At 44.5% G+C, this 144,179-nt stretch overlaps 4 protein-coding genes across 6 annotated transcripts; 2 read left to right on the top strand and 2 right to left on the bottom strand.

Annotated features, from left to right (window-relative positions):
- Window positions 1-18,393: 18,393 nt before the first annotated feature.
- LOC106639389 (alkaline phosphatase) lies at window positions 18,394-24,585 on the top strand. Its single transcript, XM_014352988.3, has 8 exons — window positions 18,394-18,589; window positions 18,656-18,858; window positions 19,146-19,338; window positions 20,743-20,906; window positions 21,015-21,362; window positions 22,316-22,514; window positions 22,676-22,894; window positions 24,039-24,585. Exons 1-8 carry the CDS (start codon window positions 18,526-18,528, stop codon window positions 24,218-24,220), a joined length of 1,572 nt encoding a protein of 523 aa, XP_014208474.2. The 5' UTR covers window positions 18,394-18,525; the 3' UTR covers window positions 24,221-24,585.
- On the bottom strand, window positions 24,240-29,595 carry LOC106639390 (uncharacterized). Of its 2 annotated transcripts, none has more exons than XM_014352989.2 (3): window positions 29,226-29,595; window positions 26,383-26,592; window positions 24,240-26,286 (listed from the first exon to the last, which is right to left on the bottom strand). In XM_014352989.2, the coding sequence occupies exons 2-3, from the start codon at window positions 26,471-26,473 to the stop codon at window positions 25,700-25,702; spliced, it is 678 nt and encodes a 225-aa protein (XP_014208475.2). In that variant the 5' UTR covers window positions 26,474-26,592; window positions 29,226-29,595; the 3' UTR covers window positions 24,240-25,699. The 2 variants fall into 2 exon arrangements, with proteins under 2 accessions (XP_014208475.2, XP_014208476.2); XM_014352990.2 differs by lacking the exon at window positions 29,226-29,595 and adding an exon at window positions 27,967-28,648.
- Window positions 29,596-46,651: 17,056 nt separating this feature from the next.
- On the bottom strand, window positions 46,652-139,800 carry LOC106639345 (zinc finger protein castor homolog 1). The gene is made up of 12 exons (XM_089597399.1): window positions 139,593-139,800; window positions 108,121-108,188; window positions 107,505-108,046; window positions 107,134-107,434; window positions 81,811-82,220; window positions 73,819-73,882; window positions 51,483-52,097; window positions 50,854-51,396; window positions 50,128-50,775; window positions 49,560-50,042; window positions 48,985-49,087; window positions 46,652-48,467 (listed from the first exon to the last, which is right to left on the bottom strand). Exons 2-12 carry the CDS (start codon window positions 108,149-108,151, stop codon window positions 46,973-46,975), a joined length of 5,235 nt encoding a protein of 1,744 aa, XP_089453525.1. The 5' UTR covers window positions 108,152-108,188; window positions 139,593-139,800; the 3' UTR covers window positions 46,652-46,972.
- LOC149373364 (histamine H2 receptor-like) lies at window positions 98,087-100,347 on the top strand. Of its 2 annotated transcripts, none has more exons than XM_089597400.1 (5): window positions 98,087-98,210; window positions 98,740-98,976; window positions 99,365-99,604; window positions 99,678-99,834; window positions 99,931-100,346. In XM_089597400.1, exons 1-5 carry the CDS (start codon window positions 98,185-98,187, stop codon window positions 100,222-100,224), a joined length of 954 nt encoding a protein of 317 aa, XP_089453526.1. In that variant the 5' UTR covers window positions 98,087-98,184; the 3' UTR covers window positions 100,225-100,346. The 2 variants fall into 2 exon arrangements, with proteins under 2 accessions (XP_089453526.1, XP_089453528.1); XM_089597402.1 differs by having other exon boundaries at window positions 98,114-98,210; window positions 98,737-98,976; window positions 99,931-100,347.
- Window positions 139,801-144,179: the final 4,379 nt, after the last annotated feature.

Genomic DNA, 144,179 nt, shown 5'->3' with positions numbered 1-144,179 from the left:
GATGCCGAGTCAGACATACGCTTCCGTTGCATATTTCACGAAAATTGCGCAAAGCGACAAAATATCAAAGGACTAGTTCATTAAAAAAAGGGAGATTCCTCCTTAAGAGGCCTAAATACCATTGTACCCAAATTACTTGCAAAAAAGTTGTTGGAATGAACAAATTCAAAACTGCCCAAAATAACCCCGGTGCGAGTATCAAACACCCGATTCCCATTCGTTCGATTAAAAATCCCTCAACAGAGAGGCCGTTGACAAAAGCCAAATAAAACCCATGGGGATAATCTCGAGCAGCCCTGCATTCGTTGCAACGCGTCATCAGCTCGATTTTTCGCAAAACTTTTCCAATTAACGAACTCGCAGCCAGAGCTCGCGAAAAATCGCGTAAAACTATACGTATAGGTTGCTCCCCTCCCTTTACCGCCCGTAGTTCCCCGAAACTATCAAAAAAGAATCCCCAAAAGCGCCATCCAGCCACGACTATTCCAAACTTTCGCGCCATTCGGTACTTCCCCTGGAGCGCAGTGGTGTACATATACATATATATATATATATATATAGGGAGCGCGGGTAGTGGTAGTAGTGGCGGGAGTAGCGCTGGAAATTGTTAAATTGTAAATCTGCACGAACTTGGCGAGGAATTTTAGCCCCGGTTAAAACTACTCGAGAACTCGACTGCTCGTGAATGCTAGTCCCGGCGACCTCCCCTATTCCACACACACACACGCACGCACATTCATATATATATATATATATATATTTATAAGTGTGTGCCGTACGAACACGGGGACAGAGGAGCTCTCGGTGAGCGTAATTTCGAGTTGGATGGGAAACCTTCTGGGCACACCGGTCCCGGGGAGAAAGAGAGGAGGTATAGAGTGGCTGACGGCCGAGGAGAAAGAGAGGGAGCAGGAAAGACGATATATCCAGTTTTCCCTCCTCCCTCCTGCAGGCCGCGAGGGAGCTCGCACCAGTGGGTATATAAGGTAAAATACGGGCGTGCGAAGGAACTGGAAGGGGGAGAAGAGCGTGCTCCTGTGGCTTCGAGTCTCAGGTCGACTCTCTCTCCCTCTCTCTCTAGCGCTCATATCGACGTATTTTAGCCATTTTCCCAGGTACCGTCTTGCGCCACCACCTCCTCCTCCTTGGGCTCGTAAAGCTACTCTGTCCCTCTTTCTCTGCTCTTACCCATACGCACCTGTACCACCCAAAAAGCTTTTCCGATAGCGAATACGCGGAGAGTAACGAGTTTCTCTCTTTCCATGGAGTAAAGGCTCGGTGACTGGTGAATAACGATTTTCTGCTACTTTTAGTTCCCATCAATAAATACGTTGCTTCTTGTTACTATCGAAGAATCTGTCGAAAATTTTGACTCTACGGAGTATTTCAAATGTTAATCGCCTCTTTGATTTTTGAAATATTAAAATCCAAAGCCCTTTAGGAAATTATACGTCATTGCGTTAATACGGTCTAATTGGCCCTCGTAATTGAGATATCTCATGTTTCTGTTGATTTTCGACGTGTCTATCGATTATGCTAATGGGGAATTCATCGAAAGCTCCAGTTCAGAGTGAGCATTTTTAATCAATCAAAATATTTCAGTTGGATTTAGTGCTTCTTCTCATGTAGATAAAAATTTATGTAATTCAAATGAATTTTTTTTTTTTAAGTCTTATCGAGGCGTAAATGGTAATAAAATTACAATTCTAAAACTCCGAATGAGAAATTCGCAATGCAAATGAATTCTCAACACATGTTCATAAATTTTTTCCCTGTCACATTAAATTTGAAAGTGTAAAAATTTAGCTTCACGATTAAAACTTCACCTAATAGAAAAATCATTTAATGCATCTGTGACTGTTGTGTAAAATAACATGAAATAATAAATAAAATTAAAAAAAAAAAAAAATCATATGCTTCATATAGAAATCTCAAAAGCTTCTCATGACGGTCGTGACATTTTTGCCTACTTTTTTGCATCTCACGCCAACGGAATAAATTTTTTCGACTTTGTCTTTATTTTAGCGGAGTATACAAAATAAATGCTACTTTAAATGAAAATCACCAAGTTGAAAACACAAGTTCTTAATCTCCATAAAGTTTTCATTAAATTCCAGCCAAAGTACTTACAATTATTTACAACAGCTTCAGTCTTAAACATAGAAAATAGTAGCATTCATTTTAGTAGGAAAAATGAATAATTATTGCGATCGCAAGGTCCCATCATGTCGTTCCTACAATAGCCCATATGTTATAGGTCTCCTCTTAAGTACTATACGATCGATGGAAAAAAGAAAACCCACCTATTTAACTTGAGGAAAAAAACGCCGATCCAACAACTTCCTGTCTAACAAGAGAGCTTGCTTTTTACCCCAGTCTAGCGGTCGTTCACACACACGCGAGAGGTATCGCAAGTGCGCCGCCCCCTTTTCCGCCATATCCTCGCATCGTCGCCGTACAAGAAGAGAAGACTCCCAAGGAGCTCCCACAGACATAAAGACAGCCCGTGGATGGGGGGTGTGCGCTCCTCGCGCAGCGTCAGCTCCGTGTTTTCCTCCACCGGCTCCTCCCGCCATATCATTAATTATCTAAATTGAAGCCGCGCTCGCTGCCGCGCCTGTCTTGCCTCGAAATTGTCAAAGGAGCTTTGCCCCCCTCCTCCCTCTTCTTCTCGAGCTCCGAAGCCCCTCGAGCGTCTCCTCCACATACTTCCAGCCTCGTCTTCGTCCTCGTCGTTATATGCAAGGAGCTGCCGGGTTGTCGAGAGAGGCAGCCAGCTAGCGCGCGAGTAGTGGGGGGGGGGGGGAAGCTCTTCCTGCACCCAGGGAAAATGGGTGACGCGAGCGTGGTTGTTAATGTGGAAACTCTGAAGACTCCTTACCTTACCCTGCAGCCCCCTTTGCCACCCCACCACCACATCGCGTCTTTCGCTCTTCGTATCCACGGCGCCTTGAGAATATTCCTCCCCCTCCTCACTCGCCGAGGGCTGCGCAACGTATATACGAATACGTGTACGTGAATTTGCACAAGCAGGGCGTTTTCAGTTTTGGATGCTTCATAAACTTCAATAGTGGGTGGGGGGGGGGGTGGAACTGCGCTCCTCTTGGTAAACTTACGCATTAATTGAGCGCGACTGTAACCTTAACGCCGGAGCGCTCCCTCGCTCGCGAATTATTACGAGGATGTTTGTTTATAGACGGTTGAACTTAATTAATGCTAATGCGCCGCTGCCGCCGATGCTCTCGAGTTGGCGTGTAGAGTCTCTGTGTGATAATGTAACGAGTTTGTTGCAACATTCGTGGATGTGCCGGGATGTTTTTTCTTTTTTTTCATCCACTCGAGGATAATCGGGCGAACTTCGATCCGAGCGAAAAAGGCTTTTATTCAGCGCCCTCTGACTTCTATTTTCCGTCAAAGTTGGATTATTGCATTTTTAAGGGTGTACCTTTGCGTTACACGGGGCTCGTTTAGCAGGGACACGCGATGTGTTTCAAATGCGTAATGAAAGTTGAAATGTGTAATATACGTTTTCCGTATAGGTATAGCGGTCCCCGACGAACTTTGCTCTCAGTCTGCGAATGAATAATTTATTTGGGGGGGGGGGATTTTTTTTTTCAACATGCGCCCGAGCAATCGGTAATATATATATATAAACTGTGGGTTACACGAGTGGCCACGTACGAGTCCATTAAACACACGGAGGTGCAATGTATAATATATATATATGCGCGTCCAACGCATTGTGAGCGGCTAATTGAGTAAAAAGTTGTCGGTCCGTTTAACGGACGCTTAGGTCCGTCGCTGCAACGGCTATACTAGTCGCAACTCCAGAAGCAAGTTTCCCGGAAGTAGCGGCAGTCCCGCTCTCCGGTCCGTTTAACGACTTAATTGTGTACTCACTTGTCGTCTTGCCGAGAAAATTAAGTTCCTTGTCTTTCGCGCGTGGCAGGACACGGCTATACAGTTGGCCCGGTATATACACGGACCCGGACGCGCTACTACTCGTCACCCTGACGTACAATGGACCGATTGTTTTGCTTTCCGTTTTGCTCACAGCTGGACAATGCAGTCGTCTCTCTCTCTCTCTTTGGCTCTGTTTCGCTGATTACGGCTATTGTCGTACACGCGCAGGAATCGAGTCACAGTATGCACGACCATTCACAATCGGTTTTTGATGATTTTTTTTTTTTGGGAGGGAATCGCATCATCAACGTGCTGCCGGAAGGATCAGTCAAGGTCGCGTTCGGAGCTCGGCTGAAAAGAAATTATGCAATCCCCTTTTTTTTTCAGCTCCGAGCTTTTGTCGTCGCGCACGCGCGTGACTTTTTTTCCCTTTGTCGTTTTTGTACCTATTGTCTCGACTTTGTTTCGCGACCGGGACGGAATTTTTCTCCGCGGCCGGGTGTGGCATTTAAATCGTCCGTGTCGGTAAAGCGACATGAAAGCGTGTAACAGGAAAATCGGTATGATAATCGGTTGCTTTTGCGACGGATAAAATAAAAAATTTAACGAGTAAAAAAAAAAAATTTGTATCAGCCACAGAGTGGAGCAAGATTTGCCTATCCGACCGTGTTACATTTACATCACTTTAAATGGTTTCCGACGATACCAGCTCGAGTATCAGTCCCAGGTTTTGTTCTCGTTTCATAAGAGCCTCACTCTGCCGACTGAGCTACCCAAGCCGGTGACGATCTACTGTCGTAGTTGGAATGCAAGAAGGAATCAAGTACGCGCATCGCGAATTCTCACGCTTACAGGTATGTATATTTATGCGTACGAGAAAAAAAGAGCCCCGTTGGTTAGTTGCGAGTCACTCGCTACGGCAATGCACAATGACCCAGTGGAAAGAGAGAGTGCCCACACGCCGAGTTGCAATACTAGTTTACCTACCTCCCTCTTTGGCTGTACGTGTACGAGAGGGTATAGTGGAGATACCTCGTCAGCGGTGCAACACAACTGTACGTATATATGTATACACACGTTGGACTGGTCAGCGACCGATACCGCATCGCGTGCACCCTATATATACATGTATACGCGGGCCAAGAGAGAGAGAGAGGGAAAGCAGTCGGTCGCCTTACGCTGCAACCGGCTGACCGTCGGTATATATACACACGCACGCGCCACACAGGCGCGCCAAACCCTGTGGGAATACATGTATCCGTACGTCTCTGTCCTAGATTCTGGACGCGCTGGCGGAAAGTGAATCTGATTTCACCCTCTCGGACACGGGGCTACTCGTGGCTATGGCTTTCTCACGTGACCGGTCATCGGCGCCCGATCGAACAGGTTCGTCCGACTCTCCACAATCATCTGCGTTTATCCACGTCACTTGTACTTTGTCGCGTTTCCTTCCCCCCCCACCCCCCACCCCTTTTGGCCCTTTGAGAGAAGTAAGAAGGTGGTGATTTTTCGGCCAAGCCTCAGTTAAAACTCGGACCCCGACAAGAGCACATTGGGCCTTACTGTACAACGCTTGCGTTTCTTCTACGATGTTGTTGTTCGTGCTGTGCTGTCATTTTTTGTTGAAGCTTACGTTTGCAACAAAGAGCGACATCGTCGAAATTAATTACATTGTTCCAAGTGTACATGTATAATATGTGCAGGTTTGGTGTTTAATGACAACAACAATGGAAAATCTGGCCTAAAAATCCCGCGAGGAGGTAAAGGGGAACGTTAATTAGCAAAGTTGGACCAGTGCGCGAACAACGGTGGCCGCGCTCGCGGGTGAAATTAAACTAATTAAACTGATTTTCCGGGAAAATAAGGATTTTTGACGCTGTACACAGAGCTTCATCGAACTTTTACCCGGTGCACCACTCATGAAATTATAATTGTAATTTCGCGTTGCAATGTGCGAGCGAGTAAATTGTTTGTAGAGCCTTGCAAGGGATAAAACGGGAGATAAGCCGGAGCAAGGAATGAAAAAAAAAAGACTCCAGCATAAGGGGAAATAATCGGGCGATAAATCCCGGGGCTCCCTCCCGTCGATTAGCCGCAGCATGCGCGCGGTTAAACTAGCCGGTTCTTCCTCCCAATATTTCCTCGGCGCCACGAGTGCTCGGGGGGAGGGAGGATGAGTTTTTCCAGGAAGGGTGTACACGCATGTATATCTTATCAAGCCAGCAGGCGTGAAAGCCGCGGAAAGGATGGGGTGGCGCTCCCTCGTTTTCGCATTTTAATTGTTTCGCGCTCCGGAGCCCGGGAGCGTTTAAAAAGTGCTTAGAGCCCCGCGCCCGAGTGGATAGGTGGATGAGGCAACCAAAGAGGGTCGGGATAGTCCTTACCGGCTTTTCGCATTATTTCCATTCGGGACGTATCTGTTTTGTATCGGGTGTCCCGGTGCTCCTCCGTAGTATGTCAATTTTTACGACCAAGGAGTACCAAAATTGACCAATTTCTCTTGAACAATTTGCCACAGCAGAGTCAGTCCAAGGAAAAACGAATCCTTGCCTCCCGGGGTAAGAGCTTGATAAATCACGTCTCGGTGCATACAACCCTTGGAGGAGGAGGAGGAGGGGGTGGGCATCGATCTCGCGTCGAAGTACGTAGAGCTGAGCGAGAGACGACGGCGGTGTAGGTACACCGACATTCTCGGGGAAACGATTAATTTGGGGACTGGCAAGGCGATAGGCGGTGCAGTGTGTGGCTGCGGAACCGTTCGTTGCACACGAATGTATGGAAATCTCCCGCGAAGGGGAGGAAGAGAATATCCTTCGCCTCCCAAGACCCAAGTAATATAAATTCAAATCAGTCCCTGTTTTCTCGCACAACAAACTCGAACTCTCGGCCCGTCCACCTATGTGTGCGAATGTGTGTAGGTGGCCGTCGGTGCACCTCCTTCTCTTATACCGTATACCGGGCAATCGTACAGCACTATGCTGCTACGGTTGTTATACAGTGGCTCGAGTTATAAGCTTAAGTAATGAAGATATGCGACGACTAGTAGGTATGTAACCACTGTGGTGCGGAACTACCTCTAGTTTAACTATCCTCCGTGGACCGGAGTCTTCTCGACTCTTAGTTTTGCCTCTAGCCGGTATTGTCGCGGGTGTCCTCTGTGTGCACTCGAGCCGAGGCTGATAATGCACTGTATTGTTGCAAGTTTCTCAACTGTTGTATTTTACACGCGGTATACCTCAACTCATGTCATAACGAGTACAAAACGTATATATTTTTGTTGGGACCGTATGTATTATGAATTTAGTCAAACTCGGGACGAAAGCTTCTTACATAAGAGATAGGGACGAGGGGGGCTCCTCCATCTCTAGCTGCTAGAATATTTTACCCCCCGCCCCTCCCACTGACGGTGCGGGTCGTAAAGTGGATTTTAGAAAGTGGATGGGGGGGAGGTGGGCGCTAGACGCGGGATATCCCTAAATATTAAGAGGGCATTAACGTAGCCGGCCATTTTGCATCGCGCGTGCGAGCCATCACCCCTTGCGCTTTGCTTGTATACGCCACCTACTCCGGCTTTTCCTCGCACTCTCCCGTTCATGTATGTGTATGTGTTATTATATTACAAGGGCACGGGGCTTTGGCGTCTTGCACGAGCACCGGCGGCATCAGGAGCACTCGTAAGATTATGGAAATCGCGTCCATGGGAGGGAGGCTTCAAGGAGTTTGCCGCTCGAAACGAAAGCTAGACGCGAGACGCGTATGGGCGTGTGTATATACGGGCGCTGAGACGCGCAGATGCTTCTTCTAGGGGCTTACATTGTACAGAGACGGGAGTAGTTAGATGATGGGTTATTACGTACGGTTGGGAGCGAGAGTATATTTTCCAAATGGGTGATAAATGAGGAGGCATGTCGTATACGTATATTTGTACCCACACGTATATATAGGTAAGCGTGAATTTTGAAGATGCGCGGGATGGCTCTGCCGAGGGAGGATCCAAGAGGGTGTGCTCCGGTTGATTTGTTGCCGGTTGGAGTAAGAGTTGTAGTAGCAATAATAATACAGAGTCGCGAGCCAAATGGAAGATGACGCATAAGGTCGTACGGCCACGCGGTGGATTGGTTTGGTGCTTTTTCTCTTCCGGCAAGTTGCGTCAAACATCTTTAGTGCCATTTTTTTTTCCCGTCAATCCACCGTGAGACAAGAGGAACACGAAACCGTAACAATACGAGCAATAGATGTTGCGACTTTTACAAAACTATCGCCAGAGAGTGGTATTGTTATCCATTATTCTCGATTTCCTCGTGAAATTCAAAAGCACCTATCTCACGCGTGGAAGCTTTGGTTGGAAAATGACGGTCAATATCTTGTAAACCGAAAGAGTCTCACCCTCCACGACGCGGCGTATAATATTGGAGTTCGAAGCCCGTGGCATCGCGGAAGGCGGGGGGTGGTAGCGGCGCGGGGATGGGGAAAACGAGAAACTCGCAAGTAATTCCTGGAAAGCCGTTTTGGTAGGTATATTAAGGTCGCGCGCGAATCCCCCAATCTCGAACTATTTGCGGCACGTGAAAAGTCGGGGATTTGAATAGTCGCTCTCTCTCTCTCTCTCTTTCCATACATACTATATCGAGCTGCTTCTGGCTGGAGGTCCGCGACGCCGAGGAGAAGTAAGGGGTGCGAGACCCGGGGATATTCGAAAAGCTGAGCATATAGGTACGGAGAAAAGCAAGAGGAAATTCAACGTCAGGGGGCAGCGGAGGTGAGGGAGGCTATACGTATGTAGGAGAGTATATAGGGTCGTCTATGGAAGTAGTCGAAGGCGAGGCTGCGGCGCATATAGGTACACACGATAGGCATTACTGACTCTCAAAAAGAGGATAGCAGGAGGAAGGAACGGGGACCGAGTCTCTATGCTCGCTGATGGCACGAGGGAGACAGAGAAGGGGGACGGGGGAGCTTACAAGGAGCCCATCGTAAGGGAAGTAGCTGCGGAAAAACGAAGGAAGATAAAAAGATGAGCAAATTTTTTAAGATATACTCATTGAATCCACGGATTAGTTGTGGCCTTCTTGCGTATCATTCCGAAAAAAAAGAGTTGCAGTAATTTTTATCTTAATTGCACTTCAAACATTTACGCATTGTAAGATACACTTTATTATACTTTACTATACGTTCTGCGTAAAAAGTTTTTTCTTTTATTTTCAGATTCGAGTGATAGCTGATAATAAACGTTGAAAATAATAACTCGAGTGGTAATGCTATCAAGTATTTATTAATATAGATAACTTTCAACGTTTCGGCCCGTACAGTTATATGGATAACATGGCCCTCATCGGGTACAAATTTTAATCGTCACACTAGTGACTATGTGTGCAAGATGATAAAGCGGCAAATTCTTTTTTGCCTCGGTTGAGCGGAAAATCTACAGCGATAAAGTTTCTTACCAAACCTTGTTTACTATGACAACCGTCATATGGTTGAGATATGAAAACTCTACCTCTAGTCTTGTTTTAATTAAATTCATTGCAGTACCGTGATGAATTTAATTAAAACGAAAGTTCTCTCCTCTGACTTTATAAAGCAATGTAAAATTACCGGTACGATTATGTATATATACATATAATTATATGTTTTAATGCAACGCGAGAAAATCAAACATTATTATGAAGCTTTCGTCATCAACTTTGTTCCGGGCCGCTCGGATGAGTATATTTTAACAGTAATTTTGAACTCGGTCTAAACTTTTGATTAAATTACCCCGCGAAACGATATATATGCTCCATTCGTTTTTTCCTTCACTTCCACGAAGTAATAATTTGACGTGAAATCTCGTTGATTTCGTCAAAGGGTTGTTTATAAAACTGATTCGTGATAAAGAGTATATTATTCATCGACTGACGAGAACCAGTATCTGTTTGTGCGTGTGCCGTAAGTAAAAATAAATTGTACGAAAAAACGACAGTGTCAAAAACAACGGTAGAGTCGAGGAAAATGGAGCCGAGCGAACGAGGGTGTGGGCGAAAGTAAGGCAGATGATATTATTCGGCCGTCCCACCGAGCGGGGGGGGGGAAGAGAGAAAGAGACCCTCGCCTAGAGGCTAGACCCGTTATAGCTACATCTCGGTCCGTAGAGACGACGGGCTGCTGGCGGCGCGCCATTTTGCGAATGCTAAATCATTTATTGATCCAAGAAGGTGCGCCTCGAGTTTCCTCCGCGCGCACGCTCTCTCTCTCTCTCTTCCTTCGCCCCGGCATCCGCCCTCGAGCTTCCTTCTATCCTAGGGAACGAGGATACGTAACGGCGCTGCACTGCGGCCCACCCACCCATACCCCCCCCCCTTACTCGCTAGGGTCTCACCCTGCGACTCTTTGCTCTCCTTATTTCGGAGCCCCGGCGAATTTACGAGCCTGCGGATATTAGATTTTGCGGAAACTTTGCCTACGCCGATACGTTTAGCGCGATAGTTTAGCGCGCGGATGATCGCACGAGCTGGTATCTCTCTATATGTACCTAGAGTCCGTAAGTTTGGAGTTGGCGGGGAGTTTGCATGATATTAGAATCGATTGTACACTTTTTTGATATGCATGTTCGTAATCGTTGCGCGGAGATGGAGGGATGCAGGCGCAAAGTAGACTGCGACTTTATTTATATTTCACTCGAGCTTCACACAAAGAGGAAATTAACTCGTTGCAACGATAAGGGGTTGGGTGGGGGGTGGTCTTTGTATTTTATTTATGCTACACGGGCTTCGTTGTATATCATCGTTATGGGAATAAAAGTGGGTTTGGCTTTATTATTTAATCGAAGCGCATGTGAGTTCGAGTGAATATATTTACAAGAATATTGAAGTAGAACGTAAATCTCGTCTTAAAATTTAGTGGTAAGTAGTGATAGCGCTTCGATTGAATTGAAGTGACAAGCAGCTTTGTGTTAATCGATTTTTATAAAAATCGTTTGATCGAGTTAAGAAAACAACGAATGAACAATGGAGACAAACAACACTGTTGGATCAAAGTGAATCGAGCTTTTCTACGGAGCAGCATCTCCGGGTTCCGTGCAGGTCCCACTCGACTCCCTATTACCGAGCGAAATTTTACTCCAAGAAATTTACAGAGCACCCGCACACTTAACTGCCCTCCCCGACCACACGGGCACAGATGCTTCGGCAATGGTACTCGCCCGCCGTATATACGTGTATAGGTGTATAATATACGGACACGTATAGGAGTATCACAAAGGCAGAGGTAGCCGGCTCGCTTCTCTACTTCGAAATTCGGGCCAGAACGAAGAGCGAATTTATGGCCTCGCGGGGGCTCGCAATGCGCGTATACTTATATGGGTGTGTGTATCTCCTCTCGTTTGCAAGGCTCTCTCTCGAGAATACCGGATACCTACCCCTTTCTTCTCTTTGCGTTAGCTCGTGTCTGCGCGCGGCCGAGGGTGGACGTATATATATAGTGCGCGTAAGGTTCCGTGCGAGACGCCGGACCTCTCCAAGGTTGACGTCGGTGCGAAAAACTCGAGGGTGGCTCGCGCTATACCCGACGGCGAAGCCTATTTTCCTTCGCTTAATGAAATGACGCGGGCAGACCCTACCCGGCTTTGCTGGACATCTGCTGCTGGCTAGTGGTTCTCGCGTCCCTCTCGAATTTCTTGAGTTTGCACAGCGCAGCCGATCCCGCTTTCGATACCTATACTCGATGGGAAATTAATGGGATATCATGTTATTATTATTTCAGCGGTAACAGTATATAGATTATACGATTATTCATAAAATAATAATTATTGTTGTGGCAACCACCAAAAATGTTATCGATTCGTATAAGTATAGGCACCGACACCGATACGTTGGTATTTTGGGTAAGAGGTAATATGAAAATTAAAAATTCATCGGACATGCACTTGCGAGTCCTTTGGAATTCAACTTTCGGATTAAAACGAGATCTGAAAACGTTTCAGGAATTCGAAACTTCAAGCGGCGTGTTATCCGTACCTCTGAAAATTAAGCGAAGCACTTGGGCCTCCAACGTAATTCTGTATGGTTTTAATTAACTTTGGAACTCGAGTGACACCATTTTTCTCGAAGCGGCAAACGGCGAAGGAAAAAAAAAAAAAAGGCGCCACAGAAGAGAGGGGGGTACAAGCTCGCGCAAGCTCTCCGCAGGAGGAAAAATGCGGATTTTTCCCCGCGCGCAGAATCGTAAAAATACGGGCAAGCCGCGTAAGGGGCTGCGTGGGACAAAAGGGGTCGAAAGGGAGGAACGGCGAAAAATGTAGACGGGGGTCAGTGTATCCTGGGCTGCGGAAAAATTCACGCCCGCCGCGTCTTTTCTCCGCGACATTGCGAGCGGTACTTTTACGGTAGAGGTTTTGTGAAATAAAAAAATCGTATATTTTATAGTGTACAATTTTACCTACAGTGCCCAACCAAATTAGTTACCCTCAAGCCACTTTAATCTCAGGTATGGACGTAATCCGCACGTCTCGATGTACAGTGTCCGAATTTGGTGCCACTGTTGGGGCATCGTACATCCAAATACAACCCATGCAGATGGATAAAACAAACGAAGGTATAAATAAATTGCTTAAACGTAATTGTGCCCGAAAAATACCAGTACTCGAAAGACGAGGTAAGAAAACAAGCTCTGAAAAAACATAATATTGTATGCCTCGTGGGGGGAGGTATGTCAAAATCATCGCGTATTTGCGCTGATTTTCGTGTAAGCGCCACTGCGAAAGGGGATGTACAGGACACGAGGATATTTTGCAAATTAGCATTGCCGGAAGTATTCGCCGCGGTATGCCGGACTCTCGGCAGTCACGAGAGCCGGGAAGTGATATCCGGGCCGCTGAAATTTCCCAAACAGAGCAAGCGTACCTTTCAAGGCCGCCTTTTTGGAAAACGAGTGCTCGCAAAGTACATTTTTTGCCACCAACGATAAACGATGGAGTTCCGGCGATCTTTTGTGCGAGTCGAGTAATCCTCTTAACCACGAAGCAAAAGGACCCTCGCGTCTTTGAGCTATACCCCCGGGTAACCGTACAACTTTCACGACTACAATGTGGCCCTTCGAGTGGTTTTTTTCTCCCTCGTAAAATCTTGCATCGGGCAATATACAACTCCCGGCGAAATCATACGACCCTTGGAGCGGGAAAACGAGCTGTGCGCGCGAGAGAAAGGATGGAGGGATGGAGACGGGGCGAGCAAAGCTTCGACTTGGCCGGAGATAAGCTGTCGCGGGCGAGAGAGAGAGCTTTCCGGGGAAAAGGCCAGGATTTCAATTTGGCAAAGTTCTGAGATGAAGGGAGATACGGAGTTGAGCCGCTGCAGGCGAGCGCCATGTGTATATACTTTGCCTAGGAAGGAGCGAGTAGTGCAGGCCCCACCCCTGCGACTCCCCCCTTCCTCGGATTCGTTTCGCTACATCTTTCTCGCTCGGGTATATATGTATGTGGGAACGAGCAGCTCCCTGCCTTTCTGGATGATACGTAGGGGCGCGCGGCGCCATTTTGAATTAGCTGCGCTTGGAGGAGATGCTTTTCCTAGCGCTGCGTCCCGATGAAACTTTTATGCGAAAGTTCTCTGGTGCCGTAGTAGCTTTTCCCGCTCAATCTCGCTTTAATCCCCTCGTTTCGATGGTTGGGCCGTGGCCGACGTTGGAAAACACCTTTTATAATATTTTCCTCTGGTGTTGGGGCACGCCAATCGTGCCAATTGACTTTTGTTAACATTTTTCCTCCTTGAATGTTTTACAATGGGAATGCCCGAACGGACACGTTAAGCGGAGGAAGAAAGTCAATTATTCACGAGAATCGAGTTCAAAGCCCTGCGCGACAGAGTCTGCAAACGATCTAAAAGTAGATGGTGGAAGAGTATTCCTGAATCGATGGAGCTAAAGTCGAGGCTCGTGACAGATCCTTAAATCATGCAAATGTTCCCGGGAGAAGAAGGGGCGTCGTTTATTATTCGAGTATAGACTTTCCAGGGTATTTTCAGGTACTTTTGACATATTGCTCTTGGCTAATTGGATTACCCGTTCTTTTGCAGCCGTTCTGAATTCAAGTACTAAAATTGCACGCGTGATTGTTAGAACTGACTCTAGTATTTTTCTGAAATTAAATTCTTTTTTTCATGTTTATTTTCAATTGTTTTAGCAATGAAATTTCAGGTGAGAATTTCGAAAATTACCCTCTAAATTTTTTGCCTTACCCTTTCAGCGCGAATTATCCCTATACCTTTCAGTTGGTGCTTGCTTTAGCTGAGAGATGACACTACCGTCTGACTTCTCCGAAACGTCGGTAAGATCGATGATGGACGTTGTCTACTTTCGATGGACCAAATTTAAATAAAGTAAGTATTGGCTAATTTTTTTTTTTTTTTTTTTTTTTTTTGTTAATATTTATATAACATAAATAATCATAAAAAAAAGCTTTTGAAAATCCATTTCAAGCATATATTCTGAATAAGTAAAAAGGTTTTTCTCAATGCGACTTTTACCCTTAAATTTCTCCAAATCTACGACTGGGCTAAGTAATTACCTCAAAGGATCTACGAAACGAGTAGAGAGAAGGACTAAAAAGGATCTCGGAGAGACTTTCCCTTCTCAAAAATATTTCTTATTTTTTCAAACAGTTGGAGTTTATTGGAAAAGTTGAAGCTATTTACCCATTCTTATATGTGGCATCAACGGCAGAAAAATGTATTCGTAATCCAGTGGTGATGCGTTCGCGTCTCTATTAAGACTGTACTGATAGTCAATTGACGTATAACATCATTCTTGATGAGTCTTTAAAATATACTACGTAAATCAAATTAATTATCATATGACACGTCGAAATCAGATTGACGTTTTTTTATGGATCTGCAAAATAAAACTTGAAAATCAAACAAACAATTAACATATCTTGGTAAGGGCAGACGTCAGAGTGACGAAAAGAGGGCGGTAAGGGAGGGCTGCTCTTGAATTCACAATTTGCCAAAGTTCCAGAACCGCGAGCGTCTTCTTTGTCTTCTTCTCTCCTTTTTGAGTTTTAAATAGTTTCTCGCGAATTTAAATTAGGAAATTCATCCCTCGCTCCAATCTATTAACCTCGACTCGACAAAGGAAGGGACCGTTAGGAGGATAAAGGACTATTCCATCGATCGCCAAAGTTACCCTGTAAGGGGACGGATGTGCGATTGATTTCAAGACGCACCACGGGACGATTAATCGACAGAGTTTTTGTATCGTGAAAGTGATGTAAAAGCAGCAAGAAGCACCCATCTCAGTAGCTCTTTAAGCTATACGGAAGAATCTCGCGTTGAGGAGATCCGATTACCCCTCGGCCGCTCCTCCGACTCGAAGAGATAAGAATATAAAGCATGGCACCGAGTTCTCTTTACAACCGAGGGGTGGCAACTTCAGGAGTATGCGTAGAATGATTATATTTTGTACACAGCTGGAAAATTCAGCCCGAGCCGCTCGTATGGTTGCAATCAATGCGCCATCAGTTTTATCCAGAATTCTGGCAAACAAAACCTGAGGATCAATCTTTTTTTTGGGATAGGAAGGGGTCCATGGTGATGTTTGAATGCTATATGAATATCGTGCTTCTTCGAACTCGAGACACCAATATTTTTCTATTATGTTTTATATATCTTCTTCGTGTGCTGTAAATTATACTGACATACGCATTTGGTGATGGAAAAATATTATCTGATCTAGAAATTTGTTGCATTAATTTTTTAGCCCTCATCATCTTTTCAACAGTTCCGTCTTTGTACCAAAATATCGGAGCGTTCAGTATCGTTATAAACAAGCAAATGAGTGCAAAGCGTATAAAGCTCCTGTGCGTACCGATAAATTTAAACTCAGGATACCTGTTGAAAATTTATAAATAAAGTTTATAAAAAAAAAAAAAATAATAAAAAAAAAAAAAAAAACTGACTCCTCGCAGTGTTGCATGTTGTATGATCTCGAAACGCAACGAAAACACAAAATGTTGGCAAAGTTGGCGCAAAAGTTGGCGAATGCAGAAAAGGAGCGGCGTTAAAAACAAAAGCTCTTTAAATTTACGACACCGATAGTGTAAAAGTCGTCCTTGTTATTTTCCCGCTCCTCGGGCCCGCTGTGCTTCTCTCTTTTCCAGCGCTTTTGTAACTCTGCTAAAAGTCGCGAGATCGCCGCCCACACCTCAGAAGCAAAGTGGTGATTTATCATGCCGTTATTTACATTTCAAGTGCGCTTCACCGCTCATTGTCTCAGTTCCTTTTTTTAGGTGCAAAGGATGGAGCAGCGGTAAAAATTTTCATTTGTCCGCAAAACCGGGGCTTAGGGGTCCAAACAAAAGCAGCCAGTCCGTGATCTCGTGCACCGGCAAACGATCGACCTTTACCCTCCGGGCATTGGCCAATAATCCCAGACTCGTACTCGGCAATTTGCATACTGGTCAAACGTCCGTGGTGTCCACCGCATAGCCCATGCATGCGTCGATCGTTTCCATCATAGAAGCGTTTAGTTCGCATTCGGCTCTTACATCGATCGAATCGGGTGTGCAGCTCGCACGAATTCGCTGTCGTCGCTGCAGTGGTTATGCCGAGTGCTGCTACACGCGTTTTCGGACCTCACCTCTCTCTCTCTCTTGGACTCCTCTGTCCGTGCCAAGTATTTAGGTCAGTGTCGCGGCTATGGACAGGAATTTAAGCACTTCTGTTGTCGGATTAAGATCAGAAACAAGGATTGGTACTCATTCGGTACATGTTTGTCAATGAGTTTTATTCCCTGTTGTCGAACAATCAAAAGAAAAAAAAAAAAAAGGAAAAAATTATAGCAATAATTTTCACAACACACCCCATGTAATGGTCTTAATTAGCATTGACAACTTTTCCTTCCAAAGAAAATATCTGGTTCTCACTAGCCCACTATTGCTTTACGTATTTTTGTGCATAAGTTATAGTTTATGCAGAACGGAAAACTTGATGGTAGTGCTTATTACACCTTACTCGCATTACTTATTTTTAGCTGTTTGAGCCATTTATTTACACAGAAGATGTTTAAATGTTTACAAAAATTTGTTGTTCAAAAAATTCTGAAGAAGTGCGATACTCAGTTAAAATTATTAATTAGATTGATGAGCCGATCGATAGATCAATGAACTTATAATCCATCATCACAGACAATATATCAAGCTGTTGAAATGCTTGACCGTTTCGTGAATTATTCTTCTTTTTAAAAGCTTACCTTTTGTTTTAAAAATATCATCTCCACTATTTTATCTTCATTCCAAAAAATACTCGAGATAGCATAAACATTAATTTTCTCCCTCTTTCTATGCCACCTTTGCCGTAGCCAGCTCACTGTAAGGGTTTTCCCATTTAAAGTAGTGAAAGATTTACCAAACAGATATGCAGAAGTGGATACTAAGGCACAAGCTGGGGGAGAGTACTGATAACGACATTTACCGACTTCTCTTGTTATTCGGCTGGTATCGTGCTGAAACAAAAGGAACGAAAAAAATTTATCCCATCATTTCCCTTTTTTTTAAGCTGTGTTTGTTCACAATCACAATTACAATTTTTAATTGTATATTTTTAACTATTTATTTTAATTAAGTTATAAAATGAACGGTTTGCTGAAAAAATCTGTAACATACTGATTTTTTCCATGTACCTAAGACTGTGGACTAATAACATGGTACCATCATGAACTACAAATCTACTACCCCACCGTATTTACCCTCTTTTATGTGGCCTTGCATACTTTTTTTTTATACACAAAAAGTTCCTCGATCAATAAATTCTTCTCCCGCGAGCAATGAGATGTTCGCCTCGCTCCTTCTACATTTTATAGGAAGTATATATTACATGTGTTTATTTTGCTTTCTTTTTTAGGAGCATTTTTTTAAAGAATTACAAAGTGACATGTATATAGACTACTTTTTTTTAAAAATTACGTTAAATGAGCGTTTGAACGTTTTAACGTTGACTGTTAATCATCGTTGTAAAAAAAAAAAATAACTGCTATTGATACTCCCTTCTCAAAAACTAATAGTACATTGTATAAATTTCGGCTTGGTTCAACAGCTGAGCAAAAATAGCGAAGTGTGGGTAAAGTCAGCAACTGTTTTATTACTCCAGAGTTCAAAGGTTCTACAGCCAAAGCCAAACATGTATAAAAAATATTAACCGCAACAACCGACTTCTGATCAATTGTTTGCTCAATGAGTATATTGATTGCTAAGTAATCGAAGCGAGGAAAAACAAAAAAGTCGAATCGACGCTGGACTCGTCAGCCGATGCATCTTAGTCCCTCGCGTGGAAATTCACGTGCTCAGATGGCGGCACTAGTCAGCCAAGAGAGTACAAAATTATTATACAATGTGTACTGCACACGCGATGCGAGATGCACGCAAGCCACCTTTCAAAAGATAACAACAATAACTAAAACGAGCCGCTGTGTTGACTCTCGCGACGATGTTGAAATATTTTTCCCGGGGCCGAATGAACGGATCTCGTTTGTTTATCAGCCAGATAAGCGATGCGCTGAATATCCCACTGTTTCCCCGGCGTTCCGAACATTAATCGATATAAACCTCGAGGCTCCGTCAGAAAAACCGAGCACCAGTGAAGCCCCGCAGCAAGGATGCAACGTTGGAAAGTGGCGTTCCTACTGCTGTTTTTCGGCACAGCGAGCGGAGCGAGGGAAGGTAAGTGATTAACGGTATACGTGGATAAGGATGCGATTGTATTTATTTGCTGTTACGTAAACGCAGACAAGGCCCATTGGCGTGAGATCGCGGAGCAAGAGGTGCGGGACGCGTTGTCGTACACGTGGAATGTCAGGAGCGCGAAAAACGTGGTGGTGTTCGTCGGCGATGGCATGAGTCCCGATACCATAGTGGCCAGCAGGATCTACCGGGCCGGGGAGGGCAGTTACCTCGCATGGGAAAGGTTTCCCCACGTCGGTTTGCTCAAGGTACGCTGCTTTAACAACTTCCGGTGAGTCGTTCGTTCTTTATCGCTAAATGTATGTTCCACGGAAAATTGTATAAGGGATATGGTTTTTTCTTTTTTCAACTTGAATTATTCTTTTGCGACGATAAAAATTCTTTGGGAGTACGTTGGAATTATAAATAATTGGCTTCGCTTGAATTGCGTGCCACTTGTAACTGGAGCGATTTAATTGCTCCTGACTGGGCAGTTTTTCAAGCTGAGACTACGTTTTTTTTTTTGTTTTTTTTTTTTTAAATGTTGTTTCTCTAGACTTACAATACGGATAAACAAGCGCCGGATTCGGCGTCGACGGCCACGGCGTTGTTCGGTGGTGTCAAGACGAATTACAATACCCACGGGGTCGACGCCAATGTAGCGGTCGACGATTGCGAAGCTAGTCTTCTTCCCAGCAATCGGGTCGAGTCGATCGTCAGTTGGGCTCAGGAGGCGGGGAAAAGTACAGGTTACTACTTTGACTTGATCGGTCGATAACGTAGACTGGTTTTCATTCGCTCTCACGTTGTGCCTATATATACGCAGCCATACATGCCATACTGAGAGAAAAAAATAACAAAAATTTTATAGATCCAGTAAAATTACCATTCTGCACAGTAATGCAAAACCGTGCAAGTTGGTAAAAAAAGGGTACAGTTATTATTTTTAACAGTAATAGTTATTGTTTTAACAGTTAAAATTATGGCTCAAAAAGTAAAAATTACAATGCGGGAAAGTGAAATGTATTAAATCTTATTAATAACTGGGTTTATTAATAAATAAAAACTTTTGCTTTGTTTCACAATTTATTCCTTACTCTAAGTAAGGCTGACAGCTATTTCGGTAGTTACGACATTGTCAAAGGTTCGATATACACGACAACCTTTGACACTTACTTAGAGTAAGAAATAAATTTTGAAACAAAGCGAAAGTTTTTAATTATTCTTAATAATGATTTTAAATGTTTCTCCAACGTCCAAGCGAGAACTAGCGAGAACTCAGTTAATCTAGTAATTTTTACTATTCTAACCACAATTTTTACTATTAAAACAATAATTGTAACTATTAAAAGTAATAATTTTTTTCTTTTTTGCCAGCTTGCATCCGATTTACTGTGCAAAATGGTAACTTTTGCTGGAGTTTCTCTATAATTTTTATTATTTTTTTCTCTCAGTGTTAGAAAGAACAATAGAAGAACTCACCGGAATAAAAAAGGTCTGATTTTCGGTCTCACGATATAAAAAAATTTACTACGAAAAGGAACTTCTGTCAATTAAAATAAAAGGTTATTTTGATAAAGGAAATAAGTCTTTGTAAAAAAGTAACTCTAAAATAATCATAATTTTGTTGATTAGTGCTAGAAATGTAGCTTTCAGGTACCAAGTGTAAGAGATTGTGGAAAAGGTATTTTACTTGATTTTTCCACCCCAAATCACTTGCAAAAAAAAGGTTCACGATAAAATACGATGTTTATTTGATTCAAACAACAATTATTCGGTTTAAATTAAAATCAGCTTTTCGTTTTAACACGACACTTTTTTCAGTCTGAATTTGGTCCTATATGATGTAATTGGGATTAGAGTAAATTCTTCTGTATCGCAAAAACCGAGTCAATCCTCTTATAAATTGCAGAGCCAAAAATTTCCTTTCCTCCATTCAGGCGAATACTTATCAAAGTCTGAAAAATAATGTATGGTACAACATTGGTGATTTTTGCATGTTCTTTTTTTCCCTGATGTATTCATATACTTGGACCTTAAACTATTTCCGCTTCTCATCTGCATCGATCGGTCACTTGTAGTGAATTCCTTTCAATATTGTTATTGTTTGAACGCACCTGTGCTGTGAATACATCACTGCACTCGCTCGTTAGGATTCGTCACCACCACGAGAGTGACCCACGCAACACCAGCACCGCTTTACGCGAGTGGCTCAAACAGAAAATGGGAATGCGAGAGCATAATGCCCGAAAGTGCGAAAAATTGCAAAGACATTGCCAGGCAATTGGTCGAGGACGAGCCGGGAAGGAACATCAAGGTTTGTCGAGCTTTCCCTCATTAAGAGACCTGCACGAAAAAAAAAGTTGGTAGAAAGAAGCCTCAAATCGATTCATCGGCGATCTTACATTTGCACGTGTTAACGCAGGTGATAATGGGCGGCGGCAGGCAGGTGCTGCAGACGCACGTCAACGCCACGGAAGCGGACCCCATCGATACGTGGGCGTGCAAGCGCAAAGACGGCCGTAATTTGATTAGCGCGTGGGTGGCTGATAAAAAATCGAGGAAAGCCACGTTTAGCGTCGTGCAAACGAACGAGGAGCTGCGCAACGTTAATCACGGGAAGACCGAGTTTTTGCTCGGTGTATTTGCCAATGGACACTTGCCCATGGATTTCAAGCGAGACAAAGGCGACGGGGGCCAGCCGAGTCTCGAGGATATGACCATCGCAGCGATTAAGGTTTTAAGGAAGAACAGCGAGGGATTTTTGTTGGTGGTATGAAATTTTTTTTTTTTTTTTTTTCAGAAAAGTGTACTCAATTATTTACATTTAAGATTTGAGAAAAATTAATTTCATAAACTACCTGCCATCTCATAGTATTCAAATATTAAATATTCTATCAAAGGAACTGTTATTGTACTTCAGCTACTTATAACAATTTAACACTGGGATAGCCCTAGTCTTCAGGCTTTGCTAAATTCTCCGTCTCTTTTCATAGAACCTTTCGGGCACGCAAGATAACGACAAGCTTGGCGGGAAACAAACAGCAAAATACTCGTCGCGACGTCTCTTTGATATCTTCAGACGACAACTCTTATTTTCATGTTTTTTTTTTTTTTTTTTTTTTTCATCGATAAAGCTCAAAATAAGTGGTCGTTTAGTCAACGATGTATAGTGATAAAAAAAAAAAAAAAAAAAAAAAAAAAATACTTTACTAATGGTGGAACGAGGAAAATTTTTAAAAGTTCTGCGACACATTCGAGTGTCACGTGCACATGCTTATCGAGCCCCAGACGAGTTACAGACACTGCCCAGACACTCGTGTGTCACTTATTGCGTACCAGTATACATAGGTATATTAATTTTCATACGGGGTATAGACGGGTCGCGTACGCGACAATCTATACAATGGACAGCAACAGCTATGAGGATTTATCGAGCGCATGTTTACACGCAAGCTCATATCGGTATTGTTTTTTACATTATGTATAAACTTGCACTGATTATTACTAGAATTTCCCTGCGAGGACAGAAATGTATTCATGACTACAAGAAAAGTTGACACGAACGTCGTATCGAATATTTCCTCACTGCCCGATACCAACAAAATCTCGCGTCTCCGTACAATCGGGCAAATTTTAAGATTCAAAGGACGCCCACGACACTCGTAACAATGAGGCGCCCCAATGCGTTGATAATTAAAAAAAAACCTTCACCACATTAACCAGGTCGAGGGCGGACTGATCGACTTTGCCCATCACAGAGGCCACGCGGCCCAGGCACTTCTGGAGACGGTCCGACTGTCGGACGCGGTGAACGCCACTCTGCGGATGGTCGACCTCCAGGACACACTTGTCGTTGTGACTAGCGATCACACGCACTCCCTCGCTTTCAATGGCAACAGCCCGCGTGGCGCCAATATTCTAGGTAAGTTATGCCACTCGCGCGTGCGGGAGTGACGCAACGCGACACTTGTATATTATCTTATTGGACGGTCGTTTCTTCGAGATCGGGTGGCCCAATGACATACTTATAATTTTTGTTAAAAACCGTTTGAGTACGAATATTTGAATGATAAATTACCACAGGAGTGGCGGAGGTGTCAAAGTACGACCAAGTGCCATACACGACACTGACGTACGGAACGGGTGGGCCGAACAATTTGGCATACGAGGCGTACAACAATACTGCAGTGAGGCGTGATCCCACGAAGGAAAACACGACGGAGTTTACTTACAGCCAGCAGGCGACCGTCATCACTGACGAGGCTCACCACGGTGGCGGCGATGTGACCGTTTACGCAAGTGGTTAGTTAACCGATTTTTTTTTTTTTTTCATTCACACGTCCTTTTTTCACTGTATTCGTTGGCTGAGTAGTGATTTGAATGATTACCGCTTGATTGCAAAAATGTTGTAATCTCTTGCAGGTCTTGAATGATTGCATTTTTTTTGGTGATCCATATAGCATCAGTGTTGTTGACCATACAGATCTGTATGACTGTTTTGGATTATAGGACAGGAGATATAGCAAGAATACTAATTAAAGCATCACCTTATCATTGTTTTCGTTGATGTTTTAACACAAGCTTTTACCATTGATAAAATTAATGTTGCTTTTGAGATTTGAAATGGTACTTATGTCACAACACACTTCGTAATTATTTTTATGAAATCAAAATTATACTAGTGGTAGAAAATTGATAACCCCAGTGACAAAGCAAAAGTTACAACTGTGATTGCAAAATGTGTGCTTCGTGTTGAGCTTATCAAAAGTTATGAAATTTTTTTTCCGAGCCTATTTATAGAATGCATTTTTTATATGTTCAACTTATGTTGTTTAATCAGCACTTATGCTCCGTACACGTCAATCTACAAATTGCAGCAAATGACACGTTAATTCTAACTAATAGAAGCGTCTTACATGAATTGAGATACTTTACATCTTTTTATTACTTTATTTATAAAAAAGACTATGAAGATTTGTTGAGTCATTTTTTGAACAACAAGTAGAAGACCGAAGCCCGCGTTACAATTTTAAACCTTGAAAATTTTATGTTATTTTAATAATGACATTATTTCTGTAAAATTACAACTTACAACTAATTAGGTGAGATAGTAATGGGAGATAAACAAAAAATGTCCAGTATAGTAGAAGACAATAATTTTTTAATGATGTTTTTTTTTATATAACATAATGATATTGCGTGTATCACAAAGGCAACAGTAGTAATTAAACGCGCGCAAATAACTTAAGAAGCTACACTTAATCGACACGACTAAAAAAGACTACGCTATCGTGTATTATTATAGTTATCTCGTACCGCGTGCATCGTACTCTTTAACAATTAAGAGAAAGAAAATAAATATCATACGATGATAAACAGTGAGCGTCGAGCGACAATGTGCATGAAAAACGGTGTTTTTTTTTGTTTTTTGTTTTTTGTTTCACAGGTCCATACGCGCACTTGTTTCACACGACGCACGAGCAAAACTACGTGGCCTACGTTGTGGCCTACGCGGCGAAAATCGGCCCGTACGTCAATCACGGGTCCACCAAGTCACAGTGGAATCTGGTCTGGCTGGGTAGTCTGATCAGTTTGGTCATGACTTTTTTCGCCTATTACCAGCTATGACGGAATAAGAAGCGAGGACACGATCTGTTTTTTCACTCTCGACTATGTATGTATACGGCTCGCGAAAACATCAGTATTTTTCTCAACACTATCAATCGACTATCAGTTAAATAGGTCTTTCAACGTGATCTTGTAAAATTAAAACTTCAAAGCGTTGTTTTTCAACTATTAAAAGGCTATTTTTCATACTTTGTTACAAGACCTATTTATACGATGATCAATTAACAATAGCGAATAATCAAGACTTTTTACGCTGCAAAGTATCGCGTGACGCTTAATTTATACTTCTATCTCGCTGTCTACACTTTTTAAAATGTACACACCTGTCTGTAAAACCTTGTCAGAGTCCTGCGAGATTGGGGGGGGGGGGAAAGCGTAGAAACTTATCACCAAGCTATAACTGCGAGTACTATAATATTTATCATTTCACGTATTCGTTTAAATTTTCATTAATAAATGTACAAATTTGACGAATAAAAAATATAGAACAATGGTTGCAAAAACAAGAAACACTTTCTTCGTACGAAAAAAAAAAAAAAAAAAAAAAAAAATAGATACACCAAAACCTAACGAGAGACAAAATGTCTACAAAACGAGTCACATTATGCGTGAACGGAACATACAATATCATACACACATATATACCTCCGCATTCCTTATTTCCATCATCATATTCGCTATCAATTCACATCATTTCGTATGTATATTTACAAACAAGTGCACTAAAACGATTTTTATTCAGTCTTATATCGTAGAAGATAAAGTATCTTAACATAATTATCATTCGATTTCATCAGTCGAAGCTTAGAATACATCGTACAGTTGTAACCTTCGGGAGATTGCTTAAATGAAAGCCACTTCACTCATTGATTACCACGAGAAAGTTTCCTATCAGCCAAACAGCTTAGCCTTTCAACTCGTATTCGATGATCTGCTTCTTTTTTTTTTGTTTCTGTATTTCGGCGAAAGATGCGCGTCTTGGACCGGCTCCAAAACTAAGTTGTACCCGATCGAATATAGCTGATCATCCCGGAGGAGAGCCGGGAACAAATGTCCATCGACCCAGTTTCGAAGAGTCCCTCGCGGAGTACATACTCTTGGACGCAAAGTTTGACGGCCCATCAGTTGCGGTGACTGACGAAACTCGGAACGACGAGTTGCAATAGCGATGTTTGTCACACTCACATACGTATACTTTTGTGAAATTCGCTTGAACTCGGTGGGTGTCCATCGTTTTGGAACCCTCCATCGCTGGTAGGCGACCATTCGAGCGTTTTGTTCAGCGGACCCCGAGCTCAGGCAAATTAGTCAAGATAAAAAAAAAACTTAGGCTACGCAACTAAACGCATTTACATGGAAAAGACAAACATCGCTGAGCAAACAAAGAAGTTTTAGAGGAAAAAAAAAAAAAAAAAAAAAAAAGATCGAAAGCGCCACGGAGGAACTTGATAAATGTTACTCGAAGAGGGGGTGCACCGCTCACTCGACTTTCCTCCTCGTCCTGTCCGTCGTCCTGGCCCTCCTCTCCGCCACCTTGCACTTGACGTGGAAGACAATCTTCATCTTGACGTAGCCCATGGAGAGCAGCACCACCAGAAGGAAGATAAAACCAGGCGAGTACTTGCCGTAGACGAGGAGGCTGCAGAGCCCGAGCACCTGCAACCCGACGATGTAGGGCACGAGGTGGATGCAGGCCACCAGAAGGGCCGAGCCTTGCTTGGGCTTCTGCCTCGGGAATCCGCAGAGCTTTGCCTTTCTTCCCTCGGTGGGCCTGCAGCTGGTGTCTCTGGCTTTGCTGAGCTGGCTGCGGGGCTCGGGGGTTGTTACCAGGTGCGACCTCTTCTGGAGCTTGTGGAGGACCGCCCGGCAGAGGCTCGTGTACACGAAGAGGAACCGGTGCACTAGGCTCTGGACGATCAGGTTGAAGCAATGGTTGACCTTTTTCGACAGCGGGTGGGACTTTGAGTTCTCGAACGAGTACAGGAGGTACGGGAACAGGTTCAGGTTCTGACAGCAGTGCCGAATCTTCTGGGAGAAGAGTGACGGGGGACCGCTGTAAGTGCCGTCTGTAAAGAAAGAGTCGGCGTTCAGTGGGCACCGGAGAGAGAAAAAAAAAGTACCTGCTTTTTTTGAGATGAAATTAATAACGTTGTTTGTCGTACCTTTGAACATGTCTGAAACGCGTCTCACGAGCGTGTGGGCCTTCTTCATGGAGTTGCTCTCCTCTTGAATGAAGCTCGAGTTGGCCATCATTTTGCCGAGCGGGGGGGAGATAGCGGCCGAATTTTGTAACAAGTACTCGATTTAGAGTCTGTTATTCTCGGGCGCTTGCAGATTGAAAGAGACCTTGTCGCTGGGTGCAGTTATCAATTCTGAAAAAAACACGCGAGAGAAACGTGATAGTTGTTGATTGCTTTGCTTTCGACAGAGTGCAGTGATAAAATCATTTTTTTTTCTCTTATGTTCTTTTTTTTTTCAGTTTTATTTTTACAAGTGCATATCAACCGGTCGGGCAAAAAATTAATGACAAATAGCCAACTCATAAACGTACACTGCAAAAACAGCTAGCTTTTTAACTCGAACTGGTGGTGAAGTAGTCTGACAAAAGCAGCCACTGTGGAATTTGAGAAAAATAATATCAGATTTCCACACTGGTGCGTAGCAAATGTCTAAATGAAAAAAAAACGCCCCAGGTAGGATGAATTTTTTTTGAGTGAGCTGTTTCCTTATTGCACTTTTTAGTTTCCTGTTTCTTTTATCAGGTCATCTATATAATATGCTACTGGGCTGACTTTCAATAACATAACTTTTTTCTTTGAAGAAACGAATATAGCTTTACGAGACGCGGAGGAAGACGCTTTGTCAGCAAAAACATCCGCAAAAAGGAAGGAAAAAAAAAAAAAGTCCGCCTCGCGACAAGTTGTGCATTGGAGAGATGCAGGAGAGAGACCTTCTCTACATCCGTAATCACGTGACTGACAAGCACTTGGAAAAAAAAAAAATTGCGCAGTTAGCGATAACCTAAAGCACTGAGATTAAAGCTCTGGATAAAGAAAAAAAAAAAAAAAAAACATTAATCTGACTTTTGAGCTTAATTTGCAGTTTCATCGAGTTCAAATGGGACATTACGATAGCAAAAAGCGTCCTGACGATTACGTATTTTATATTCATGTTGAGTAATGTTGTCTAGCCGATACTTGATTATCGATCGGATGTACCTACATACTATTAGTTTTACTAAAAAAAAAAATTTTTTCTTTTAGTGCAAGTTACGTCGTTTTGAGCAATGGAAGCATTCCTTCTTATGTAAACTCTGTTATCAATCATACAATCATACATGTATATACAAATGATGAAATGTTTCAAAATAGCAGATAAGTCTTATTTAAAAGGCATCTTCACGTAGGAATTAAGAATATCTTGACTTTTATCGTAATAAACGATCATTTCACACTTTTTTTAACTCTTGACAAGTTAGTAATGAAAAAAATTAAATTTTTGTCTTTACTCTTGTACCATAGAAAGGTCAAGAAACAATTAAACAATCAATAGTAGGATAGTCCTTACATATAGTGACAGCGTGAACATTTCTCTGCAGCGTGAGGTCAACAAATCAATATTCCGTCCACAGAGTGTATAAGTATATCGTGCAAGTGTGTCAAGCATGTCAGGCGATGGAAAAGCGTTTTTCGTTAAAACAAAAGAAAAAAAAATTCAATACCAACGATAACATCAAAAATACGTACTGCATGTAGGGATGAAAAGCACGTGGCCGATGTCAATATCGGGCATTCCAATTGTTTCCTCCAAAGTACGGTCGATAGATTGACAAAACCTCAACATCAATGGAAAAAAAAAAAAAAGTCCTTCCACGGCCTCAATTTGATGTCTTCCGACGACAAAACGAGAGAAGAAAAAAAAACGGCGACCGATGCAATTGACGACAGAAAAAAAGCAGGGTTTTTTTTCCCAAATGCAAAACAACGAACAAATCGATTCGTCGTGTAGTATATATACGGCGTCTCTCCCTGGCGGTACCGTGTGTACGACTGAGCGGCGCTCGCGACGCGAATAAGTTCGTCAGCTCGCTATCCCTCAGCTTTAACCGGCTCCCCCTCTCTTCCACGCCTATCGTCGCACGTATGATTGCCAATGCACACACCCGAGCACAGCCGATATCGACCCCATGTATTCTTTGCGGAAAATAATTTTCACAAGTACTATCCAACTCGCCCTGCTCGCCGTCCACGAGGGTTGCTCGGGGTGTTGTGCGCAGTTGTAGGAGCCCGCGAGGAATTGTCTGCTCGGAGCTTATGTGTGGGTTGGGTGCTCCTCGGGAATATATGGATGGTAAACACCCTGTGCGCAGCCCCTGGACAGCTGACGGGCACTCTGTTGCTTTGATATGCCGCTAGAATTTTCTTTGGCCGAACTACTAGTTGGGAAAGCGTTTCGAGGTGAATCGATTAGGCGCAGGTGTTATCAGTCAATTTTTTTTATCAGCAACACCTAATTAAAAATAATGGGCTATATACGTGCAATGATATCATCCAACACTCGAGATAACAATATTATGAAAACCCACTTTTCGGACACTGTCACTATAACGTCGGTAGTATTGTATGCATTTTTATTGACGACTTCCATGCTCTGGGAGTTTACAAATCCCTCATCGGTAAAGATAATAGAAAAGGGCATGTTGCAACTACCTTTGACGCTCTGGTTTCTAATAGTAGTACCTACTGCCGCAAATCGGCTTACTTGTTAATTTTATCAACTAGCAAATCATTAGTCGTACAGCAGAGGCGCTCAAATTGGTATACTCATTGGTTCAAACATTCGTCAAACAAAAGAAAAAATATTCTCCCTTTTTTCGCTTTTTTTGTATTTCGTAAGTTCCAAATAAACTTTTCGGAGCAAACTCAAATAGAAAAATCGGACTCGGTCAACGCAAAGCGTCCACAACAGATAAACGGAATGGAAATAAAAAGTAAGTATCACTCACCATTAGTATCGTGAAAATTGTCGTAGAAATATCTGGCAACTATGAAGTCAGATGAGCTCCGAAACGACCGACTCGCCGTCCAGACTCCCACGCACGTAACAATAATAGAAAGAGAAAAGAAAAAACTCGGGGTAGGAAAGAACCGTGTGCCCTCGTCTCCTCTAACTGTACTTCTTGTAGAGGTTAAATACAGCGGGAAACTCGCAGAACATGCCCATATTACACAAGACTCGTTTTTTTTTCTTCCCCCGGACAAGGTGAACTTGTCACCTCGAAGTGCTGGACAAAAACTGAGTTAAGTACTCACTCCGTGCACGGACGGACAAACGACCAAGACTGAGCGAGGGAGACACGCGGACTCGTATTATATGTTTTAACGGCAGTGCGGGCTACTATAGTGATGCCCTCGTGCCGGTGTGTTCGACTGACGCTCCGTCGTACGTATAGTCGTGAGCGCCGGGATGCTCGTGTGGGTGAAGGAAGACACGCTTTGGGAAACGAAAGTAGGGAGAGAAGACGGACATCAGGAGGGGAACGCGGTAACCGGCTGTCGAGTTCCCTTTGTATTTATTGTCATATACCTACTTATTGATAAGCACAATAACTTTGTGATTCTACGGCAGGATGATGCGGACGTTTTCCAAGATCTTCACAGGGTAATTTTGTTTTGCGTGTCGTTTGCGCATTGCCCATGTATTGTTTACTTCGCTGTCGACGATACAATTTGTTCGGTGAAAAATCATTTGGACATGGCTATTGGAGGTGCGTTTGGTGTTCCATTAAATGTTCTATTTACAGAGACGAATATTCAAAGTGATAAATACTAATTAAATAAAATTGAAATTGAGGACAAACTTGTACAGAAATACAATACTACAAAATCATTATTTCAACAAAAGCATTACAATAAGCTGAAAAAAAATTTATTTAAAGTTTACGATACAAAGTTATAATTTTAAGTACTTAAAAGTAAAAAAAAGTGCCTTTTTTGGGTGCGATTGTATTGTATAACAAATTACCTAATGTCACGAAAGGCATTCAACTAAGAATTTACCACCCAAACTTTGTCTTTCAAGTTTTTGGTTTATTTTATACATTCAGTTCTACGTACAGGTATACTATACCTTTGTAAGATGTTTATTAAGAATTATTACATCACATCTGATGTGACAGAATACATTGAATAATAATAATTATTGGTATTTAAATCAGTTCTCAAAATATTTATCCTAAATTTATAGGAGAAAAATAGCGTTTTATCTTGCATCCATAAATACGAGCGGATGCACAGGCGGATGTAACAGATTGTACAAAACAGATTTTTGGTCACTTGCAATATCGCGAATGTTATTAAAGTTTACATCTGTCTGGCTACTGAATTATTAAAAAATCCAAAAACCGCTCGGCAGTTGATTTACAATGTTTATGATGATTTGGAAAAAAAAAAAATCTGAGATAAATTGTTGACCCACTTTTCGGCTGATAAGTTTTATTTTGTTTTTACAATATCCAGAGAACATCGAAGCCATGTGATTATTTGTAGTTCTGAATTTTCATAACAGTTAACGCCCAATTAATGCTCGAGCCGAGAACTACTAGCGTAAAACTTTACGAGAAGTCATTGGAAGTGCATCTTACACTCGCTGACACGGGGCATTGCTGTCTGTTGTGGTAAGTGGAACGTAACGTAATGAGCGCAAAAAGAATGGGACTGTTGGGTCGCGACCACAGCCTAGAGGTATATTCTATCGGAGGCTTGCAACATGTGTACTTTAATGTATTACTTTACAAATTGCGGGGACTGTATACGAGGTGTTGCGGAAAAACCATTGCCGGAGCACCACTGCCCCCTTCCCTTTTTTTTTTTTTTCTTCTGTTCCTCTTTAAAGTGCAACGTGACGAGTGCAAAGTGGATGTACTATATCGATTAGGCGATGATTTTATCAGATCGTCGTCAGAAACGTGCGATTTTTAAGATTTCGGGTGGTCGAGCAACATTTACAACTTACATAATCGATTGATAAAGCTCGAGTATTTTGGAAGACCGAGCAGATTAGATAGTTACGTTATAGGCGTAAAAAAATTTAGTATTGGTGTAGGTGCATGTGCACCGTCTGAAAATAAAATTTATTATTAATCTAAAACTACAATTCGCCAATAAAGTGTACATTGATACTATCCAGTCTATTGTACAACTTTGGCTTTTCCGATTAATCACGACCTGACATATAAGTATTGTATAATACTCTTAAAGTACAATTATGTTATTGTTTGATTGTTATACGTGGAAATTCCCTCTCCAGAACCACATCAAATTTGATCTCAAACATAAAAAAAAAAAAAAGAAAAAAAAAATCACAATCAAAATGCATGCCCAAATATAGGCTCATTCCCAATATCAATTTATGAAAAATCTAAAAAAATTATAAAACTAAAAGTTACAATTACTTATAAAAAGACTGTTAAACGGTAAACTGGCATTATAGGAGTTCTACATTACGTTACATCTTATTCTTGATAATGATAACGTTAACCATACACCAGTGGTTAGATGTATAATGAAATTTGTTAAAATTAACAAACAATTTTTTAGAAAATTCGGTTACATGTTCATCGCCTTTACAGAACGAGAATATCAAATTCGTACAGAAAAAGCGGAAAGATCGGGAAAGGAAAAACACAATCTCGGAAAAGGCAGACGTGATCTTTCGCACGGACATAACACGCTCACGAGCTTTCGACGTACAAAAGCGTAAAACCTCGAGCGTGGGCCAAGAATAAGGCACAGTGCTATCGAGATGTACTTATTACTTTCTCTTTTGCTCTCTGTCTGTCCACTCTGGAAATTCACGATAACAACGGAGAGACTATAAGAGCCGAGCTTTATCTGGCGCGTCACCTCTTTCTCGGCACGTGCATTTTCGCATTTTTCCTCCGTCTATCGTCCGTCTGTCTGTCTGTTTGTCGGTCATCATCCACGCCGTTTTGATTACTTCGCATGAGATGGGAAAAACCTGAAACCGGTGATTACAAGATCAACGTTTCTGTGTCATCTCCTTTTTTTTCATATATAATACCTCGTCTGCACCGCAAGTCGAGCTTCAATAATTCGAGGCTTGCCCCCGGAAAAGTTATATCTTCTTTAATAGTCGGACTTGACAGCAAGTACGAGCATTGCTGAAGTTTGTACAAAGTACTAGAAAGAAATGTAATTTTTTTTTTTCACGTTACGGAACAAAAAAACCAAGAAAACCGATCTCTGTTACACAACGACGGGCACAATTTTCCCGACAGCCGTCTCGGAAATTTTCCTCGTTCCAGAATTTCGATTCAAATTAAATTTATCTTTGAATTTGAAAAATGCCCATCTTCGTTACTCAAGTGAACATTTACAACTAGTTTCGATTGCAACAAATTTATCGATGTTAATCACAGAAAATACTTTTTCTTCTAAAATAAACATAAATTTTTTCTGCCTCTATACCGTGTGTCAACACGTATCGAATCACATCTCGATCACGTCTCCGCGGCGTGACAACACGCGCGAGTCTGTTTACATTTGGCGCTGTCCTGTAAAAATCACAACCACCGAGCCGATATCAAAGTTGCGGAACTATTTTCAGACCGAAGCCGCAAAACAGTGATTCAAATGAAAAAGATCGAATCGTGACGTAACGTTGTACATTTTGCAATATTTTTGAGGAAAAAATTCTGCCTCTCCAACATAAAACATACACGCCACGTACTGTCCGAGTGCAAGGCGTGTTATTTTTTTGCGCACGCCGATCTAGACGAGCGGGGTGGCCACGTGATTCAACATGAACTTCGCGACCCGCAAGAGTGGAGGAAGTTGCACGAGACTCTGTCGGTTTTTGTATCGTACTTACACGTGTCCCGGAGCTTCTGTGGAAAATCCCTCGTGCGGACGAAGATGGAGAGAGAGAGAGAGTCTAATCGTTTTTATTTGTTGCAGACGCACGAGTTGCACGCGTGTTCCTCATGCTAATCGTGCCTTTTTACCCGTAATTTAAAGGCAATCGGCCATTCAAAGTACTCCAAGCGCATTTTGTACCAGGTTGGAGCCAAAAAACGAGTTTGGCTCAAAATGCAGTTGAAACAAGCAAGATAATTAGAAAAGCTATACATGGCCACGCCGGGAATAACCTTGGACACGGGAGATTTACTTTGGAGGAGCAGCTGGAGATGCGCAAGTGCAAATGTACCGCTGACAGTGGAAGCATCAGTTCTCGTTGCGAGCCGGCTTTGAGGGTGCATCTCTCAAAGTCTCGGGTGGCCTGTGTTTACTCTGTCAAGCGATGAACTACCGCGGCTTTTTTAATCACCAGAACACCAAAAAAGATATTTTTGTGGACCGTTGTCAAAATAAATAATTTTTACAACCATCCCTATGACTTGAGAAAATTCCTCGAGTTTGTAAAAAAACCACCGGTTCATCGTTGCGGTGTTTACTTTTGATTTAAATTGCGCAGAAAAAATGCAAAGACGCGACCGAAGCATAAAAGATATGGATGGCATAAGTACGAGGAGTTGAAATATTAAATGAACTTGCATTGCGAACGACATAGAAAGCGTAAGTAGAAAAAAAATAGGATCCAAGAGACGTGGCTCTGCGCCACCGAAGTATAAGGTACTTGGAATAGAGATGGTAAGTATTAAGATTCAGCTGTCGTCGATTTTTTCGCAAGCCAGCGGTGCACGGGATGCATACAAAGGACGAGATTGAGTCCGCCTAAAAATACACAACGGGGGCTCTCCGTTCCCCGCGACTCACGTGCTGACAGCGGCTGCGTCGGTGTAATTAGCGTAACGTCAAGTGTTACGGTTCATTGGTTTTCTTTCTTTTGGTTCGGGAGATGTTTCGAGTCTCCGATGTAAGATATCGACTTGACAATATGTATGTACCAGGGCCTTATTTTTTAAAGGTGAAGGATCCCGTAAATGTTTGCCGAAACTTAGACTTTGCAATCTTAAAGCTGTGTTTGTTTATCTTGTAATAATTCGATGCACTGCTGATTTCATCAATTATTTCTTTGTACATTGCCATTGGATGAAAAAACGATAACGAATCGTACGATCCAGAGACGAAATAACGTCACATCTAATCGGAAAATCTGTCGAAAAATAAGGATCATTGTGTTTATTTTTTTTAATTATTAAAGACATCGTGCGTTTTATTTTGAAATAATTTCAATCTCCTTCGATAACAATCTTTTTTGAAACAATTTTAATGTTACTAATTGAGCCCTTCCAACCAGAAAACTGAATGGAGAAATAATTTCTGTAATTGCTAGCGGTTTGAGATACGACTTATGTCATAACCAAGCAGTAAGGAAGTAGGAACTTGGATTACAGTTTTTTTAGAGACTCTTCTGATTTTCAAACACCAGATAATTTTCAAGAAAAATGAGCTATATTTTGAGTTAAAACAAGTAAAGAAATATATTACGAAATCGCAAGTCATTAGATTCGATAATTCTACTGCACTACACTACATTATCATGTGCTCACTGAAGTATTCAATTCTAGATGTCGAAAGGCTGTCCAAAAAAATTCCTGCCAATCTATTAGTATGCTACTTCCTCCAAGTCTTACTGTTACATAAACTTTTTTGCAATTTATCTTTCATTATATATGCTATTTTGTTACTTTGACAAGTATGTTTTGAACTTCGGAAATCGAAAAGTAAAAATAAAATTAAACGATTGACCAAAATTTTATTATTACGACAGTACAAGGAAGTACCAGAAGTGATTATTATAAGATTCGAATAGTCGGGTGAAATCAGAGGAACGACCACTAATTTTACACGCACAAAGACGGAAAAAAATAACAATGTATACTTCGTTGCAAGACTCCATTAAAATGTCGCAAAAGCAGCAAACGCTCTGATATTAATCCTAGTAGATACTTGATATATTTTGGCCTAAGTCACTCCACAGAATTTTTAAAGCATAAGCCTAATCCATACGAGACCTCACGTATTGTAAGTACATATATAAAAGGGGAAAATACAAAGGAGTCACGTATATGGGACCAAGCCCCCTGTCTCTCTCTCTCTTTCTTTTTTGCTCTTGCTGGAACACTCATATTAGTATAAGTATACGAAGAAGCACGTTCCGATCACGTGCACAGCGCAAAATCCCAGGCCACTCTCATCATACCCATGCATACTCCCAAGTATGCGAAGGCGGACACGCTTTTAACGCTTGTTACACATTGCGCTATTTCAGGCAATTTCTCGTGATTTCCCTCTCGATGCTTATTTCGGGTCTGATAGCATAATTTTCAGTCCAAAAGTCTTACACAGGTATAAAATGTAGTATTTTGTTTAATTAGGAAAAATTAGGTTCACACATAAAAACCATTCCTCGTAGGGTCATAAATTTTTCTCCCCTAACATCAATTTGACCATTTTTCTTTTTCTTTTCTTCAGTATCTTAAAAACTCTTCGTGGGGCTCTCACACGTACGGGCTTATACTAGAAATCCACTTAAGCTCCAGAACATTTGCTCTTCTCTATACAAACGAGCTTAAATGGTTTAACAACCTCGTTTTCAGGTTACGTATATATAAATATGTACTATGCTAGTGCGTCAAACTCTTTACTAATGGCATTATGCGTTTGTTACCACCAACAGAGCAGAGTAGGGACACTTGGACTTACAGACTTTGCAGAAAAATAGCCGATAAAGGATGGGTTTCTAATTTTTTATGAAAATCGTAACAACTTTACTTTGCTTTTGAAAATGCAGGAAAGCAGTTTATTAACGAATTGTCTCGAGTGAACATTTTTAAAAGTGATGCGGAACTCTTGCAACTACTAAACAACTTGATGAATGAATTCCAAGGTCGACCATATTTTAATACGGCTCATGTTCGCCGTTAGTACGATATGTAATAAGCTACAAAAACATCATCACCGAGAAACTCTACTTATTAATCTACAGACACTTTAGTTCTAGATCATTCTCCCCTGTGTGCTCTCATAAATTCGAGTTAATCCAGTGGTGTTCTCGTAGGCACATATGCCGTTCCAACGTACCTCTTATCATTGAATGGCGGGTATCTAGTCTGCCTTTATTTTCCATCGATTCGTGCTGCAGTAGTATTTTCCATGAACAAAAATACCTTCCCATCACATCGAGGCGATTCAATCAGAGGGAAAAGATAAATTGGTTTCAGGGTTACACGAGATTCTTTTATTTCTCCCGTTCGTCGTTATTTTTGCGCGCAATAAGACTGCGTCGGCTTGCATAACGTTCCGTTGAACTCTGATATAATTGAGACCAGCCACACAAAAAGATGAAAAGAGGATAAGGAGACTTAAACAGATAAAATGGATTGGAAGAACTTACGTTGTGTTTATCATTGATTTTTTTTTTTTTTTTGTGTCCTTGTTCATGATTTCTTTTAGATTTTTATTTGTACGAGGATGAGACTGCATTGGTTATTGTTTTTCTCTCATAGTTGTACAAAAAACAAATACGAGTTTGTACTATATTTAACGGTAAGAAAGATTTCTTGCATGGTATTTTCCTTCGAGAAAAATTTTACGAATATCATGATTAACAAACCGAGTACATATTTATGTTTTTATCGTTTTCAAATTTTTGAGCTGTTTTATTATATTGAGTTTTTATTGGCACGTTAGGATATTTTTACCTGGTTTTTACTAAATAAGTATTATAAAAACGTTACTAAATACATTTTTTTGTGCAAATAAGATATGAGGCTTGTGATTTGAATATAAATTTTAATTATTTTAATCTAGACAAATTATAATATGAAAAATATAACTTAGAAAAAGACGTAATAAAATTCCCTAAGTACAAGTAAAGATACAGTTCATTAAGGAAACCAACGGTTACCATCTTTAGTTCACCTGATCATTAGATGGAAATAAATCAACCTTTAAACTACCTATACTCTTCTACGTGCTGTGATACAACATATTCGAGAATGTAACAACACAATTAATTTTAGCGCCAGTTATATCATACCCATTTATCGTAAGTACGCGTGCGCTGCTACTGAAACAAAAAAAACGAAGCAGAAGTAATAATTGACTATGTACATAAACACTGCATGGAGAATATACAGATATTCGTTAGGCTCTTATGCCCCTTTCTATGCCATGTTCTGTGTATATTTAGTTAAAATGGTAAAAGCCATAAAAAAATCAGACTCAAATTGTCTTTTTTATAATTACTCTTAATTGATTTAAAAATATCTAATTACACATCTTAAAATTAAAAGTTGTTAAATTTAAAGAATCAAGATATTTAAATTAATCAAATATATGAATACATTCTTTATCAAATCCTAAATTTTTATTGTATTATATAATTCAATTTGTTTTTCTTACAATTACTGTCCATCCGTGTGGATTGAACGATAACGCTGGGATGCGATTGAAGTCCAGCAGTATTAATTTAAATTCCAATTTTTGTTGCATCACTACATGTGCATCATCTCACAGTCAGTAAAAGGACGCAAAGCCTATATATACATACGTAATAATAGATCAAATAAATAATGTTTTTTAATTTTATCTTAAAAGCACGTTGGACATCAGTTTTCTATTTGTTAAAAAAAAATCTAATCATCTTTAACTATTGTAATTTTTGAATAAAAAAAATTATACTTCACATACCAGGTACAATTATGTAGAAAGTAATAAACTAATCATATGGTAAGTTTTATTGATGTCATGGTAGTTATTCATCAACTCTAGGTTTTTATTTTCATTTTAGAAAAGAGTTTAATTATAGATGGAAAAAACGACGTATCTAGTAATTTGTGTCATTCAAAACACGCAAAGTATAGCAGACATACTGCTTATTATCAATTTCAGTTTAAATGACTCGGAACCATAATAAGCAGGCGGTTTCTGATAAACAGTCTGCATGTTCCTTCAATTCTTTTAGATAAATGTTTTTAAACACAACACATTACTTTCCGTTATCGTCGTAATGTCACTTGTGCTATACCGGACGATCCTAATCGATCGATAATGTGATCTAATTTTTTTTCGAAGTGTCTAAATTAGAGTTGTTTTGACGGGAGCTTGTAACGATAGAGCTCGTTACTATAATAGTATTTCTAAAAAAAGAGCTTTATCATTCAAGGTTTATCACATGTCTTCATACGTCAATTCGATTAGATTTTTTTACTTAGATTAACCTTTAAAGTATTGCGTATTTGTTTTTTCACTTTTTTGCTCATTTCTCTTTCTCTTGTCTTTCTTACATTTTGTTTTTAATGTAAAAATTAGAAGTAACATAGTATCTGATCGACATGTTTATGAATGAATAGACTTTTTTACTACGTTAGTTTACGATTCAAAGTATAGATTTCGATAAGTCTTGTCTTGTGTGTCACAAATTAATCGCAATTTAATCTCATTGACACACTTTGCCCACTTACAATGATAATATAGTCGTATATACGTGTATAGGCGGATTTAAAAAATATTATAGGTTCACGTGAGAGTTTCTTCTTATTGTATGAAATGAAATGTTGACGATTAGGAGTATGGATTGAAGATCAGATAAATTACTGAGCAATGTTCGATTATTTTCTCATTAACAGTCTCGAAAATCACAAGTGATAACAGCAAAACTGTACAGTTCTGTATGCGATCATTGTCACCGTCGAAGCTGTGCGAAGAAATGTAGCTCTGCACATTTCTAGTAGTTTGAGAAATATTGCTGAAATTTATAAAATTTTATGATGGTATGCCAATTCATCTGTGTTTCTCAACTATAAAACTCTGTACAATTTACCAATAAAGGTCTTAAAGGTCTTACAGTAAAGTTATTTATTAATTTTGGGTTGAATACTACCTTTTTTGACCAATGATATATATATATATATATATATATATATATATATATATATTTTTTTTTTACTATATAATAATCCTACAAGTCCTTAAAGGTTACAGCTATGCACCATTACGTTAAATATTGAATTGTAATTCACGCTTCACCTGAAGTATGAACTTATTTATCAAACTAATTGTAATTAAGCTGGAGTTAAATTATAAAATAAATCAAATAGACAAAAAAGAGTAATTTTTTTTCGTATTCCATTTCATAAAATGCAACAGAAAACTGGTGATAATGTATAGCTAATATGAAGTTCAAAATTAATGTCTAATTTAATCAAAACTTATTGATATTCAATCAATGACATTAAATAAAATTCAAAATAATCCAAGCAATTATTTTCACACTGCGTGAAATAACAATACGTATTCTTTCATGACATTCGTTCGTAAAGTCATAAGTACACCCATATCGTTGTTGGCAACGTCAAAAAAAAATAAAATAAAATAAAAATTAATCAATAAATAAAAGACCACATCAACTATAAGTAACTTGAAAGGATCCGAGATCCGTCATTTTCGACTCAACTCTTTGAAACCTTCTTCGAGATCAATTAAGTGTCATTACCCCGAGACGGACAGAACCACGATTCCTTCCCATGTATACGTGTATTTATCAGAACACGAACAAAAAATAACTCCGCCAGTGCGGTCAATAAAAATCCATCCCACCGGTCGTGCAGAGGTAGCGATGCATGTAATGCAATTGAAGGCAGACAACACGTGTTTTTGCACTACCGAAGCTTCCCAGACTCTCGCACGCACTTACTATTTTCTTCTTCGTATCGTCTGTCGTAAAAGGCAAAACGTGTGCGAGTCGTGTGGTATACAGTGCAGTCGTGGATGGTAAGTATAGGGTTTGCAATTTTTGTCGCCACCGACAACCTGTCTCTGATACGTACAAGTGGACTCGTACACTCGTGGAAGATATCTATCGTCGCTCGAGATATTCAATTGCCAGATTATATTTACGATATCGATCTTTTACACTAAATCGTAAATTTTGCTTCAACACGTGGCGAATAAAAAACATCGTCACCCATAATTATGCAATGGAGGCCAGTTTTGTAGTCCTCCACCCTTGTACACACATATATCTTTCAAAAGCTCCATCTTAAGCCTTTAGCTGCAGTGTAATGTATCGTCGCGTGTTTGCGTGTGGTGATGCGTCGACAACTGCTCGGCAGGTCGACGTACGACAAGCCAACTCTTAGCGGCCCTGAAATACCCACGACTATTTTTTGTCGCGTCCCCTTTCCTCTTTTTGTCGCGCTCTTTTCTTCTCGTTCGCGATTTTCTCGACTTGACAAGACTTGACAAACAATATACACTACACGGAGCACCACGAGCCAGGCACGTGATATCGTTAGTTGAAACGTTACGTTTGGGAGGAAACTTTGGTTATTTATGATACAAAAGGCTTCCTAATGTAACTCCGGTCGAAAAAAAACGTAACGATACCGCGAACGTGTTGCCGATTTTTGGTGCAAACTTTTTTGATAACTGGATCTCTGATTCGCGATGTTGGAGGAAGAGAAATGGAGAGAAAAATAACAACTTGCATCTGAAATAAAAATGTCGTGTGGCAAATCTGTTCGAGCGCGTGTAAACATATATATATATATATACGTGCAGGTTTAAATTGTTTTGTGCGATTCTTAACTTTCCAGGATCTTATTTTGGAACAGTATGTTGTCAAGTACTGTTACGTAATAGCATCTAGGACATGTACAATGTCAGACGAGTGTAGATGCAGCGGACTTTTATTATTGCTGTCTTTAGAAAAAAAAAGCCGTTGAGATGATTATGCATGCTTGCCCGACTCGATTGACTTTGTAATTTTCAAAGTGCTGTCAAGTATTTATCAAATGAGATTTCTTTTTTCCCATCAATAATAAAAATGAGCTCAACCTCAATGATTCCATCGACGAGTGATTGTAAGTTAATTACATGCATCGTTGAGCTATAAAAAATTTGCGTAGCTTTTTTTTAATCCAATAAAAACCTGTACTGAATACAGCGGTGAATTACGTTAGTGTAGTGTATTCTGTATCTCAAGTACTTGATCATCCCAGACGTAAATATTGTCTAAGGAAAGAGTGACACGTCAGGGCTGAAACCTTATTGGAGAAAAAATTCAACTTCATCGTGCGATACAATTCAATAAAAACGTGGACATTTATACAAGAAAATCTTAATTTCGTCAGCTCAATCTTATCTCTTGAAGACAGTTGTGCCCGGATCAAGTGTTGAATGATAAAGTAATACGGTAGTGAAGTGTATAGATGAGCGAACATGTGCAGAATTAAGAGCCAGTTATAAAAAAGGCTCCAACTACCTGTGTATGTTCTCAATGACAGGCATCGTTCTCGGAGCCACGTGCCACCCGTATAATTTTGTTGGCATTTACCTGTACAGTTGAAGCTTTTTTTTCGAGGAAGCAAGCATTACTTTGCCATGCACAATTGCAAATTATTATGCCGAAGTCTTGGCCACAATCTTCGTACTTAAAATTATTAGATGGCTCAATGAAAGGTATATTAGTTAACTTGGTAGAAATTATAAATTTTGAGACTGATTTGTTATTTTTTTTCAGTGTTAAAAAAATTTTCCAAATTCCACCTTTAATGAAGAAATCGTATAATGCAGAGATGTAGAAGCTAAATTCTTGATCTTTCATCTTGTTCAATAAATGTGTAAGCTGAACGATAAATAAATAAATAAATAAGCTGAGTAGGTGATGAAATTAATTATTTTACCACTGGATCAACCACGAATGTCTTACAAAACTAGAGCATCAAATAAATTGACTTTAAAATTAGTGCATTGACTAACTTTACTTGCACATCCAATGATAAATCAGTAATCGGCGTTGTCCTTTTGATAAAAATTAGATAAGTAATAACATTGGATTTTTCATGTATCACACTGTTGAAAAAGATGTTTGTATTTCATAAAAAATTAACAGAGTTTGTGAACTGCAAAACAAATTTATCAGTCAGAAAAATGTACTCGAAGGGAGCGGGTTCTGAAATCAACTAGAACCAATTTTTAAATAACCATAAGAACAGTTTGGATTGGATATTTTTAAATACAAAGCAAGTGATAAAACAGTGGGAAATTAGTTTAACTAAACATTTTTATGTTTATGTTATTCTAAAGTATATTACCATAAATATGGAATGTTTGATAGCCGATATAGATCAGTTAGTGAAGTATATGTAACCACATTAATGTTTGGTTTAAGTCGTACGATGTGTTTCTAAAATGTAAGTAAAAAGATCGATAAAATCCTCAGTTGAACTACATTATTTAAAAAAATCGATAGATCTTGAAGAAACGTACTATAGCATCTAACTATATCGTTTAAATACCATTTACAAAAATTTTTTTAACTAAGCAGTTAACAGACCCGCATGAAACTCTAATGATTATGAATTAAGGTACGAAATAAAAACAAATTGATGTAATCTGTTGCTATAAATATTTTTAATTTTCACTTTTTGAAAGCAAAACCACAAAATTTGTTAATACGTAAGTGACTTAACTATGTAATAATATAATACGAGGTATAAATTAGCGATGAAATCATAATTGTTATTTTTCTATTTCTTGCATCCATGCAAAACAATACTAATGATCGTACAGTATTACATAACTCTATATATATAAATATCTACAAATTTCTTACCAATTATTACTTTGTTATATCATCGCATATATTAATCATCTTCAATTTATGACTGCGTTTACTGCAACATTCTTGCGCTTGTAACAATAACGTCACTTTTATCTCATCGCAATTCTTATTTATACTCTTGTACATATTCTCAACTTGTCATTTTACTCTTATATCGAAATAAATATGATGTATCGATGTTCGAGTAACTGTAAATGAATTTTTCTCATCAACGATCTTTTTTACCTTTTCTCTCTGTTCTTTCAATAATTTCGCCTTTCTTGCACGGCATCACTCGCGCATTCATTCGTTTTTACGAATAGAAATGAAATAACAAGTATGAGTGTTTTGTTTTATTTTTTTATTGATCCATTTGTTTATTTATACATACATATGTATTTTATATTAAAGCATCGCTCAATTTTCCCCGCAACTAATTATCCATGCCTAGCGATTTTTGCTTTTCGCTTTGCTGGATACTCTTACGTCTTACGTGCGAAATAAATATTTTATACAGGCTTTTGGGACTAATCATTCATACGATATGCCACACATATTACACTATTTGCATTCAGCGAAGGAAAACTTGGTCGATCAATTAGAAAATTAGATTCACACATTTTTTTCGTTATAATACACATTAAAGAAAGTTTTACTTTTCTATACACAATTGAACAAAGATAATGTGCATGATTTGTTTCTTATATATTTTTTTGTGTTTTCGACTTATTCTAAAATCATAGTTGTGAATTAGATAAAATTACCAACAAAATTTATGATTTCTCCACGGGAACAACAAATGCGTCGTTCTACGTCATGAGCTTTTTAGAGCGATATTTTGAACTGAAGAGTCCAATAATTTTTTTTTTTACAAGTCACCCAAGCTCTTGACGTAGATTGCAATAAAAAATTTCCTTAAAAAAAGAAATAAAATATAATTTCGACATAAATAAAACAAAAAGAAAATAATGAGAAATTCTGAACATAAGTTTTGTCGAGTTTTTGCATGCACACGCAAGCACATAGATCATCGCACAGTCTGAGTTTGTTAAAAAAATTTGCGGTGTATATATGGCACTCAAATGGCTGGCTAGCTGAGGAAGCCTGTAGCCACGCAGAAATACGTTTTTTTTTTTTTCCAATCCTCACGAAGCGTTTGCGTGCATCGAAATCAAAGTTAAATCCTGTGTTATCGAGTTTCCACGACACCAGAGACTCAAGCGCACGTGTTTTCTCTTAGATGCCCCATCCCCATTGCAAGTGCGGTAAATATGTATTTTTTTTATTTTGTATCGTCACTTTTTATTCAAAGTGTAGGTATCGTCGGTGTGTTTATTACATTTTTTTTTACTCTTGGAGTTTCGTTCGATCGGCTGTACAGTAAAAAATAAAATAAAACATTAGAAATCGATGGATGCGCTGCGCGGGAAAGCAAATGACTGTATTATTTTTTGTTTTTTGTAAACCGTTCACAACAACGTAAGTTGTAGAATGCAAAAAAAATGTTTCTCGTAAGTGGCTGCTATCATGTCGAGGTGCTTGTGAAAAATTTCTAATGAAACGATTTTTTGATTTTCCTCCACAGACAATCTTCAAAAAAATAATTTCGATCTTCGTTGCAATACAATTGCTTAATGTTTTTCTTCAGTTAAACAAAGACAATGATCTCGTTTTCTTATCCACAGGTTCTTCGGGAAATCGATTAGTGAGAAAAATAAGTGTGATCAAAAATTTAAAACTGACTATTTGTATGACTACGGCGTTTGTCCAGCAACATGTGAAAAGGCTTCTTTTCTATTATTTAAGGCACTACAAGATTTACAGTTTTAGTTTGTTTACGTGCTCTCGCGCTGTGAGTGTGGGCATCGGTTTTCAATGTACTACATAAGTAAACAATAGATAGGCGATATCTTTTATTTTGAAATAGATGTTTTTGTTTGTGTTGCAAACCATATTTTCATCGTGTGTCATTTACGATTTCAATCAATGTTATAATGTTGTAATAGCACCAATGTATTGTTCTATAAACAATAATGGCTCGATTTAATGTTATCTATGGTGATGTGACAAATGTATATACAAAGAAATAAAATAAAACGCAACCATAAAATTTTTCTCGATAAATAAAGTTATTGTATTTGCAATAATCATTAAATATATAATTTTACATTTTCATTCACTTTTATCATTTTAAATCCGTTTAACAATTAATTTGGAAGTGAGTTATATTACAAGTAAGAAAGAAGATGAATTATATCATTTCAAAGTAAAAGATGCTGCCATCTACAAGGAGCTGTAGTAACTCGAGTCAAGTTATCATTTCGCTGCTTTTAACAGTAGACGATAAAACGCTCGATCCGCGAACTATTTTATTATCTGTTAATAAGTATTGTCCACGTCGATCGATATAAATACAAAAATTCGCGTATCGTCTCGTTATCCTAAGGCACACACGCTTCTACAAAGGAAAAATTTCACGAAAAGCCCTAAAGGCACCTCCAGCGCTTCACTTTTTTCTTCACAAAAACTTGATCCGAGTGTGTACGCATTTGACATTGAATCAACGAGCATTATACCATTATACAGTTACGGCTTTATCGTTAAAAAAAAAAAAAAATCTATTTTCAAACGTCAAGTCTTCTTCGCTTGCAATCCTATTAATTTTATTTTATTTCGTATACAAACGCACAGCTGCAGCTTACGTCGACATGACAATCTTTTGTTGCTAGATATATAGTTTTCCGACTTTATTGTTTTGCCTCGGATATCATATAAATATGTATATTTTTATGTATGTATATGTATGGTTGTAAATTTTCGATAGCTTCTTATCCGATGTAGCTTTTTTTCGTTATACTTAAATACACATTTCTTAACACGACATCACTTTTTTTTTTTTTTTCAATTTTTCGCTCTTGAAAGCCATTTTTCTATTGTATCACCATTTCCTTTTTCACGTAAACCATTCGCTCTCACATGTATCCAATATCATCAATTATGTACTTAGCAATTTCTTCGACTCATCAATTACACCCGATTCTTACACAGATTTATTTTTTAGTTTATTCGCCTCAAGTGGCAGTCTTTTTTTTTTATAAATAATCTTCACAATACTGTTTGTAATACGATATTCTATACACGTGCTCTTTTTTTGATAGACTTTTAAAAAAAAATTTGTTCATCCCTTCTTTTTGTTTATTACAATAATCATACAACGGGTAAACACTACTCGTGATTTTTTGTAACTACAGAAGAGATTGCATTACACACACACATACGTATAAAGTTATACACAAAATGTGGGAGAAAAATTATGTAGAATACAATTCTCTCCGACACTTTTTTTTTTTAATTTTCCTACATTTGTTGCTATAATCAGTCGCCGCGAATGCATCGAAACAAAGCAAATCTCTCCTCTCCACTTCTCTCTTGTATTTAAATACGCCTCGATCTCGATCGCAGTGCATTTTTATGACTCTCTTGTTCTCCCAATTAATTACATGATGCAACTACAGTGACTCGTATCGTATACTCGAATGAAAAAAAAAAAAAAATTAAAAAAAGATAATACAGTCGACGATGAACGGTGAGAAAAAAAAACTCGCATCGCCCAATCGTCCAATTCTTCTTTCGACTCTATGATCGTGATTCGTCGCATTAGTATGAAAAAAGAAAAAAAAAAACTACGACAACCATTCACGCTCACACACGACTACATTGAAAACTCTACGTATATATCTACGCGTTAGCCCGACACAGTGTACACATATAAAGTATTGTTTAATCTTAAAGACTCTCGGACGCGTTCTCTCGAGAAATGAAAAAAAGAAAAAAAAAAAAAGAAAAAGAAAAAAAGAACGCTTCTTACAAAGAGATATGCACAGTCGAGTGAAAATGTACATTGTGTTTCTCGCGAATCCTCGCCCACTACAACAATATATGTATATATATACGAACGATCTACGTACAACGCTTACTTGGTAAAAGAGAAAAGGAAAAACTATTACACGTTAAAAACTGTACAGACAATGCACACGGATGCGTAGAGTTTTGTTCGACAACCCGAGCCCGCTTCGCCTGCGCACTAGCACGCACTCGCGCACCAGTGGCACATCATCGGGCCGGCTTCCAGGGGCCCTGGTTACTGCTCTCCCGATGCTAGGCGTCCATGTGCCGGTACTTGTGGGCCGACATCTGGGCCAAGCCCAGCACCGCGTACTTGCACTGCAGGCAGTGGTAATGGGTCTGTTTGCCCGAGTGCTGGCACTGAACGGCCCCGCACGGCTGGCTGGGCGTGAACTTTTGAAAGCCAGCCGCGGCTATGCTGTCCTGCTTGGCGTGCTGGCGCCTGTGGGCCACCACCTTGTTCGTGTCCGTGCAGACAAAGTCGCACTTCAAGCAATGAAAGTGCGAGGCCTTGTTCTGCATCGAGCCCAGGGACGAGGTGTACGCGCACTGGCCCCGGCCGCATGGCACGTTGGCCCGGTACTGCTGAAAGTCCCCGCCCATGAGGGTGTCGAGGCGCTCGTGCCTCGCCGTGTGCTGGACGAAGCGCGTCTTGTCGCAGAACGAGTAGCCGCAGTCCTGGCGCATGCAGTGGAAGTGGGTCTGGTGCTCCCGGTAGCCGCAGTGCGTGTACCGGCAGTCCTCGTTGAACCGGAACCTTATGTACCCCTCGGGCACCGGCTCGTCCTTGAGCATGCGCATCGAGTGGTGGAGCCGTTGCTTCTTCGCTTCGGGCGAGTTGGCGTCGGGCGGCGACAGCGAGCGCTTCGTGAGGTTCAAGTTGGCAGCCAACGACGCGAGGGGGTTCTCGTCGCCCCGGCCGGGTGGCAAAAAGTTCCCGGGAGGCAGGCCCGGGGCGAACATCAGTCCCGGGGCCCCGGCGTACATGGCGCCGCCGTGTTGCAGGAAGGGCGGCAGCGCTTGGTTCATCAGAGCTATCTGTTGGTTCATGGCCGCCATGACCGCCGGGCTGGGGAAGTGGAAGCCGTGGCCGAGGTCGAGCTCGAAGGCCCCTGGGGGCTGCTGCTGCTGCTGCTGCTGGACGCTCGGGCCCGTCACCACCTGGATCATCTGTTGCTGTAGCTGTTGCTGGCCGTTCTCGTGGCCGTCCAGTCCAGGGATGGCGTTGATCTCCTGCACGTCTGGCTGCTCGCGCTTGATCTCGCGCTTGATGCTCAGTTGGGAGGTCTGGCCGGTGGATTGGCCGTGGGTGAGGGACGGCTCGACCTTGGGCATGGCCTGTTGTTGCTGGATCTGGCGTTGCATCTGGCTCTGGAAGTTTTGGATGTTTTGGGCCATAAAGTCGTGCTTCTGGGCCTGCTGGGACAGTTGGGCGAGGTACTCGTGCTGCGTCAGCTGGGCGAGCTGTTGTTGCTGGTGGTTCGTGGGCGACGGCTGGCGCGGTCGTTGCTGCGGGGGTGGTGCTTGCTGGAGCTCGTGGGGCTGGAGTTGCTGTTGGCTGAGTATGGCGCCGGTCGAGTGCTTGGCTATGTGGGCGACGAGCTTGTCGACCTCCGAGAACGCCTGGTTGCAGGCGTTGCAGTGGTAGTGGTTTTTGCGCTTGAGCTTGCAGAACGGACGGCTGCAGCTCTGCTCGGGCCCGTACAGGGTGTGGGGCGACGATGCCAGGCTCGGGGCTGCGATCGTGCTCGTGGACACCGACGGCAGGATTGGTTCTGCAATTTTCAGCGAGTTTTTGGACTGAGTCGAGTGGTTTTTTTTTTTTTTTTTTTTTTTTCTTGTGTGTTTTCCTTACAAAATAGAATTTTTTTTGTTTACGGCCGAGAGGTTAGTGGGTGCGGGATTAGTGGCGTGATACTGTTAGTGGAAATTTGTCTGATCGTTTCCACGAATCGTTGTTAATGTTGTGGAATAATTCGATTGAATTTGTCTTACTGTACGTGTTTATGGAATTATGAGCAATTGTTATTAGTGTTATGGCATGCAGATGCGTTTATTTTATGTCAATCTACTTTTCACACTTCAAATACGATGGATCGAAAATGAAAATTTGTTTGTTAAAAAACAAAAACAAAAAAAAGTAAAAGTAAAATGTTCCAAAAAATACAAATCGTAGGAGGAAGAAAAAAAAAAAAAAGAAAAAAAAAGATCAATCAATGAAGAGAGTCAAAGAGGAGACGAAGGATCAGAGATAGAAGTAAAACGAACCTTGGTGCACGGAAGCTCGCATGGATAGTATGGCACCCGGTAGCGCGGGTTCGCTCGGCGGTCCGCTGACCGGATAATAGGTGCCAGCCGCCCTCACCACTACAGCAACAATCAACCAAAAAAAACGACCGACACTTCAATTTCACCTTCCCAATTTCTATTACTCGTTTACGCCATTACACACACACACACACTCTTTCTCTCTCTCTCTCTTTCTTGGTGCTCCAACTCTCAATAAGAGTGCCAAAAATATCATGTGCGTGCAAATTTCTCTCAATTTTCATTTGAAATTAAAAAAAAAAAAAGAAGAAAAAAAATTCAACTCTAAATCAAACATGGTGAATGAAAAAAAGTGCCTCTCTAACTACGTGCAAATCGCATGCGTGTATTTCGATCGCAGGTGTACCATACCGGTGAGAAAAAAGATCATCGGTATAGAGTACAGGAACTGCAACCGCAACATCTTATTTCCTCGACAAACAAAACCAAACGACAAAAACAATCTCACTCAAACACTTGTGACAAATCGTCAATGATGGTAGAGGTGAAAAAAAGAAGGAAATCGACTAACCCGTGGTCTTGTTGCACCCGTCGACAGCAGCAATCTCGATCTCCTTTTGCTCCTTGTCGTCCATGATCGACTCGGCGAGCTTGTCGATGAGCTCGGCCGGGTTCTTCACCTGTATCCTCGGCTTCGCGTCTTGCGCGACGAACGCCGCCGGTGGTGGTGGCTCCTCGTGCCGGCCGGTCGCGGCGGCCTCCTCGTGCTGCTTGTCGTGCAGCGCCATCGTCGAGTAGCGCACGAACGAGTAGCCACAGCCGGGCCTCGTGCAGTGGTAATGCCGGTTCGTCCGGTTGCTGTGGCAGCCGGCCAGCCGGCAATCTATCGTCCGGTCGAAGAACGCGAAGCCTGGTGGTATGTCCAGGTTGTCGTGGAAGTCCTTGCTGTGCATGAGCAACTGCTCCGGCCGGTCCGTCGAGAAGTGGCAGCGCGGCTGGGAGCAGTGATGGTGCCTCGTCGAGCGCAGCGTGCACGAGAAATCCGGACAGGCATCTGCCGACCAAATGTTAAGAGCATTGTCAAAACCACGCAAAAAAAGTGCAAACAGAGAGAGAGAGAGCGGGTCTTTTTACCATACCTTGGTTGTAGGTGGAGAAGCCGACCGGGTCGCTGGTCGGGGACAGACTGCCCTCCCGGTCGTCGAGCCCGGCCGAGCCGATCGCCACGAGGCTCGTCGAGGCCATGGCGCTGCTCGGCGTCGGCTTCGGCAGCTTGAAGCTCGTAAATATGGCCTGGGGCGTGTCCTGGGTGTGGTGCCCGGCCGCATCCCCGGCTCCGCCGCTCCAGATCTCGATGACCCGGTTCTTGGGTGGGCGACCGCGCTTCCGCCTGAACATCGCGTCTATGTTGGTCAGGTGGGTGAGCGTCACGTCCGAGGACAGGGGATGCGAGGCGCCCGACAGGTTCAACCGGCGACTGTACTCGTGGATCTTGTAGTGCTGGAGCCGCCGGAACGGCTTGTCCGTGGCGAGTATCACCTCCCGGCAGTTGTCCCAGTTGCAGTGGTAGTGCTTCTCCTTGTCCGCGTAAGGGCAGCCGCTCGTCTCGTCGCAGCAGCCCTCCTCGAAGAAGGCGTCGGTTATGCGCTCTTGGGTCTCGTGCTCGCGCAAGTGCTCGCGCACCTCCCGCGGGTCCCGCAGCGTCGCCCCGCAACGGTCCAGCGCGCAGTGGTAGTGCTCCTTGCCCAGACCGCAGCCGCACTCCTGACTCGCGGCCATCAGGTACGCTAAACAATGTTTCTTCGTCATTGCCACGTTCGTTCGACAATGTGGATAAAGGAAGGTCTGTGTGTATATATACTCACCCAGTTCGGTGGTGGTGAGCTGGTGGTTGTCCCCGAGACTGGTGGAGCCGGAGCCACCTGCAACCGGGGTGGTGGTGAGGGCACCGGATAAGGTGGTGGTGGTGGCCGTTAGGTCCATGGCCAGGTCGCTGGCGCTTTGGAAGGAGTCGTCCATGGAGTAGTAGGAGGGCGAGCCGCGACCCTCGTTGGAACTCTCGCCGTTGAGGCTGAGCGCCAGGCCTTGCGAGCCGAGGTCGTCCGTTGGTGGCCAAGAGCCCGGCCCTCCCCGCATGCCCGGGGCAAGGCTAGGCCCGTTGTGCCCGCCTATCTGCTTGTACTTGCGGTAGGCGATCTCCGAGTCGTTGCGCTCGTGCTTGCGCTTGTGCGAGAACAGCTGCCCCGACGAGTGGAGGACGTAGCTACATTGCGGCCTGATGCAGTGGATGTGGTTGCACACCCGGGAGAAACGGCACTGCTCGAACGGACACGCCTCCGACTTCATGAACTTTTTGAAGCCGTCCCGCGACAGCTGCTCGTCCTTTATGTGGTACGACTTGTGCTTGTCTGTAAAATACATATATAGGTTTGACGTCGTGGACACGTAGAAAAAAAAAAAAAAAAAAAAAACATAAAGAAAAGGTAACTCTTACCCATGTCGGCCTTGTTCTTGAAGGTGTAGCGACAGTTGGTCCGCCTGCAGTGGAAGTGCGTGGTCCTCTGGCCGGTGAAGGGGCAGTGGTCGGTGGCGCAGTTCTCGGTGGCGCGGAACCTCTGAAAGCCCTCCTGTATGATGGCCGAGTCCTTTCTGTGGTAATTGGCGTGCATTTGCACGTCCGAGGTCGATATGTACACCTTGTCGCAGTTGTCGTGTATGCAGTGGTAATGGGTCTGTTTGCGATTGTGGGGGCACTGCCGGCCGGGGTAGCGATCCGAGCAGTCGTCGGTGGGTGAGTAGCGCATGAAGCCGTGCAGTAGCGACTCGTCGCGTTTCTTGTGCCACTTGAAGTGCCGGATCATCTCCTCCTTCTTCACGAACACCCGGCCGCTGCAGTCGAGGCAGTGGAAGTGCTCCCGGCACCCGAGGTCCTTGCAGTACGAGCTGCCGCACTCCTGGCCGCTGCTGTAGCGCCGCACGTAGCGCGAGTAGTCGATCACCGGCTGAGGCGTGCTGGCAGATCCTGGCGAGCTCTTGTTAGCGCCTCCACCCCCAGCGGCTGAACTTAGGGCTTCCGCCGACACTGGTGACATGCTCTGGCGCAGTAGGGCTGCTTTCCGGGACAGAAAAAAAAAGGTCATTTAGTTTGCTTATTTGTTTTTGCTTCGTCGCTCGTGGGTGTGCAAAGAGATTGACAAGTGTCTAATTTATCAGCAATTTCATGACGTAGCGTTTATTGAACAACGAGTCGACGCGGCAGATTAGAAATAAAAAAAAAATTATTTTTCCAAGTTCCCCAGTTTTATTTCTTATCCCATTCGCACCAAAGAAACCTGCCCAGCTCAGCGAAAACAGGGGAATTACATTTCACGGAACGAAACGGCACAAGCAACTTTGCATCAGAATTTCTTTTCACATCGGCGCGATGATTACGTTATTTTTTTTTTTTTCTTTTTCTCTTTGTTTCCAGTTTGTCGGGCACCTCCTTTTCGACGTAAAGGTGTAGGCACTACAGTCAGCGAAAACAAGCCGGTATTGAAGTTTCATTGTGGCCTTTCGCTCAAACTTCACTGCTAACTGGAAAGCGCGGGTTCGTTCAACTTTCGAATAACACAATAAGCGAGCTCATCACTTTCGAATCGGCGTTTGAAAAACAAGTGCACCAACCGTGCCTGAAATTTATACGCCCACCGTATACGAATGGAATTTCCGTTTGTGGGCGCATATTTTGCGCTGTACAAGCTGGAACGAAGGAGACAAGAAAAGTGGTGGGAGATGAACGCTCGGATGCGAGGGCATATTATCAGGATTCCCGAAAAGAACGAAACTAGAAAAAGACGAGCTGGAGCGGGAGGGAGGAAAAAGCTAATAGGATTTATAATATTTCTCTGAAGGATACGCGAAAGTCGAAAAATTAACGACTAGGGAGCGTTTAGCCGTGTGAGTGTGTGTGGCAGTGCAGCGGCAAAAACGCGAAATGTCACTCAAACGGAGCGCCCCGAAATTGCTAATTACAAGGCTGCCGTGGTTGGCGGGTGCAAAAAAATTTAGCGATTTAATCTGTCTCGGAAATATTTCGGGCCATAAATCCGAGGGAGAAGAAAAGGAGGCGCACACAATACATATACATATATATATATATATATATATACACGACCAAGACCTTCGGGAATTCATTACGTGTAGCTGTCCGTACGTGTGTATACATATACATGTGGCCCATAAAGATTTCTTCGGGCTTTCAAGGTTTCCACAAAAATTCATGCCCTCCTAACCCACGAATGAATCATTTAAAATAACTCGGGCGTTTTGGGACTGATGTGTGCGAGGTTACTACTTTTTCACTCATTCGATTATCAGGATGACGAGCCGGATGGAATAATAATAAGGAATACCAACCCACTAGCCCATCTGATCTAATTAAAATTGCAAACGACAAAAAAAAAAGTTTATAGTTCTATACGTGCACCACGTGGTAAAGGCAAGCTCGTAAAAGCTCTCACCACGCAAACACGCGGTCTCACTGTGTATACCTTGGGCTTGCACGCGTAGGGCCGATCGATATGCTCGATTGCAGTATACGTGCAACGTGCCTGTACGTGTGCTTAATAAACAGTATCGCGAGATTATAGAGAGAGGGAGGAAGGGAAAGCGCCATGCAGCGAAAGAGCGAGATCGGCGCTATTGATAAGAAAAAAACCGCGAGGATACGTATTCATAATACGCACCGTGTGTGTGTGTGTGTATGTGCTTGCGCGCGGCATTGTTTCGCGACGCGGCGCTGAAATGTACTTTTTTTCCCTTGCCCTCCTCTCGATGTTCTCGAGAGCACCTTGTGCGCCTTTTGTACGTGCGTATGGGTATATATATACACACGTGCCGGCAGCCCACCTTCGGAGAAAGGGAGGTAAGGATCGATCGCGACTTCCGTCGTAAATCGCGAAATTTTCTTCCTCCGGCCGGGTAATTACACGCTTCGGAAAATGAATGTGCGCCGGGGTTGCGGTGAGTATCGCTTCGCGAGAGGCTCGATCGCGTATTAATAAAACACGTTTATGCCTCTCTCCTGCCTCGAAGAGCTTTTGTTTTTTTTTTTTTTTTTTTTTTTTTTCTTTCTTGCGATTATGATTTATCGGGCAATTTTTTCCCTGCCCCCTGTGTTTTTTTTTATTTTGCATACGTCGAAAAATTTGGTGCTCAAACCCAAAGGTTGGAGTGACGAGCGCCAAATGATTCCACTGACGAATCTAAATACAATCGGCCACTCTGTTCGTAAGAAAACTAGTACCTATATACACCATCCCTAAGTTTTTTCCCTCACAAACAACAAGGAGCGAGACGTTTCACGACGTTTCACCTTTTCCCCGTAATTGGTATGGCTATTCGATTTTATCAGCCGACTCTGGAATGCTCCCTGTCTATCCCTCGCATATACATATATACGTGTACATGTGTTTCGTGCGGCACACTACGCCAAGAGAGCCGTGGTCTCTAAGATTCGCGTGTATATTGTATCTACTCCGGTAAGAAAGTCCGAAGATCGGGGGCGCGATTAGGCGTCGATTAAAACTCGCCCGGCGCGGATGAATTTATCGCCGGATTGCGAAACCCCTGGATCCCGCGAGTGTAGTCTCGGGAAGGGGGAAAGGGAAAAGAAACAGAGCTCGTATCTCCGATTTAATATTTCATCTGTTGTAATTGAGAAAAAAACGCGACTTCGGTATATGGAGGCGATCGTTTCGCGCGAAGAAAAAGAAAATCAATGGCCCGCTGCGCGTGGCTCTACCGTGTTATTATGCGTTTTTTTACACCCGCGTTATGGATGCGAGTGCATTAATTATATTTTATATCTTTCTGCAATTATCGGTAATTACGAGCCGAGTTTCCGAGGATTTTTTTTTTTTTTTAACTATCGACGCGTTGCTGCATGACATTTGGGTGTAAATAACGTGTACTTTAGAGGTTTCTTTTCATCCTGAAGCGCACAACAATCGAATAAAAACCACGAATTCGCGTATTTGAGAAGTTGCCGCGAAAAAACCACGGGCGCACGTGCAGGACGGTACCGAAAATCGTTGGTGACATTCCGAGAGGATGGCGACACCAAAAAATCCGACACGCGTATGTATGGGCACCTCGAAAGGGCGCCTCGATGTCGATCGGTACAGGTACACGGTTCCGGCGTCCACCCTTATTTGGGAGGGTTTCGAGGAAAATGAAGATTTTTAGCTCGCGCGTTATGCTAATTCGGGACAGGTGGAACTCGGGAGCTCTTCATCGAGGCCAATTTGTATGTACAGGCCGCCCCGAAATAAAAACTGGTATATACGTCTCACTTCGTTTATTGATTGAATACCTCGCGGTGTACCGTGTGCTCGTCGTATAATTATTCGGGAATTCAATTTCTCAGATCGATCCAGGTATACGATGTGGCACAATGTATAACGACCGATTTTATCTAGTACGAATTTTATAAATTTCCAAGCGCTCATACGGTATACATAGTTTATACGCTCGCTCGCGATGCATAAATTACAAACACGTATGTAACAGCTCAATAAATCGGTAGCCGTGCGTATAGGGACACGTACACCCGAGAATCCGGCGCTGGTATATATATATATATAAGGTACAATATAATATAACGTATGATACGTAATACCCCAAGACAACAACGCAAGGTCAGCCTCTCCGGTGTATACGGCGAGTACAAAATCAGATCGGCCGAGATCTGCATCGCCCGGAGGGGAGATCGGTTTCAGCTAAAAATTATTCCTAGAGCCCGGTGCTCTCTCTATTTTCCTCCTTCAAATCGTGCGCAATCGATTCAAACGAGCGCAAGAGGAGCAAAAAGACACCGGCGCGTGCTCCGCTTTTGTCCGCCGTATATACGAAGGGATGTACATAGGGAGAGAGAGGCTCCTCGGTCTCCGACTGCGCGCCGGGGATTCCGAGAAACGCGAGGAGACCAGAAGGATATGCGCTGCTGTACCTGGCGCTATATAATATACGTACACGTGTGCGTTATTACAGGAGGGGGGGGGGGCTGCTCGAAAACGAGTTTTGGCGCACTACTCCGAGCATCGAAAATCGTCGAATATATACACACGTGTATGATAAAAGTGCTTCTCCTGCAATCGGCGGACTTTTGGCCACGGGCTTACACGTACATAAGCTTATTCTATACATACATGGTGTGATCAATGGCCACGATTTTGCGAACATTCTTGCGCCCTGTTTCTCTTTTCTTTTTTTTCTTCCTTTACTCGTATACCCCGGACTCTCCGAAACTGGAAACGCTCCGTACACTCGATACACCCCCTCGTACGATTCCCGATACGAAAAAAAAAAAATGAATTTAATTCCAGAGAAGCGCCCGCCGATTCGGTGTCTGTGCCAATGCTTGTGCATGTTTATTTGATTAAGAAAGGCCATTTTCAGGCAAAATCATACACACTGCGTCGAGAGAAGCCTTTTCAGGAGCCAGCACACGCCTAAAGCTTTAGGATCGTCGATCACCCCCTTCTTCTTTGATAAAGAATTTTGCCTTCTCGTGCGATACATTGAGGTGTTTTTCACCATTCGAAACGTCTCCGTGTAAACTTAATGTTTGGCGAAACACCCTACAGTGCACAGATCTCGTTTTGATGGGAAAGAGAATACATAAAGTGGAAAAAAAGCAGTGACAGCTGAATAAAAGGGGCTGATGGAGAAGGAGCAGAGATGGGGGGAGGCCAAGTATATGCGGGTCACCGTTTTGTTACGCAGCAGCGAATCTTCCGAGATGGGGGGAGCAAAAAATCGGTCCATATCGAGTTTAATTACCGTAGACGGGCAAGGAGAAGCCAAGGCAAAGCAAAAAAAAAAAAAAAAAAAAAAAGGGTGAATGAAAAATCATCGGCTACGGAGCGGCGACGCAATCAATTTTCATCCTGAAAACCCGGCCATTAGCATATACAAGCACACGTGAGAGATCCAGCTGGAGCGCGCTTTCATCGTATATATACCGAGGCAGTACGTAATGTACATGGTACGGGGGGATCGAAGGAGGGCAGCTCGAAAAATGACCTATTTTTGCATAAAACAAATTTATTCCGCAAAACAAACGTTTCCCCGAGTGCACGTTGGGAGGGGGGGGGGGATTAAAAAAAAAAAAAAAACAAAAGCGCACGACGAGAAAAGAAGGTATACGGGAGAGCGCACTTGCTGCTTTACATAAACGCTCTTCTCTCATTTACCTATAGCCTCGAGATGCCCGAGCAAATGTATGAAGCCAAGAGTACAGAGGAAGAAGGAGGAGGAGATAAAAGAGAGGAGGGAAGATTGCGAGCCGAATGCCACCCACGCGCGTACGTATACACGTTACACACGAGAGAGCAACAGAGTCTCTCTCTCGTCCGAAGGACTTTGATCCTTTTTTTTTTTTTTTTGTTTTCATCCCCCTCCCCCGTGCCTTCACCGACATATACGTGACGGGGCTTAAACGAGCCTAAATCTCGAAAAATATGAGGTATCACGCGCGCATGCGCCCCCTTTCCTTTTCGTACAAACCTTTTTTTTTCCCCAACGCGGATCGGCTCGCTCCCTTTCTCGTGTATATACGTACACTACTCCGAAGAACCCCTTTATCCCGTTCTCAAAACTCCGTGCTTACACGTTCCGCGTGTATGGGTGCACGCAGAAAAGGAGGGTGTTTTGAAATTTTTCAAAAAGCAGAGCCGGCCCGTATAATGCTGCCCCTGCCGTTTGTATACATATAGGTACGTAGGCCCAGGCCTTTTTTCTTTTATTTTTTTTTTTTTTTTTTATCATTTAATCCGCAGGCGCTCGGGCCTGAATAACCCTTTATACGCGCCGAATTCTCCCTCGTGAAATCACTCGCAGCGCACTTACGTAACAACACGTGTGTGCCCATGCGGGAGAGCGCTAGCCGTGTATGTGTGTATTTATACGTATACGAGCCGGTCCATTGATCCTTCGTCTCTTTCTGCGTCGCGTTCGAGATATAGAGGAGCCAAATATGCGTGAAAAAATGCTCCCAACCGACTACTGCTGCAGCTTCTCGATGGCCCTTGTCACAACATTGTTTCCGGAAAAATGCCCCCGACCTTCCCCGCGCGCGTGTGTGCGTACATGTGTGGTGTTGGTGCACTGTATGGTACGCACATGTGCTTGAAAAGAAAAAACGAGGGAGGCGGGAACAGTGCACGGTTAAGAAAAAAGAGAGAGAGAGAGAGAAAAGGGCGCGAGGTGGAGGGGCAGGTGTGCGCGAAATTTCGCTTAATAACCGTTCCGTATACACACCACGCTCTCTCCCTTTTACTTTTTATTTTCATTCTTATTTTTTCGCGCAGACTCGAGTGTACCGCGCGCGTACACGCGTACTCGTATATTATACCCTACGTAGCGTTAATTTCTCGAGCCCCCGAAATTACGCCTTTTTTTACACGTGTACGGCAACAGAGAGCTGTAAAATAAAAAATGCCGCACCGTAAGCCTTTGTTTTTTTTTTTTATATCCCCGACATTGCGCGTCGAGTAGCACATGTGCGGCGGCTACGTTTTTCGACTCGCCCGACAAACAACCCTCTCCGGCTGTCCGTTTAACTTTATTTTGCATCCTGACGATCGCTCCACTAAAATTTTGCTCATACGCGTGGGCTATTTTAAATGAGTCTTACTCGACCTCAACAACTCCGAGGTTTGCGTTAACTGCGCCACAACGCGCTCGTCACGTGAAAATTACATTCTAGGCCCGCGACGGTGGTGGCGGATAATACAGCCGCGGCAGCCGGGCTAATTGAATTTCTCCCCGAGAAGCAATTATACTCGAGATTTATACCTTCACTGCGCGTCCACGACGATTTTCATAAGTTTTGCTAATGAAATTTTTGGCACGTGCACGTCTTGTAAATTTCGTTAAACCGAGCAAACTCTCTTGCATGTGTACCCACTTTTATCCGGTCCTTGTTAAAAAGTCCAAGGCTGAATTCGCGTGTAAAGTACACCCAGAGTTCGCGTTACAGGGGGGGGGGTAAAGAGCCTCTCTCGAAATACACGGTGGACTATTCTCAGAGACCCAGGGTCTCATTGTCTCGAAGCGTGAAACGCGCGCGCCGCAGAAACGCCCGACTGTTATTTCTGTCAAAACTGCGTTATGGGCACCCCCCTCCTCCCACCCTTCCACGCGTTACCATTTAACACCTTATTGCGGGCGACGATCTTTGAAAACGAGCCGCGTTTCCCCCCCTAATTGGCCCCGTTTTTTCCCTAACGGGGCTGTGTTGAATGATTTATTCGCCCCTTTCGCCGTATATACATGCAAACGAAGCAGTTTGTTCCCCGAAAATGTACAAGATGGGAACTCTATCGTAAAAACCTCTCAGCCGGTCCCTCGAACGCCGGACACTCCTCCCGTGCGCCGCTCGTCATTATAATCCATACATGGCGAGCTCGTAAAAAACACGGGGCAGAAAAGAAAAGGCAGGAAAAAACAATATAATCGAGAAGCTACCACCACCACTCCCGGGGAGGGTAATATCGCTATAGCGCCCACGTCGCCCGTAAATCTCGCTCGCGGCGTCGATAATTGATGATTCGCCCGAGGCCGAGCGGGAGAAGCGTGCGCGGCGGAGCGAAGAAACAGGGGTATGGGAGGAGCGCTATTTCTCCGTTCGCGGAGGCGCGGGAGCCTCATTATAATTAGCGCAAACGGCCAATCCGCGCGTCCTCGCGAGCCTCTCCCCTCCATCGGTGAAATTTATAGCGAGCCCCTGGCCCTCTCGTTTTCTCGTTTCGCGAATAGGATTTCCTCCTCCTTTGCATGGCCATTCTCCTTTTCTTCTTTCCTGTGTATTATCATATACCCGCTCTCGTTTGTGTCTCCGCGGCTCGGCTGCCGGCTCGTTTGATTTAACGACTGGCGTGGCCGCGGGTATGCATGTACTTACATATATACATCGCCCGGCTGCCGTGCTATCGTAAAGCCACCCGAGAGAGGTAAGACGGTAACGTCGCCGAGCTATCTCCCCCTCGTCTCCGGTGTGCACCACCGCCGCGGCGACGCAATTTGAATAAATCTCATTTATTGTCCCGCGGCTGTCAGATACGGGAGATTCAGGCCGCGGCTCTGTGTGGTGCACGCGAGCAACAACCGAGAGATGGGAAAAGGCCACGCAGAATCTCTTCCCCACCCGTTTCGTGCGTGTGTGTGTTATAACGTACGACGACAAATTGACGCCGCTGCTCGTGAGGAGGGCATGTACTGCAGGACGCTTTTAGAGAAAGATGTCCGATTTTGGAGAGGAGACGGTCTTTTCTCACGATGAAGGGCAAACAAGGATATAGGCAAATTAAATTGGTAGAACGAAAAAATACACCGAGAACGGATGAATCGATGCAGTAGGGCATTAATTGCCACGGGGGCTGCCTCTCCACGGCTTTTCTTCTCTCCACCTTTGGCAGTGCCATCGGACACGTGTCGGCAGCACGAGGCCAAAGAGAACAAAAAAAAAAAAAAAAAAAAAAAAAGAAAAGTACACACGGCGCCCTTTGATTCTCTGCCGTTACATCTCCGGGGTAGGATGCACCCCCGGCAGGTCTTTTCTCCTCCAACTCGACGAAAGCGATGAGAAAAATCGGCACGGCCGCGCGCCCATTCGTTCTTTTCCTCGGGCGTTTCCTCCACAAGGAGTCCCGTAACCGGTCGTTTGGCCGCATCAGCGTCAAGATGTGCATGGCGAATCATCGCACACTCCATACACACATTTATTATTAACCAGCTCATCTGGCGACTGCGATAAAAACATCCATCCCGATCCGCACGAAACTTCCGTCCGATCTGTCGCCACTTGATTACCGATCAGTGCCTATACACGCTCACTGCGCACGAACAATACACCGCTACATCCATACATTGTGCGTTATTTTTACCGTATTTTCATGACAGCTGAAAAGGACGAACCGGCCTGTTTTGTGCACGCGCATAAGTGTGCAAGAGAGTGGGCGCGCGTCGACTTTGAAAAATTTAATTACACGCGCCGAGTGAAGAAAAAAAAAAAAAAAAAGAAATTCTGCAGTTTGCGCGCCCGACCTTGGAGAGCCACGCGCGTTTTGTCCTTTCAGCGATTGATCGTCCCCCCCCCCAACGTCCGTGCCATCGACTCTCTCGAGCTTGTCAACCCCTTTTTTCATCCCCCTCTCGCTCAAGCCAATTCCGCTTTTCTCCGCCTCCGTCGAAGCTCCACCGAAGGGGGGCCCCTTTCTCTTCTGTCCCATCCTTGAAAATAAACACACTACGCCCTTTTTACAAATTCAAATGGGAGAGTTGGCGTAATACCGATAAAAAAAAGAACTACTGTATTATAATACTTGGGCTACACGGTGTACACCATCATCAACGAGTATTATGCAAAAGGATGAGAGAGCGTAGGGACTGCGCGCGTATGTTTTGCGAAAAGATGATGCAGCATCAAGAGAGAGAGAGGGGAAATAAAAAAAAAGGGGGGGAGGCGACGTGGGCTTTGTTGGGGACGCGTGTATACTTTGCTTGCCGATTTTCGATTGGACCTGCACGGGTCGACGAGCCGCTGTCAAAACAAGAAATCCGACGCCGATTTTCCAGCCTCGTGAGCTCCGGTTCTTTGGGGCTCGTGTACCGTTTCGTACCAATGGGCACTTGTAGTATTTCGACGACAGATGGGTCACCAAAGTCGCGTATGCACGAGTCGATGCATTTTTATGCGAAATTACTCGTCCGATTCGGCTCGACTCTATTTAAAAGGGGTTGGAAATAGCTGTAGAGAGCGCGGCGTATTGATTTATTTTTGCCGATCGATCGCTCAATTATAGACCTGCGCCCCGCAAAAGCGCGTCTCCGTGTAATACACTTCAGCCGGGTGGAGCAAAAAATTCGAGCTAACCCCTTTTTTTCCCCAAACGGGGGGCTGCTCGCTCGCCAAAGAGATCGCTCTTTTATGTCGTCGAATCAACGATACCGTGTACGGGAAATATTGAGATATCTCCATCGGCCGGTGGATTATGGGATTTTTATTGCCTCATTATATTCATCCCGATACTACACGCTTTTACGGGGTAACGTGACATTTAATATAATACATGCGATTTGTCGCAAATGATTTGTGTCGCAATTGTACACTTACTACATATACGAATGTGAATTTGAACAACGCCCATAGGGATACGCCGATTTCACCTATGCGAGATTTATTTTCCGATTAAATTTAGACGCACGAGCTGATGGTCTCGGATTAGAGGCTTAGGCACCGTCGACTTATTTACATAGCAAAGAGAGGGCCGGAGCAATGCGTAAAGGAGCACCGCAAAACCAACGACGTGCGTTTGACATTTTCAATCGGTCATTGCGCTTCGCTCGGGGCGTGGACCGGCACGGATGAAAAACGCGGAAATCGAAGAAACGATTTCAATTTTTTTTTCTTGTTTTTTAACCCTCGAGCTTACGCACGGTTTCTTGCCCCCGGGGTCAAAGACTCTCTGCTAGCAACGGAATAGAAAAATACACATCCACACGCGCACTCGAGCGAGCACTTTGATCTATTTTAGAGATAACAATCTCTCGAAAACAAAATCCGAGTTGTAGGTATACTTTTTGTTGCCTATATGCACCGGCTTGCTGTCCGGTTTATGTAATTGCACGGCCCGAGCGCGATTGTTCGAATTTACATTGTTGTCGATTGATACACGGCTGTTTTTTTGTTGTTTTTTTTTTTCGAGTATTTTCGTATCGATACACCGTGTACCTACACTAGAAAGGCATTTTTCAACAAGACGTCAAATTGTACATGCATACTTCCAATCATTTGAGAGAACGTCCAATTGCAGATCGCTACGCGTTTCAGAGTCACAAAGCACACAAAGGACCACATAGTCCACGGATGTGTATATATACAAGCACTATGACGCTGCACTCGGCTTTCCGTGACTGAACTTCATAATCGTTCCCATTGATATCCCCACGAAAGCAGCCTCGATTCCGCGGCTTCTTTTCTCACGTACAATGCGCATACACGGCCAAAGTGGCGTGGCGTCAAAGGAACCCTCGGAGGCCCCGCGATTACGATCGTCGTTCCTTATTTGCCTCGAGATGACTCGACGGGAAGCGATCGCTCGCGTCTCTCTCTCTCTCGAGACCATACGGGGATAAAGGAACGCATCGGCACAATGACTTTATCTCGTCGACCCATCGCTCCGCGCAAGCATACGCGGACGCAGCTCCACTCCCCCTCTCTTTGCGGGTGTACGTCTATACGTGGAAATTTCATAAACAAAGTGATGCTTGTTGCTCACTTGGCGCACAGAGTGCACACCTGCAGTTGTACATCGGCGTACACAATCTCAACTAAACAGGGACAAAAAGCCAGTCCCCGCGCCCCTGGTACACCACAGGGTCAAAGAGCCAAGAGACGCGCTGAAGGAGGCGGGGACCGGCATCTCAGGATCGGCGCGTCTATTTTCCACCGCGTCCATTGGCAGCTCCGCCGATTTCGCAAGTGCCCCCCTCCCCCTCTGCACTGCGGGGACAATTAAATTTAGAATATTTTTTAAATTTCTCCGATTCCACTTGCCGTCCATCCTCGCTCGGGCCGAAGGAATGCCCCTCCGAGTTTTTTTTGCTTTTTGTTCAAGCGCCAAATAACGAACTCGCGCGCCTCTGTGGGCAAGGAGGAAAAGAAAGGCAAAGCCCAGAGGGGGAAGCCGCAAAACAACGCGGGTTAAAAATCAAAGAGAACAGCCGAAAGGGTTAGGGGGGGGGGACTGTATGTGGAAACGCGACCTTCGTGATTATAATGTGCTCTGGAAATAGTCGAAACGCCGGATATGCCTCCCGTGTACGCGAGGAGGAAGACCCACGTGTACTGTCCGCTAATGCACTTGCTCGATGGGCTTGTTACATATGTATATACATATATTTCTGGCTTTGAGTAAAGAGCCGCGTTTTTACACCCTCTACGCTGCGGTGCCGGCACACAAGAAAGGGGATTCCCCTCGTTTAGCTCTTCTTCTTCTTCTTCTTCTTTGTGCGTATAGCTCTGCAACTGCAGTGGGGACCTTTATGAATGCGAGGTTGATTATTGCTTCTTTGTGCCTTTTTTGTTCGCAGATCCCAAATTGCTTTGCATATCAAAAAAATGGCCAGTGTCATGCAAATCGTCGACAAAGAGCGGAAAAATCGTCCATTGGAGCTCCCGAAATCTCCGAACAAAGCCGGCAGATCGGAGGGGCCAAGGGCTTCCGCGAACGATGAAGAAGACGTGGGGGTTGACAGAGGCGCGCATCGAGTTGTGCGTTTATAAATATACGGATCGTCTTTGCGCGTTGGCGGCGCGTGACCCGCATTTCTTCATTATTATTGTATCCGGCTATAAATGCCGGGTCGCTCTAGTACCATTGACACGTTGCCGCCTGCACGTATACCATATACCGGCTCATCAGCCTCTCGGCGAATGTGGAACACCCGGTGGCCCGCGAACCTTGATTGACCGGCCGATCGAACGAAAAAAGGCGGGCTCCCGTCGAGGTGTAATTTTGTTCGCCTAGTTTCGCCGTGTCGGGCGTTGCGCGATCGACTGCGTATAGGTACACCCATGTTTTTTCCCAAGTAGTTGATTGAGCAAAAGTAGTTTGGGACGGCAAATCGTAGAAACGGCGAAAAGCTGACGCGAAAGAGACGCTTCGGTGATTCCGTGGATGGAAATAGAAGGGAGGAGGTGTCTCGGCGCGCCGTGAAAAAGGGGGGGGGGGCTCGGCTCGTTGACGGACGGATGCCAGTTTCGAGGAGAGCCGCGGGACTGCCAATCGTTTCCGCCCGAGATCTCGCGCTCTTGGCCCAGGGTATCGCGCGAAACCGGGAAAACACCGGCCCCTCGCAGTCGTTTTGCGCGGTTTTACCGAAATAACTCCCAAGTGAGATTGATGGCCGTCGGCTTACGGGGGGGGGGGGTAATTTGTATTTTGCCGGTGTTGCGAAACCCAACAATTTTGGATTATAATTAAACCTCGCTGTGACTCCATACATTCTTTTACGTAACGTTGTTTGTACGGGAGAAAAAAATCAAGCAGGTCCGTAAGGTACAAATTTTCCTGAATGGAACAATGGAGCGAGGCTTTTTTTTGTTTTTATTCTTGTCGCGGTGCCAATTGGTTATTCGAGTCGGATGGGAGAAAAAAAGCGGGGAGTCTGTAATTGCGATTCGCAAAGAGAGAGAGAAAAAAAAAGCAAATTGGCCGATTGCACAAACGATCGCCTCCTTTTCTCCCGAGGACGCATCCTCGGCTGTTATTGTCGCGCACAATGGCGCGGGGGGAGAAGAAGAGACGCGCGTCTATTATTGCACATCCGCCGCGAGAGGGATTCTCGGGCGCGTTAACTGCCCGGCCACGCGTCGATTGTCGCGCACCTTTTTGCGATTGCTAAAATTAACGAGTGCCAAACCGTCCCCCCCCCCTATCCTCTCTCACGCGTGTATATGCACTTTCCTCTTGCGTTTGCCTTCTCGATTATGCAAACGCAGTGTCTTTGACTATCTCCTCGCCGACTCTGATGCGATTTAAAGAAAAAAGGATAGAACAACCGTCAGAGCCAAAAAACTCGACAACGGGTCGAGGTATAAATTGAACCAAATACTGTAGCCTCCTCCCGCCCGTGTGCGAGTTATTTGGCGAATGAAAAAAGATGCCGTGCTCAAAACGCAAAATAAAAACGTTGCGCCACGGCGGATGCCCTCCCGCTATATTTGCGATACTAGAGCTCTAGTTTTGGCATGCCGGATCGGCCCCGATCGGCCGATGGATCGAAGCAAAAAAAAAAAAAAAAATAAGCGGCTATTTGGCAATCTGACACGAGCGTATAGCCTGCCACTCCGGCCTCGAAACGTATATATTTGCACGCGAAAACCGATCGAACGTGTCCGCGCCTTGTGCATAGAAGTGCCGAGAAAAGAAGAAAGAAACGTTGCCGGCCCTCGTTTATCGAAGCAATTTACGATGATCGAGGCTGTAGCTTCTGGGGTTACGCGAAATTGCTGGTTAATCATATGAATTACCCGCGGTAATAACAAACACGATTTTGCCAAAGAAAGCCAAGATACTGGAAAGATCGAGGAGGAGGAAGAGAGATGCAAAAAAAAAGGAGGAGACGCGCGGATCTTCCCATGCGAAGGGGGTGAAAAAGGAGAAACGAGAAAAAGGGATCGTTCTGGCGCCCCGTGGCCCCACCCTCCCGTCTATTAATTAGCTACGCTATCCCCGTCTCTCTCTCTCTTCGATTCTTCCTTCCTCCGTTAATTTACTCCCTTTTCTCCCTGGGAGAGATGTTTTCGTCGAGTCCGGCTGAGCGGAAAAAAGGACTCCTCCTCCCCGTCTCTCCCTTTCTCTATACCCTTTAGGCAAGTAACTTTCTTTTCCTTTTTTTTTTTCCTTCAAACCCCCTCGTTTCTATTAATTAAGCGAAACCATAGGCTCACTTTCGTCGAGATTGCTTTGACTGTATCATTCTATAGCTAGAAACTTTGCAAAACAAAACAAAACCTTTATTTTCCAATTAAACGATCGCCTCGATTGTCGAAGCAAGTAGAAAAAAAAAAAAGTAAAAAAGACACGTACACAGCTTTCGCAATCGGTGTACTCGAAAATTCGGCACTCGTGTAACGAGCGAGGCAAGAAAGAGAGAAAACAACAAAAACAAATTCGGTAACGAGGAGAGAAAGAAATACTTACGAACGTCGGCGCGGTACTTACAAGCCTTTGAACGAACAAACGCGGAAATGTTTGAAAAGAGTGATTTGTCAAACACTCGCTCTCTCTATCGGGCTGCAACAGCTGCGCGCCCAATGAGCGTGTATTATACAGCCGATTCTTTTTGCCATCATTATTTTTTAAGAGACCAAAGAGAGAGAGAGAGTGTGTGCAGAAAAGCTCCGCTGGGGGGCTAGTGGTAATTGAATTATTAGGTCAAACTCTGCTCGATCGTGTAAACCCCGTCGACTCGACGTGCATTATTATGTACGTTGTACGTACGAGAGCGCCGCTGCAGCAGTCCAATCTGCGAAATTAATCTTATTGAAATCGCCTGTGCCTTTTCTTGTGCTTTTCAAACTCTATCGATGCAAGTACGTGCCAAATTATACCAGAGTCACCTCAAACCACGCGTTTCTACGTTATGCCTTGGTGATAAATATTTTTGCTGCTACAAGTCATATAATACATCCTTCACTCCGTGCTCCACTCCAGGGTGTTTTGTTATCGCTGTGGGGCTGTACTCTGTACACTATTGACTAATGAACACATTTCTCGTTTATTATTTCGTTTTTTCATTCGCGAAACTCACTCGATAATCATGTACTGCACCGTAGGTACACCATAAAATCGTTAGCTCGGTCAGTATTGTTACATTTGATTTTATCAAAGCTACGATGTAAAGTACTGCATAAGCCTATTGAAAGTGAAATTGGAAAAAAATGTTTCGAGTCTTAATTATAAAAATTAACATAATAAAAGGGAGTTTTTTTTTGCGACGAGGCACGTGCAGTGCACGGTTGCAAGGGGTCGCCAAACTGCAGCTCTCCCCCTTGATGGGTTCGTCCGAAAGAGCACCCGGAATCTCGTCGCTATGCAGCGGGAGGTCACGACACATGACACGTGGGGAAAAAAGTGCCTTTCGGGTCCATAGATTGAATTTACTTTTGTTTTTGCCAACACTCGAGCAATAGTAATAATAATTTTAATAAAGTTTAACAGCCTCGTCGAAACGAAATCGGTAAATCCAAAAGGTAATTGAGCCGCCGAGCTGTATGGGATCAATTAACGCGTTGGGGGCCTGTATTTGATGTGCGTGTGTGTGTGTTTTTCCCCTCCCTTCGATCCGAAAAATAAGGACGCTCTCTCGCATCGGGAGCCACATTTTCATAAAGCAAGTATATTAATTAGCCCCCAGGAAAGCACAGCACCGGCACCTCGTCGTTAATTAAGCCTCGCAACGAGTCGCTAATTACGCGCGTGTGTGTGTGTATAGCTTCGGACGAAAATCTCGGCCAACGAGCGAGAGAGAGAGAGGGGGGGGACACAATTTGCAGAATCCATCCGTCTTAAATACCAACTCGGTCGTCTGTCCGGCCTGTCTCTCACGGCTCTTACGCGCAAGTATGGGCAGTTAAAGTGCGGCGCTCCGCGACAATGGCGCGCAAAAAGCCCTTCGAAATTTTATATTTGAAATTTATTAGCGCCGAGCTGTGCCTTCGACGCGCTCTCCACGGCTCTGATTTATCGTTCCTCAACTTTTTATTAATTTTGCTCGTTCGGGAGTGGCCATCGAGGCGATCCCTTCCCCCCCCCCGTCTCTCTCCCTCCTTCATCGGCGTCTCCTCCTCGGCTCCCTTGTCTCGAATTTTTCTTTTTTGCGGCGCATTAGTATTTTTCATCTCTCCCGACCCCCCACCCTCCCCTCGTTCTTAATTATTGCGAGATCGTTAATTCGCTCCTGTCACTTGTACCAGTTTATTGGGCTTTTCTTCATCTCGTTTCTCGGTACTAATATCCGATGATAATTTCATTTGGCCGCTCCCAAATTGATGTGAAAAATGTCGCGGCCCGAAGGGAACATGCCCGACCATTCGAGTAAAAAATCGCCCCAGCCGTGAGATGGGCGGGGAAAAAACAACAACGACGTAGTCCAGGGGAACTCGAAAAATGCCGTATACGGTCGAAAGTTGATCAAACGTGCCCCTTCCGAATACATTTTACAACAACTCTGGAAAACAGAAACTATCCTAGTCTACAGATGTGATTTGAAAATTAATAACAGAAGCGCGATCGCGTACAAAGAGATAAAAAAAAATAACAATAACGTAATACTCTGGTGTGCTGTAATCCTCGTATATATAGGCGTACAAAAGAGAAAAAAAAAAAAGCTGCTTTGGCTCCCGGACGCGCCTAATACTCGTTAAATCGAAAAGTTTCGAGGGCATTGTTTACTTAAAGTAGGCACACGCGCGTGATCCGCTTCAAAGTTTCAAATGAAGCGTGAAATTCGCCCCTCGATCGCCCCCCCCCCCCCTTTGTAAAATCTTTTCCGTGCGCGAGGGGGTTCGCACGAGAGGCAGTGCTTGCTTTTTTTTCATTCTTTTAAATTCTAAAAAATCAATACGAGTAATACGCTTGGGCCGAAAAATACAGGACATCGGGCCTGCGAGTCCGATCGCGCGTGGGTATATGGTACAAGCGTGCCGGGGAGCGGTGGCTGTTAATCGAGTCCTGCGTGACGCACCGAAATCTTTTTTAAGTGTTATTCCCTCGGCAGAGCTATATACCTATGTACCGATGGTTTTCTGCTTTCAATGTAAAGTAAGATTATATTAATACTATTTATATCATGAGAAAATTAAAATTACGTTCATCAACGATCTTATTCTTCTTTACCACGACAGATTCATCACATTTGTTGGAAAACATAACGGGCAATTTGGAAATAAAAAAAAAATTAGCATTATCCATCATCGACGAATGTATAAGTGTTAAGGTAAGAGTATACCCAACAACGATAATCGAGTCATTCATCCCATTGTCAGACTCGAGCCACACTTTACCAAAGGTATCGCCCGATTTCACTGTCCCCTCGTCAAATTTCAATACAAAATAGAACTCCCCTCGTTCTCCTTTTACGATGTATCGATAAAAATACAAGCTCGAAACAAACAATCAATCAATAACCCAAAAGGGGCCCCATAAAATTCCGTGCGCCCTCGTACGCGTATTCGGCATAAATCAGCGCGCGAAATTTCCGAGCGCGATTTCTCTGTGCTGTGTATAGCCGGTCTATGAGTATAACACACAAATGTGTCCCTCCTCTCTTTGGCGCGCTTGTATAATTCAGGGGACAAGCGGACAGGTAGCCTATCCTGCAGACACGGTCGTGTGGGTATATCATAGCACCGACAAACAGCAACACAATGCCCATTCGACTGCGTGTGGCAGTACACCTCTGAACGGGGAAAAAAAAAAAAAGAACATACATACATAATAAATATACCCACAAAAATAAATAGTGACGAGCTTTTGTATACATGCCCTGTACACACTCACAGCGCCCACACGCTCTGTCGGGCTGCTCTGCGATCTCGCACCTGCGAAACCAGCTTTTGTATTCTCTCTCTCGCACCTTTCGCGCGTGTGTACAATACATCGGTCGTGCGATTGATTTACCGGGGCGTATGAATATAACATTCGAGAGCTGTACAATGCTTTTTTTTTTTTTTTCATCACTTTGGCTTTCCGATACTTTTCAAAGATCGGTACTTTGACGTATCTGTATACCTATATATACGGTAATTAAGCTTTAATTTTTCCTCATTGTGCAAACAATAACAACAATGGTAAAACAAAAGGGGTTGTCGACCCACGAGTATTGTATACTTAAATATTTCACGTTTCGAGTATAGCAACATCCGCACCTCTTTCTTAATTCCTCGCACGCGCGGGGAGGGCCCCGTATGTAGTATACGACCCACTGCCTGTCCCCTCGGCTACAAAGTACACTCTGCGCTATTTGACAATGTATGCGTACACGCGTGCGAAAATATACACGATACACCTGTGCAGAAGCACTTTCATCTTTGCGCCCAACTGACGAGAAAAAGAGGACTGACCGTACACTACACGTGAAGTACATTCGAGGAAAGAGAGAAAAAGGGGCGTGGACGGCGGCCAAAAAACGCTATAATTAATTTGGACTTTCTTTCTTACGCAGCCCGGGGGATGGAAATGGTTAATATTCACCAGTACAGCTGCCTGGGACCGATATGATGTTTTTTTTTTTCCCGGAGGAGAGGGTTAATTTTATTCGTCGTTCTGATATTTCTGACAATGAGTCATCCCCTCGATGTGAACGATGATTCCGGCGAAGCGCTCGAGATGCCCCCCCAAGTTACAGTACTTTTAATACACAGAATCGTACACCCCATGGCCCTTTGTTCCCCGTCCACACTGGCACTGTCGATTAATCGTTCAATCAGGCCCAATGTATGACGCTGATTTTCAACAATGCGTACAACCAGGGGAACGATGTATAAGACTTTGCTCTCGAGGCAGCCCTCCCCACCCCTCCTTCCTGTTGAAGAAGAGAAGGAAAAAAAAAAAATCCAGCCGATCCCTGCGAGTATGGCCAAGGAAGTTGGTCGCAGGGAGTTTATCGAGATATGGTGTAATTGGCCGAGAGGGAGGCAAGGAGCGTGATTTCTCAGGGCCCTGGGAGCGCGGCTCGGGTGTAAAACGGTTATTAGCCCTATACTCGTATATATACGGTGGAGCGCGGCGAAACTCCTTAAATCAAGAGGACGGCCGATGGGCCGTGCCTATATAAGCTAAACGCGAGCGCTATACGAGAGTGTATATTATAAGCGAACGAGGGGCGGAGAGCGCGGCCACATATGTATATACACCCCTACGCGATTGTACGTACAATATATAAATGTGTATGTGTGTATAGATAAGTGTACACTTAGGCTCGCGCGTTGCATCGTGGGGGGAGGCTGATGGCGAGCGAGCCAAGAAAAGAGAATATTATACGCGCCGAAGCGGGCAAGCAGCAACTACTCTAATTGGCCACTTTGTCCATTTATTCGATTTATTTAAATTATGGGACAATTGACAGTAGGCATTCTATTTCTTTTTTCTCTCTTTTTTTTCTCTTCCCCCCCCCCCCCCTCCCCGGGCATAGTATAGATACAACATGCACACGCGTTGGTACACATGCGAGGTTCTGCTCCACCGCTACGCGGTCTCTCTGCGGCAGCAGTGTGTATAGAAGCGACGACTGATTGGGCGAGATTGGCGTGAGACACTGGCCCCACAGATTCCCCAGTTGTGGGCTTAATCAGCTCTGATTGCTCCTCCGCCGTCGCTCTTTCTGACCCCTCCCTCTCCGCGCTCGTCTCTCGCGGGTCTCTTTGTATACTCCTCCTCTTCTCTCTCTTTTCGTCGCGCCCGGCTCCCTCCCCTCTTTTACATCGTCTTTAGGCTCTTTAGGACGGTTTTTTTTTTTTTTTTTTTTTTTTTTTTTTCATCGTGCACATGTTGGTGCATCGGCGTAACCGCAACGCGAGAGCTTTTACGAGTACTGCACTAGAACCCTCTCCCGTTTCCCGCTGGCATACACACACACATGGGTACGAAGGTTGGCGCGTCGGTATCGTCGATATCGCGATATTGGGGTTACAACAATCGTGTAGCATTTTAGGACTGTGTTTGCAATTCATTACCAACTACTTTCGACTCTGCTGGGATTCGGTGGTTTTGTTGGCGTGAATCGGTGACTCTATGAAATAATAAGGGCAGCTTTTTTTGCCGCCTTCGGGGGAGGAACGGTTATAATCAATTTCACGAGTGGGTGAATCGGCAGATTTTTCGGCGTCATTAGAGGGCGCCTCGGCGATCCTTACCCTTTTCTTCGCGGCCGGCCGCCGATTGATTGCCTCTTTTTTTGTTGTTGTTGTTTTGTTCTCGTGACTCTCGTATTTTTCCCTTTTACATTCTTTTCTCCCCCTTGCTATTCCTTTTTCACGATTTCCAGGTCCGTCCCGCGCAAATAGCAGCACCCAATGCTTTGAAGCGATGAAAAAAAATTAAAGAAGATAATCCACGGTATGGGCGCCAAATTGAATAAAAGATACGCACGTGTCGGCCCTCGTGAATCCGAGGAGAGCTACGCGCACAAAGTCACTCGATAAAACCCAGTCAATTTTTTTTTTTTTTTTTCCCCTCGCGAGTACACATATACTTTTTTCCCGTTCGCGCTGCGTCGACGAGCAAATAAAAGCCCACTACGCGTGTATATACGCCGTAAGGGCACTCATCCCATTTCCTCGATAATTCCCATAATGCTGTGGGCGGATATTCCAATAAAGTGTAGAGGGGCAGTGGATAGACAATGTTGTGCGCGCGTGTGGGACCATACCGTGTATAGTGCACGTACATCATATACGAAACGCTGAAAAAACAGGGAGACGACTCGATAGTGGATATTTTATATGTGCCGTGATCAGTGCGTGTACTTAATACCCAAAGCCGAGAACGGGCGTTTTTTTTTTTGTATTTATCCGGTCGAATGAGTCGAGGGATCCGTCCGTGAGGGGCTGGTCGCGCGTGCACTTGTCTTTATACTGTTTTGCGCCCAACTTGTACAGACCAAAGGTTCTTCCCTCGTCTTTGACATTTGAGGAGTAATGAAATTTCAAAAGCCATTCCAGCCGATGGTTCGTATACAGAAGCGAATGCAATTTTCGCTCTGCCCGTGTATTTTTCACGACACCGACTTATATATACACGTAGGAGAGAGAGCTCCCCCTCGAAGCTCATACCGGCCGGAAATTTGAAATTCAAATGGCGCGTGTGTATTATATATATGTACTCGTTGTGTACACGGTGACGTCTTTTTGGAAAATGAAAAAAAAAAAAAATGGGCTGCCTGCCACGCGACGCGTTTGACACGCTCTGGGGTCCTCGGAAGGCTTGGGGAGTCCCGTCTTTTAATTTTTCTCTTGCTTGTTGGCTCGAACGGATTTTTACGGCTTGTCCCGCTAGTCATGAAAAATGCATGCCGGTGAGCGTGCAACGTCAATCATACGCGTAATACACGTTTTGGGGCACATCAGGTGTTTCTTTGAGAATAGCCCCAGCTCGTGAGCAACAACTGGAGAGTCGATATTTCAATCGAGGTGTATCGTCCATTGGAGGGCTCTCGTTTAATTGCCCAAGGTATACTCACGCATGATCGGTTGAAAGAGTAAGGAAATAGCGACTCACCGGAAACCTTGGGGTCAGCCGCCTCTACTTTCATCGTTGCCAGGCTCGCTATTGTTGGTGGTACCTAAAAAAGTAAAATGCATTAACCGACATGGCACGTTGTTTTTTTTTTTTTTGTTTTTTTTTTTTTTTGATTGTCACGTGATCTGCATACGGCTCGCATTTTAGCAAATCAAATGGAGTGCCCGACTCATTGACGGACACCAATGTATAATACCCACTGTGGAGACTCGAGGAAAAAGCACAATTAGATCACAGCCGTGTAACGTAATTGTCGTAGCGAATGCGCGCTGTCGGTGACTCACCTTCATTAGGCTTCGATCCCAAAAGACTGATCCCGAATCCCCCCGTCATGTATATACGAGAAGGAGGGACGCGAAAATTTTTCAAAGTCAGTGGGACACATCAGTCATCGTCCGACAGTTCTTGTACGGGAGCAACGCGAAAAACCAAGCGACATCGCGGCGGAACCACGTTTTCGACGGCAAAAACTAACCAGAAATTCCGTCTAGCGCGTGACGTCGACGGGACAGAGTATATATTATATACATATAGGGGGGGAAATAACGCAGACGCCGCGGTAGAAATCGTCAGTCGGAGTTTGGCGACGAAGAGAGAAAAAAAAAAAAAAAAAAAAAAAAGAGGAGGGAGCGATTTTATGGTGGCCATCGGAATTCGGCCCGAGCCGCCGATTTGGGCGCGCAAAGGTGACCCAGTGTGCCGATGCGGTTTAATTGAAACCTGCCACGATCCGGGGGCCCCTGGACGTGACCGGTATATATACGGCCGAGAAATCACTTTCCTCCCTCTCTCCACAGCTCCACTGCTGTTTCTCTTTCTCTCTTTCCAGTACGGGCTTGCTTTTATTGTTGTTCCTCGTTACTTTGTCAGTACGACTTGTATAACGTACTACACGAGCATATATATATATGTATATACGTAAGATACGGCTTAATGCGAACGAAATGAGTAATTCAGGGTTGAAGATCGCTCGGGGGCCATTATACATTAATTGATAATTTACCGAAGCTAAGATTTTTCGCGGATTTATTGCGACGATCGGGGTAAGCGCGCGGCCTCGTGAAGCCGCACAAGTAAAGAAAGAAAGGTCACCGGCTCGGCGATTTGGTCGAAAAAGTGCATTGTATGCGCAATTTGTAGAGGAGAGAGAGAGAGAGAGAGTCGAAGAAGCCAACGACCGATTTCCGGTTTTCCGCAAAAAAGCCTTATCTTGGGAACACATCTTTGCGCTCAACAATGGGCATATTTTGAATATTCAAATGCTTTTTCCGGCGCGGAGGGGAACGCACCGCGGGTAATTAAAATATTCTATTTTCGTGCTACGTGCGGTACTTTTAATTGCCAGTGACGAGGTAATTAAAAAAAAAAAAATAAAGGGCTTATCTCTTACCTCGGGTACAGAAAATCATTTTCAACGATCCGAGGGCGATGTAAAAGTGGGCGTTCATTTTAATCGGGGCATAATTTTTCGCAACCTCATCGCAGAACGGTGTGGTGGCCGATTTTTCATAAACTCAGACGCGTGACATCGCTGTTCTCTCTCTCTTGCGAGCGAGTAAATTATAGTATAGTGAGGAAAAAATGAAAAAAAAAAATAAACTCGAGCACAGTGAGAAGTTAAAACCATCACTGGCAACATCGCGCCGGATCAGAACGGGAAAGAGAGAAGCCCCTCGCGGTGCGGTCAAATTATTCCGAATCCTGTACGATTTCCGAAGCCCTATATAGCCAAGCAAACGACGACGGAGACTTTGGCTGAATTTATATAAAGTCGTTACCACATCGGCTCTGGCATTATTATGTATCCAACCCTTTTACTTTCAACCCCTGCGTGTTTCTCGTGCTTTTTCCCTTGGTCGACTTCTTATTCCTTAAATTGAGTTCAGGGCCCCTCACCCTTTTAATTTCATTTATTTCACTTGAGAACCGATTACATTCGGGTGTGCAGGAAATAATAAAAAAAAAAGAAAAAAAAATTTGATTGTCAGCACCGACATGAAACACATTTAAAAAAATGTTTGTGCTACACAGTTGTTCAGTAAGCAGGGGAGCAACGGCCGCAGGCACGTATACACATACTATGCCAAACGACGAGATGACGAAATGAGCTACTATTATAATATACACATACACACACACACATAGTAGCATGAGTATATATAGTACGATGGCGGCGGTCCGGCAAACACAATTAGTGCTCGAAGAGACCACAGTGAGTGTATATAGTCCTTCCCATTGCAGCTTCTCTTGGTGCGCCCCCCTCGACCCCCCCGGGGGGCCGTATATACCCTCCAGATCATCAATTAACGTTTTCGCGGTAATATGAGCATTGTCCCCTTCCCTCGTGCATATAATACGAATTTTTCCTTACCGAGCGGCAACTTCATATACATATAGTATAATAAATATACACTCGTATACGCAGAAACGCGCGCCTCGGGCTTTAATTGAGGCCATATTGTATGCCCTCTTTTCCCGCCACAAACGTACATATAATATGTATACACAGTGAAAAAAAGAGAGAGAGAGAGAGAGAGCTTTTTTTCTCAACTACTTTAACGTAATAACGAACAAAAATGTATGATGAATAGCGAATTGTGCCGGCCGCTATGGTTTAGCCGTGCTTTCTGCCCAACCATGTATATATACATATAAAACTGTGGGTAAGTAAGTAAGTATATACATGGTAGAGGTTCGATTGGCCGATTCACTTTCCGCTTACGTGTTCATTCTCCGTACAATGGCCGTTAACAAGGATTTCCTGGAAGCTCTCCGCGGGCCTTCTGTCTCCGTTGCCTATACTCTCTCTTTCTCTCGAGTCCCATCCCTGTATGTGTGTGTGTGTGTGTGTGTAATTATTATTATACGCGTGTATCCCCGTATAGGTACTATGCGTAATGAGTGTATGCATGCGCCGAGGCGATTCGGTAAAAAGTCAGCCAAACCGAGACGAGAAAAGGAGAGGGTCAGTAAATAGACGTCGATGTGGGGGGAAAAGGGGGTCTGACGTCTCTGTTTCCGCGCAATAGTAGTGGCGACGGCTCTTCCCTATCAACCTCTCGGATGATTTAGTTTCTTATCAGCAACTTGACAACCCTTGGATATCAAGCCATTATACTCTGCTAGTGATCCTTGACGATTCTGTGTCAAGCAACCAATCCACCGCACAACGTAAGTGATGTTTCAGGAGATTTCACAGAGATACTGTGCGTGCTGATCTTGCTCTAGTGGACTGGGGTTCAATTATCGAGGCGCCCACTGTCGATGCAAAGGTTGAATTGTTTTCCCGTACTCTGCTGTCCGTGCTTGACAAACATGCTCCGTACTGTGTTATCAGGCACACTAATAGGCCCTCACCGTGGATGAGTCCGGAAATTAATAGACTCATTCGGTCTAGAAATGCAGCATGGCGTTCTTACCGTTGGAATCGTGTCTTAGTCTTGGCCAATGAATATAGGCGCCTACGCAAACTAGTTAAGCTCACTGTACGAAATGCAAAACACGCGTATTATCGGGATCGAGTCAATGCCTGCCGGAACACCACTGACATCTGGAGAGTCATTGATGATCTAGGACTCGCCAAAAGTAAGAGGAGCTCACAGCCGCCACCTGGCTCGCCTACAGCAGTCAACAAATTTTTCGTGGGACATGATGATCCTGTTTCTTTGCATGATTTGCGACCCTCTGCACGTATTTCGCCGGACGACAGGTTCTACTTCAAACTGATAGGTTATAAGGAGGTCTGTGAGGCGATTGTATCCTCACGCTCCAACGCCACTGGACCTGATGGCCTTTCATTGAGCTTCATCAAAACATGCATGCCCATTATTTTACCAGTAATCTTAGACATATTAAATGCTTCTTTGCAGACTGGAGTTTTTCCTACTGCCTGGAAAAGGGCTATTGTTTTTGCTGTGCCTAAGAAATACCCTGCACTTACTGTTGATGTCTTTCGGCATATCAGCATTCTTTGTACTACCAGTAAACTCCTCGAGGCTGTAGCCTACAAGCAAATGATTGCCTATATTGAAACGAACTCTCTACTGAGTAGATGTCAATCTGGATTTTGCAAGCATCACAGCACTAGCACTGTGCTTACAAAAATTGTCGATGATATACGACTGTCTATGGACCACAGACAAGTCACACTCCTGGTCTCCATTGACTTCTCTCGTGCTTTTGACCTAGTTAATGTGCAGCTCTTAGTCGAGAAGCTTCGTGCCACCGGCTTTTCAGATATATTTTGCAACTGGATATCTTCTTATCTGACGGATAGAACTCAGATTGTTAGATTTCATGATGGAAGGACGTTTCAGGCTTTGTTTCGTGCGTGTGGTGTGCCACAAGGCAGTATACTTGGGCCTTTGCTCTTTGCTTTATTTGTCAGTGACGTGCCTGATGTGTGCATGAATGTAAGCACACATCAATATGCTGACGATTTTTGTATTTACGCATTGAGCGAAGTTGGAGATGTTCGCATGATCGTGGAGAGAATCAACAGGGTTCTTCACGCTATTCTGGCCTGGGCAATCAGAAATGGCTTAATCGTCAATAATAGTAAGACTAAAGCAGTCTGGTTCGGATCTCGGGGACTACTACGTGCCCTACATGATTTAAACTTCCCACCTGTGCTCCTTATGGATCGGACCCCCATTGAATTCTCTGCTGAGATCACACTGCTGGGTGTTACGCTTGATGCTGAGCTCTCCTTGAGGGCCCATTGTGCTTTAGTCTCTGGAAGGTGTTATGGAGCTTTATCACGGCTTAGACGATGTGGTGACTGCCTGCCTAAAGTCACTAGGCTATTGCTGGTCAAAGCCTTAGTTTTTCCACATCTTGACTATTGCTCTACCCTCTTCTTGGGACTTTCTGCTGAAATGAAACTAAAGCTTGAGCGATGCAAGAATGCTGCTCTGCGCTTTATCGAGAGTATACGAAAGTGGGAACACATAACTCCAGTCTACAAGAAATACTCCATTCTAAGTCTCGAGGGTAGGATTAACTACATGGTAATCTACCTTCTAGCCTCCATTCTACAAACTGGTGCTCCCTCTTACTTTGGTGAGATTTTTCACTACAAGCCTGATCGCACTACATTGGTTACGAGGACTTGTTCTCTTGATTTGGTTGTGCCCTGGGCTCGTACTGAATTGTTTAGAAGCAGTTTTACTGTGGGAGCGGCTAGGCTGTGGAATGAAGTCGCTCCTAATATTCGAGCTAAATATGCTTCCAGCTCGTTTCATGGAGAGCTTTTTGCACACTTCAAGCGACTGGATCCTCGCCTCTCAAACTGACTTTATCTTTATTTTTAAGTGACTCACTGATCATAAGTGCTATGAATCGACACCTTTTACTTGCAGTTATTACTTTGACTTTATTTTTCTCTTAATCTAGTATAATTATTAACCTTTAGTTTAATTAACTTATACATTTTTCTATCATATTTTATTTTTTGTTTCGAAGAAGCTATTATAACACTAAGCTGCCTGTACTTAGTTATACATGTTTAGTGCTTGCAAGCACAAGTAGATTGCTCATATTTTGAGCCTTGTATAATGCTTAGGCTATTAAGGACCCTGAGTCCTTAGCCTTAAATAAATTTAATCTTTAATCTCTTCCCCTTCCGTTCCATCGCTCATTCGTAGATCCAACAACGACGGAGGAAGGAGTCCCGCGCTTCCTTGTAACACTGGAAATTCCAGATTGGGGCCGATGAGCTACTTTTTGCTGTCGCTCAATTGACGGATATTGCGTCGTTTGGTGATTCCCCGGACGTACACCCGAAAGAGGCGAGGCTCGAACTGCGTTGTAATGAGACCCTCCTTCCCTCCCACTTGAACTTTTTACCGATTGGCCAACCCGATGATTTGGGGAGTTTTGGGTCGCGAGCTTTATCGGAAAGGGGGGTACTCGTTTTTCTACAAAACTTTGGTCCTTTGTGATCACGACGTGTATGGTAGCGGTAAATCCAAAAGCCTGTATTAGACATATTTACCGGCATCATCAAATAACTCGGATTTCCTGTGATACAATGAGTAGTAATATATGACCCTGCGTAAACTCTCGTTACGCCACCCCGACCACGCGTGTATAGATACGTAACAACTAAATCAATCTCCAGGAGAGAGAGAGAGAGAGAGAGAGAGATAGCGAGCTTTTGCACAAGAAAAAGAACGAGAGAAGCGTAAAGGGGGTGCGAGTGATTGTTTCTCCTTAATTGAAAGCTACGCGCTGCTGCGAGTTGTGCCTGCACGAGTGTACGGAAGATCTCCACTAGCTTCTTCATGGCACGGACAAATTATCTCATTAGACGAGCGTGTGAGGCTTTTTCGTTGCAGATACACCGGCAGGCAGAGAGTCTGTAACTATATGGTAGACGGTGGTTGATTGATTTACGCGGCGTCTGTATTTCACAGCTCGCAGTTTCGAGGAGCCGATCGGAACTCGGACGATTAGAGGGATATGGAAGAGGAAGGTGTGTACCCCCGTGTATGTATATAGAGGATTATTGAGAGCTGCGCGTTTGCACATTGTGATACGTGAAATTCTAGGGGCGGGTTTTATGATTTAGCGAGCTGGTGCAGGTGGGGGGGGAGGAAACACGAGGATCAGGGAGTTGGAGGAGGACGAGGGAGTCACAAACGCCGAGTGGAGCTTGGTGTGTGTGTATATATATATATACATATATGAGAAAACAATAGGAGGAGTATACTGCATACTGATTTGCAAACAATAGAATAACGTTAATACGTATGGTGGTGGTGGTGGTAGTGGTGTGGTATTATAAGCGCCCGTTGTTGTACACACTCCCTTCTTCTTTGGTCACTGCTGTGTGGAGGTATATATATGTGTGTGCGTGTGCGAGTGCATATGCCCATTAATATTCAAAGGCGAAAAATAATGTAAACGCCGCGGACAAAAATCGGGGGAATAATTTCGATTCTCCGCGTAAGGGATGCAGAGAGAGAGGAGGCCGAACACACGGGGGGACGCGACCGACGTGTATGCGGACTCGGGGCACAAGAATTCTTCATGTGTATGCAATAATATGTAAGGGCCCTCCTCGCCGCGGTCATTCGCGGTCTCTTTCTGCGGGTGTACGTATGCAATATCGCGTGTACCCCCCCCCCTTTTTTTCATTTTGCTCCTCTTTTTTTTCTCTTACTCCCTGGTGGTTCTTGATACGTGCACGACTTTTTTGCCGCTACAGTGCGCAGCTGCAAAAGGAGCTTGCGACGCCGGGGACGAAAGTTATTGCCTTTTTATCGACTATACGACGACTCTTTGCATTTGCGAGGAAACTGTTTGAGTTGCTTTTTTTCCTCCTCATCTCTACCATATACGAGTCGTTCCATTGTCTCGAGGGTGATTTTTTGTTTGGCGTACGAAAGCTCCGAAAAGCCACAATCCGGTGATTAGCTGAAAAGTGAGCTTGTAAACGGACAATCGTCCTCTCTTAATCGACTCTCTCGACTCTACGGTATACATAGGCAACCATCCCATTACCATAACAATCAACGACTTATCCTGACCGGCAATTTTTTGTCTCTCTCCAGAAAACTCCTCTCGACAATGGACCATCCTCTCGAAAATGTCACGGCTGAGGTTGTAATTACGGAGCGGCAGTGTGTGTGTGTGTGTTTTTTCCAGCTCGTTACGGTACACGCGAAAAAAAAAAATAAATGACCCAAACAGCCAAACTAAACACTCCTAATTGCGGCCGGTGTCGCTTGATTTATGGATCTCTTCTCCGCGTTTCGAGGTATTTATTTGCATGATGGGGACTCTTTGAATTTCCAGCCGCGTCACGGGGCAATACATCATTGGGTGCCTACTTTCGGGACACGCGCGTCCAAACTCTGAAAGGAAGTGAAAAATTTCCGCGCGCGACTATGTACACTTCAACGATATACCTATAATAATATAATAAGAGAGTGTAAGTTGAGAAAGAAGAGATAACGAGGCGCTTACCCTCGAGTCGTCGTTGTCGTCGGCGCGCCTGGATCCGGAGTACATGACACCACCCATGTGCACCTGTAGGTTCTGTTGGAGTAGTTGAGCCAGCTGGGGACTCTGCGACAGGATGGCCGGGTTGTGCTGGAGGAGCTGGGCGAGGGCGGGGTTCTCCACGAGGATCTGGCTGAGGGGCGAGCCGGTCAGGCTGGGGTGGAGTCCAGCCGCTGCAGCTGCCGCCGCCGCCTGTTGGTGCTGCTGTTGCTGGACGCTGGGCGAGCCGGAGTTCGACGCCCGCGAGGACGAGAGGTTCGCCGCGCCGCTGTTTTGCCGCGAGGGGCTCTGCGGGGTGTGCGGTGGCGTCGGGGGACTCCCGGGCGCCATCGACGAAGCCTCCTTGTTCTCTTCCTTCACCTTGACTCGGTTGCCTGCAAACAGAAGGACAACCGTGGAATTTTCATTGCTTGATCACAGCTGCTGTAGACAATCGGTGGCTTATTTCATCCGGGGCACAACATTTTATCTACAACCTGTTTTTCGTTACCTACTGCTGCGAGAATAAATTTGTTTGCGTTTTTCGAGGGTTGAAAAATCGCCCAATCTATTCGGGTGAGTTGGAAAACGAGTTTTAGGCGTGAAGTATGACTTTCCCTGCGAGAACGGTCAAATGACCATTAACTGAAATGCTTTTACATGACCTCGTGATAAACATTTATGGGGGGAGGGAGGGAAATAAAGCAGAGCTTGCGTCTGGGGACAATGAGAGGTCGGGCTATTGTATAAATATGTACATGTGTTTGAGATAAAGTGGATTTCAATGAAAACTTTTGCGGTCCAGGAGCAATCTCTGTCTTTCCCTCTGCGTCGTATCGCCGTTATAAATTATGATTTTTAACGAGATTCCGGCGCAAGGATACAGCTTAGACGTGCACATACGCGAGAGCCTTTGATATTGTTACCTAATCTTAGTCCCTCGCTCGAGCGAGAAGGAGAATTACCGCGTGTGTGTATCTGGTCGCGGTATGTGTGTTAACGGGGTCGTGTAGTTTCGTTGCGGGTCTCGTAGCGCAAGGATACGACGGTATCGCCGGTGAGGAGGAATTTCGAGAAAACGTCGCTTTCCGCCTGACGTTTGTTGCATACCCATATGGCGTTTTATGGCTTGTTTTTCGTGCTGTGCACACCGATTCAATGGTCTATCCGTTGCGGAGCTGTAGAAATGATTTGAGCTCCATGTTTGCGAGCTGTACGATTTTTCATTGTTCATTAGCCGGTTCTATGCGGTGAATTGTCTTCTACACGGGAAATAATACTAATTTTCACAATTTACTCGTTCGCTTGGCTGTTTATATTTATGATCGTTGACTTTTTTGTTTGTTTTCTGTTACAGGCACAAAAGCAAGGCATTTAACTGGGTATGACTTTTCAATAGGGGGTAAGTGCCCATTTGTATATCTTATCGAACTATCATTACTCATAAACCAATAAAAGTTTCGCACAAAAGCAGTAATTTGCAAAAACACGAGCGCATTAATTTCAAATTCCACGGAGTTGGTTGCCCACACACACACACACACACACATTCTCACGTGAATGGTACAGGCGTATAGTTGTACAACATGCATACAGAAACGGGCTCTTGTTTCTCTAAACCAGCGTCGACTCCGTAATACCGAACCGAACACAAAGTAAACTTTCGCTGCACCATGTAGTCGTTCACTTCTGTACGCACTGTTTGGAGATAATTTTTTGGTTTTACAACGAAAAAAAAAAAAAAAAAAAAAAAAAACACCGCTGGTCGAAAAATCGCTCAACAAATCATAACCAACAGTCTTGCTGTTTGTTTTAAAGATATATACACAAGTCCCCGCTCGCTCAATGTTCCTCTTACCCATGACAAAAAGTGCCGTGAGCTCAAACGCGCTCGGCCCATTTGCCTCGGGCCACGTTTGCGGCCGGACTGAATGGGCCCGTCTCTCGGCCTCTTTTTCCCCGAGTCGGGAAAAATCTCGGGGGGCCTCTCGCATAGAGTGGGGAGTAAAGAAGAAGCACTTCGGCCCGATTGGTCCAAGAGGAGTAAGAACCAAGCGGGGCGCCAAGTGCGCGCACATGAAAAAAAAAAAAAGCGTAAGGTAAGTCGATCTCCCCGCGTAGGGGCCTTTTTTTTCCTTCTCTCCTTCAAGTGCGAGATATGTATTAGGGGAGGGAGAGCGGCAAACTCACGGTGAAATTGAGACGTCTCGACATTATAGAGTCCCGGTAATCGTTTAGGAGAGCAGGTACATCTGCTGCAGCCACTGCACCCCCCTCTCCGCTTAATCGATCAATTGCTCTCGACTTTTTTCTTTCCCCCGATGCCCCGTTTTTTTGTCCAAAAAAAAAAACGCGCAACCCCTCTCTCGTGCACCGCCTGATTCTCCAGCGCACCGAATGGATTCCCTACAATCTGTACGTAAATTTATTATGTTTCCAATGGGGGTCTCTCCGGCTCCTCGTTTTTTTTTTTTTTTTTTTGCTGGCCGCGGATCGACTCCCGCTTTTGTTGGCCCAGACGCTTCCGGTACTGCGAGGAGCCCCACATGAGAGGGGGGCTCTAAGAGCGAGCTAATAATCCAAATATTTGGTGAAAACAGGGTGCTTTGTCTTTTTTCCCAGGCTCATTAAATCCCGATTCGTACATACGGTATGCTTCCACACCTCTTTATTTTTTCTTCTTCTCTTTTTTTGCTATCTGTCTCCCTGTGCACCGATGACGGATCGAGCGGATGATGAAGTGACGATCGCTTTCGAGAGGATTGGGTGTTATTTATTATTGTCATTCGTTTAACGGGTTTTTTTTCTTTTTTTTTTTTTTTCTTTTTTTTCACATTTGATCATCGAGAAAAATCCGTTGAAAGTGTACTTTTTCATTCTAAACTGAAACGAGGGTTTTTCAGCGTATCAGGTTGGTATACGGATTGTTTTTTTTTGTTTTTTTGTTTTTTGGGTCAAACGATTACGCAGATAAAAATAAACGGAATACACAAAACAAGTCCGACAAAGAGGACTGTATTAATTTCATCAATTTACTTCAAACTGATTTTTCAAACTTACAATTCAAGTGTTTAGTCGAGGGGTTTTTTGAAGACTTATGAAATATTTGAAAGACTTAGAATGACTTACGAAGTCTTTTATAATGACTTCAAGAGTGCAGTGGCCCTCGCGTTCATAGCTGTTTGTAACATGGTATTTACGGACAAATTAAAAAACGGAGATCAAATAAAAAATTATTTATGATACAAGTTTCTATACATGATTACAACAATATCGATAAGTGTCTGATCAACAATTAAACTTTTCTATCATTACGTGTCTTGTAATTGTCTAACTTGTCAAATGCTTGATCTCATATACTAGCACTATTGTTAAAAAAGTATCTAGTGTATACTCATATTAACCGTATTGTTATTTGATACAAAACTGTAAAGAAAAAAAAAAACGGACCGCACCTTCGACCAAAACGCAAGTCAAGAAACATCCAAACAAATCCTATCCCGTGAAAAAGAAGCGCATCCAAGAATAATCTGCCCCAGATCAGAAAAGACCGAATCTCCCGCTCCACGTGGACTTTTCACCCGACAGTTGAAACGTGCCCGCGCATCTCCATCGCCACTGAGAGCTCGTTTTTTTTTTCTCTCCGTCGATTGCAAACTGCGTACAAGATACAAGATATAGGCTTAGAAACGACGGGACGATCTTCACCGTAACAATAACAACGGCGGCCATACAATAACGGGCCGAAAGAGGGAGGGGGAGAAAAATAAAAGGGGTTGACTGTACAGAAAGAGACTCCGAAGAGGATCTCTTTTTCCGCATCCGAGGATCTTTCTTTCCGCTCCCCGTAAGTATATATATATATATGAGAAGATGCGCGCATGAGAAAGCACCCAAAACCTATCTCTGTATCCACTAGGCAGTTTTTTTCTTTTTTTTTTTTTTCGCGCGTACACAATACGCAACCCAACGGGGAAAGGAAATATAATAACAACAACCCCATCGATGACGCGATTTTCGTCAACCCCTTCTTCTTCAACCCCGTACTCAGCCGTGCTTGGCTCCTCGTCAATTTTTTAACGATCGGTGGTCGACCTTTCTTATGGGCCTCCAGATTTACGTCTCAAAGGAAAAAAAGAGAGAGAGAGGTATGTAAGTATACAGTCGCGGGTAGGGGGAGCTTTTTCGTACTGGTTTTAACGACCGAGAGTCGCTATAAAATGCAAATTCGCCCGAGAGCGCGCACAATGACTCCCGGGCATGCGGGCAACTTAGATTTCGATCGTAGATCCGCGCAATAATTCGACGCTACACACACGTTGTACGTACAAGTACATGAATTTGTGATTGTACGTATGCGACGATTGAACGAGATGGAATGACTTTTTTAAATTAAGCTTAGGGGAAAGAAGGGGTTTTTTGTCTTTTACTGTTGGATTCCGTGATGAAATTGACGTTATGCACGTAAGTAGGTGATGTTACGTACGTGTAATGAACTGTTTCGTTTTGTTTAGCTCAGAGGCGTACGCGCAATCTTCAAAAACGCCCCATGTCCCAGGTGTGTTTCGGATATGTATACACATATGGCCCTTGGGGCGAATCTGACTCGAATATCAGGGAAAAAAGAAAGAAAACGCGTTGAAAGTGACGTACAAGCTATAGCCGTGCATTTTTCTCCCCGAGTGAATTTTCATACGTGTTTGCGTATACGAATCACGCTAGACTCCGCAGCTTCTAGAATAGGAGGCGACTTTTACCGCAGTGCAAGAGAGAGAGAGAGAGAGAGAGCGGGAGGGAGGAGAGGTCGGTGGCTGCGGAGCGCGCCCAACGGGTGGTCCGTGTTTCTCTCGTTTTGAAGGATTTTTTTTGAGGCTCCCTTGCTCTCTCTCCCTGCATTATATCCTTTTTTTTTGTACTCCCCCAACTCTCTTTTTACCACCGCTGTATTTTTCTTTTCCTTCTCCTTTTGCCCAGGCCAATATGTCGCGGTTTGAGCAGTTTTGCTAGTACACCATTTGTATGTATTCGTACGAATGTGCATTTTTCGCCTCGAATCGAAGATTAAAAATGTACAAAAAATGTAAAAAGGAGGGCCTGCAAATGCTCAGCGAACCCTGTATCCGTGCAAACAATAATTTTTTTTTTTCCTCCCTCCCTTCGCGTTCGAGCGTAACCGGCTCATTTGAGCGCTTATTACAACTGTACCGAGCGGTTCTCGGGTAATGCGAAAAATTTGTGGCACAATGAGATTTTTCGGGACTCCCCGGAATCAATCGGCCGTGCCCGGGATACCCGAGAAAAAAGAAATGGAATCAGAGTATAACGAGGATTGATGATTCCTCGGACGTTTCTTCGGGAGGCAATTTTCGTAGACCCGAGGGCCGATGCTGAGGTGAGTCACGGAGAATTGCCGTGAGCACGTTATACATGCACACACATAAGAGTCGGATCAACGAATGTTGGTTGTATACGTGGTTGCCCTCGCGTTTTTCGATTAATCATCCGTGATGAAACAGAAAAAAACGTCACGCGTCGAGAGATCCGCTGTTGGAGCTTAAGCTTTTCTCACGTTATGGAGTAGCCGGGGAAAAAAACGAGTTGAGGAACAAAATGAAAAATAAATATGAAAAAAAAAAAAAAAAAGATAAATGCGTAATTACACGTTTCCATTGTGTATTCACATTGGCTCGGAGAATTCAAATTTCCTTCGGGAATAGAAAGGTGTAATTTACAATTGCTGGAAAGTAAAAGGATGTTTTAACGAGCGCCCCGTGCACGACGAAAAAAGCAAACAGAGCCGAGCTCCTCGGGAGCGTGACACTCACAAACTCGTCGACGTGAATTTATGGATAGCGATAAAAACTAGGCCTAGAACCCAATTTTTCAGGACGCCTCATCGGGCCCGATTTTACGAGGTACTTAAGCCTTTAAACGCACAGACACAACGAGATCACCCTCGAGTTATTTAGAGAAAGAGGAGAGCGGTTCGGTGTCGGATTTCAAAATTCGCAGCCGAATCGGTTAACCCCTGCGCTTCTTCTTCCCTTTTCCCCATCTTTTTTTTTTTTTTTTTTTTTTTTTTTTTTCATTTTTTCTCAGGGGGTTAAATCGAGCGTGCCTTCCCTCGAAAAAGCGAACGGGTCTTTCTCCCTCTTTTACGGAATATCATCGCAGGTAGCTGGATTTTTTTTTCTCCGTACGTGCGCGCATACACACAGTGCGGTGGAAGAAAGGCTCACGGGAGATTACGCGCAGAAAACAGACGCGAGAAAAATGCGAGGAAGAGACCGAGAGAGAGAGAGAGAGAGAGCACGTGCCAAAATTTTTTTCCCCCCCAAGTAGAAGAGGGGTTGTTGAAACGAAGTAGGGAGAGAGAAGGGGGAGGATGGAGGGTAAAAGTGAGTTAATAGTCGGTAAAACGGTATTCACCCCGTGACCCCGAGGGCGTTCGGTTATCTCTCTGTCTCCTTTTTCTCCTTTGCTCGCCTTTCAACTCCTTTCTTTTTTTTTCCTTCCGCTCTCGAGGACTAAGTTTATCCCGTGTAGTGTGCGTGTGTATACGTACTTGTTTTTCGTTTGTCTGCTTAAGGAGCTTCTTCGTGATGGTTTATAATTATTAATAAAAACAAAACAATAGCTTAGTAGTCGGCTTGTATAACTGACAAACGAAGAAATTATTACATAAGTCGACCGTTTTTCATGTCATTTCTTTTGGCTGTATCACTATTCATATTAATTCAATAGGTTCGATCAGTACGGCTGATGCGCCACGAGGCTTTGACGTGTGTCTCATCGAACCACACTAATGTACGTCACGTCACGTTTAGTATAAAGTCCGCAATTACGGCGTATTTTTAAATGTAACAGAAATTTAATTATTGTTTATCGGTATTGCAAATTGTATCAACAGTTTTTTTTTTTGTTTTTTTTTTTTGTTTTTATGTGTCTATACAGCCATAAAAATAAAACATGGTAATCGACTAGTTCATAATTATCGAGAAATTAATTACGGAAACTATTATAATTGTATAAAAATCAGACAGACTCTCTTTTAAAACATGTAATTTTTTATTACTAAAAAATATTTACTATCAACGAAAAAAATTTACAGCAACTGTTTTTTTTTTCTATGTAAAAGTCACGAATGGATTTAAGTCCACAGTAATTGGGCCCTTTACCCAAATTAAAACTTGTTAATCATTAAATTTGGATTAAAAAAAAAAAAGTATAAAAATTATTTCATACTTCAACTTTATGGACTTGGGAACAAAAAATTCCCTTCAAAATCATAAGCCATACACAAACACGGTATATAACGGAACAGCAAAAATTATAGCCCCAAGGAAAAAAAAAAACCAGCATCGGAAGGGGTGTCGCTGCAGCATCCAAGTTCAAGGGGAAAGGCAAGGGTGGGATGGGAAAAAAGAAACCCTTCTCTCTCCATCTCGTGACAGCCTTCTCTCGTTTCTTTCTTTCTTCCTTTTTTTTTCTTTTTTTTTTTTTTTTTTCACGTCGTCGCTTCGTTTTACTCCTTTCGTTGAGAAATCTGAGTAATCGCACTCGCCTCGGGGGATGGACGGCGCAGCCGCAGCAGCGCGACTCCCGGAGATTTTGATGCCTGGACCCTCGCTCGTCTCGTCTTTCCGCATCGAAGGAAAAATTTCGCGAGCCACGCTCTCATTCGTCTTTGTAATCAGCGAATTCGATCTGTCACTTTGAACTCGACGCTGCGGGTAAATAGGGTTAACGATGGGGTACACCCTTTTCGTGCGATCGTATCGAGACATCATTGTGTCCACGCCCTTTCACGAAATCCCAACCGATCATAAGGTCTCGCCGTCCCAGAGTTAAAAAAGAAGCAGTTTAATGAACAGGCCTTCCTTTTTCGTTGTGATTGTTTCGAAACTAACGGAGATTCAACAAAACGATAGCGCGGAAATATGATTCATGCATTTAGGTTAAATATGAGAAATCGGTTACGCGCAACTGCTCAAATGTACAATTAGTATACGGTCCCTCATAGTGTGCGTATGTAGATGGATTTTTTTTTTTTTTTTTTCTACTAAATGTAGATCATTACCGAAAGTACGACGGAGGAGAAACGTAGAGGTTCGGAGCTCAAAATATATCACGAAAAAAGAAAATCGGTCCAAATGGGAGAGAGAACTGGTTGGAAAGTTCGTGATTTCAATACACATGAAAAAAACCTCGCCGCATCCCTTCGAGCGACGTTAGTCAAAAGTTACGCATTCGTGAGATAAATCTCCCATCTGACTTGGAGAATAATCGCACGCGTCACTCAAAACCTGGAGAACGAGCCCGAACTGGGAAATCCCAAAATCGGATCGAATAATATATATGTTACAGAAACTCTACTTTACGTACACACGCGCAACTTATACACCGAAACTGGTTCGTATATGTATCATAATAGGAGAGCAAGGCACACGCGTGTCGTTTTAACGAGGCATTCTTCGCGATCGCCAGCACACGGAGTAGGTATAGGTATCGAGCACCTCGAAATTCCTGGGTGTTGTAGTCGTCGTATGTTTCATTGCACGGGAGGGAAATTCGAGCGTCTCGGATATATTGGTTTGTTGCCTTCTTCCTTGGCGAAAGACGATAACGATGATACGCATTCGTCCGGGAGTTTTGTCAATATTGAGCCCGCGTTTTTTGCTTCTCGTGTTTTCCTTCGAGTTTACATCCACACAAGCGTCGGGCGGACAGGAGAGCGTCAATATTTGGTTGGAGGGGCTGTCCACAGGTGCGCCTACTGGACTCGTCATTCTGGCATTTCAAAAAAAAAGAAAAGCTCACAGCAAATAGCTCGACAGAGGCATTGTGTATATACAGAGGAGAGGAACTGACGGGTGTAACACTTTTTCGTAAACTCAAGCGGGGATGTACCGAGTTACGCAACGCTCGTTGGCGTGGCACGTACAGCGTCTACATCTGCTCGTAAAAATAAAGCATCGCGCGGAGTTGGATTGAGTCGCGACGCTCCAAGGAGAGGGAAAGGGGAGAGAAACGCACTGTATATATGTATTCTTTACTCGTGCGCCATGCGTCTCGGTGTAATTATTTTTCTTAGCGCGATCACCTCGACGTCGTCCCATCCGAGAAGCGAAAACGAAAAAAAAGAAAACGAGAGATGGAGAACAAAAGCAAAAAGAAGGTAACGCGCGCGAGTCCCGGAGGCCTCGAGTCACCATCAATTCATACCGTTGTCACTTGGCAGATACAGCATATAGTATAGAACAGAAAAGCCAGCTGTCTAATATATGTGCGGTGCGAACTAACGTGTACACATGTATCGCATCGATTTGTCATTCGTGCGATTACACTACTCGCTGGATATATCGTAGGAAACGTGAGAGGATACGCATCAACCTCGATTTTGAATTATATGGAAATAACAAAACGGAGAAAATGTGTATCGGTATACACCTTTGATTAATTTAATCGGAGGAAACGAGCGATGCAATTTGATAAATGTGCGCTCGTTCGGAAGCTCGAATATATTTATACGATATAGATATGGGAGATACGGGGGAGAAACAAGAAGGTGAGATTTACTGGTATTGGGTTTCCGCGATTATAATATACCTGCCCTCGACCATCTTCTTCTTCTTCTTCAACACCTCGACAGAAATTGCGAGATGAGCGAGCGCGATTGTACAGTATGAGAAATCGGGGAGTCTTTGTTGGTCCTTTTCCTTTCCTTTTGTTCCCCGATGCGAGACAATACGCTCTTGATTAATTGGCAAACGCGTGGGCTGCTCGTTTTTTTTTTTTTTTTTTTTGGTCCATGCGAAATTTCGCTATCGACTCGATTTACGTACACTCCTATACCGATTTTTATGCGCAAACAGGAGGGGATGCTCAGGTATTCTCCGATTTCAGGTGAAGCTGGAAAAATAATCGCCGGATCGCTCGCCGATTTTATCAGGCCCGTGTATGGGCTGCTGGATTTTTTTTTGTTTTTTTTTTTTTTTTTTTTTCTTTGTTTTGTGTGCAACAAACGGACAGAAAGAACCCATTTTTTTCCCCCTCGCCCCAATCCCGAAAACCCCTTTCATGCCCCATCCGCAAGATTAATTATCTTCCATATTCGAAAAATGAAACGAGCCGAACAAAGGACTCGCGAAGCAGGGCTCGCTTTGCCTTGCCCTTTCTCTCTGCTTCTTTTTTTTTCTTCCCCGTCGCTGTTGCCGAATGCACAAGTGCACGCGCCCTTTTACGTGTGTTCGCAGATACCCGCGATCTTGATCGTCTGGCTCTGGCATTGTGAGCGTATGATATTATATATATGAATATAACACGCACACACGCGGGAGAAAAGCACGTGGTGCGCGGGCCAAAGTGCATGGAGGCTGCTTTTTGTCGGCGCATTCTGCCGCGGCTACCGCCGAATTCCAGAAACTTGTATATACACGCGGGCACGCATGAATAAACACTCCCGGCGCTCTGTTGGACGGGGCGCAAAAAGCACCATCGTTTTCAAATGAGCACGAAATGCCCGAAACTGCCGAGTTTGCTGATTGAAATGAAAGGAAAAAAAAAAGAAAGAGGAGGAAAAGGAGAGTCGCAAAAACAAGAATGCCCCGATAAATCATACAGCTCGGGCTGTCGGCCCGTGGAGAAATTAGAGAAGCATTTAGGCGTCGTCGCGCGCGCACTGGAAGGGATCAAAGATCCCCCGAAAAAGTCCTAAATTCCAAATTACGTCGCTGCTGCTGGGACCCAAAAAGGAGGGGGGGGGGAGTTTTGCCCTGACTCCGTGAGATCCCGCGGAGAAAAGGGTAAAAAAACACACAAGAGCAGCCCAAGCTGTATACGAAAGGGGTGAAAGAGAGAGAGAGAGAGGAGCGAAGGGTTCTCCGGTGGGAATTACGAGGGGGCTGAGGGAAACGTGATTTCGTGGGTCCCGAAATTTCGGGGCCCCATTACGGACGCGAGCTGGCTACCGCTCCCGGGGTCCCCGAGTCGAATTTCCGGCATTAATTCGGCATTATGCGATATTCAAATGGACCCCCCGGAATTTGCGCTCTAACGATGGGCCCTCTTTTTATTCTCCCTCTCCTCCTTCTTCGTCCTCCGTCGCGGATTCCCTACCGGTGTCTTAATTATCATCGGGAGGCGCGCCGGGGAATCTCTAATCACGCTGTCGACGAGCCCGGACGCCTGTAATTGTCCGCGCGATTTCATTAGGGCTTTTTTTTCTTTCCTTCGATCGGAGGAAGCCCGTGGCTTTGGGCTCTTTTTTCTCGTACTGCTCATGGGAACGGACCACTTTTTTCGCTGGATGCACCAAAATATGGTATCGGGTTTCGCAAACAGCGCGTGAATTGAATTTCCGAAAAAATTATGGATTCCCGAGTCCGAGTGCTCCTCCTGCGACGGGCCATTAAATCGAGCTGCAAGGATCGAGTTTTTAACAAAGAGAGCGAGAAGGGATTGGGGCCTCGAGCCACTTGAGATGGGCTCGCTCGCACGGGGTGCCGGGAATTTGAATATGAAGATTAGTCGCCTTAATGCACCGAGCGATGTTGGCTTCGTTTTCCCCGAAGGCTCCTTTACATGAATAATATAGCGCTCTCTTGAAGTAGTTTTATAAGAGTAAAAAAAAAGAAAGGAAAAATTAATCAGTCCCTTGAAAATGTAATTCATGGTAATGACGCGGCGATGCCGAGGGAAAAATCTCAAAAACGAGGAATAAAAGTCCGTGCCGTCGTTTCCCTATACACCGAGTCTTGATTAATCGATCCCCGTTGCGAAGGTACACGTGTTCTCGTCTAATGACGAATCACATTTATACTTACAGTCGAATTAGATAAGGATGTATGTATATATACATTTGTAGTAACTGTTTTTCCCCCCAAGAACCGACTTTGATGATTCAGAAAGTTGGATTTAGGAGGAGAGGATTAGAAAATGCTCGTCAAAGAGCCAGAGCGGCTCTTGATTGATTGCCATACTTGTGTTTACTTGGGACTGAGGATTGATTGATATTTTAATATTTTTTTTCTTCTCCAATATACGTACACACGGGCACAATTTGTTTTCGTAAACAGCACGAACAAGCGCAGTGTAATCGTATGTATATCCCTCGACAGAGGCGTTTGACAGAAATATCAAAAGAGATGGCGAATGAAAGAGGAAAACAAAGTGGCTGTTGGAAGTGTCCCCTCGAAGAAGAAAAAAAAAAAAAAGGGACACACGGAAAAAAGCAATTCCATTTAGAGCAGTTCTTCAAACCCACCCCCGCGGGTGCACAGTCGGTTGTCGTCGCTGAAATAAAAGAAGAGAGCAAGGGGGGGCTTCATTAAGACACGCGCTCGCGGACAAACTGGTTTTCGCGACCAGGCTGGTGCTCCTCTTCTCCACCCGCATCGCGTTCCCTTTCCATCTACGAAGGGACTCGGCCCTTTGGCTCACGAACCGCTCCAATGTGACTCATTCTTTCTGCTGGTAGTGCTCCTTTATTCACGCGCGGACAACGGTGGCTCGAGCTTTTGTTTCGCACGCCCCCACCTGCCGATGACACCCTTTTTTTTAACGATATTTCTCTCCCCTTGTATATACGGGGCTTCGTCTTTACAAATGGAATGGACTTTTTTGTTTCGTTCTACTAACGAGTCGTTTTACCGAAATTCAATTACTTATAAGCATCTTTTTGATCAACGGAGCTACGCGCGAGACGCTCCGTTGCACCCGATCATCTCTTGAGCCGGCCTGGTTACCATACTTTTTTTTTCCTCCCGGACGATCGGCGCTGATTTTGCATAATCGATCTTTTTCAAGAAAGCGGAAAAATCCGAGTATAGGTAATACGTTATGCTCGGAGATTTTTTCAGAGATGACAATACAAAAGAGTCCGATACAGTGAGAGATAGCCGATCGGAGAGTGTAATGTACGCAACGCACGGAGCAGCGCAAGCTCTCGCGGGCGAATATAGGTGCGCTATAGGGACGTAATGCGCGTCTATCAATCTCGGGTATATGCGCTTTTCCTCCACGGCTCGTCCCGACATTAGCTTCTCCGCTCGTTCTCCGATGGAGCGATCGGCCCCGATTAATTTTTCTCAAGGGATGCAGAACGCGCTCGTGCAGTCTCCACGGGGTTCATCCGTACATAATGCGCGCTCTTGTGCCCGCGCCAGAGACCAGGAGATGGATGAAGAGACGCGCTTCTGCCATGGGAGTGATGCTCCGCGTGTTATTGGTGTAGAGCCCGCGGAGCCGCTCGAAGATTATTTATGGAGATTATTTCGTGCGTGGTGTACAGGCGCGGTTTCGCGTCGGTTTTTTTTGTGCTGTACGCGTAGGCTTTTGTCAAGATTGTATCGATGTCGATTGATTCGAGAGCCACGGGGGAAGTGAGCAAACTCCACACACGTATAGCAGAGTGGTCGTTTGTTTTCCTCAAAATTTCAAGGTTGGACCAAAAACAAAAAAGAGAGAGGGAGGTAATCGGACGCGAAACGGCCAATCCCACGGAGAAATGTCGAAAAAGGAGAGCGAAAGCCCCGGGAATATATAAATTCCGCGCGCGCGGAACAGGGAAAAAGAGAGGGAGGGAGAAGCATGTGTATATAAACGCGGAGTGATGAGGAGGATAGGGAGAGGCCATTAGTCGCCGCGGAGGGGGGGACCCCGGGGGCCTTGTCAGTCTCGCTCTCCGAAAACCAGAAAGTCAGCTTGTCAAATTAATCACGGATGACCAATCCATCAAGAGGAATTCCTAGCTGCCTCTCTCTCTCTCTCTTTTCTCGAGCATATAAGCGAACGACTCCGAAGAAAAAGGGAGAGAAAAGACCTCCTCGCTCGGGATCGCTTGTGCTCTCCATAGCTCTTATTCTTCTCCTCGGTTTCTCGAGCATACGCATCCTGTGGGTTGATTATTCTTTGGGAATTTTGTGGAAACGCCGGTAAAGGAGGAGCCGGAGTTAATGCGATTGACGCCGGTTTATGGTGCACGGAGGAGGCGTGTATTGCGATGGGCTTAATTGAGTGCGCGGATTATCGGGACTCTTTCACCTTCCAGCTCGGCCGTGCGGATTATACCCGCGAAATTTGACGCTAATGGCTCTGCGCGAGCCTTGGCGTGATTTATGCAACTTCGGGTGGGACTGGCATTGTGGGTATTAGCATTTTAATCGATTGCACCGAGATGTACCACTGCGCTTCGATGATAATGCATTTGACACAATGGGATTTACCGCACGCATACAAATTGATATTACACGTGTATCGGCGAACGCGCGGCGCAAAGGAAGGAGAAGGTGTTGCCGAGGAATCTGGGAGCTCGGACTTTTTTGTTCCCTGGGACGTTAATTTTAAATTAACACCAGCCGATTCGAGACAGCTGGAAAAACTCAATGTTCTTTCCATTTGCGCTAGAGACAATTGGAAGCGTAAACGTTCCTCGTCCGTAAATCACGAATGTAGCGGTACACGCGCTGGCCATTTAATAAAACCGTACACTCGCGTACGGGAACCTAATTTGTCCATGTATACATAAATGTACTATACCTGTAAAGTGGAATAGTTTTTGGTATCCCCGACACGCGCCGTACGAACAGATGTTTTTCTCGCGTCACTGAGAGGCACGTAATACCGTGCGAGTAATCTGATGAAATGATCGAGGCGGAAGCTCAATTTTGCACGCGTGTATAGTACGAATCCGGGAGATGGGTGACCTTCGCCAGCCACGTGAAATCATTGGGCGCTCAAAACAATTTAAAGCTTTGCGGGAGCTCCGATTGGGCAACCCAACACCCATCGACGTCGAAATTGCGTTTTACATATCCATATATTATGCAGTGATTCAATCGTACATTAGATGTGTCCTTCTGCTTTTGTATTTGTTATTCCTTCGAATGCTCGTTTGATGCGCGTAATTATCTCGTGGTGCTCAAACGAGGCGAAAAACTAGGACGCGTGAGAGGTGTAACTACAAAAAAAAGGATTATTTCTGAATATGCGTAAAAAATCGGAACGAGGAGCGGAAGGGGTTTTTTGATTGATGAGTTTACGAATATTGCTTGGAAATTGACGACTGAGCGCTAATTACGTCGGACAAAATAAAGTAACTGGTCGGAGAATGCTGATGATGTGGGCCTATCTCGTTCAAGTAAAAAATTATAATGATAATCATAAGAGATTGAGTCCTACAAGCAGTATATTTGAAAAACATCAGCGGCTTGAATAAATACAGAAATCTTGAGTTTTTGCTTTATCTCGGATCTGCATGACGATTGTAAGAGGACTTTTTTGTCCGGTGCAATAATAAAAACTCGCAGCTGTGTGAAGTGTTATTGGTTTTTTTTTTTTTCTTTTTTTTTTTTGAGCAAATTGAGAATTTTTAATTTAAGTATAGATGTGATTTTGACATCAGCGACATTGCTTATACATTTTAAAAATTGTAAATGTGGTCGAACGTAAACAATTTTAGTTCTCCTCAGTGTGCTAACGTCATTGTTTTGACGATTTCCATCGAATGATATCACGTTACTGAAGGCCACTCATTCCTTTTTTTAAATATTAAAATCAAACAGTTCTACTCTACATGAGTAGGTACAGCAGAAACGTAATAACTATCATTAATTCTCTGCACTTTTTAAATTACAGCGAATTGTCTTTGAGCTGAAGTTTTTGCAGTCGCTTGACAAATGAGATTTCTAATTGAAGAATCGGTAATTTATTGTCAAAAATAGAAATTTATTCAGTCATTTACTTTTTTTGTTTGTTCAATTATTTTACGTCCATAAATATGTATACTACGATGCACAAAATCATGTATCGTATAATATATACTGTAGATACTATGGTTTCCATGCTTAATAATTTCTAAAGTTGCTAAGAAATGCGGAACAGTATAGTACATTGATTATTAAAATACTTGTTTCATCTTAGTCATGCTTTTAGGACCTTGTTTATTTGGGTTGAACGATAGTTCTACCGGTATATGAAAGTGACGCGCTACCAAGTCTAGGTTAGTATGATTCATATAAGTATGCTCGTCTTTCGTGGATAATGACGCCAAACACTTGTAATGCAAATACCCCTAAATATCGGAGGCTTTGTAGTTTCAAATTCCTTTCCTTACGAAAGGTTCATTAGTGTACTTCATTACCAAAGTTGCACTGGTGGTTCACGCAAAACTGAACTTTCTAATAATAAATCATGACGAAAACAGCCAATTATTTTGTCTTTAGGATAATTTTCGTAAGTTGAGTCATTGGTGTTGCAACTTTCACGACGTTTTCGTTACTTATCAATTCACCTCCTCTCATTCTTTCTTCTACAAACTGGACGACTAGTTTGATATTTTCACGTACGAGAAGCACAAGCATGAACATTTCCGTGGTCGACACCGAGTAAGTACCCGAGACTCTCCTACATAATATTTTGTATTGTATATACTTTAATGTGTACGTGATTTGAATATACCATCAATCAATATATACTTGTTTATCCACGTTATTTGATTAAAAACTTCTTACGAAATAAATATTGTCTTACTATCAAGTGTCATCGCAGTTGATTTAAACAATGACTAGTAAAGAGGTGTTCGGTGAAGGAATTTAAAAATTAGCACGTGGAAATTGTTTGAATGATTTTTGTGAAAAATATTTTAGTAAATTTAGTTTTTACGTTGGAATGCAAATTATTACATGTGTCAATATAGCTATTTTTCAAACATGTAACTATATTCCTTACATTGTTGTGAAGACACTTGGATACTCATAGTTTCATACGCTTACTTGTTATATTTCGTTTTAGTTTTCGTTTAAGAGGCAAAAATGTTTCATTAACAGCTAATAACAAAAATTTTAATGAAAATAAACATTGATTGATGAATCGTTTTTTTCAACTAATCCTTCATCAACTCCATTTGTCAAGCAGTACTATTCAACCATGCTTTTTGCCAGTCAAAGTAGTCCTGGTTGTTGTGATGCTAACTGGCAATGGTATGACCATCCTAGCTCAAAGTCTCAGCCGTAAACCATTGAAAGGAATCTCCAGCCGGCTGATACTCAACCTTGCCGTTGCGGACTTGCTCAATGGTTTCGCACTGCTCTACAACGTGATCATAGAAATTAACGAAAATTATCCTATGAACAAGTATGCATGTTTACTTAGGTGAGCAGTGACAAAAATGTTCTCTGTCCTTGGAAAAAATCCAATCTTGAGGTCACCCATATTTTTAATCTGTTAATAGTCACTATACCAAATTTTGTAGAAATTGATTCGTTGAACATCAATAATTTTGGATGTATTAGGCGAAAACGTGACTTGTTAAATTTTCAGCCAAATTTACATTTTGTATTTCTCGGCCAATCGGTTAATTGCGTTTCATAACTTCTAAACGACGATTTCTAGTAACATTTAAGTATTACGTCAAACGTAACCGAGTCCCTTGCAGCAGACTACAGCTACACACTTCTAATCACTTCTCACTAATTCCTTTGAGTTCCTAATAGTTCCTAATATTTATATCCAAATTTATAAGAGTTTCTTATTTTCCCAGGTATTTATTTATGTTTTGCGGTATGTCCGCGGGTTTCTACGCCATAGCCGCAATAGCCATCAATCGTTACATCGCAATAATTTATCCACTCAAGTATACAGAGTACACGTCTGAGCGCGTAGTATTTGTAATGATAGCTGTCAATTGGTGCGCAGCTCTACTGATATCCACGGTACCTCTCTACTGGAATAATTTCAAACACGTTACGGATCTCTGTAAAAACCGCAATATCATACCCAGGTGAGACATCAAGAACTTTTATATTATGCCTTTGGTGGAATATGCTAAAAGTGTCTGATTTTTTTTCTTTTAGTTGCTACGTAAAGGTAATTTGGATACCAAATTTTACGATAGTTTGGATCATCGTTTTGGTACTTTACTGTGGAATATGGAAAGCAGCGAGGGCACACACCCAAAGGTCATCAGCGAGGTCGGGGGAAAATGGTCGGAGCATCAAAAAAAGCAATCTGGTATACACATACGTACATACAGTACCTGAACCCAAGCCAAAATTCACCATCCAAGTGCTTCAAATGTTTTATCGTTGATGATTTTTGTTATTCAAGGTGGTGTTTCTTTTCTTGGGCTGTTTCACGATCTGCTATCTGCCAAAAGTCGTCACGACATTGTTGAGAGTTTTTGGCCTTTATGAACGGAGCACTGCCATGAAGTACTTGAACCATATACAGTTGGTACTGGCAATATCCAACAGTGCTGTCAACCCAGTTATCTATGCCTGGAAGTCCCCTGTCTACCGTGAAGCCTATCGGCGCCTCTTTAGACTCGAAGCACCGAATCATGACAGGGTGGAACAACAGAGTGACTCGAAGAAAACTACCTCAACCAAGAATTCCACGTAAAGATTACGAAGCTCAAACTGTTATCTTGACAAAAACATCATTATTGTATGAGGTGGTGTGATACTTTGAATGGAGAGAAAAGCACATTTCTAAATAAATTAGTAAATATCTATAAATTTGTACTAAAGTTTATGCATTTGATGAGCATCAGTGGGCATCAAATCACGTAAATGGTGTTTTTGTTCTTCAGTAGAAATCATTAATCTCTTGATACTTTATTCAAATCGATTATCAAGCCATCACTTTAAAGATTGTTCATTGTCACTTACACGTGCACAAAACCTTACCCTTGAAAATATCTGAAACTATATTCCTTTGTCGTTATCACTTCTGATGAGGGTAATTATATATCAAACGCTGGAAAACGTTCAACGAGTCTAGTCAGACCACCGTTGGCTTGGCCATCGATCAGTACTTTCAAATTTTTTTTATTTCATCGAGAGTTATTTTCTTAAACATGCTTCAATCGTAAGGTCGAACAGTGACGTAAAAAGTTACACCTGACCTGAAAATAAAGCACGTGGAAACTTATCGCTTCCATCGGGCAGAATAATTTAAAAATTTCCCAACGATCTGTCGGACGATGAGGCGACCGGCTTGTGTATACACGCGCGAGACGTGAAGATGAAATTAAACAAATAATAATCCTCCGCCGGCGCTCCTCATGGGAATCCGTTAAAGGCATCGGAAAGGCCAAAATGTACATTATATATACACGTATATAAAAGGATCCCATTGAATTCTAAATTTAAAACGAATGTCCGAGCGTCAGCCCGACTGACGGGCAAAACAAACAAGACAACGCGCGCGTATATCCCGAGCTTGTTCATATCTCTCCCGCGCTCCTCCTTTTTTTTCCCCCCCATCCTGCTCTTGGTCTTCCGATGTACATGTATATGCATTTATATGAAAAAGCAGTTCTCGGGAGAGAAGATCAGGCCCTTGAGTGCAGCAAAAGTTCATTCGGATGAGAGACTCGATGAAAAAAAAAAAAAAAAAAAAAAAAAAATAGTTTCGAGGGAACGGCTACACTTATACTCAACTGGGCCGAGCGAGAGGGTTTTTAATTTTTCCACAACACTGAAAACAAATATGGCTCAATTATACCATCTGCGTGATCGGGAGTAAAAAAAAAAAAAAAAAACTGTCTACATCACGCTTATAAGCTAGTTCTCCCCAGCCCCGACTAATTGTCGGACAAAACAAGCCCAGCGGCAAACTGGCGCACCAATTGACCCGGAAACCGTCGACTCCTCTATACACCCAGCATAAGGTACACATGGACCCAATTTTTCGTTTCCCTTTTCCTCGTTTCGCTCGATTTTTTTTTTTTTTCTTCTTCTTCCTCAACTGCAGCGATGAAAGAAAAATACTCGTCATACGCAGCACGACGGTAAGTAGGGAGTTCATTGTGTGTGCACATAATGCAATATAATGTGGGGCCCGGGGCGATACGAGCCGAGTTGTGCGGGCACCCGGGTACACCGTTAATAAGATCGATTGGCTCCCTCCGTTTGGTACACCATATAAGCCAGAGCATCGGGAAAAAAGTGTGGGATTTTTACATCGTTTCGATTAATTTTCCGTTTTCTCGATAACACAAAGGGATCCCGATGCTTTGAACGACTCATTCTCGGTTACATCTCCATCCTGGAATCTCGCGTTTCTTAATGACCCAAGCGAGCGGATGCACGTACCCCCCCCGGTAAAATAATGGAGATTAAAATGAGAGGCAGCGACTACATAAGCGTGGAAACACTCCGTTTGATCGATGCACTGGTAAATGCATATACACATACAGTGCATATAGAAGATGCGGGGGGGAGAGAGAGTCTGGGAAAATTCAGCGCGTCTGCAGTGCGGGTGCCCTGCGAATATACATATAAGAGCCAGGCACGGGACTTTACCCTACAACAACGTACCCTATATTGTATATGTATATGTATATGTATTGTATGTGCGTGGTAATGAAATTAAACGGCGAAGACGAGGAGGCTGCGATGAGAGAGAGATCGGCGAGAGGAGAAACCCCGCGCGTGCTCGAGTAACCGGGCGAGCGAGACACAACACGTGCAGCGTTAACCGAGGGCTGCCTCTTCTTTTTCCTCCTCTTCTCGTCTCCGTCCCGTTTGTTATTCGTTCGCTCACGCACACGCGTACACGATTTCTATGTACGTGCAAACACGCGCTCCTCGGCGAGCGTTTATACAGAGAATGATGTTCATTGGGGTTTTTATGATTTTCGGGAGGATCGACGATTCGGCGCTAATTGGGTCTCTTTGAGTCATTTATGGTTGACGACTGGAACACTCTGATCGACCTATTATTGTTTTAAACCAAAAATGCTGTATACATGTACTGTTCCGATGGTGTACATATGCAGCTGTGCGTCAAAACGCGGACGATGATAGTTTGGAAAAAAAGAAACGGCGCCTCGTCTCGTCAAACGTTACATATACGACTATATAACTACGTGTAAAAGAACACACACTCTCCAAGTGAAGCCACGACGAGAATATTTTTTTTCCCCCACCCTACAAGTGTACGCCTTTGATTACGCGCATACACACGCGTATAAATTTATCAACCCATCCGGCGTACGTGTATAATAAAGACAGCTGAGAAACACCGTGCACGTCGGAGGGAACTCATCGGATACCGGCCGTCTGTCACTGATGCACGTCTTTTCACCCACTCCCGCTTCGCCTCATAAAAAGGATTCGCGCGCTTGTGTGTATACATGTACGCGCGAGAGCGCAAGCTGCGACTGCCCCGATCGATCGACAGCCGATCCTTCTCTCTCGCTGATGCGTTGAGTTTTTTTTTTGTTCATAAACGCCACTCGAACCACAGTACTGCACTACCAATGACTCACGGCTGTTTATGAAGCTGTTGAGGCCGGCTCGGGGGAGATGTATTTCTTGTTCCCACTGTCTTCGATGTCTTACTGGCCATATACCACGTTGCGTTTGACGGGAGATCGGCTGGGAGGTTTTTTTTTTTTTTTTCATCAGAGCCGCGTGCTTGCGAGGCGTCGAATCAGAAAATGATGATACTATTGTTAAACTGAGCCTTGAAACCACGGAAATTAATCGATATTATCTAATAGATCGGTATTAATCCCGTATCGCGATATCCAAGCATAAAGCCCAAAGTCGTAATACACCTGTTGACACAAGCGTCCCCCTTAAAAGCTCCATCAGCCACTGCAGTGAGTCCCGCATATATATGTGGACTATGTACGGAAGAGGGAAAAAAGCTCGGGCTGGATGGGAGAGAGTGGGCGGAGGGTGAGAGGGATTCAACAGGTCGGTGCTCTCTGCGGCGGCACGCGCTCCCGCAAAATCGACACTCGTCCCACTCCTCTGGCGCTCAACCCTATGCGTGTGGGTGTACGCACAAAAGAGGGATGGAGTATACGAGGGTGCGAGAATTCAACGGTGCGAGGGAGGCTGTTTCACTACAGGGGCTCGTCCGTACGGATAAATCGTTTTTAATGGCTTGATTTCGCGCAGAGGGTTCATGTACTTTGCTCCGATGCGACGAGGAGTCGGGATTATTTACCGATAAGATTTTTTTTTTTTCTCTTCAAAACGAGGAGTACGTGGGTGGTCGTGGATTTTGCTGTGCTTCTCCATCGAAGGTCCGTATACGTTTACACAACCGAAATCTGGATTCCGCCAAGCTGTACAGTGTACCCGTACATATATAATTCAATAACCTGTTGGAGAGAGAGAAAAATATCTCGGAACCATCAATCCGGCTGAAAACGACCGCTCTGGCGGGCACAATGTCGTGTTGTATTCAGCGGTGGAGGGAGAGTTGACAAAAGTATATAAGCTGTTTGGGAGGAGGGGAAAAAAAAAAAAAAAGAAAAAAATAGTAATCACAAAAATCCTCCCAAAGGACGAAAAAGAAAGGAGTAGGAGGTGCAGGCATGTGCACGTATACCATAGACGGGGATAAAAAATGATCCTTGGAGGTTCTGCCTCGGCACACGTCTGTCCGTCCACCTTTTCATCTCTCTCTCTCTCTCTTCTGTACGTATAATAATATACGCCTTTATACCCAAGTGGGATGATTAATGGGTCCGCGCGCGAGGCGAGTTTTCTGGTTTCTTCGGGGTAAGCCATGCGACGGCCAGCACCAGGAGATAACAGCGCTCGGGAGAGGCCCGGGCTACCGAACGGCTCGCAGGTGGGGAACGACCTCTGATTGCAGGTTGTTTCGGGAGGTGAGAGGTTCGGGCGCGAATTTTTCCCTCTACCGTTGGCACGCGGCTCATCGTTTTTATGAGGAAGGGGGTAGGATTTACACCGCGTTATGCGCGCTCTTTTAAATTACAACCCGCCGAGGCGTATATACCATTCAATCGGGCGTGTATATGTGTAAGTACGGAATTCGCGTGTTATTGATAAACCGCAGTTAAAAACCAGCTCTTTTTACGACCGATTGTGGAGTTTCGCGGCGAAAACTCGAGGGGGGCTTGGAAGAGAGGACAACGAAGCGCACGATGCTTCAGGCAGTACGTAGACATTCAGTGACAATCGGCTCGTGCGCCAAGAGTAATACATTCGCACGAGAAACCGAAGAGATGATATTAAAAAGGTGCGCAAAAAAAAAAGTTAACTGCTCGTATCGATGTACGTAATAGTTAAAGACGAGCATAGTGCTTTTTATTCAAAAGCCAACCATCGTCGTCACCGATGAGAAGAGAGAGGGTAAAAAAAAACTAATTATAAAATCGAGGTCGAGAGATAAATATATAATACAACGTACGCTGGTTGGGTATGCGTATATCTGGTGCGCGTGTCGCAACTCTCGAAAATTCGGCGCACCCCCGAAATGCTTCTCTTTTTTTTTTTTTTTTTTATTTCCCTCTCTTTTCTACATACGCCCCCCGGTAAGTGAATATTGCGCGCGCGTGTGTCACCACTGCCGTTTTGCGTGCGATACCGATCGGTGCCAAGAATCGGACGAGGTCTGGGCTCTAAATTTAATTTTATCGAGTATTTGTTTTGCGAAGAAAAAAAACCAAGCGCGACGATTCTATTTTGTTCATTGCCATCGAAGGCAAAGGGAAAAACATGAAGAGAAACAGCAGTAATGCCCAGAGACAGGAAACAGCATAACACACGCGAGCACTAACTGCTCTCTTTGGACTCGCGTGTATATACATACGTAAGGGTTGAAAATCGCCCGGTCGCATGTACTAGACGGACAGAGAGAAAGATACCATAAGCTGCATTACATATGCTTCGGAATATGGATGATCGGGCCTCCGCCAGTGTGTGTGTGTGTGTGGCAACTGCTGATGCTCCGTTAATAGCGTGTACGTATATATAATAATATATGCGCAGCAACGCCGGCGGCAAGCGGCTTTATGAGTTATAAGTCGGCCATCTTTCCATACGTGCAAGCTCGTTGCATATACACGCGAGACACCGGGCAAATAATGTGTAATATCCATACTGCATGCAGCCACTGCTCATATACATGTGCCGGGGAGCGTGTAATGGTATATATGCATATTTGTACTTTTGTAAGGGCATGTTTAGGGAATCTCACCCTCCGAGCTTCATATCGCCCAAGTGTCGTGGCATTGCGTCGATTCGCGCGCATGTACGCTTATTTTCACTTACTCGTTTCGTGCTGGTACTGTATAGGTACTTCTAAGGACTTTTTTTTCAGATCAGGCGTATTTGATTTTACCTGTACGGCCCAAAGTTAACATCAAGCGTGCCGTAAGGTACTTACGATATAGTTGCGAACAAAAGAAAAAACTTGCCGAGCCAAAGTGGCTCGTAATATATGATCAGCAAGAGACTTTTCAAAACAATAATCGTCACGTTTATCCTATTTTTCCCGCGATCTACCGGGTCGGAGCGGGGAGGCATTTTCAATTAAAACACCCGGCGGGGGACATTAATTTTTGCGAGCGTTCTCCCTACATCCTCAACGTCTACCCCTGCGAGGCGCACGCATGCTCGAGAGCAAGTGTACAAAAAAAGGGCACAAGGCCAAAGGTACTAGAAAAAGGGCCCTTTTTCCAGCCAGGTGTGCTCTGGTATCATATAGTATACGCTCGGAAAGGAGCAAGGGGTATACGCGAGTACAAGCTCGGCGAGTATATATTATACGCGATATCGGGTGCCCGGTCGTGTCGATGGATCAAACGCGCTTACCGTGGACGAATAAATTACCGGGGCTCTCTCACATCAGTTGTGGTATACATACATATACCTCTGCTGCATGTCCGTGTTCCGGCGTTCCCGAGTAATACACCATCTTTTTCTTTGGGGCTGCGCCGGCAATTAACATGATCGCTCTTAAAAGGGAAACCGATGAAAATAGCGCTGATGCTTGCGAGAGAATGACGAGGGGCGAAAAAAAAAGCGCGTAGCCTCGTTACCCATGTGTATAACGCGACGACGTCGCGCGGCATTTAATGATTATATTCGCCGTGCCGTGCTCCGTGGATACCGAGTGCATATGTTTACAAGGTATTATATATACACATATATATATCCGCATCAGGTCGTTTGCTCTTATACACAAACATGTATGTGCATACACATACCCATTTTACCTCTCGAAACGACAAATGTAAATATCCGCTTCATGCGATGAGCAAAAATTCCCCCCCCCCACCAGTTTCCTCGCTCTGCACATGTCGCCTTGTCTGCAGCTCGTAATCATCATTATTATTATTACTATCATGGTTTTACTGCAAAAAGCGTACCTGATACACGCGCTCAGAGGTGAATTAGGTATGCGCCTTGAGCGCGTTCGATGTTATCGAGGGGGGAGTAAAAGCACCTCTCTGATGCCGGTATGATTGAATCTTTGGGGCGAGATTATTGTTTGCAAAGCAAAGGATGAAAGAAAGCAATGTGGGGCACTACTGACCTGGCTGTCCGGCGGCCGGATTGAGAAAGCTCGGGGGCAGCTGCCGGCTGACGCTCTTGGCCAACTCGCCCCCCGCGAGCCCGTAGATGGCGAACAGCTCCTGCATCGTCGACTCGGCGTACTCGCGCATATTGTCGAAAGGCCGGGCTCGCTCCTCCGACTCGTCCATGTCGTTCTCCTCCACCTCGTCGAGGTTCTGGCGCTCCTCGTCCTCATCGTCCTGGGCCTCCAGGAGCTGCTCGTCCGTCGGCTCGAGCGGCCCGCTGCTCTTGTCCGACAACTCCGAGGCCGGACTCCGCACCTGTGGCAAATCAGCGTTAGTCTACGGGATGACGATTGTTTTGTGTCGCAGAGTCAATCGAGGGACTTACGTCCATGTTGGGCGAGTAGAGCTTCTGCGCCCTGAGCTGCTCGAGGATGAACTTGTGCCGGAACGAGTCGGCGCTGTCCTCGTCGGAGGAGGGCGGCCTCGTCGCCACGGACAGGTCCATGGGTATGACCTCGTTGTTGTTGAGCCTCCGTTTGGGGGAGCGCGCCGGGCTGCAGCCCCCGCTTTCGTTACCACCCTGGAGGGGCGTCGCCTCGTCGTTGGACCGGCAGTCGTCGTTCGGCCCGCCGGACTCTGCGTCGTCCTCGCGGTCGTCCGACTCGTCCGAGACCTCGGCCATCCGGCTGCTGATGGGCTTGAAGTTTTTGCGCTTGTTGCGGGGCTTGCCGGGCTGCTGGCAGCCGGGCGGCTGGGACGACGATTGGATGCTCGCGGCCAGCTGGAGCTGTTGGGTGGGGTGACTCGGGTCGTACTGTTGGGAGTCGCTGTCTTGGTCGCAGGTCGAGCCGGTCCCGGTGATGCGCCGCGAAGTCGACGCGGCAAAGTTGTACACCGATTCCGATAGCATGTCCGCTGCGATCGAGCCTGCGTTTTCGTCAGTCGTTTACTTTCTTTTTTTTTTCTCTACCAAATTTAGGTGGGCAAAATGATATACTCACTGGGTCCATATGGACTCGTTACGGCGGACATCGCGAGTCTCGTGCTCCGTTCACCTCGTCACCACGCCCTGAAACCATTAAATGCCATACGCAATCTGTTATTTATTATTATTATTTTTTTTTCCCCCAATTGTTTAATTAACCGTATCGCTTTGGCCATTTTCCAACCCAGCCAATGCTAATGCATCCGCGAACCAGTGGCTGTTATACGTATACCTACTTGCATTATGTACTCGTGTTTATGAAAAAAAGAATGAAAAAGAACAATAAAGAAAGAAAGTCAGCAGCAGCCTCCCTTTCTCCGTCGAATCGAGCGAAAACGAGGCGCAAAACAAAGGCACGTCACGGAAACAAAAGCCCAAGGAGGGTGATATACGAGTTCTGCTCTCTTTCTTATACTTGCTTCTTGTTTCGTTTCCTCGCACCCCCCCTCAACTGTTTTTATTTTTCAATTTTTTTTATTATTATTATTTCCATAGTCGTTCGGATTTTTAGTCGTTCTCTCTCCGTCCCCCCTCGTTTCTCGCGCCTCCTCGGGCGTGTACGTATGTGTGTTTATACGCGAGCTGCTTTATGTACTCCGGCGTTCCTGGTCACACTCTTCCTGCTCTTTCTCTCTTTCCTCCTCCTCTACGTGTGTGGCATTTTTCGCTCTCCCTCTCGCTGTACCACGGAATTTCCTTGTTTCTCGCGTATTTTTAAATGCTCGTCGAAACCGCCTGTAGCGCCAACGTTTTTTTTTTTTTTTTCAATAGCCCTACATAGCAATCCCCGTTTTTCACTTCAAATAGATCAACAAATTACCAAAAAAGAAAAGAAAAAAAAAGGCAAGTGCGATAAATCAGCGTCCTCTCGTAATTTCAACATTCTGAAAGTTCCCCCGAACCAAGAAAGAAAATCAGCCTCAACGAGAGTAAAATTAGCGATCAGCGCTAATTTATCCGCTCCTTATACAGGGACGCCGTATACATAAGGGGCCCAAAGTCGCGGGACCATATAAATCGCGATCGGAGAGGATGTACCTATCTCGTCAATTTGCGCGCTTTCTCGAGGGGCCCCATAAATCCGCGCTGCCCTCGGAATCTCGAAAATCCCGTAGGTCATGCCGCCTGCGCTTCTATTCCTCGTCGCACACATAAAACACAATAACCCCGGTGCGCGCGGCTTTTGCCCAGTAAATTTTAAACCGGTTCGCGGAAAAAAACGCGCTCCCCCCCCCCCTATCTCTGGGGCTTTGCGCGCATACCTCGATCATCGCATTATACAGAACGGATTTTCAATTTACGAGCCCGCGCCGGCCCCAAACGCGCACCGAGCGACGCCTCGAGGCGTTATACCGTGTCCCTCTCCTCGAGACGGAGCGCAACACGCGAGACGCGAGGTGTGCGTTGACGGGGCCAAGCGCCATGAATAAAAAAAGGGGGGGGGGGAAAAAAAATGCCAGAGGGAAAATATGGCAACAGGCGTGGAAGTAAAGGAAGGTGTGTGTAGTCGAGAGGGAGGGGAAACAAAAAAAAAAAAAAAAAACAAGCTAAATCCTGGAAGTGGTGGCCGGATGATAAGTCGCGCTCGCGCGTGTTAAATTGCAACAATGCGAGTATGTTGGTAGGATAGAGCCGAGCGAGATCCGTCCGAGCGATATTACGCGCGCGCATGACGCGTTGCGTGAGTGCGCTATATGCAACAAACGCGTGTGTGCCTCTTTCTCTCTCGAGGGTGATAATGTATTCCAGGTCCGCCCCATCACCCGGCTCGGCACGTATATATGTACATGGGTATATGAACAGCGCAGTCCACCATTGCGGTGCCGGGGGAGGGCGGGGGGATAGGAAAAACGGGCCGGGTCGCACGCAATAGGCATTGTAACAGATGTTAATTATCCCTTCTGTGCCTCCGATGCTCCGATGGCGAAGGAAGGAGGAAGGGAAAAAGCGTCCGTGCACATGTATACATCGACCATCCCCGCGAGTGTGTGCATTATGTATTTATGTACTTCGCCTCCGGCATGCGCCATTGCTGACTTGCTGACGTGTATGTACATAGGTTGTACGAGTGTCTGTGCGTGCATTTGCATGTAGGTATTTGCAATAAAGCAATTCCGCGCGTCACTTCGACCAGACTTATTGCGGGTAAGTATATAGGTATGTATGCTGCTAATGTGTAAGGAGCATAATATGTATCTATGAGATTTTGTGTAAATGGTACTGTTGGTGCGACGAGGGAATTTCATACGTGGCCATTTTTTTCGCTCCCAAATTGAAATTTCTTACCACAGCAGGAGAAATATAACAATAACAACAGAAAAAAACCGTCTCAGCAAAGATCTCAGAGTTTGGACGGAAAAAGCAAAAAAGGCCAAAAGTATGAAAAATTCGGTGGGCGCCCGGAGAAATGGCTAAAGGCGCCGAGGAATCGTAAATCGGCGCCCGATGCGCTCTTTTGCCCCCTCCCGGGCTAAAAACACGCCCGGCTCTCGAGTGCCCGTTCGCGGAAACGCGGCCGCGAGCCGCTCTCCTCCCGATGTTATCGAAATTTTTTATCGGCCCGCACCACTCGTTCCTTCATCCCGGGGGGGGGGGGCTTTTTCTCGTCTCTCTTCGGTTTTTGCTCGCACGCACACGCACCGAGTCAGGGACTTTGTGGAACGAAACTAGCGACTCGCGAAATTCCCGAGTGAGTGCTCGCGCCCTGCCCTTTGGGGGACCCTCGAGGCCAAAGTTGGCCATTTTTTCCAACGCCGAATTTTTATTTTTTATTATTATTATTATTATTATTTCATGTACCGTAAATTGACAGATAAACAGAAGTTGTTTGCTTCCATTGCCCGTTCACGGAGCTGCAAGGGGTCGGAATAAAATTCTCACCCAACACCGGAGCGCCAACCAAACAATCAATATTTTCCTCTCGCAAACTCACGCGCTATCGACTCTCTTGAAAAAAAAAAAAAAAAAAAAAAAAAAAGAAAAAAAACTGCTTGTGCCATGCATGCGAGGAGCACTCGAGACCTCGCCTCTAATAAACCGAAATTCAGGACCCATACGGCATGGGCCTCGCAACGGACCGAAACGTTCGGTGCACTTGTAATCCGAGGAAAGGGTTTTACGAGAGGTTTTGAGGTGGCCTCGTCGTCGCCGGGTCGCACTCGAGCGCTACACTCGAGACCCCCCCCCCTTCGCTCTTGCATCCTTTCCTCATCCGCAGAGGCCACGCAGTGCAGGAGGGAGATTATTCAAATTCGGAGATTTGTAGCCGGCGCCGTTTTCTTACTCGGGGCTTATTAAGTGGTCGGTGCTCGTGACGCCTTTCGGGACGATCGGGCGTATGATTCATTACAATGTGCCATAGAATTTCGCACCTTGGGGGTAATTGTTAACAACAAATTGCTAAATTCCTGAAATATAGACTTTCTTTTGTACGGAAAGGGTACTTTTTCCGAGATCCAAAAGGTTTGTAGATGCAAGTTAAATTCATACGAAAAAATAAACTTTGGCATCCAAGTCACGACACGTTAAATTCTTTGTTAAGATACACCATGATGTACCCTCAAGTTGATAGAAAACATTTTAGTGTTGTGATTATTTGTTGCATAAAAATAATTGTTAGCCGATGCTTAAAAAATAATATTTATTTAAAAATAAACAACTTTTCCTACGAGGTAAAAGTAACACGGGAAAATTGAATATTTTTTTCTCAAAGATCTGCACATTTGGGGCTGATGATTTAATTTCTCCTGAAATAAAAATTTCCCGACTTTGAATCATATACCGATCAACTATGTAAAATTTTTTCAACAGTCAATTTGATACAGTAAGAATTTATATCGTGACAAAAAATAAACACGATTCTGCTCTATAAAGAGGAGACGATCCTCACGGGAGACCAAAAGGGGGATACATAGCCAGGTTTTTCGGTCAAAAACCGGATCGACGGACAGACGGCTTATCGAGAGGGAAAGTCGATCGATCTTCGTGTATCCGTGGAGCGCCTCAAAATTCCCTTGTCTCGCGTGTATATCTTCCTCCTCCGCTTACGCGATAGCGCAACGCCTTCACATTGACACGCCCGTGACTCGCTCGTCCGGGAATTTCCTTTTTTTAGGAGTCGCGAAGAAAAAGACGTGCTGGTTTTGATCGAGTTTGAGTGGCGTGAAAAAACAAAAAAAAAAAAAATAAATAAATAAAAGATCGGTGCACCGATTCCCCCCCGAGTTCGACAACTTCGGCAACAGTGGTAATAAGATATCCTCTCGGGCGTCACGTACGTATAGTCTCGAATAAAATTTATTTCTCAAAACACTTGCATGGGCACAGACTCGGCATTCACGGAAACACTCGGGCTTTCGTAAAAAACTAAAAACTCGAGCTCGTACTTTTCCACGGAACCCCGGCGACAGCGAGCAAAACAAAAAAAATAAAATAAATCCACCGCCCCACCGATAATGAAAAGAGGAAGAAAAAAAAAAATCCGTGCACATTATAATACACACTTGGCGAGAGTACATAAAGAAAGAGCGAACGCTTGCATGCACTTGGCGAGTGCGTGTATACGTATACATACGAAGGAAAAAAAAAGGGGAGAGAGAAGCGTAAAGCGGGAGGAGGAAAGCGAACGAGGCAAATCGCGCGAGGGAGCGAGAGCTCGCGTTTGCGCATGTATGAATGCACGGGCGAGTGTGCGCGCATTGGTGAGATATGGTGTGAAACGCGAGAGGCTGAGATTAAAGAATGAAAAACAGAGGATTCTCAGAAGCAAGAGAGAGAGAGGAAGGGAGGGACTCGAGTCATAATAATATTCGTAATTTCGAGCCAGAGCTGCGTTGGAGCTCGCCGCATCCTTTGCTTCTCCCTGTCGCGCGCAATTTTCGCCGATAAAACGCGTTAATTTACCATGCCACGTTGCACGGGAAAGTGCAATTATTATCACACCACCGAGAGCGGGTTTTCCGTACCTGCGATTATTGTCACTTTGGCCCGATGCAAAGGGGGACGAGGAAGAGGGAGGGGGAAAAAAAGAGGCTCGAAGGCCGAAAAATCCGAGAGGGGCCGCGAGGAATAATAATCCACGCGGACAATGTGAGTAACAACGACAATATAAGAGTGGCAATAACAACAATAACGGCGTGGTTTTGCCGAGCAAAGTGACAACGATCCTCGGACATGAGCGCGGTGCGCATAATAGCCGGTTATATTACAATAAACACAAGAGGCAGGGAGGGAGGGAGGAAAAATGTGGAGAAACGCCGAGAGGCAGAGAGGAACAAAAGTCGAGCAATAGACCAGAGAGCGGCTTTGTGCATTATTATTATTATTATTATTATCATCACCGCGTGTGCACCTCCCCTCCCCCTCCCTGGTTGTCGGGGGGAAATATCGACTCGCGGTAGGTAGGCGCATTGATTATGCAGGCGCCTATAATACCCCTCGCCGTCCCGTATGTTTAAGCACCGGCCTTTGGGAGATCGGCTCGAAATAACGAGCCCGCGCCGCGAAATGTAACGCGCGAGGAGTGCGTGTACACGTATATACATATATATATACTCCTCCTTTTTCCCATTCTTCTTCGTCTTCTTCGCGCTGGGCTCCTCTCTCTCTCTCTCTCTTCCTATCCCCCCCATTGTCTCGGTTTTTTTTTTTTTTCGCGCTTCCTCCTCCCCTTCTCATCTAGCCGATTGTAAAGCGCTACAAACACACGTGTGGCTCTGAGCCGAGGCGGCGTTAAAAATAGAGCACGCAGAGGCTCACTAATCTGGTTAGGTCCACTTAGCGTAACACCGGCCATTTAGGACCTTAATGTGTATACGCTCGATGGCGCAGCCTCTTCTTCTCCACGCGAGAAAGTAGGTACACCTACGCGCGGCCGATAGACCGGCTCCTTCCGTGTTGTTTCGCGAAATGCGCTAAAACGTCTTAATGAGAGCACGGAACGGATGCTCGGGTGGGCTTTTTCTCCTTTTTTTTTTTTCGTCGGCCTGCTTCTGCGATTTTTTTCAAAGAATAAGAGGCTTTAACCAGTTGAACCGTATTAACTGGGCAAACTCGGCCCGTGTAATTGCTAAAATCGACGAAACGTGTACACGGACCTGTAGAGACGAAACAAATATCGCACGAAAAACAATTAAGCCCGTACTCGTACTGATCAAAGGTATTGTATAAAGGATCGATAGTAACGTGATTATTTTTCGTAATGACCCCGTGGTACGGGGTGAATTGAGCTCTCTTTTTTTTTTTTTTTTTTCTCTCTCCCTTCCCCCGAGATCCGGAGCCACGGAGCGCCAGTATAAAGAATATGGCCGCGTGTTTCGAGGCGGTGCACGCGAGTGTATTACTCTGGAAACGCGTGAAAAATGAGCACTCGAGACATAATAAAGAAGCCACGTAAAGCTCGCCTAATAAATACCCACAAAAGAGGCCGAACGGAGAAGAGGAATAATAAACAACGAGGAGGTGGATGATGATGATGATGATGATGATGATGGCGATGATAATAAAGAAAAGGGGAGAAGAAGAAGGGAAAAAAGGATAGGAGGAAAGGAGGGAATCAGACCGGGAGGTGGAGGAGAGGATCGAAGGAAGGAATCCATTCTCGAGCGCTAGGACGTCCAACGATTAATTAATTACCCCCCGACGCACACACACACACGCTCGCCCGCTCCTTTCTTTAATTACTTCTGAAACCCCCGCGGTACATATAATGCATGTATGTGTGTATATATCGGAGCTTGGCGTGGCACGAGGGGGCGAGTCGGGCTCTCGCGTATCCTCCTCCGACTCTCTCGCGACGCCTAATTACATCGATCGCCAGGCGCCGCTGGGTATTATATACACCACGTCTCGCGCCAATCTGTATACGTATACAATAGTGGAACACACTCTGTTGTTTTGTTTTCCCTCCATCCTTTTCTCCCGTTGTTGTTTCGCGCCGATGAGGTCGTTCGTGCACATTGGAAAATTTCTACCCAACAACCGCAGTCACGAACGCGATCACCGATACGTTGCGATGGCAAATGGTTAAATTACCGTCCGCTCGAGTTTTTAATTTCAGAATTTTTCGCAAAACCAAATCTATCCTATACGAGAATATATGAGCCGGGGGTGAATTAGTTTCGAGATAAAAAGAGCGGCAACTGCACGCGCCTCGTTTGGAGTCTGCTCCTGTCAATCAAGCTCCCGCATCCGGATCTCATGAGCCGATCGTAATACAACCCCCCCTCCGATGTTCCCTCCTTTTCTCAATAACGCGCCCGGCAAATTCAGCGGCTTATAAAAATCAACCCTTGCGCGCTCGTGGCCATTTTTCAAATCCGCCTCTCAATGGTCTTATCTGGGCGCGGCAACGCAAGGGGGTTCCCGGTGACATGCTTTTTTTTTTTTCCTTCCATCTCCCCGAGCCGCATCAAAATGCAAAACCCAATCTGGAAATCACGGGCGGAGGAAATATTATTTTATCATTTAGCGGAAATGAATAATTCATGAGCCGTTTATACGTGTAAATAGAGGAATCGGGGGATTTTCGGCAAACAACGAGAGCACCCATATGGGTGGAAGGTGAAAAGGCTCTCCTCCCTCTTCCCCTGGTGCATATGATTTTTATTTCTTTCTCTCTGCTCTTTTTTTTTTTTTTTTTTTTACGAGTTGTGCGACGTACACGTGAAATGGTTATCGGGCATTACTTTTTCCCCTCCGACACGCCGAGTATATGCATGTATAAAACAAGATTTCGAAAATCCGTTATTTCAATAGTGCATATGGAGGGTCCCGAGATGGGGATGATGGAAGCGCGCACGCACAAGCCGGTCTGAATAATTTTATAAAATTAATAGTTAAAGGGTGGCTGCCGCCGCTCGTGCCATTATGCCCGTATGCAAATAAGAGAGAAAGAGGGATGCTGCAGCTATAATGCGCAACGTCGGGGGTTGTCGCGAAAAAAACAACACCGGCTCGAGGGGGATCCCTCGCTTCTCGCCCGGTCTGTGGTCGAGGAAAGATGCGGAGAGCGAGATTTCGGCTTTTTTTTCCCCCTCCCCCCCCCCGTGTACCAACGGGAAACTGGTCTCGAAATGACTGGGCGAGTGACGCCCCGATGTGTGTGTTACTCGATGCCGTGAGGTTTCGTTGGCGAAAATGCAGATTATTACAATTGAGAAATGAAAAAAAAAAAAAAAAAACGCGTGTACACATACATGCACTAACAAGTATATAGGTATACGTACACGAAAAACTAATCATATCGGGGCCAAACAAACAAAAGCATCACTTGAGTGGAGCCCGCGAGCGCCAACAAAAGCTGCTGTGCACACTGTATTATATACATGTACACATTTGTGTGTATGTACACTGAAAGAAGGAGTGTATACGGGTTATATATATATATACGCGCAAGCTGCGAGGCATTAAAACTCCCCGAGATTTATAGCAAGTATAGGTGTATAGGTACATGCATGCACACACGCGTCTCTCCTTCTCGTTTCGTATACCTGTATATATAGGTACTGTACACGCACACGGTGTTGGTGCCCCGTTGCTGTGCTTCGATGTGGCGCTGCCGGACCCGTTCGATTCGCGGCGGTCCTTCCGAGTAGAAAAAATAATAATAAAACGAGTTCGTACAAAGGGTACGGGAAGGCTCGTACAAACAATGCGTCCAGCCTTCCTGGCTTTCTTTCTTTATTTCTTTTTCAATTTTTTTTTTTTTTTTTTTTTTTTTCGTCAATTTTTCGTTCTCAAAGCCAGGACTCTCGAGTTGACGCACAAGCGTGTTTGCCAAAAAAAAAAAAAAAAAAAAAAAAAATTGATGAGCAATCGACTCGCGTTGCAGGCTTGAAAAAGTTCTTTTGTGCAAAAAATAAAGGAAAAGGGGCCAAAAGTAAGCTATACCCTCGATTTTTTGCATGACTAAATTTCGTTGATGGAAATGACATTGGTACTTGTATGAAACAAAAAGAAAAGTAGTTTATTGTTGTATACGTACTCGGGTGTGGCATGGGTAAGAGCCACTGCACCACCTCGCTCAGGACTCACCTGAAACAAAAAAAAGGCACGATTATTCACCCAATACATTTCAGGAAAAGGATAAAAAAACGTGTAAGCCCCAAACCCCCGAGAACAGAGTCGTCATCGCGGTAGAAAGCGCGTTTAGCATCGCGTCCGCTCGAGTTTTCCCCGACCGAAAGTCTCAATTATCCTCCGCGGCGCACAAAAGCTTTCACCGCGACTGGCGCGCACGTCGCGCGAGAGCAATTATAGGAGCCCGGCTCTGGTGCTCCTCCGTCGCGGCAAAGTATACACCTCTCGGCTCCGCAGTGCCATTTCCAATAGCTCATTATTGTCCCGATCGTGATGCCATGTACTGTCGTACTTTTGCCCTCCAGGGGAAATTGCGTGCCCAACGGCTCGATCGGGTTTTTTCTCAATGCCATTCACCGGTTACAGTGTACACTGGATCGCCCTCTCGCACAGCTGTACGTACATTAACTCGAGTAACGAAAAAAAAATGGCCAAAATTGAAAGAGCCAAAGAGCGAGCTTGAATAAATTTCATCGGGGCGCATTTAGCAAGGATGAGGAATATCTTTTCCCCGGGGCCCCGCTCGCTGCATGCACGTGTGCGTATACACACCGAGTTTGTTTCGACCGGTGAAAAGAAACGCGAGGAGATTGAGAAAGGGTTGAGAGGCGGGGAGGACGGATGATGAAAAATGAGTCGGCGGAATTGCATAAATTTAACGAAAATTCGAGCCGACGAGCGCGCGAGCCCGATTACCGGGACCACGAGGAGAGGAAGCGAGTATAGACCTCGGCAACGAGGGGGGCCCTTTTTTTTTCCTCCTCTCCGCTCCTCCTTTTCTGCGTTCGGGCGCATCGGCAAAACGCAGTGGCAAGCACACATATATATATATGTGCACAAGGAGGGCTAAACCGCATGCATACATATAACACGCGAATAAAAAGGAAGGATTCCGCGAAACGCAGAAAAATCCCCGAGGGGGAGATAATGCATCTTCGGGCTCTTGCTCTCGCTTCTTTTTTCTTCCTCCCGTTCTGCTGGAAGGGGGGACCCTCGCAAAATTTTGCCAAATTACTCCTTTCCTCGTTTCTATATTAAGCAGCGAGCCTGTTCGCTGTATCCCTCTGTTTCATTAATATTTGAGGAAAGTAATGCCACGCGAATATCCACATTTTTCGCGGGCCTGAGTTATTAATGCCCGTAACTGAGAATACAATTACCTTGAGGGTAACCGATATATAGCACCTCTTCGCTTTTGATATTCCACGAGTACGCTTGTATATTCCTTGTCATCTCTCGCTGGCGCGCATTTTCGAAATTTACGAGATTCAAGGCCGTAAAACTCGCGACAAAAGTCCCGAAAAGACGAAGCTGCGCAAGAAGGAGGAGGAGAGGCCCGCGACGACTCGTCCATAAATCCGCTTATACGCAAAGGCGGCAAGAGAGGAGTATTTATAATACGCGCGCGTAAGAGCCTTTCGGATTCCGGGAAACCATACGCGCCAAATTCCTCGAAATTTGCGGGCTACCGGGGGCCATTTCGCTCTTTGCTGGGGGGGAACACAATCGAAAAGGGACTTTTCGTCCCGAAAGAGCTGACGCTCGAGGTTTGGTAGATACAATCCACCTTTATAGTAGGTGTTTTTTTTTTCTTCTCTATCTTCAAGAAATTCCGAGGGATGTGGCTGATATTTCTCTCGGCACTGGGAAATAATAAAATTCATTCGACGCTCCATCCTTGAGTTACAAGAGTTTACTACATATACACTTTATATGTGTACAGTGGAACGATCGAGTTGAGGGGCGAGGGGGTGGGGGATTAGTCAAATATCTGCTGGCGAAATGTCAATAAAATTCCAAAATCCCATTACGGTTTCCATTTCCAGGTGGCAGGCTCGGGTTACCGGAGGACACACACCAACGACGATGGCGATGACCCGATCTCTAATACGTGGTGTTACGTCGGCTTAGCATTTGAATAATCTATCCTCTCCTAATGTTGCCCGGGAACCTTTTACTTTAATTACCCTTTATATCCCTTCGGAAGGGTATTTAAACCTTTTTTTTTTTTCTTGTACTAATCATCGTACGCTCTTATTGTCATTAGGGGAAAAAAAAAATCTAGACCGGATGTAATTTCCTATAAAAACTATTTCACTTACCCGCAGATAGAAATCACGGGTGCACGCTCGCGATGTTCCCGTTTGATAGCGAGAAAAACCACGGAGATACGGAGCTCCGATAAATATGAACAATCCATCAAAAAATTATTCACATGCCATTGGACGTAATCGCAATCGTATACGTATATTATGTATAAAAGTTCCGCGAGAGTGAGCAAGGGAGGAGCCTCTCGAAAAGAGTGCGTAAACAATACGCAGGATGAGTGCAAAGTACAGATCTCTTCAAAGAAGTGCGAAGGAAGGAAGGAGTAAACGGGTGGAGGTGGAGGGGGGGAGGGGTGGTACGAAAGAAAAGGAGCGCGGGTCTCGCGTGGCGGAACGGCGATGAGTATATGCAGAGGAGAGGAGAATCAACTGGGGTACAAAGGAGAGAGAGAGAGAGGTTGGGCCGCGCTCGCGAAATGATGAATCGTTTCTATTAAAATATTTTTTCGGAATGGGCATCCGCCGGCGAGAACAAGAGAGACGGAGAGGAGGACTGGATTTATTTACATATTTTCAATCTGGATTAAGAGGTATAGACCAGGGAAGATATCGCCCCCCCCCCCTTACCCCTACATGGCTCTCTCGCTCTCGTGGATCTTTTAGATTTCGCCGGATCTCGGTGGATATTTTGCATACAATATACTATCCGTGCAGTGTCTGCGTTTATGTGTACACGCTACACCTGGCATGATTTATCGGCGGCCAATTTTTATTTCGATTAATTTAACCGGTGATAAGGTCAGAGATGTATCCTCGAGGATGTTGTACCTCACCAGAATCCGCTTGGCTGAACCTTTGCGACTTGGATAACACCTACTGTCTTTTCGACAAACTTTGTAGGCCACTCTTGGACGACTCAATAGGCCATACAAACGAAGCTACTTTATATATGTCCCCATGTCAAACTCGCGTGAATACCGTCTTACCGTCGAGAGAGACGAGACGTTACTCGGAATCTCTTTTTGGCCTCTCTATTGTTACTTCGATTGGTATATATGTATAAAAATCGGCGGAAGGAGGAGGCTTTTGTTTGTTTTCACCAACGCATGGCTTCCGTTGGGCACGTCCGGCTAGATTTTCCGCCCAGATTTTCGTCCCTCACCCACCCGCCATCTTGATATCGTATAATAGGTATAAGTACACTTCATTTTTCCAAAGATACCGCTCTCGCAGGATTATACTTTTCACGAAGCAGAGTTGCGAGTTCGCGTTGGTCTAATTACACCCACGCGGTGGTGGCCCATAGAGTTATGTGCGCAATCGCCGAACAAAGGAGCCGGGGGGGTGTAGCGTATAATAATGTATTTTATCGTGTAGGTATAGGTGATAAATGAATTATCGAGAGCGCGATCCCTCGTATCGAGTTGTTAGCGCAGAGGTGCCGGGTACATTATCGAACCCGAAAGAGGTCCAACGAGAGAGTTTCCAGGGCGCACGAGAATTCCATCGGAGATCTTATCCCCCCCCCCCCAGAGAGACTCCATTAATCACAGCGTGTCTCTCTCGCTCCTCCCTCGCTCTCGCGGTCTTTGTGCTAATGCGCTCGTGCTCCGCTGCTCTCGTTCCATTTGTCACTTATTAGCTGCGTATCGAGAAAGGCCCCGGCAAAATTTACGCGCAAGTATAATAACGCGCCGCTGCTTCGTTCGGCTGTGCATAATGAGCCCAGGTATGCGCGCGCGTTGCGCAAACCGGGACACGAGACTTGGAACCTTTTTTTTTTTTACGGTCAACGTGTGTAGGGGATTTTTTTTTTTTTTTTTGTTCGGGCTCGGTGACATTGTTTCTGGTGCACGTGCCATGGTTTTTGAGACCGCCGCATTGTGTTTAATCGGAACGGAGCTGCGTGGATGTTGATTTTTTTTTTTTATAATTTTAACGCAGAGCAATATAGGGATCTAATCGCGTGGAAGGGAAGAAGAATTTTTGGCATACCGATTTGTCACTTGTTCGAGGTGATGCAATCAAGAGAAGGGAAATTTGGGTTCACCGAAGCTGCGTAATACATTGCGTGGAGGTAAAATCGCGCTTTCCGATGTACTTGGCTCGTTTCGTGCATTTTGGGGTCGTCGACATCGTGTGATTGTTACTCGCCTTTCCTTTCCGTAACTCTTTGTTTTTTATTTCGTGATCTCGCATGAATACCACGGAATGCTCGTTTCGATTTCTTTGTATGGGTTGGTTTTGAAAATGTACTTTTTCGTCAAGATCGGTTTCAAGATCGGGAAAATGAGTAATGGTTCGGCTGATTGATCGGTTTTTTCGAAATTGTTTTGATGTATTCTGGCATACCGATAACGTTGCTCGTTCGGAATGTCTATGTCGTAACACAGTTTTTTTTCTCTTCTTTTCTTTAGAAAGTCGATGATTCATTCGAAAAGTTATGCTATTCAAACTACTTTTCAAAACACATATCGACAAAATAATGAAATTCACCCAAAAACCATTTTTTTTTTTTTTTTCAACTTATTTACTTCTAGTTTTTCTGCTGAAACAGCGCCTCGTGTTTTTAATATTTCCATTATAATAATTACAAAAGACCAATCGGTAAAATACCTTACTCATAAAAAATGAGTACATCCCTGATATTGCAAAAATAACCAAGTTATTACCAATTAAAATGAATGGAAAATGCTTAAAATACGAAAACAGTCACAAGAAACCATACATTTAAAAAATGGGCCAAATCTTCGGAGAAAAATAGTCCAAATGAAAATTTGCAAATTTTGGTATCCAAGCAAATCCCACCACTTTAAGAAAATTTAAATAATCAGTGTGAATTTCAATTGTGAATAAAAAAGTACACGAGAAAAACCTTGATTCTCCTCAGTGCCCTTCGATTGCACATTGAATCATAGAAAAAGCTCCAGGACTATTTCACCATCTTTGCACACATTGCGCAACATTCAAGACCGACTCCTGCCCTTCTCTGTACCACCCATCGTATATACACCACCGAACCTCATACTGATGGTAATAAATAAAAAATTCCCACTTCTTACATTGCGTTGAAACGATGAAACAATAGCATCGAAGCATCATCTTTGAATACAGGCAAACGGTACGGTTTCCTCAAAACCATTTCAATTTGTAATCCAAACACCACGAAAATTACAGGCCGCGTCGAAAGACTCCGCAGATGAAAATGGGCGTCCGATTCCCAATGCTGTTACCTAACAAATCGTTCTCGCATCCCGATGTATACATATATACATGGTATATACGCGAGATGACGACACGCACGGGCTTTTCCGATTGTTTGGATAGCAACTCGTTTGTTTAAGATAGAGGGAAAGGGGGAATATCGAGGAAGAGGAGAGTAGACTCGGGTAGGCGTCTAAAATGGCTCTCTCGATCTCTCCACGCACTCGTGCGCACGTATATGCATAACGTGTACGTCCGTTGGAGCCGTACACGCGCGCGTCCACGTAATACAACGTATGATTAAACATTATCGCGATAGCGGATAATTGCACAAGTTTTTCGGGGAGTAGTATTATGTGTAAATTTCACCCCCTCCCCCCTCTATCACTCTCTCTCTCCCTGTCGTATACTTGTATATTCATTGTTCGACAATTCCCGATGTCTGAAATTATAACGTATTAATTTGCTCCGCAGTCGTGCGCACTCGGTGTGCATTGCGATGCTGGCCGCGCGCGGCGACATGCACATTTGGAAGAGAGAGAGAGAGAGAGGGAGGGTATATGAAAAAAAGGGACACATGCAGAGACAGGCGAGTTGAAAATTACATGTGCACGGGACGGGTCGCATCGCGGGGCTATTACAGGGTAAAAAGGCGATTATTACGAGCGACGAAAAGCCCACGTATGTATATACATGTATATACGCACGTGGTGTGTGCCGCATGCCGCGGCGACTCCTTTTTCCTTTGTCTCGAGACTCGCTCTGGCCCCGGGAATTTTACGGGTGTCGCGTCGCTCTTCTCCCTCGCCGCCTTGGCTCTGAGAAGAAATTGCAAGCCGGCTTATTGCTTGGGTGACATCTTCGTTTGAGCTTTTTTCGCTGATGTGTATATACGTGTACAAATGAATCGCCCGTCGTATAATATTCGTGGTTTTCTTTTTTCGAGCTGTTTTCGGGAAGGGGGGGATTTCAGTGTGATGTTATGAATTTTGTCAACCCTCAGATATTCAAAAACATCCCAATAAGGGAAAAGGAACAGTTGACTTGGATAAACTCATCGTCTAATGAATTTGTCGTACATCAAATCTGCTTATTTGTTTGGAAGTCCTGTTGCTCTTCAAAGAGGAGAAGGAGAAAAAAAAAACACGTATGGATGAGCATTTGCGCACTTACGTGTACATGCAAGTAAGTACATATTAAATGCGAAAGAGCATCAGAGACGGCTGCCAATTACGAAGTAACGTGTGTCAGTCGCGCTCATTCCGAAAAAGGCCGCTGCCACGCACAGCCATGCCTGTATGGTACCTATACATTATAGTCTTTGCAGCGGATGAAACGTAGACAATGGATGAGCGTAAAAGGCGCGAAATCCGGAATATACGTGTGTGCACATTTATACAAGTGGTGGTGAGGAGATTCCTTCGAGACGGACTGGCTGGCTTCCATTGCGAAGGTGGGACACGTGCGGCGCGCGTCTCGCGCAATTAAATTGCTCACTTACCAGCGAACTGTGTGCGTTTGTGTGCCACGCGATGAAGATTGCGACGCGAATCTAATGCGTGGACGTTTTCCGAGGTTTTCGCGATGATGCCGCGTTTAAAAATCGACACGATATCGACATCACCCTTTGGAAAATTTTTGACAAAGCTTGCGCTTATGGAAACGCAAAAAATCATCGGCGGGACCCAAATATTGGCGCGCCACCGCATGAATAAGTAAAGAGCCTTAAAACCTTCTCGGATGCGACAGCGCCCGAAAATTGACTAATGCAGCTTTCGGCTCAGCTTTTTTTTTGTTTCCTTGGATCATCGGCCCTCCCCTTCCCTCGTGAAAGGAGGGTATCATAAAAGCACAACGGCGCGTAAAAAGCGGCGCCAGGACAGCCCGACGAATCTATCGAACGAGTAATTAGCCCGTGTATGTATGTATAATCAGCATAAAAGTCTCCGCGGGCGAAAAAAAAACGGACACACACCGGTGTATTATATGGGAGGAAAGAAGAAAAAAAAACAAGCGGCCAACGGCAGGCGCGTCCATTAATCATCCGTATCACACGCGAGAGCACCCGAGTATGGGCTCTCTTTTCCCCCTTTTTCGTGAAATAAAAGAGTCCTTTTTAACGGCTCCGCGTCGAGGAACGCGTGTGTGTATAGTAGCCGCGCCGGCGTGACTTTGACCGATAGCCCGCAGCGTGGCGTCGTTGCCCCCGTGTATATATACATATTAGAGCGCGCGGTGGCTCGGTCGGCTAGGTCGGGGATTGGCACGCGGGAGACCGTGGTTCAATTCCCGGCCAGTGCGACTTTTTCGGGCAAGTACCTCTGTGTCTTTCACATGTGCTTTTTCACCACGCAATGCTCCTCGAGGAGGGTTTAGGCGACCTTCTCGCAGCATCATTGCCTAATTCCCCCTACCCCCCTCCTGTAATGGGAGGCCTCCCATCCCTCTTCCCTTCCTTCTCCAAAGTGCTAAGTGCCCATAGTAGTGCCCTTATTAAAAAGGAGCCGGACGTAGAGCACTATAATATAAATAAAAAAAAAAAAAAAAAATATATACATATTATGTATGTACCCAATTGCAGCTACCACAGGCTTATCTAAATGCACGTGAAAACGCTGGAATGATTTTCGAGGCTCGAATCAGAAAAAACAGAAAAGCCCCTCTTTCCCCTTTTTGCTCGTACGCGCCATTTGGAAACTCAATGGGTGACGAGTTCAAAAAGACTGTGCCGTATCGTTCGGCCCTTGTACCGATTTTTCTTTACTTTTCTGCAGTGATCGGAGTTTGAACTAATTCTCAGAGTGCAATAACACGTGGTGTATGGGGTATACTTTCCCGCGATCCTATACAACCGCGTGCGCGAGCGGCGAAGCGAACGACAGGCCAAAGTCAGCTCGGCGTCGTCATTAATTAACCGTGCAATATGCGGCATCTCAACAGTAGGGGGGGGGGACTTACTATGGCAAATTAATAGTGCATTAGCTCGGAGAAAATCCTCGGGGAAGAAAGAAGAAGGAGCGTGACGTAATAAAAGAGCCGGGGCATAATACGTGTATATATACAAGGGGGGGCATTATTATGCACTCCTGGAGAAAAAGGAGGAGGAGGAGGCACGCATGCGAGTTCGCTCGGCTACACACTGTATATAATATGACAAACGAGCGGCGCGCCCCCAAAATGTCACTCAGCCGTCTGTTGCCATGCCACATTCCACATTATGCTTCACCTGATTTTCGTGCCCACGTCCATGTATATACATATATAATGTTGTGTGTACGCGCGCGCAAGAGAGATGATGATGATGATGATGTGGTCGGGAAGAACATTTTTTCGAGATTTTCCATACCTATGAGGGACCTAATAAGCTCGTGCGCAGTGCGATGAACCATTTTCCACTTTATTTGTCACTGTAATGGACTCCAAATTGGGAACGAGCTTGGTGATGGAACGTGTCTCGAGAGTCGTTGTTTTTTTTTTTTTTTTTCACAAAAGAGGTGCTGCGGTGTTTTCGAGACTTGACAAATTGAGAGTTTACGGGGGCTAGAAATCACACGTACACCCATCGAGTGAGAAAGAACGAATACTCTGTTTCGTCAAAGAGACACCGCCGCGTTTATCTATACAAGCTTTTCTTGCCAAGCGGCAATGAGTGGGACAAGACAATTAATGAAAACTCGGACATTTTCTGCATAATTTACAGCAATCGAGCAGCAGATGGTGTAGTGATATTTCATTGCGAGTTCATCGGTGCCGAGATTTCCGTTGGAACCTTCTCATATCCAGAATCCCAAGTGGAGGCAAAAGTCGCGGGTATAGTGTATACCGCGCGAGATGAGAGCTAAATTGTTCCCCCCGATGGAGTCACGTCCGCGAGCATCACCGGTCCGTCATTCCAGCGATCGGTAAGAATCAAGACCGGCAGATTAAAGCTCGGCGATCGGAAGATGACAGGGCGCTCCCCCGTAGCGGCCTCTGCGGTTCGACGCGCCCCGATGGCATATATACATATACACGTTGTACAACATTAATAGAGCGGCAGCGATAACAATGCAGTCGGAATACCTGTTCGTTTTCTTTTTCAGAAACTTTTCTTCTTTGGAAATTGGGCGCGCTGCTCATGGCCATGATAAATAATGTATAGGTCCGAAACAACTCAAGGATGTGGAGACTGTTTTTTTTACCTCCGCTCGCGAATCGGAGAACTATACTATCTCGATTCCGAGTATAATGTATATATAAACACAGGGAGATAAAATATTGCCCATTATCCCAGCGATTTCATGAAATATCCATCGCTGTTTCTCGTTACCATAGTAATTGGAGCTCGTGCAAAGATCCCCGGATACATGTAGCCGTGGCGGTGGGAGAGGAGGGGGGGTGTATTAGAAATTAATCAAAATGCAAAACCCCCTCGCGAGAGTAAGACAATGGCAGAGAGCGATGATAACAATATACATGTACATATTATTGTCGGAATCGGAGTAATCGCAAATTGTTATACACATGAAATTGCTCCACATGCAGGACGAATCCTCGATCCCCGTGGCGGTGGTGTGTTACACGTACACAATACATCCGCAAAGATTGACTCGAGGAAGAAACAAATATCGATTGGCGATGCGCATATTACGGACGGAGGGAGAATAGCGGAGGGAACGAGTTGTGGTCGGCTGACGCTGCGGGTCGTCGGCCTGACGATCGGGCGCTCTTAATTGCCGGATAATCAAAATACGAAGCGACGACGGAAAGTGTGTGTATAAGAGGAACGAAACAAAAGGCGCTGAAGAACAACGTTTACATGTATCTGTGTGGGGTCGTTGGCCTTTTTTTTTTTTTTTTTTTTCGCGCCACGCGAACCGTGTGCGAAAATTTCGTTTGTGGGAAAGTGCGGATTTTTTCGACGCCTATATCCCCGCGCTCATTGTTCTTGCGAAAGCTCGGATATTTTTTTTTCCCTACATTTTTCGCCAGCGCATCGTAAGCAGCTATTGTATTCCGATGCATTTCGTTTGCGCTGCTCGACGAAAGTTGCGCTTCAAGGGGGGGGACGGAATTTCTCGAAGTAATTGAGTCGTGCGGGTCGGCGCATCGAAACGAGTATAACCATCGCCTTGAATTTCCAAAAACTCCGAGTGACCCACGGAATTGTCAGGGCATGTCGGAAGCAAGACACCATTACTTATACCATTATTCGGAAGTTGGCGTGGCCCATGCGGGCGTCGTCGCTTCGATCGGTAGTCCCTCGTGTTCCGGCCGCGATAAATCACCGCCGAGGTGAGCTCTCCCTGCAACGAGGAGGAGGAGGACTCGCACGAGCACACGTATACACCCGAGAGCTCACGTGCCGGCGCCGCCACCATGTACTGCTGCGGAAGCGACAGGTCACTCTTTTACGAAATATTTATGTACCCTGGCGTGCGAGTACAGGGGGAACTCCCTCCCTTTGCACAGAGTCGCGGGTATGGGGGTGGAGAGGCCGTCTCTTGTCTATTTTACGCGTCGCTGCGGAGATTCTCCCGTTTTTCTCTCTCTTTCTCCGTCCCTCGAACGAGACGCTTGATAAACGAGGTGATTCAAGACGGTGGCGCTGAGAGATTAGCGTTAACGATGTCGTGGCCAGGCTACGCGTGTATACACGTAGAATTAATTTATCGATGAAGGTGACAACTCCATGTCCATAATATTCCCATTTGTATATACTTTTTGATCCTTTGATCCAAACACACGGTAATATGTGTATAATCTATGTGCGTATCGATAGGTTTACGGATTTATCGGTGTATTCGTGTATAGCGTCGGAAAAACATTGGATGGTTGCGATCGGTATAATGGCTGGTGATTTAGGTGCTCCGTGAGAGTGGGAAATAATAGACAGAGTGCTGGGTTTATTTCATAAAACGGTGTGTCTCACCAGTCGACTAAACGCCCAACAAAGATCCCCCGAGCCACGGTACAATTAATCAAACTGATTTACATTAATTACCCTTTATAGCCGCGGCGTTGTGTACAACGCGTGTTTTCACAGTCCAGAACATTATGTGAGACAGCGCGACGATGAATAATATTGTTTGACTTGGTGAGACTCGCGAGCTCGGGAGCACAAAAAAAAAAAAAAAAAAAAACGGTAAGGAGAGCAACGCCTATACTATACCATCAAGTGGGTATATATGTACCTTACACTTGAGCGCTCGCCCGAAATAAATCTCAAAATTTGCGTTTCAGCGGCTTTGTGGAAACGTCGGCGCTTAATGTCGCGTGGCCGCGCAATGCAAGTTCTCAAAGTTTATAATATATACCTATACGTAAAGGAGTTAGCGCGTGGCAATACCCGAGCGCACCACCCCTGGCGTGTATATATCGTAAAATTAAATTTAGCTAATAGCGGCATTTCAATTACATCAGAGAGCTGCAGCGATGGGCTTTGTTGGACAAATTTTGCTGGGCTTTTCACGAAAGACCTACCACATTTAGGTTTCTTGCGCTTGATTGACCAGTCAGTGTGGGGAGTCCCCATTTAGGTATCCTTTAGCCAAACTGTAGATCATTAGATGCTGGTATCGTTTTAAGGCTGTAATCATACCTGCGAATCTATTCATTTCCATATACTATTGGTATATAGATCTGCAATGATTACCGGGCGATTGTAATTACCGATCGGCCGTATACGTGCTGTAATTTCCGATAATTTTTCAACCCAAGAGATGAGCCACGAAGGAAAGGATCTCCACGACAAAACTCGCAGCTTTTTTAAAATTCGTCGCGCGATAGTGCAAAGCTCGTGGACTTTATTGTTCGATGCACGTTATTACGCGTGCATATACACAGCCGTCCGGAAGTTGCATTCCCCGCGACGTGCAAGCGTGTATATATATGTACACTGCGGGGAAGTGGGGAAAAAGGAGTCACTCGGCTTCTTTTTTTTTTTTTTTTTTCTTACTCCAGTTTCTCCGCTCCCCCATCGGCTGCGCGATACCCTCCAAGACGGATCACAAAGGGCGTGTGAGAAAAAGGGCTCGCTCGCACACCCACCCTCGAGTCGCGCACTGAAATAAAAGCAGCTTGACTTTTTTTCCCCTCCACTTGTGCTTTTTCCCCAATACTGTACACATTACTTGTCGTACTTCGTCACCCCCTCAAATCGTATATACTCTATTTTGAGCTCGTCACAGCGTACCCCGTTCACGGGGCATCGTGAAAGTGAAACAAGCGCATCAGGTATAATATACCGGTTTTTCATCCGATCGGCGATTATTTCGCAGCCGGAGCAAGACGTCGCCGCCAGCAGGGGAAGGGAGGAGGAAAACCACGTGTGTGTACGGGGCAGGTTGAACACAGAAGCCGGGCAGGCTCCTGATAAAGCTTTATCACCCCACGCGGCTCAGATAATAAAGCGCGCGCGTGGATCTAGCACTGCTCGGCAATAAAGTCTCGGTTCGGCTTTGCTTTTCCCTACGTTTTAATTAAGGCCTTGGGATAAACTCTGCGTATGTTTGTACGTTGTGTGTGTGTGTACCGCGTCGCCAAGCTCCGTGGATTTACGATTCGGGGAGAATGAAAAATTACAATCTTTCCGCGTACACCGCGATTAAAACGAAACTCGTCGGCTGCACTTTGCTGAGAAAACAATTTTCAATATACGATGCCGCGTGCGAGTGTTATATACGGCATAATAATATGTATACTCTACCACTACTGCATAATACACTCGAGTGATAAAAATATGAGCGTGGCGTATAAAGGCTTTGTGGTTGAAACTAATTTATATGAATTTGAACAAAAAAAGACAATAATACCTAGTGCATCCATCGTAAAGGAAAAAACAAGAAAAAAAAAAAAAAAAACGATAAACATGATAAGAGCTTGCAGTACAAACTTTCGTGTACACACGATGTTCCTCGCCACCACGGCTGACTGCGCACATATACGATGGAACCGAGAGCTATATACCCACCCACATGTAGAGCTCATGATCGCGCTGTCACGCTGGTGTGTTTACACGCGTTCGTGTGCACCTACGCCCGTGCCCGTTGTAGACAGTGCACCGTCTGAGGGACCGACATCACGTTATGTATATATGTACACATGTTGTGTATACGTAAACGGTGGTCGCGGCGACAATGTACATGACGGCCACTCGAGGACATCATTCCGTTGTAGTCCAAGGTATGTATGTAAACACCTCGAGCTTTTAAGCTCAGGCACTTGTAATTTTAGTCAAAATTATTAATCGACTAGTGTATACTGAAATCTGAAATGAATGATAGTCCTCTGGAAAATTTAGATCGGCGACACTCTAATTATGTATCAATGTCCCCTTCCTTCTTCTTTCCCAACCGACATTACGGTCTATATATAGGTGGGAGTTTTGGGTAAAACAAACGTGTAATATGTTATGTATTTGCGTGTAATAAAAGCGCGACCGATAGAGCCGCGAAAACCGGTCGTTGGACCCCAGGTATTCCGAGTTCCTGTTCCTTCAGCCGAGACTTCCGCGAGTGGCCATCCGTCTGCCAAGCCATGGGGCTTTGAGAAAAGTACTTGTATACAAGACGGGAGGGATCAAGGTGTATTAGCACGGACGCACCTCCACAGTTTCCGCGGGTATTTTTTGGTCATCGGATGCGTCTGGTAGTTAGTCGTACAACTGCGATTTTTCATTCTCGTGTTGGTTGAATTGTTCGATGATCGGTGTTTTGACAAATTTTTGATATTAATAATAATATGGGTAGCAATTAAACGCGGGTAAAATAATTATATGATACAGGTTAGGAAAGGCCGCGATTTCCATATCTCACGGAAATTAAATTTTAAATCTTTCCGCGAGCGGGTAATAAAGTAGTTTTAACGACATGTTGCGACCAGTGCATAACTTCGAGGCAGCTCTTGGTGCCGTTAATTTTTTCTTTTTTTTTTTTAATATCTTTGTGCGATGTGTGTGTGTATACATGTATGGAAGAATTTATAAGAGCGCTTGCTGTGAAATACCGAGCCAATAATTTTTATTGGAAATCATCTCTTCAGTCGCTGCATTTTTTTCTTTTCCCTCTCGAAAAACATTTTCATAAATAACCTGAAAACGCGAAACTGTAACGAAAAGCCGCTCCGACGAGACGACCCCCAGTTTCTTTATTGGAGCGCATTACGAACTCGAAAAGGGAGAATCGTCGTGAAAACGAATGAAACGTGCATCGTTTTTCTCTCTCTGGCGCATTAAGCTTCATTTTTCTCCCCCCCCCCCCCCGCGCGTTTTAATCGAGAGAAAGGGTTTAAGCGCATCACCAACGACGGAGGGGACGAGGACGTGAAATATCGGCGCGTCGGTCTTTTCATGCACACACGAAAGGATAATATACCAGCTCTTCTCTCGCGAGGGAAAAAAAGGGGTAATTACCTCGGCCAGAACCACTGCACGGGATGTTATTCTCGCGAGTTGGGCCTGAATGATGCAGATGCTCTCGATTCCGCAATCTTATATACACTTATTAATGCCATTCGTCATATTTTTACACAAACTCGGAGATTTTTCCTTTTTCCACTTTGTCGGGGTAGGAGCGAGATTATCGGGCTTCCTCTGTATACACGTGTGTATGTATACGTATTACGCGGACACCCCGTGAGATTACAAAATTGTCAGAGCCAAGTGGTCGAGTTACACTTGCTGGCTCTCCTTGCACTGTTCTCTTTTTTTTATCTTTCTTTCACTTGCCAGTATCAAATTTTATTACAGTCACGAGGTATTTGTAATTTCATATATAAGTCGGAATGTTTTTTTCTTGCACATGTATACAGTACAGTCCGCGAGAAACATAAGAAGCCGCGCGCTTATGGTATTTTTTTTTTTTTTTTTTTTTTTTTTTTCATAGCCGCACTGCTCGCACTTGGCATGTACATGTACACACATTTAATATACTCACCTACTATTATTACGCGCGCAGAGCTTCTAGCCGTTGTATTATTTTTCTTTTTCATTTCCAAGTCGCGGAACAATAACCCCGAGGTCGATATCCTCGCGGGCGTGTATACGTGTTGCGTTTGTTACACGTGCATCAAACCATGGAGAGCCCGGCTCGCTGATCGGCGTATGATTAATAGCCACCCCCCCCCCCCACTCCACCCAAATGTGATATTTAAAACGCACGCACGCGCATCTCAACTCGGAACGAACAATTGGCTCGGATCGATTGATCCTTTGATCGAGGAACGAGAAATTCCCGGTGCACGCTCGGTCTCGCGGAAGGTGGAGTCCACAACCGGCCATCGAAGTGGATACTGTTTTTTTTTTTTTTTTTTTTTTTTTTTCACTCGGCGCTCGCCTCAATTTAAACGGGTGACTCGGCTCTTCTCCCGCGCGCGCAGCCCCCGTCGTGAGACTACGTATTATACGTAACGCGTATTGCTCTTTCAAGGCATATTTTACGTGCCATTAGTACGGATACGCGCCGGTTTGTTATTTTTCATTTTTCCCCTTTTTTTTGGTGGGCCATAATTATCCGTTTGTCGAGACGCTGATCGAAGCACAAAAGGGTTGCACTGTGTAATTTTGTCGGACCAGCGCCGATGGGGTTGGACGGGGAACGGGTGAAGTGACTCCGCGGTTTTTCTTTTGCTTCCAGGTGGAAAACGTACACCGATTTCCGAAATGCTTGTCCACAATCGTCGGCTACCGGAATTTCGAGCGGAGACAAACTGGTTTGCCCCTCTTTGGCTCTCATTTAAAAAATAAAACGCCATACGTATAACTTGGATCATAATATTTATGGCGGGGAAGATACGTCGGTGAGGGGAAAAAAAGGAAAATGTTTTATCCCCGTCGTATCTCTCGGCGGAAAATATAGGCGCAATGCGTATTTTCGAAGCAGCCCCTATATTGAGCATAATCGCGCGAAAGTATGAGCAAAGTGGATAAGTGCCGCTCCGCGAGCTCGCGCTTAATGGAAAAAAGGAGCAGCGCGAGGTTGGCGAATTGACTTACTGCTTTTCCCTCTCTGGCGAGAGACCCTCGGGGACTTTCCCCCCCCCCCTCCCCCAACTGGGAAAAGAGACGCGCGAAAAGAACCGCAGGAAAAAAAAAGAGGAAAATAGTGTCGCGGGCGGATAACGACCGGTAATTATCGATTTTAATTATTATAGCCCCGGCCTCCCATATATGTTCACCGAATGGAGATAAGAGCACCAGGTATGTACCTATATACATAAGTGCGCAAAAAGAAATACTGGCTCGGTGTGTGTCTCTCTCTCTCCGTGGGCGGGTGTAATGCATTATCATGCAAATGGACGCTGTGGCCCGATAATTGTTTGTTTATGCGAAAACTGTGTTGGGCAGCTACGCGATTACGGGAAATTTGCCTTTAATCGCGCGCGTGTACGTGACTGGTAAATTATAGATGTTTCGGCCAATGTCTAATCGTGTGCTATTTTATTTGTAACGTATGCCTGTGATTTTTCACGTTTTTATCGGGACAAAGAGAAACAAAAAAAAAAAAAAAATGAAAAAAGGAAATCAGTTGCACTTGCGTGATTTATGCGAGCGCAGTTCCGAGAAACAGCACGGGACGACAGAAAAATTGAAATCCGCAGTCAGTCACAATTAGCCGCGATTACTCGCAATTTTGCTCTGCTTTTGCACTGCAGCGGGGCTCCGTTGCTGCTCCGTTTTGTCCCCTTTCGCGACTCGTCGCGTCAGAAATCTCGGGTGATCTAATAAAAGAGCGCACTCCGAGCGCTGCACCGCTATATGTCTTTCTCCTTTGTATTTCTCAAAATAAGAATTATCACTGTAGGAAAATCATTACCAGTTGAAAAAAAAAAAAAAATAAACAAAAATAAAATAAAGTGACGTGTAGGGTTTGCAAAATAGGGAGAGCCATTTGCTAAAACTCGCGTAATAAGCGAGCGAGAGTGTACATACAGCAGGGCCAAGGAAGCCGAAGGCGGCACACGGTCACTCTCGCAGAGACGATTGTTATTAAGCGTTTTGCCGCGGATATAATCCTTTCCCCCCGTGCGGCTGGTGCACCTCTCCCCGCATCTTTCACTCCCCGAGTTCGGAGCTCCCGCAGCAGCAGTAAAAGCCCTAAGGTTTTTAATACTTTCAGTTGTTTTTATGGCCGTTTGCGGCATTTGCTGCTTCTCTCTTTTTTCCCCTCTCTACTCTCCTCCACCACACAACCACGTTTGTAAAAAAAAAAAAAAAAAAAAAAAAAAAAGAAAAGGAAAAAAAAGTTCCCCCTCTCCCGGAGGCAATCGCTCGCGCGCGTGTGAGAGAATTTTATTTCCATTTCGGGAGAGAGAGCGTGAAAGAGGAAAAAAGTTGAAGAGGGCGAGCAGTCGGTCGTCTGACGTACGACTCGGTTGCGTGAAAAAAAAAAAAGAAAAAAGAAAAAAAAAAAGAATCTCATAAAGAGGCGCATTTCGCTCTCAGGCTCTTTTTTTTTCTCTTTCCGAGACAGACACGAAATTGTTAAGCAGCGGCATGAAAGGAAGTACGGGAAGAAAAGTCAAACTGTTGTGCGAGTATCGAAAATATTTGGCTATCGCGCGAGATCATTAGCGCGCGGCGGCGTAATATTGAGCTTGGAAAAACGCGTTTGTAAATATATACGCAGCGCACGGGGAACGAGGGTGTGAACGCGAGAATAACGCGTATACCATTATTTATGCTCGTGCAGCGCGCTGCTGTTTACACGACACGTAATCGCAGCTGAGCGTTTCGCGCGTGAATTAATTCGTTTATGCGTATTTACGATCCGCGAGAGAGCGCGTGCACGTGTGTTATGCACCTATATACATTGGGGTAAGGTTGGGAGTGCGACGTGTGAAAAAAAAGGGAGGGACGATATGCGAGATTTCGAGCTTTTCGCTCACGAGGGTGAGCAAAGGATTCCGTGAAAAATATACAGGTAGCACTCGGATGAACACTTATACTTGGGGTAGAGAGTTGCAGCTTATACGTGCATGTACATAGTTCTTTTACATTAGTTCTGGGTAATTTTATTTTTGACTCTCAAGCTAATGTGAAAAAATCTTTCATATAAATATATTTTAACAGCATCATTTGGTGGTGGTTGGTGATCTCTTAGTACTCAAAAACTGTGGGGTTCTAAGTAAAATTAACACTAAAAGTGTTCTCTTTATTTTGACTATAAAAAAAAGGTGTTACACGTTGCTCTCACGGTAGGAAATAATTGACATTATTTTGGTCATTTTACAAAGATATTACATGGCCACCATACATGAAGTACGAACAATAATTGGGGCTTTGAACACACCCTATAGTATCTCAGAATCACCAGACCCGTTGTCCCACCATCGGACACATTCGTACGTACGACAACTTGATATTTTTTCCGATTTTGAGTTTAAATTAAGAAAGAAAAAAGTTCCTTTAAAAATTTTTTTTAAAATGTCACAATTAACTTGTCGCAAATTAGTACAAACTTTTTCAAATGCTCGAACAAAAAGAGGTAAAAATGACAGGTCCTAGTGACTCCTCGATTATTATTATTTGCGGAATCGCTCGTGTATGCATTTACAAGAGCATCTGACGCACGCACACAAGAGCGTCCAGCCAGAAATCCGTCTGCTCCTTCTTCTTATTTCCCTCTCGCTTCTCCTTTTTTTTTTTTTTTTCTTCTCTCTTCCCCGGTTATACAGATCCCACGTGCGTATACGTTTCTCATTTCGCTCCTTCTCCTCTCAAACTTTTTCTCCCTTTGCCTTTTCGATTTCTCTTAATACGCGGCCATAATCCCTCTCCCGCCTCGGCGATAAAACTACCCACGTGCCCCCCCCCCCTTGTCTCATCCTCCCCTTCCGCAGCCAGGCTGTACTCGGATTGTCGATTCCGGACGCGTTTGTTAATTACACGGCTGCATCGCTAGAAGCTACGGCTGCCTGCTTCCACGACTTCTCGCCTGCTCCTCCCTCGCCCACCCCCAAAACTGTCAAATTCTTTTATTACTTGTTTTGACAGCTGAAATACATATATGTATATGTATAATACATACATTTATTTCGTGTTTCCGAGCTTTTTAATTTAAATTTTGAATTATGAGCGTGCCAGTATGGCCTCCCCATGCTGATCGAACGCACGTGCAACAAGCGAATCGATTCCAAAATTAACCCTCGACTCCGTGACCCATGAGTAACACCAAATTGAGTGCAATCGGAAAATCGGTTCTCGAAAAATCGCACAAACGCTTCCTCGTTGTAGTGTAACGTCGGGGCCGGCATCAGAAGCTCTCTCTCTCTCTCTCTCTGCAACATTTACAGGAAAAGAGGGTGGGTGGGGGGAGAAGAAATCAACCGACAAATTTTTAAGCAAACACGCGCCGGAACAAATTCGTGGGCTCTGCGGTGTATATGCGAGGCGCAGCATCTCTGCTCCCCAGCAGGGCTGCTACCTGCACACGAAAGAGAGGGAGGAGAGAGAGCCCCCATCGGACGCGGCGTGTTATTGCGCAGTCGTGCGCTGTGTAAATTCACGATATTCTTTAATCTCGCGGCGGCAGTGGCGGCGACAGCAGACTTGCCTGTCTCTCTCTCTCCCCTTTTGGCTCGTGAGCCCGAAGGAACGGGAGGAGGCAAGAAAGAGAGGATATACATCCCTCCTCGTGTGCTCCGAGGGCCGTGCACACGCGCCGCAGTAAATCTCGCGGACAAACAATCATAATTTTACAGAAGAGCCGGCCCGAGAGCTTTTAAAGCCGATATGCTCGGCATGAAATAACGCGACCCCCCCCCTCCTTCCTCTTGTACGATTGTTTCGCGGTCCTCTCTTTCCCCCTCCGACAAAACCCCCCTTTGTTTTTTTTTCCTCGTCAGCAAACGACTCGTGTACGAGGATCGGTTTGGATTTTCGGACGATCGAGCTTTTCCCGCGGAGCTTTGGCATGTTTGTTTTACCATTGGAACATCAAGGGTATATGTACGTTTTATGATGGAGAAACTGCCGAGTCTGACGGTAATATGAACACTGAGAGAGCAGTGTACGTGCTAATGTTACTTGCATTTTTGGGAAAATCATTTCTTACTGTAAGGGGAGTGGAACGAAGAGAGGAAAAAAAAATTGGAAATTATTTCCAGACCGCTCGCCACGTAATATTCCGCAGTGTCGCGTAATGGACGCAAGTTCCGCGAAGCCGTTCCAATTGAGCCCATCTAGCCTACGACGCGTAAGTACATTGTGTGCAGTACAGCGTAGTCCATTTTCGGAAATACTTGCTCGGCATGAACAAAATGGCGCGTCGGTGTCCGTTAAATTTTATAAAATAAAAGCACGTATAATGTTACGTTGACACGCGTGTATGAGAGCGCGGGTATACATATACATATACGTGTGCCCGCGACGCTCAATGGAAATTACCGCCTCGGTAAATTGAGTCCAGCTCGACGAGCTAACTACGCATTCCCTGGCTATTCACAAATTGTCACTCGATTAGCCGCGGCTGCTCTTCCCCTCCCTCGTCTTTATTCTCCTTTTTTCCCGACAGTATGTGGATGTTACGCGAGTCGAGAAGAGTGTGGTTGGCTCTTTCGAGGAAAACGGCCGCTGAGCGAGCGGTTATTATTCGTCGTTGAACGAACGAGTTACGCGTAACGAGGTGTATATACATGTACATGTACATATATGTAGTCGCCCGATCGAGGAATTAACGGCTGCGGTTAATTGTCGGCGACGTCGGCGCTCCGATGGATTGGTCTGTTGGTTTGTTCGGAAGACATTTACAGGCGACATCAGATGGATTTGCAATTTCAATCATTTGATTTTTTGTTTCTATAAGGAATATAAAGTAAATAGTACATCTATGCGTCTAATTCAACGCTTTGGAACGGAAAGTCCGAAGCAAATCGCTTGCAAAACTAAAAAAAAAGGGAGAAAAAATGGACGTCTCGCGGATTTTTTTCCCCAAGCGTTTTAAGTCTTTCCGGCTTTTTTTTTTGTTTCCTCGCACTGGAAATAATGCGCGCGTGTACGCTCGGAATTTTTTCACAAACAGCCGTTAAGTAAGTCGATAATTGGCCCGTCTCGGGGAAGCCTTCGGCGAGTAATGAAGGCGAAAAAGAGTCGGAGAGCAGCCAAGTCGTCTCTCTCTCTCTCTCTCGAATGACCTCTTGAGCCGATTTTTTCGTCCACCCCGCTACCCGCACGGCGATAATTGCAGAGGCGTTTATCGGGAACGGCTTCGGCGAGGCCTTGCGCTGTCGTCGCTCGCGCTGGCTCCAATTGTGATCTCCGACCCGCGAATCGGTTTTCCTCCCCTCTCGGCGCGACCTTGCGCCTCCGACAACTTTTTCGATTTCGCGAACTCGCGTCGAATGAGGCGTCATTGTTTTGAAAATCGGCATCGGCCGAACTCAAATGGAGCGCCTTTATTTTTAACATCGCACCTACGTTTGGTATCCGAGACACCACTGATTTTTTTCTGACGCAAGCGCGTTACAAAACATATTTTCGATTCCGTCTTGAAAAAACACCAACAATACACATTGCGTAAAATGTGCTTTCGAGCAGAAAAAAAAAAAAAGTAGAGTTTGCGTAACTCCTTAACAAATTCAAACGCGGGTACCAGTCCAATTGATAAACCACGAGAGAGCAGCGAAACAAGGGAATACCGCGCCGCTAAAACTTTCCTCGTTCGTACAACCGTGCAATTTGACGATCGGCACAATTTTCTCGTGTCGAGCGACCGAATCATATGTACAGAAATCGGTGGGAGACAAGACGCGGGGCCTCCCTTTACGAGCTATCGCCGTACTCGCGTAAGGGCCCGTCTTTTACGACTGGCCGGAATTCACCAGGGCTTTTCAGGCGCGTTGTATCCCCCGGGCCAACGAGACGCGGCGCGGTTTTTTTTACGATTCCGCTCCTAGCCACAAACTTTTTCGGGACGAAAAAGTGCACTCCGCGCGCGCATGTGTGGGTCATTCCACGATCTTTCAAAATACCTGGGACGGCCCTTTTTTTACGACTCCGGGCTCGTTCAGTCGCGTGTAAAAAAACGTTTTTCACACTTGCTCGCGGCTCTAGTTACTTCTTTTCTTTTTCTTGTCTGGTCTTAAAAAAAAACAAAAAAAAAAAAAAAAACAGTAGACTTCCACGTGAAAAAATTTTTTGCCATGAGATTTATGTATCATGCGTGTGAGTGTGTGTCTGTACCTCTCATTGAGAAATCCACTGGAGAAGCCGGCAGTCGGAGCGATCATAGTTCCCACAAAGACGGGCAGCGACGGCAAAAAAAAAAACCTTTATCACCAATAACAACGATGCCCCCTGTGTCTCACTATACGGTGACCATCACAATCGAATCTATCAAGTTTAGGCGTACGTCCGACTCACTCCCGAAAATTCACCACCCGCGTTAAAAAAGAGCACTAATAATAATTAAAAAAAAAAAAAAAAAGAAAAAAAAAAACGAGCAAAGATCGGCTCTGTCCTCACTTCACCACCGGTCGAGCCACAAATTTATACAGCAGAAAAAGCCACTGGGGGGTCCGATAGAGACTTGCCAACTGTCACTGTTCACAACTGTCAACCAGCCGGGTCCAACCGATCTCTCCGCTCTCCGAGAAATCGAAATCGCCCAGCGACTCCTCCACGGGAGCGATCGGCTCTATACTGTGATCGGTATTTGATTCCGTGGCTTCTTCGAGCGTGGGAGGGTACGGAATCGACAGGGAGCCTTGCCGATTTTCCAGTTTCCAGGTACCCCCGCGCGTCCACGTGCCTGTGCGTGGGTGTGTATTGCACGATACGCAATCAATCAGAGGACAGAAGAGCACACGCAACGCGCACAGAGAGAAAGAGTGGCTTTTTCTCTATGCAGCGGCGGCGCGACGGGGCATCGCGTCGTCTATGCGCGTGGCTCGACTGGCGCGAGTTGACTGAGACGGGCCCCCGCTCCGGCGATATGCCGGCTTCCGCGAGAGGGCGACCGTACCGATCCGCACCAGAAGCTAGCCTGCACACGTACATTACACGGGCATGCACACACATTCACGGGCCGACTCCCCTTTTGCCGAGAGACTTGATATACTCTACATTGCGCGGATGCCCCTCCATGCCGAGTCGCAGCCCGTGTTGGATTCGTGCCGAGCGCTCCGCCCCCTTTTCGTGCGAGCGAGACGCCCGCTCTCCTTCTCCGTGCTTGCGGCTCATTCCTCCCGTTCTGCGTTGTTTCTTCCTCTCTTTTTTTCCCATTTCTTCTTCTTTACTTCCCTCGCCAAAGACCCCTTATTGTTCCTTCCCTTTTTTCTTCGAGTTTTTCCTCGCTTGGCACCGCCTCGATTCCGTGCAATTTTTTGACTCTCCTTGTCCCTCGGGTCGGCAATTTTTATCGATAGGTGTGTACCAAGATTTCGGGAGGGGGGAGAATTCCCTCGCCAACGATGATTTTGGTGGACTCGTGCAGTTGGTACCTATACGTGCGAGTTGCGCGCAAGCCAATTGTATAATTGCCCAGTGGAATCATTTTTCCTTTCCTCCGAGCCTTTGTTCCTCGGGCTGTGTTTTGTATGATTTTAAATGTACGCCCGAGCCGATTGTGCGAGTTTTACTGACTATGTGTGGTCGCAAAGTGAACTCGGCTTTGTATAGGGTTTAACTTTTTTTTTTTTTTTTTTTTTTTCATTACTAATGTAGCATTTTTTTTTTTTCTTTTTTTTTTCTGTGGTACAAAAACCATGGGAAATGTAGTTTTACAAAGTTGTGATTGAACTTCTTCATAACATGAGTGGAGCTTAAAAAAGAAACATAAATTATTGATGGTTAAAAATTTCAGAGGGAAAAAAAATGAATCTGCGATATCCGTGCACCCGGAGTCAAACATGAAAGTCATATATTGGCCCAAAAAATCAATTTGGATTGTATCGCGATGTTATCCAAAAAGAGAGTCGTGAAGACTTCTTTGAGAAGAACAACTGATGTACAACTGGCATTAGTTAACTTTAGCGACGAACGGCACCCCTGGCTACATGTGTACATAATACGTATACCCAAATCGCCGTTCGGAGCACAGTGTATAAAATAAAAAAAAACAACCCTCTCGAGTCAAAAAGTCAAAATCTATATCTCTATCGTGTTGACGTACACATGTACCTACAATGGAACATTGGAACATCCCTTTGGTGCTCCTAGCACGTATACATACTTGTACAAAAATATACACTTATGTGCGCGGTGCACGCGAAACTCGAGCGCGAAATAAAAATGGACGAGAGAAAAATAAGAGGGAGCGCGTGCGCACACCCCGTGACCCGTGACGCACGAATGTACAGGGATCCCGTGTCCAGTGAGGAGAGAAAGGAGGCGCGTGCGCGAAGGGTCGCCAGGACGACGCTGCAGTACCTCGTAATACGCGTACACGTATACCTACATATATAAATACGTCACATAGACTGCACCCCCGAGGACCTGGTCGACCACTCCCCTGCCTTTGGGAGAGGGGATGCGCGCACTCGTTTTTGTAGGAGGCCAGTGTATATATATATATATAGGTGCGCTGGATGGCTGACAGATGGTCGTCCGATAAGATTGAAGCGAGGACGAGCGTCTGTGTGTATGATTTTATTTTTCTCCTCCTCGTATACGCTCGTTCGATCGCTCGAGTGACGCGTTGGTGTTATTATTGATGGAGAAAGGGAGAAGTATACGGGGACGGGGTGGCTTTTGCCGCATGCAGATTTCAAACGAGATTTCGAACTAGGACGCGTATACGTGTGCATGGGTTTTTCTCGCAGTCGAGGACCATTGGGCTCCCGCGTGGATCACTGCGTTGATTTAGGACCTTTGGTTTTAATTTATGACGGCCGCGCATGTGGATTTGACGGAGAAATATTGTCGCGTCGACGAATTCATTTCCACATTCTTTTTTTTTTTTTTCGCCAAAGAATATTTTGAATCTTTATATCGCACGCATATACTTACGCTTTTATGTTTACTTACTATTCTTTGTTCGTTTGCATTGTACACTTTTGAGGGTACAATAATTATTTTTAAGGGAAAAAACAATAAACATTTCTCATGTTTGGCGCAAATACGCACGGCGAAACGCGATACTTTCTCTGTATAAACAGCGCTACGTACACGCACACGTTTCGAGCTGATAGAGAGGGAGAAAGGGTAGAAAAAAAAAAAAAAAAAAAGAGGAGGGAGGCCCTATAGCTCCAGACGTCCTAAAGGCCGTCTAATCTGACCTATTTCCGTACGAACCCTTTCTCTGCGGCCGTGTGTATACGCGCACCCCGTGTATCCCCTTTTTTTCTAAAAGAGGCGAGACCTAACGGGTCGCAAACGATTTTTCCCACATTCTAGTTTTCACGTAGAATTACGTATACGGAACCCCGTCTAACCCTCTCCTCTCGCGCGGCTGCTGTTGCTTCTGTTTTTTTTTTTTTTTCTCTTCCTTTCTCAGCGCCACTCCACTGTTGCCATATATATATACATACGGTGCTCAGGAAGTGACGAAGCGAAACGGTATTTTCGATCTTTTCATATAATAATTTTCGACGCCGAAAGGGTTTCTCCTCGTGGCATTAACCCTTAAACGGTAATTCCTGCCCTTGAATCGTCGTCGGGTTACTCCCAAGGATACATGTTGTGTGTGTAGGGTGTGAGTTTTTTTTTCTCTAGATCTCCTCCTCCTCCTTTTACATGCTCCAGGAAAGTTGTGCTTCCGAGGGAAACACACGAGAGCTGGTGCACCGTTATATTATACCAAGGGTCGAGTAGACGCGGATAGAGTTTCGGGCTTTTTTTTTTTTTTTCTTTGTTTTCTCGAGAAAATCTCACAGTGCACCGGGGGATCTTTGTACGAAATGGGAGATTATGTAATGCGGTCTCGGTCAATGCTAAACCCCTCCATCGACGCTTTTTTGACTCATGGCATTGGACTCGTTTTTACGCCGGAAGGGTGATTTTTTCCCCCTCCCTTCCAACCCTTGGAGTAATTGACTCTGTTTGGTGGCCCTTTCCATCGAGTCACTTTTGGACTAATATTACCTTTTATATGGTCACTTTACCCCATACTGTAGATGAGAAAATATTTTTGTCCAAAACATAAAATCGCACAAAGTGAGTTGAAAAGGTTATGAATAGCGTCAAAATTTTCAATTTCCAGATCACGTGGGATTTCATGGGGAAACGCCGTGGAAAGTCACTGTAAACGCGAGGTAAGTGAAAAGTACACACAAACGTCCGCGACTTCCGGACGATGCAATGCATCAAGGGGGTTAAACTCGCGGATTAATTGCCGAGGGAAGTTGCAGCCCTTTTCCCTATTTTTTATTTTTCCGGGGGAAGGGTATTTCGGAAAAGGGGTTTTCCGCCACCGCCGCGTTGGACCGCTGAGTGTGAGAAACCATTAGACCCCTGGAGAAACGACTGGCACCCTTTAAGTACAACACGGAGGAAGCGATGGGGTGAATAAATACAGCGTGCACTTGGGGCATGTAGAAAAAAAAAAAAAAAAAAAAAAAAACTGAAACAGGACGAGGTGTACCTATGCTGCCTGCCTCTGGGCAGGTATCAAACTCGAAAAGGGAAATAATGGGGGATCGGTGTACTCTTTACTTTTTTTTTTTACCGCGCGACGCAAGGGAGATCCTACATTTTTTTTATTATTGGCTTTACGAAAAGTCGGATGACTTTGAAATTTTTTGGAAGCTCCCGCGTAACGTGTTACGATTGATCTATTCCACCTGGCCCCTTCTTTGTAGTGTGGGACCTGCGTTAATTTTTCCTGCTTAA

Source organism: Copidosoma floridanum, unplaced genomic scaffold, assembly GCF_036245765.1.
Source record: "Copidosoma floridanum isolate Cflo_tuat_1 unplaced genomic scaffold, Cflo_Japanese_pri ptg000032l, whole genome shotgun sequence".
In the NCBI taxonomy this organism is placed as follows: Eukaryota; Metazoa; Arthropoda; class Insecta; order Hymenoptera; family Encyrtidae; genus Copidosoma; species Copidosoma floridanum.
Note: the sequence above shows the minus strand (reverse complement) of the source record. Positions and strands in the feature narration are given on the sequence as shown.

Bases quoted from the DNA above. Each gene is read 5' to 3' on its own strand.
- LOC106639389 (XM_014352988.3), top strand. From the start codon at position 18,526: ATGCAACGTTGGAAAGTGGCGTTCCTACTGCTGTTTTTCGGCACAGCG. The intron at 18,859-19,145 runs GTACGCTGCTTT...TTGTTTCTCTAG, and splicing joins CCCACGTCGGTTTGCTCAAG to ACTTACAATACGGATAAACA. The intron at 22,515-22,675 runs GTAAGTTATGCC...AAATTACCACAG, and splicing joins GCGTGGCGCCAATATTCTAG to GAGTGGCGGAGGTGTCAAAG.
- LOC106639390 (XM_014352989.2), bottom strand. From the start codon at position 26,473: ATGATGGCCAACTCGAGCTTCATTCAAGAGGAGAGCAACTCCATGAAG. The intron at 26,287-26,382 runs GTACGACAAACA...CTTTCTTTACAG, and splicing joins CGTTTCAGACATGTTCAAAG to ACGGCACTTACAGCGGTCCC.
- LOC149373364 (XM_089597402.1), top strand. From the start codon at position 98,185: ATGAACATTTCCGTGGTCGACACCGA. The intron at 98,211-98,736 runs GTAAGTACCCGA...CCATTTGTCAAG, and splicing joins ATTTCCGTGGTCGACACCGA to CAGTACTATTCAACCATGCT. The intron at 99,835-99,930 runs GTATACACATAC...TTGTTATTCAAG, and splicing joins GCATCAAAAAAAGCAATCTG to GTGGTGTTTCTTTTCTTGGG.
- LOC106639345 (XM_089597399.1), bottom strand. From the start codon at position 108,151: ATGTCCGCCGTAACGAGTCCATATGGACCCA. The intron at 50,776-50,853 runs GTGAGTATATAT...AACATTGTTTAG, and splicing joins GCTCACCACCACCGAACTGG to CGTACCTGATGGCCGCGAGT. The intron at 49,088-49,559 runs GTTAGTCGATTT...TTGTTGCTGTAG, and splicing joins CGGGTGCAACAAGACCACGG to TGGTGAGGGCGGCTGGCACC.